General features: G+C 50.1%; 3 protein-coding genes and 2 non-coding genes across 8 annotated transcripts; all 5 read left to right on the top strand.

The window, feature by feature from the left end:
• Positions 1-25,706: 25,706 nt before the first annotated feature.
• LOC149348515 (uncharacterized) lies at positions 25,707-44,200 on the top strand. Of its 2 annotated transcripts, none has more exons than XM_089588162.1 (7): positions 25,707-26,287; positions 31,099-31,215; positions 32,266-32,371; positions 33,239-33,302; positions 34,383-34,446; positions 36,610-36,794; positions 44,080-44,200. In XM_089588162.1, exons 1-6 carry the CDS (start codon positions 26,100-26,102, stop codon positions 36,701-36,703), a joined length of 633 nt encoding a protein of 210 aa, XP_089444288.1. In that variant the 5' UTR covers positions 25,707-26,099; the 3' UTR covers positions 36,704-36,794; positions 44,080-44,200. The 2 variants fall into 2 exon arrangements, with proteins under 2 accessions (XP_089444288.1, XP_089444287.1); XM_089588161.1 differs by lacking the exon at positions 44,080-44,200 and adding an exon at positions 42,830-42,965.
• On the top strand, positions 42,872-49,685 carry LOC149348514 (uncharacterized). The gene is made up of 6 exons (XM_089541780.1): positions 42,872-42,985; positions 44,080-44,170; positions 45,684-45,721; positions 47,516-47,626; positions 48,334-48,424; positions 49,630-49,685. The coding sequence occupies exons 1-6, from the start codon at positions 42,872-42,874 to the stop codon at positions 49,683-49,685; spliced, it is 501 nt and encodes a 166-aa protein (XP_089397906.1).
• A 2,567-nt stretch (positions 49,686-52,252) lies between these two features.
• LOC149348511 (uncharacterized) lies at positions 52,253-115,733 on the top strand. Of its 3 annotated transcripts, XM_089588139.1 has the most exons (16): positions 52,253-52,270; positions 53,467-53,585; positions 56,920-57,066; positions 58,729-58,853; positions 64,994-65,105; positions 66,571-66,864; positions 86,641-86,800; positions 92,333-92,455; positions 93,597-93,731; positions 98,876-99,046; positions 102,069-102,188; positions 106,782-106,904; positions 108,054-108,188; positions 110,192-110,377; positions 112,180-112,300; positions 115,481-115,733. In XM_089588139.1, the coding sequence occupies exons 3-16, from the start codon at positions 57,030-57,032 to the stop codon at positions 115,484-115,486; spliced, it is 1,848 nt and encodes a 615-aa protein (XP_089444265.1). In that variant the 5' UTR covers positions 52,253-52,270; positions 53,467-53,585; positions 56,920-57,029; the 3' UTR covers positions 115,487-115,733. The 3 variants fall into 3 exon arrangements, with proteins under 3 accessions (XP_089444265.1, XP_089444266.1, XP_089444267.1); XM_089588140.1 differs by lacking the exons at positions 52,253-52,270; positions 53,467-53,585 and adding an exon at positions 56,180-56,229; XM_089588141.1 differs by lacking the exons at positions 52,253-52,270; positions 53,467-53,585; positions 56,920-57,066 and adding an exon at positions 57,494-57,604.
• On the top strand, positions 66,040-66,113 carry TRNAP-GGG (transfer RNA proline (anticodon GGG)). Its single transcript has one exon. It is a non-coding gene; the product is annotated as a tRNA-Pro (tRNA).
• TRNAN-GUU (transfer RNA asparagine (anticodon GUU)) lies at positions 71,286-71,359 on the top strand. Its single transcript has one exon. It is a non-coding gene; the product is annotated as a tRNA-Asn (tRNA).
• Positions 115,734-117,194: the final 1,461 nt, after the last annotated feature.

Here is a 117,194-nt window from a genome sequence, read left to right as displayed (position 1 = left end):
ATACCCACGGGGGGCACTCGGACTTCATTCCGTCACAGCGAAAACGCAGAAGCCCATGCTTTACCTGGGTCGTGAATTTAATTTTACTCGCTAGATTTATCTTGCTGCAAATCTCTTTCTTTTTCTTTTTTGATGAAAGTCGTAGCTAACGGCCTGAACAGGCGTCGTCTTCGTCATGTTCCGAATCTTGCTTTCCCCCATCTTGCGGAAACTGATAACAAACTGTCGAAACCTAGCTGTCTGAGTGGAAACAAAACAAAAAAAATGCAGCATCACATGCGAAACGCTGGCTGAAACTGCTGCACAAATGCATTCCCATCGATTCTCCTGCGAAAATTTATGTATCCTATACTATTTCCATTGCCGTCTATCACTTTTTCACCTGCTTCCTATCCGTCTTCTTCTAGGCTCACCTGCGCAACATGCATAACCTGTCCTCCAACCAACGCTGCAATGCATGCAGTGTACACTGCACAGGGCCATGATTACACAGCGTATGGTTTTCAAAAAAAAGGGTGCCCTTTAGTGCCAGGTTAACTTGCACCTGCACTGTTATCCAGGAGAGCGGCTCAGTTAAGCCACCAAAGTGGGATAAAATTTTCAGTGCATGCCATGCACAGCATTACAGCATTAAGAAACTCGACAAGGCTCAAAAAGAGTGGCAAGCAGTGTGATATTAGGACAGTAGTGTCTATAGGCTAGTGATACGCAGCGGCCAGGCCTCACTGTAGAAAAGCGCTTTGCTTCGTCATGCCGTCCATTGATCGGAACGAAGGAGGACGCACCGGCAAAAGAACAAGGGAGAACCAAAGCAAAATAAACATTTGGGCAGGCATGCTGGTAAGGGCACATATTGAGGCTTTGAAGCTTCAGCTGGGAAATGGGCAAGAATTTCCCTCTTGTGTTATGTGACGTCACATATGACGTAACTGACTTACTGGAAAGCATCAGGCTTAGTGGACAGAACACAGTTCCGTCGTGAGTAACAATCAAGTGACGTCATGTGCACTCTACCAGAGAAGTCAAGTAAAAAATAATAGTATATTCCCGACAACTCGCGTAGGAGAGAGCACCATAGACCCCCTTACCAAATAAAGCCTCCCGAATAGATGAGAACCTGCCTGGAAGACATCTGCATCCATTTATGCTGGTGGGTTCCCATAGATGGCACTTCGGCTACTCTCACCTGCAGAACGGGTGGTGGACTCCGAGATTTTCGGCCCTCCTGTGGTGTAGGCTTGAGGGGTTCCGAGGGCTGCAGCCCCACACGGCGGTTCACTCATACCTTTTTTACCTTTAGATATCCAGCGACGCCCATAATAGGTGTCTCCCATCACTACATGTAGATGGCGCCTAAGTTGTCTCGATACTGGCCCATCAAGGCGCCCTAATGCAGCGCATGGTCAGGAAGGGCCGTCCAGTGTCCTTTGGTTTTGAAGGAACCGAGTTGCGCTATAAAAAAGACAGCCACAGGAAAAGCGAAGAGACAGACAGAGCGCAAACTATCAACTGAGTTTATTTGTGTGAAAGTGCCTTATATAGTCAGAATCACAGCAAAAGAACAAGGGGAATGAGAGAGGGGGTACAGCCAATCAACTCCTGGTCAACAACAGGTGCGCAGAAAATGGTTTTCCTTATTGTACAGTTTTACAGAAGTGTCGCTTACACATTTATCACCGTTTTCTTTTATGTGATAGGCCTCCAAAATCTCCCGCGCTGTTTTGTTTTTACTTCTTCCTAGTATTTTTATCTGCTTAAGCAGATATCTGCTTATTTTTATCTGCTTGGAGACCGCCAAGCAGAGCCACTTTTGGAACCTTTTCAAGGTGCGACCTTCTTATAAGGCTTTGCTCAAAGTCAGGGGATATGTGCACCCATTAAAAAAAAAACGGTGGGTTCCCGGTGGTACGGGGGTCAAACCAAGCAACACCCGCATGCGAGGCGGATGCTATACGACGAGGCCACCTATCGGTGCTTTGCTGCTTGGTAGACCAACAAGAAGCATCAGATCTACTATTTAGTTGCAACTGAACGTTACACAAGAATGCAATATCGAAACGACGCGCCAGCTGAAATGAAACGGTCTGAAACCTTTTTCACCCACAAAAACCTCGTACCCTAGCGGTGACTGACGGAACTGCTCGCACCATATCTCATCGCTTTGATCACAGTAAAGCAGTTAATTCACCATCAGCACATACTACTGCGCATGTAAACACTTCGTCCAGGCAGCAAAGGGCTGTAATCATCTTCTTGCCAACGCAGTTGATATTGCGCATCCACCACACTTCAATGCATTCATTAAAACAACTCAGTGAAGAACAACTGCTATAACCACCCCTCATGCAACACCCACGGGGGCATTTGGGGTATAAGTAAATAAAACAACTACATATTGTTTCCAAATGAAAGCTGTGTCGGTGCCGGAAATACCTTGTCGGTGGAGAATGGTGACGACCAATGACTAGCCGCGCATTGGCAGCGATTTGCGGATTAATCCGCGTTGCTTTTGTACCCGACACGCTACCCGCCATAGGCGCAGTCAGTCTCTGCGCACGCAAGAGAGTGGCTTCTGTTCCCGTGCAATTATCCCCCTTGCCCCCCAATGGGTTCCCGTCGCCGATTACTAAAACGATTATCTATTGAGTGGTAATAATAGAGGGTTTTGATCGGCGATCTTCCCACACGTTCGTCTCGTCGGCAAGCGCCGGTTTGTTTGCCCTCATATATTTGGCCGCTCTCTCCGGTGGTCCCCTAGCGGCAACACCCGTAGACGAGACGCTGACGTGACGCCGAAGAAAGGCTGCCTTGTGTTTAGGCCTTTAAGATTGAATAGAGGGAAGGGGTGGGGATTGCAAGCTAAGTCCCACACTACAGTGTACACTAGTTGGATACAACTCAATAACGCAGCGGATATTCCCCGTCAAAGGACCCTCTTCCAGCCAATGGCGTCGGCCAATTCTCATGACCCTCCTAGCGTGACAATGCAGGAAGCGGCGCAACAGTGAAGAGAGTTATGATGAAATAAAACAGCGCAAGGGACGGGACGAAACACGAAGGAGCAAAACACTGACACGGGCGCTGACTAACAACTTGTTATTTACCATGCCCTCTTTGACTCTCATGTTAAATATTGTCATTTGGTTTGGGGTACAACGACGCAAACTAATATTCACAAGGTTTCGACATTACAAAAAAATGCAGTCAGAGCAATTGCGGGTGCCACATACTTAGCACATACGAGTGCTCTATTTACAAAATACCGCATTATGATGCAAGGGTTATTCATCAGTACCGTGTAATCCAGCAGTACAAATCTCAGGTACATAGTGACACCACATTTTTTGCTGACCTTGCGAATCTACGGGAAAATACCGCTGTTCACAACACAAGACACTACGAATATTGGTATGTACCTTGTCCATGCACAAATTACGGTTTTCAAACTCTCAGGTATGTGTTGCCATCTTTCCTTAATAGAAACGCTTTCACTAATCAATCCATTCTTTCCGTTTGATATAACGCTGTTAGAAATATATTCTTAAAAAACAATGAATCATATCCAACTGTAAAATAAACAAAGTATCCATGTGCTGTGATTAAACTATCATTTGCGTGTGTGTAACAGTACCGAGACTATTCTGGTGATCTGTTATGAAGATATTATGCATATTTGTTATTCCATGCATTCTCTTGTTATTGTTTTACTGCTGTCTGTCATCGCCGTGCCAAGCCGCTACGGGAGATGGGAGCTTTGTCAAGCCGCGTGCGCGGCTTTTTTTCCTTTCTCCTCAGCCATTGTGCATGACTGAAACAAATGCACTGAACTGAACTGAACTGAAATTTTATTTCGATGTAGGACACATATGTAAGGTACAAAGAGCGGGGTGTGTCCAAGGCGATCTTGCACAATCACCGAAACAGTGTAGTCACGTCCAAGGGTAAAAACGATAAAAAGGTGAAAGGCCGAAAAAGACAAAAAGCGATAAAAAACCACGGTGTAAGAGGCCGGGACGGAAAGTGAAACCGATGAAAACAGATATATACATAGCCAAAAGGCAAAAAACGGCGTTAAACTAGCGGTGAAGAAACGGGACTAAAATCGCGGCACAAGGTGTTTTACAAGAATGACAGAGAGGGGCATTTAAGAAAAGGATTAAACATTTACCCTGCCTCTAAGAAAATCCAATTCTTTTTGCGACAAGCACAGGGAGGGTGTACTCACACAGTGTTCCTTTGCGTTGTGGATTTCGAACTCTTCTGCGATTTTCCTGGATATCCTATCCGTCCTCAAGCAAGAATTGTGCAGCGATAGAAATCTGGGTAACAGGTTTTGTCCGGATCAACATCCTTACGTTTGCACTTTTTGCAGTGCTTGGCACGGGGCCCAGAAATTGCAATACTGTCTACATTGTTCCTGTGCTCTTGAAGCCTAATGTTGAGGCACCTGCCTGTTTGGACAATGTATCTCTTCCCACAGGATAGGGGCAGAGAGTAGACGACGCCGGTTTTGCAGGGGACGAGTTGTTCCGAATGAGTCTGCCCACACCCACGGGCGATCAGAGGTTTGTTTACCTTCGGGCAGAGGGCGGAAAGCTTGTTTGGCGCTGAAAAGACGACGTCAACCCCTGAACGTTTCGCGACTTTTTTGAGGCGGTGGCTGACCTCATGAATGTAGGGCATTACGACCACTCTTCTGTTCTCCCTGTTGGACGCCTCCTGCGCGTCATGTCGTCCTTGTTTCTTGGCGACGGACCCCGCCACGGACATCAGAACGTTCAAGGGATATCCGGCGGTTGACAGGCGTTCGACCTGGTTGCTAAAACTATCCTGGAAATTATGTTCACAGGGCTTCTGAAGCGCATTTTGAAAACAAAGTCTTACTATCCCTCTCTTAACGAGTTTTCTATGGGTAGACATAAAAGGCAGAAGAGGTTTCTTACCCCATGGGCTGATAGGACCAGCAGGTATGCGGGTTAGAGAAATGCAGTCGCAAGTCCAGAAATCTGTTTGAGCATTCATGCGGCGTTTCATGCGTTAAAGCCAGAGGAATACATTGGCCAAACCTTCTGCTTTTTATGTCTGCCCATACAAAACTCGTTAAGAGAGGGATAGTAAGACTTTGTTTTCAAAATGCGCTTCAGAAGTCCTGTGAACATCATTTCCAGAATAGTTTTAGCAACCAGGTCGAGCGCCTGTCAACCGCCGGATATCCCCTGAACGTTCTGATGTCCGTGGCGGGGTCCGTCGCCAAGAAACAAGGACGACATGACGCGCAGGAGGCGTCCAACAGGGAGAACAGAAGAGTGGTCGTAATGCTTCTACATTCATGAGGTCAGCCACCGCCTCAAAAAAGTCGCGAAACGTTCAGGGGTTGACGCCGTCTTTTCAGCGCCAAGCAATCTTTCCGCCCTCTGCCCGAAGGTAAACAAACCTCTGATCGCCCGTGGGTGTGGGCAGACTGATTCGGAACAACTCGTCCCCTGCAAAACCGGCGTCGTCTACTCTCTGCCCGTATCCTGTGGGAAGAGATAAATTGTCCAAACAGGCAGGTGCCTCAACCTTAGGCTTCAAGAGCACAGGAACAATGTAGACAGTATTGCAATTTCTGGGCCCCTTGCCAAGCACTGCAAAAAGTGCAAACGTAAGTACGTTGATCCGGACAAAACCTGTTACCCAGATTTCTATCGCTGCACAATTCTTGCTAGAGGACGGGATAGGATATCCAGAGAAATCGCAGAAGCGTTCGAAATCCACAACGCAAAGGAACAATGTGTGAGTGCACCCTCCCTGTGCTTCTCGCAAAAAGAATTGGGTTTTCTTAGAGGCAGGGTTAATGTTTAATCCTTTTCTTAAATTCCCCTCTCTGTCATTTTTGTTAATCACTTCGTGCCGTGATTTTAGTCCCGTTTTTTCACCGCTAGTTTAACGCCGCTTTTTGTCTTTTGGCTATGTATATATCTGTTTTCATCGGTTTCACTTTCCGTCCCGGCCTCTTACACCGTGGTTTTTTATCGCTTTTTGTCTTTTTCGGCCTTTCACCTTTTTATCGTTTTTGCCCTTGGACGTGAATACACTGTTTCGGTGATTGTGCAGGATCGCCTTGGACACATCCCCCTCTTTGTACCTTACATATGTGTCCTACATCGAAATAAAATTTCCGTTGTTAGTCAGCGCCCTTGTCTGTGTTTTGCTCCTTCATGTTTCGTCCCGTCACTTGCGCTGTTTTATTTCATTATGCAATACCAACTAGCCCGACATCTTGCACTTCTGAATGAAGAGAGGAGTCTATCCCTGACCATAGGGGGAAGGGATTATCCCCTTTCATCTGCCACTCCCCGCTTTGTCACACTAGTAGGGCCATGAGAATCGGCCGATGCCAATGGCTGGAAGGGAATCCTTTGACGGGGAATATCCGCTGCGTTCTCAAGTTATACCCGGAGTGGATTCCAAGAGAAGGCAATGGTGGCAGGGGGCGGCAGAAAGTTAGGTGGGCGGATAAGATACAGTGCGGAGATACAGTTGTTGAGATACAGTGAAAAGTTTGCGGGGATACAGTGGTCGCGGCTGGCAAAAAACAAGGGTTATTGGAGAGATATGGGAGAAGCCTTTGCCCTGTAATGGGCGTTGTCAGGCTGATGATAGTGATGCAGTACTATTAGTTCACCATACCCATAGCTTACCCTGGTTACCGGAAGACATAAACAGGATGGTGCTAGCATAAGCTTTCCCTCTCCTTCTGACCGGGGAGTCGGAGTCATCGGATTTCCAGGAAAACCGGGCGGCCCCGCTAATGTGACTGCGACGCGATGCGATCACCATGTTGCTGCGCGCCGCAGTTTCCTGCATAGGCTGGCCCCGCAGCTGACGTCACATGAATAGGGCTGTTTGTGACAGAAAAACAAAATGTCGCTTCGATCTCCTCCTTTACTGCTGCTACATGTGCATGCCATTTGAAGCGTATTATTAATAGCACGTTCAATGTAGGTATTTCGGTGCACCCCACGCCCGTTTGGTCTATATTTCAGCCTGCAGCATGTGATGAATAAAAGAATAATTTATTTTCACCCTTTCTGGACAATCACCTCCGAATCTGTAAGAAATGCTTTTCTGTGAAGAAGAAAAAAATTGCAAGGGCTTAAAAAATCCTGCGAGGCTGTTTAGACGGGTTTCAGAAATCGAGAAGTCAGCTACCCTGCAAAGCAACAACTCCTTCAGCGTGGCGAAGCGGCTCGTCCTGCAGGCAGAAGTTGAATGCAGCGTTGCCGACTTCTAAAGACCTTTTCACGACCCTCACATCAACCGGATTTTGGGCCGTGTGAAGAGCGCGGGGGAGTTTAATCGTCAACTATTTCCTACTGTATAAGCTATTATCGATAAGCTAAAGTAGGTCGTCGGTTATCTAAAGTCGATAAGCTAGATTAGTAGATTGTGGAGGCTGTTCTCTTCTGCGAATCCGAAAGTCTATAAGGCGTGGAAAGAGAAGTTTCTTTTTTTCGATGGTAGCTGACTTCCAGGTTTCTGCTACCGGCTCATGGCAGCTGTCGCCGTATCGCTACGAAGACCTTTCTTGGATAGCTTGAAAAGCTGTTCCCTTTCCAACGCTTTGTAGAGTACCCTGTTTATGGATGCAAGCACCCCTTACCCCGAATGCTGAATCATAGAACTTGTCAGGCCAAGTCACCTCTTTCCCTGAATCATCTTTCTCTGAAAGAACTATAGCCGCATACAACGCCAATGGCATCCACCGATTCTTTTCCTTGACCTACCTCTTTGGATCTGCCAGCGTGAAATTTCAGGGAGGGGCACATGAAAGGGTGATAACGACGGTTTAACCGAATTAACCACGACGTCTTGAAAATCAATTGATGCCACTAGTTAGAAAGCCTCCTTTAGGGGGTATGTGCCCCTTCCATCTTCAGTTTTATCTCGCTATCGAGGTTTGTCTGTGATATGCTTCGTCCGCAAAAGCTGTGAGTCACCCACCGATAACACTGTCGAAAGCCGCCGAGGAGTGGCTACAAAACCGGGCAGATCTCGGAAGCCGGTTCACTTTCACGGCAACTGGAAGTTGTGTCCACTTTCCAGAAGCCAGCGCTTTGCTATCAACGGAACACGTGCGGCAAATGCTGAAGCCAAGCCAGTTCCCGCCATGTCTTCAACGCCTCCGGCCGAAGATGCCGCTGTCTATTCCGTTCCTCCGTGTCGAGTCGTGTGGGTGCCGATCAGCCACATAGACCTCACGCAACTGGACTCCAGCACCCTGGCAAGGGACACTGCCTTGAGCGATTACGTTGCCTGGTGCCACAGCGTAGAGTGGTACACGGGCCGTCGCATGCCCCGGTGCAAGTTAGCCTGGATGCCGACATACGCTGCTCTCGTCGAAGACGTGTCGGCGCATCACCAGGGATGCTCCTGTGTCACCGCACGAGACGAGCCATTGCCCGAACAAGCTTCCGGAGCGCAAAGCTCTGCCTCGACCGAAGACGATGTCCCGTCAGCTCCAAGTGAAACAGACTCCAAGAAGAACGACGGTCAGGGTACGTGCGAAGAAACATCAGCGGATGCTTCCACAGCTGCTCCTGCTGCCGGCGATGGTGCTGACTGATGATATCACGCTGTGTGTACCATTAAGTCGCAGTAAATGTCAACTTGACAGACGCCCTCTGATGTGCGAGTTTCAATGGCTTCAACGTTAATGGCTCGTACTCTTTCTATAGCTATTGCTGAATGCGATACTAAGTCGTTAGTTAGCAGACACTAGATGCTTTTAGCACGGTGCGTACCGCTACCATTTACCGCGGACAGTAGATCGCCCTGAAGGCGGCACGCTCCCGTCAACAGCTCACCCGCCTGCGCGACGGTACCAATCAGCGCGTGCGTAGTGGCGGTACGCGCTGTGCTAAAGGTATCTACATTTAGCATAGCGCGTACCGCTACCGTGTATCCTGTAGTGGCGGTAGCGGTAGGTACGCGCTATGCTGTATGTATCTAAAAAATGTACCATTTTATTATAGTTTATTCAAGAGCAGCGCCATCTTGAGAAGGTGACGCCCGTCATGCTGGTATGCGTCGTCGTACTGGCAGCGTACACCCCGAACACGGCGCAGGTGGCCCAAATCAGCGTCTCTGAGTTCCAGCATTCACTTTCTTGTGATCCAAAAAGCTCCTGATTGACAGAAAAAGCCTTGGAACCAGCAGTGAAACCGTTCGGGGAAAAAAATGGCCGTAACTTAGAAGGATCATGGGGCCGCAGGTACTTCCAGCGTGGTAGCGATAATTCAAATAAGTAAAATATGACTAAGTCATGTGTTACCTCTGATGCAAAAGCGGTGGTGACGTATACCGCAGACTGCGACGGCAGTCGACAGAGTGATGCAGGACAGCTGTTAATCTATTCCACGACATTTGACTGATTTGGATAGATACAGCAGGCTATCAGTTCGGACTGTTGGACACCATTTTTCAAAGCAGTGTAGCGGGGCCCTTGAAGCATCTGTGGAAGTGAGACCTTCCGGAGAGAAAAGGACGGGAGTTCCACACAAATAGAAGCAGAGACGTTACTCAGTTCCTCATAGTGACCTTTTCAAATCCGTACGTGGGTGCATAGAATCTAATGGGGCCATCGCATTTCAGAACTCAGCTGGACTACGTGTTGACAATTTTTTATCACTTCTAGAATTCTACCTAAGGTCTACGTTTGTTTCCTTTGAAACTGAAATGTACTTGCAGAGAAGAGGCATCTGCATCGGTTCCTGTGTCGCCCCTGCATTGTGTAATATATTTTTATCAACTATTGACCGTGCTTTAGCTTCTTCTCTTGACAGTGGCCCAGTCCTGCGAATTTTTAGATACGTGGACGACTTCTTGGTAATACTAAAAAGTACTAACTCTGCATTGACGCTCCCCAGCACAGGGAAAGAATCTTATCCGTTTTCAGACAACAGGGAAAAGGGCTGGCTTTTACTCACGAACCTCCTGACAACAACAGCTTGCAGTTTTTAGATATTAATATCAAGTTTTTAGAAGGACGAGTTTGTTGGATGTATTCCCCACGAGCAAAAAAGGAACTTCTTCCGTACGGATCAGCGCACTCTAAGACAGTAAAAAGGGCGATCGCGTCACTTTGCCTCGAGTCCGCATTGCTTAAGTCCTGTGCTCACATGTCTGAGGCTAGCTTTAACAATCAGATCGAAAGGCTTCAAATGGCTGGCTTCCCGTGTTCTGTTGTTTGCAACGTAGCGGAGACCCTCCTTCAAAAAATGAAAGGAAAGAAGAAAAAATCCAATGCTAAGCCGGGATCAAAGCGACCAGAAGTGGTCCCTTATATGCACCGTGTGGCGCACAACTTGAAAGTTGCTGGCCTGTACGAAGTTCCTGTCGTTTTCTCTGCGCCAAGAAAGCTGAGCGGGTTATGTTCGCGAATCAGCGAAAAGAAGAAAGCCATGTGCGGAAAGAGGCACGGCAAGCATTTCGTTTCTTGTGCCGTCGGAGTGGTGTACGAAATCCCACTGACGTGCGGGGGGGTCTATATAGACCATACAGGTCGCTGCATAAACGACAGAACACGGGAACATGAAAAGTCGTTAGAAAACGGAGGCGGGTCGAATTTGCCCCTACATTGTAAAGATTGCAAGTGTGAGCCAGTGCTTAACGGAATAAGGATTCTGGGCAGGAGTCGCGATCAGGTGGCACGCGAAATTCTTGAGGCCTTTATGATCAATAAGGGAACCACTTGTGTTAGCGACTGTTCAGTATCCCTCCGTAGAAAAGAAGTGTCCTTTCTTGACAGTTTTTTGTGACGCCACGTGCTGTGCATCTTTTCAGCCCTGCATTTCTAGCGGCCGTCTGTTGTTTGTTTTAGGCGGGTTGTTAACTTCGTTACTGGGTTTGTTTTTTCCGTTTTGTGTTTTTTCGGGTTCTGACTGCTTTTGCTTAATATGTTTGACTCTGCCTTTGCTACGATTGTTTTTTTTTTACTGCTTTTGCTTCTCTTGTTTGACTCTGCTTTTGCTACGAGATGGCCTGCTCAAAGTTCTGTTATCAAAATCTTTTAGTTTTTTCTGCAGAGGTTAAGGGTTCTTGTCTTTTATCCTGATGTTGCTGTTTTAAGCATGAAATGCTTTTAGCCCCCGTTGTCGGCAGTGTGGTGACGTCACGCCGAGACCGAGAGCCATCATCCGGGCACTGAAATCCACTCATCCGGGCACTTAAATCCACTCATCCGGGCACTGAAATCGAGTCATCCGGGCACTGAAATCGAGTCATCCGGGCACTGAAATCGAGTCATCCGGGCACTGAATTCCAGTCATCCGGGCTCTGAAACGAGAACATCCGGGCACCGTACGAGACTTAACGAGATTTAACGAGACTCTCTAAGCCCTCCTACGCGACCGGCATGCAAGCAACGGTTGGTCTCCAAACGAGTCACAAAAAATAACTGCTGCCAGTGCCTTCTCAATGTTTATCAAGATATCAGTCGCGCTGTGCGTTTGATAATGCACGGAATTATAATTTCCGATTTCTAATAACGCCTGCAAAAAGCACATAAATGCCACGTACACTTCGTTGTCGTACGTGATCTCTTAGGGGCTTCGCGCATCGAAGCAAACCTGCGCAGGTGCACAGGGGCCCGGGGGAGAAGCGCTGCGTTCAAAGGGCAAGGCATCGCGCCGAACGGGTGGTGGCGTTCCTCCCTTGCTTTACGGTGCGGTTCGGGTGTCCACCGAGATGGCAGAGAATTACTGCGCCATTTCCTTTCCTCAAAAAACCAAATGGCAAGGCATCGCGCTGAACGGGTGGTGCCGTTCCTCCCTTCCTGTACGGTGCGGTTCGGGTGTCCACCGAGATGACATTAGGCCCGTAAACATTTCATGCTTACTCTACTCTCGGTTACGGGAGAGGCAGAGATTTTTTTTTTCCACGTGTTGGGTTCGGAGCGATAATGCGATGAGTGTCATGCCTGAGCTGTATGTTTAATTATGCCACCTTTCCATGCAATGAACAGTTGGTAGTGTGCGCATGTGGTGTCCCCTCTCTCGTTAGTGTCCTTGTTGCGCCGCCGTTCATTTCTTCAAGCAGAGACGTACACAACACAGGCGTTCTCTGCCTCGAGGCCACGTTTTAATGCGAAAGCATTAACCCAGTCGAAAAACACAACAGAACATTTTCTGTCCACACCACAAATTTTCTGCATGTTTTTGCTCATGAACTTGAAGCTACAACAGAATTTTCTGTGCTTATTATAGAAAGGTTGTGCACAACTACAGACTACTGAAAATTACTGCAGAAATCACTGCAATTCTATAGTCGGATATAACTGAAGAAGCAGCGGTTTTTCCCGGTGAAAGGACCCCCAGTTAGGTAAAGGCGTCGGCCGTTTCTCGTGACCCTGCTAGTGTGACAAAGCAGGGAGTGGTAGATGAAAGGGGGTAGTCCCTTCCCTCTATGGTCGGGCATAGACCCCTCTCTCCATTGTGGCGCCGCTCCCTGCATTGTCACGCTACCAGGGTCATGAGAATCGTGCGATGACATTGGTTGGAAGAGAGTCCTTTTACAGGGAAAAGCCCCTGTGTTCCAGTTGTATCCGACTATACAAAAAAGAACAGCTTATGACAAAACGAAAATATTTCGTATTTTTACACCGTTCTGTCCTTTTCTTCGACTGGGCAACGATGGGGCCAAAATGCATCGTCGGCCAAAAAATTCGCCCATTTGCTGATGAGAAGTGACAGAACTTCAGGTAAAAGCATCGTATTTCCAGCTTGTAGTGGGGATTAGGTATCCCTGTGATTTTTTTTTTCTTTGCGCTCCGTGGACATGAATCACTGTCGCCTCGCCCTGTTTTCTGTTCTCCTTAACCTTAACCTATGTGAACCTCAGTCTTTGCACACTGCAACGCACGGAGGCAAACCCCTTGGGTCTTAAATTTTGACAAGGACTGCACACTGTTTGCACTACTGTCTACACGTTGGATATCGCATTCAATTCCAATCAATTTGAATTCCTGTATTATCCCTTGGCGAAGGGTACTGTACGCAACATCAATTTTTTAAGAACTCTCAAGGGGCAGCATTCACTCCAGAGAAATACCACAATACGTAGTACCGCTATGCATACGCACACGCTCTAGCAAAAAAAATCTAATTTCATCGCAGCGTTTACACGTCACTTCCAACCGATATATACAGAGCGTAGTACATAGTGTGCGGATTACACATTGAGCCATTAAATCTCAAGTAATGCGCCATGGAGGCAATGGGGTTCAATTTATTCGAAAGTCACGTTTATGTGTCACTGGGTGAAAACACAACTTCGAAAAAAGCAACTTCGATGATGCTTGTAAGATATAGTTTTCCTGAGTGGCATTATATCTTGTGTTATCGTATGCTTCGTTGAATTTATCCTATCATAGCTTTTTCTTTTGCAGTATTTGACGGAGACACTTTCCATTGATTGTTTTTAAGAGGTCAAGAAAGTTTATCCAAAGACCAATATTCACCTCGGAGAAGCTTTTAACTGCAAACGCCCGATGAATGCTTGCCAGTCCCCGCAAGGTTTCCGCATAAGCAGAAGGGCTGTTCTTTGCGGCATCAGGAGTTCGCAGTCATTGGGATCACGTGTTCTTTTTTTATTGCTGCTTTTCTCCCCAAACTTGAGCAGGCGTTGACAATGGAGGAGGCATTTGCAGTCTCTCGTTTCTTCTGGCGGAAAACTATGCCAGGGTGATTAGAAATGGCCGGAAAGTGTCGTAGTTCACGTCCAATATTTCCAGATACTGCAAACGGAGAAGGGGCACACGAAACGCATCAGTAAATGTCGGGCTATCCAATGCCTTCGTTAAGCAAGCCAAAGCACGATGGAATAAAAACTGTAGCAGAGGTTTACCGCTTTAGAAGCGGCGAGGCTCCGAGCGAGCGCAGTTGTGTCGCCTCCGTTCCAATGCGACGCTCCAGTGCATATCTACTGCTATAAACCGCCTTCGGCTCCAGCCTCGAGTCGCATTGGTAATCGGTGGATGAAAGCGTATCGGATTCAGCGATAGCCTCATGTGTGACTTTCCCCGGTGTGGACGGCGCTGGCGTTATCGAAACTTTTGCGCTGACCGGTAGGCAACTCGACAGTACAGTACAAGAGCAGAACATTTTGATGGTCATTTCGTTTCATTAGTTCCTCTGATCTTTGACAGGGTGCCGACGATGACATCACTATGGCCGTGGCAGAAATACGTCCATGACGTCACTTACTGGAAGAAATGCGCCATGCCGATGTCGCACCGGCGAAGACGTGTTTGACACGTCAGGCGGGCTTTAACCCCACTAATGCAGTCTCAGCAAGGAACCTACGTTGTGGCTGAGCGTGGAATTGGCGCACGTGGTTCCGATGACACGGCCGGACTGGATGCGTCATCAGTATAGGGCGGATAGAGCCGGCGCAGCCTCCAGATCGCCCATATCCGTGATTGGTCGTTTCCTTTCAAGCCTTCTGTTTTTCTGGTCCCGATTGACTTCTCAATTGAATGAAATGTTACAAAATACGTTTAAAGTTAAGAATGTCGTGTGGGCCGCGGAGTGAATATCCCGTGTTGTGGTCCACTTAACCCGTCGCTGTGACATCGCCGTTGGTGACACCGCAAGGCCGGTTGTGATGTCGCCTAGACAAACGTAATCAAAATCCTTCTGGCGCCCTCTGGGTTCGCTGTTGAGCCGTGTTGCAGAATTCTTTCAGCACCACTGAAGCACCAAAACTCAGCAGGGATCAGAACCAAAGGTCTGTTCACCCATCAATGGTTTGGAGCTCCAGGGATGCCGTAAGTGGATTGCGATCACATGACCCGGGAGGGAAACCAGCGGACGGCCGAGCGCCTTTGCCAAGGAGTGTACAGTGTCTGTCAAAAGCTTGGGGTCCAAAGTGGCCGCAGCCGGGGGTGAGCGCTGGAGAGAGGCACCCTAGCGGAGCTGTTGTCAGAGGCACTCGCCGTTACCGAGGGTACGGCACCGCTTTTAGCCACCGAACCCGAGAGTGCGCCAAGCGAACGGGCATGTCCTTATCTGTCTCCCGGAACCAAAGCACGAAAGCGAGGGTAATATGTTTGTTCGCCCAGCCAGCACCCCCTGAACAGACTATAAGAGGTATTGGTCCAGCGCAGCCTAGGCACAGACGGGCTCCGCCAACAACAGCACCGCCACTCTTCAACGCTTCTGCTCCGGCGGTGTTCTCGGTGGTATACAAAATTTTTACAGACACTTGTCCATGGGCAATGCCTCGTGCAGTACTACCACACCCAGAGAAGAAGCCGGGAGGGAGACCTTACTCTGCGGAACACGCTAAACCGGAGTGGACGGCCGTTGATGTCGATGGATGTTGGGCGCGAGCGCAAACCGTAAATACGCACGCTGACCAGCGTTGTGTCATCCATGCACACCGAGCAGAAGCCGATCAGTGAGCTCTGGGAAGACAATAGGACAGAAACCGAAGGTTAGAAGTTGCCTGTGGGAGAAGTTAGCCGCGCCTGTCTTTTCTGAACATGTCCAACGCTCCAGGAAAAAAAAAAATTGAATATTAATATATTATAAGTTATTGTTACGTAAATATTGAATATAAGGGTCCATTCCCCCGATTCGTAGCGAAATATTTCTTTTAGAGGGTTTCCATCATTCTCATCGAACCGTCAAGACAGCCAATAAAACAAATGGGGAGTGCTTTTGACAACAGCAAAAACGTTAATAGCAAAAAAAAATATCGAGCCTGCGACGAGAATTTTACGGATATACTGATTGTTATAGTGAAATCTTACGGTATGTGATAAAATTGAGTTCATAAAGTGGTTCCTGTTCAAAAATGCTTCTGTCCAGATTCGTTGGCTATGTGTCTACGGTGTCAATTTCCAAGCCCAGATGCCGATGCCTTTTATACTATACTCAATTTAAGCATGTGCACTACGTACGAGCCATGCTTACGTAGATTAAGAGTTTCAATGGCATTGTAGTACTGGTTTCAATATAGATCTCACGCGATATATTTTGCTGACTACTCCGTTTTCAGCACACAACAGTAAAATCGTCGTATATAACTCATTTATTTTTCCGGAATTGGAATACATGTAGCGGTTATTTTTCCAACCGTATAAGTTAAGTGTTTGCTAACTATGCTCAGAAACTATGCCCACTGTCACATGACCATATTACTGTCCAATCTACTCTTTTGTTATAGTATGCCACCACTGAAGTTAGCCCCGCTGACGGGCAGAAGTACTACATGCTTCACCCGATTAAACCGCTCCCAAAACGCGATAAGATCTTTTACCACGATATCCTGCATGATTAATTGCTAATTCCACCTTCATATGTGTCAGCACGTTTAGACCCCATTCACAAAGTTGGCACATTTATATGCAATACTAAAACATTTTCCGATTCATTCCTACCACGCACATCAGTAGACTGGAATCGCCTTCCCTCCTCCGTTGCAATGATCACCCATCCTTCATTATTTCAGTCAGCCATACGCAATATATAGTTACTAGCAAGTTTTGTACTGTATAACGAATCACCTTCCTAGTTTGTTTCTTTTGTATTTTAGCGACTCTGTGTACTGTGACATGCGACATTACAATTAGAAACTGTATTTCAGTTTGTAATCATTCATCCTGTTGTATACACTTATATTCCAGACATTCACATTATTTGTTACTTGTATTGTGATTTGCTGTGTTTATAGATTTTGTTCCATTAACCCACTCCCCTCTATAATGTTCCCACCCTGAGGGTATCAATCAATGAAATGGAATGAAATGCGTTTAGGGGCAACCCAAATTTGGCTTGAGTGTTTGCCTATGTCCTGCAATGAAAGTCCACTTAATTGTCCTCAGCCACGATGCTTGCGCAAAGAAGCGAAATTTCCGCTAAGGAAGGTAGGATTTAGATATACTACTGTTGCTGCAGGGGTAAAATCCGCGGTCATGTTTTCGTCACAATATCTTTTCATTTACCGGCATTTAAACAAATTCGGAAACTGTGTGCTTTCGAAGGTTCTTTCAACGATCGAAATTACTATTTTGTAAAACTTTACACGCATGACATACCATACCATGTAACCACGAGACAGCTGCGGTAGTTGTCGCGTTTCGTGAACGACACATGACGTCAGAAACGAGCTTCCGCTCACTTCCGACGCCATGCAGCATACGTGATATGGACGGCAAAATTAAAGCGTTTATTCAGACATCACTGTAAATATGCATCTAGACAGGGTGTTTCATCTAATATTTCCCACTATTTCTAAGAATAGGTTTTTTTCAGTTAGAAAAGCGCTTTTTCGGCATAGCAGTAAAGTTTCACACAGGTTCTTCCGTCTTCCTTATTGCACCAGCGGTGCCCCGCCAGAGACGGGTTGGTTTCAACTCGAAGACTGAAGCTCTTCGCACCAGCGGTGCCCCGTCAGAGACGGTCTCTCGATGATTCGAGACGCAGGGATGAAAAAGGCAATGACTGGAGATTTATATACAAATATGTACAATAGATACAAGTTAAGACACTTGAGACAAATTAACGGCACAAGACAAACAACAAAAAGGGCGGAACTGGCTAATACTAGGGGAGGCTCCTGCTCGGCGTTGCCGAAGATGCGTTGCATCTGACCTTAGCGCAGAACCCCGCTTACGGCTCCGGGGCCCAGTTTTAAAGCCCTAAAGGCCCGGCCCACATTTCGTGGCTTCCAATCATGTTGCGATGTTCACATGATTGGCTTATCGAGAGCCTGGCCAGCCCTCCAGCTTCCGTAGGGCAAAACGCCCTTTCCACAAATACAAACGCACGGTCGTGCCAGTACGTGCAGAGAACATTCCCTCCACCCTAAAATTAAAATAGAACAAACACAAATACACATCCGTGCCAGCACGTGTGCGAATCGGTACCGCGGGTGGGTGGACACCCGTACTTCCCGGCGCGTTCGCGAGCGGCCGCGTTCCAAGAAAGGAGACGCTTCGCTTTGAGCACCCCCAGCCGCGTTCCGATGACCCCCGCGAACGCTACCGAACCCTTACACGCCCTTCCCAAGATTCTACAAAGGGCTCAAATGCCACTTTTAGAATTCTAACAAAGGGGTCGGTACGGGTCACAAAACCACCCTGTGGGTGACATACCGCAGCTACACAAACACTGGCACGAACAAAACCAAAAACAACAAAATGCACACGGGCACCAACACAACATCACGCAAAATGCACACTTAAATACACACAGTGGCATGCCTGCCGTGCGCCGTAACACAGCGTCCAAGTTGGTGCGTTGCACCCAGTTCGCCTGCATGCACGCCGTCGTCCTGCTCGCGAATGAGCACACAGACACAGACACTCGCGACTGGAGCGTTCACAGCACTCGCACAATGCCCACGTGAGCCTCCTTAGTCGCACCGAGCGTCCCTGTGTACATTCGAGCCACCACGTGTTGTCAGTAACACAATTAACGCCTAAACGGTAACTCACTCATTAGGCTGGCGCCACAACGGGGCGCGAACTGAAAAGATGGTGCCCTCCAGGATCAAAAACGTCCCGGTTCTCGATGGGTCTAAACCCCTGACCACACAACGCACCTAAGGGCACGCTCTCTCCGGCGCGCCAGCAAGGGCCGCGCCCTGCGCGAGGGGCATATCCCCTTCTCAGTCTAACCGTACCAGTGAGGCCGGTTTTACTACACTTGATCTGGCGTACTGCAGCACGGAACGAACTGTTCCACGCGCCGACTTTCAAGGTGAAAGCCACGCACCTGCCTCCTGCCACTCCACCTCGCCCGGGGCCATCTGCACCTTTACTGCACGAGCAAACTTTGCAACCGCCGCTCCGTGCCTGATCGGCGCTTGCCGGCTTCGTGGCATAGTCTGAGGCTGCATGAGATCCCTGGCAGACGCTTGACCCTAATTCGCCTTGTGGCAAGTCGCCACGCATCTCGTCCACGAAGGACCTGGTGGGACACACGTCGGGTGCGTTCATCTGCGCGGCGTTCTGCCCGGTCGGCCCAACAGGCCCACCTCCGCTCTTTGCCTCGGATGAAGGGCTCTTGCCACCAGAAACGCTACGGGGCACTTCATGCTCCATACCCGACACAGTGTGCGGTTGCGGCAACGCCAGATTTTCACTGGCTGTTACTAGCTCCGCGTCAGAGGTCACAATCTTAGAGCCTACAGGAATTCCACCGCTGTCCTGTTTGTTATCGGACACCTTGGTCACGATTGGCCCTAGATCACTAGAATTGGGCTGCTCCTGTTCTTTACTAGCCGCCCGCGGTGGCGGAAAAGCTGTGGTATTTCCGCGTCCTTCAGGAATCCTGTTTTCATTTCCTGAGCCTTTTGCGGCCTTTCCTAACAAAGATGCGTTCCCGCATACCGGCTGATTGCTTTCAGCGTCCTGACTGCTCTTTCCTCCACCTGTGCTTGAGCAGCATAAGTCTTTGTCTTCCAGCACAGGCTGGCTCACCTCTCGGGACTCGGAGCAGTTCTCCCTGGTCAGTTCACTAGCTTTCCTAGACGCCTTGAGCTCAGCGAGCTCCAGCGCTAGCTGCTGGCGCTTTGCTTCTAATTCATCCAAGACGCACTTAACATCCTGTGCTTTCTCCTCGCACAGCGGCGCCTTTCCTCTATTCACTTTCGCAAGTTCGGCCTGAAAGTACGCTAAACGCGCCTTCGCTAATTCAACTCGGTACTTCACATCAAGTGAGGGCCGGCTTGGATAGCTCTCCATACCGCCTTCCGTACCCCTCAGATGTCCTATCGGCTCGAACACAGGGACGTGAACAATGCGACCAAGGAAACTCACGGTTTCGATGCGTCGATCCGCATTGCCAGCTCCTTGGCGTCGGAGTCCACCGCCACTTTCCCCGGACGCTGCGATGAGCTGTCGCACGCCGCTGGTCCACCGCCGGTGACCGTCAAGTTATCGACGCGCTGCTTTTCTGGACCGTATGCAGTCCCGCGTCGCTGGACTACTGCCGTGGTCCTTGCATCCTTGCCGCCGTCTCTCCACAGGTCCTGTCTCGAACGCTGACCTGTTGCCTTGTCGTCGCCTTTCTCCCTGCCTTCAAGTCTTCTTCCTGCGCCGTCTTCCAATGGCCACAGGATCCTCGTCGACTGCGCCAGTAAAGTTTCACAGGTTCTTCCGTCTTCCTTATTGCACCAGCGGTGCCCCGCCAGAGACGGGTTGGTTTCAACTCGAAGACTGAAGCTCTTCGCACCAGGGGTGCCCCGTCAGAGACGGTCTCTCGATGATTCGAGACGCAGGGATGAAAAAGGCAATGACTGGAGATTTATATACAAATATGTACAATAGATACAAGTTAAGACACTTGAGACAAATTAACGGCACAAGACAAACAACAAAAAGGCGGATCTGGCTAATCACTAGGGGAGGCCCCTAACTCGGCGTTGCCGAAGATGCGTTGCATCTGACCTTAGCGCAGAACCCCGCTTACGGCTCCGGGGCCCAGTTTTAAAGCCCTAAAGGCCCGGCCCACATTTCGTGGCTTCCAATCATGTTGCGATGTTCACATGATTGGCTTATCGAGAGCCTGGCCAGCCCTCCAGCTTCCGTAGGGCAAAACGCCCTTTCCACAAATACAAACGCACGGTCGTGCCAGTACGTGCAGAGAACATTCCCTCCACCCTAAAATTAAAATAGAACAAACACAAATACACATCCGTGCCAGCACGTGTGCGAATCGGTACCGCGGGTGGGTGGACACCCGTACTTCCCGGCGCGTTCGCGAGCGGCCGCGTTCCAAGAAAGGAGACGCTTCGCTTTGAGCACCCCCAGCCGCGTTCCGATGACCCCCGCGAACGCTACCGAACCCTTACAATAGCCTTAGCAGCGGTGTAGTACCTCACAATACAGCTAAGATATGCTAACTAGCAGGCTCGTTAACTAACATTGACTAGTTAAGTTTTTAACTATCACTGTTAGGCTCCTTAATTATCGAGTGAACGTCTAGCTCACCGTAATTAATATCCATATCAGTTTTTAAAATTTGAAAATGTGATTACCCTCGACGCTGTTGTCCAACAAATTTTGGCTATTTTGATTAGTTACGTACACTGTAGAGGTTGCTTTGCTTGCAAGCTTCTCGAAAACGCATGTATTTTGGCGCGATGTAGCCAAAATTTGTTGGCCTACTGCGCTGAGCATAACAACGTTTTCGTAATTGGAGAAACTGATATGGATATTACGGTGGGCTGCTTGCCTCTTGATGATAAGAAGCCTAACAGTAAGAGTAAAAAGTTAACTATTAAAAAATATTAGCTAACCAGAACGCCAGTTAGCAAGTCTTAGCTGTGTTCTGAAGTGCTACGCCGCTGACAATGCTACGCAGAAAAAAGCGCTCTCTCAACTCAAAAAACATAGTTTTAAAAATTTTGTAAAATGTTAGGTGAAATTTTGTCTATTGAAGCATCGAGAACCGCGAGGTAGGGTGGCAGCATGCGTGATACACTGCGCGCAACCAATTCTGGCAGCCAAGTTGGCTTTCCTTTTACAAATGTTTCCACATTTCTGCTCTCACCTGAATGAAATCGAAGTGCAGGCTAGAGTAGCGTCCGCTGAGCAAGAGAGAGAGAGAGATCTGGAAGCATAATGAAGGGGGAAAAGAGAACAGAAAGAAGTTGCAGTTGTCACAAAATCTTCTGGTCACTGCTTGTGTGGAACAGGCACGAAGGCTATGGAATGGAGGAGGGTAAGAGAGGGAAGTAGTAGAGGGTTCCACATGCCGTAACAGGAAAATTGGCCGACAATCGAGGTGTGGGCTGCACTTCCCCGCAGTTATAGCGAGCGACACTTACTCGTGTATTTGAGCGCCACCTGTTTGAACTCGCCGGAAGCTCGTCCGTCGGCATCCAGGGACACGACCAGGCTGATTTCTCGGCCTGTATAATTGGACTGGCTGGAAAGGGAAGGGCGACTGACCGTCAACAAATCCCTTTTCTATTGCAAAGATTAACAAGATTGGTAAGCTAAACGGAGTTGCCTCCCATCTTGTTTCTGCATAGCGCATTCGAAACGATAAGCCTTCTATTACGGAAGAGGGTAGAGAAAGTAAAGTGCGACTGCATATTTTATGAAGTAGCGAGTGTGAAAATCATGCATAATTTATCACGGACAACAATCTACCGTAGAAATAACCGTTCTTTCCCTGTAGCGTGAGGATGGGCTGCGTAAAAGGGACAATCACACATGAAAGAAGACGGGACAAGAAGCCCTTCTTTTATGCGATTGTCCCTTTCGCGCGACCCATCTTTACGCTGCAATGAACCAACTTGAGCAAGGTGGAAATTTGGGCGACTTGGTAAGAGTAAATTTTCACAGGTTCTCTATCTTCCTCGCACCAGAGGTGCCCCGCCAGAGACGGTTGGTTTAAATCAGAGTGAAGCTTGATCTTCGCACCGGAGGTGCCCTGTCAGAGACGGTCTTAAGATGTGTTGGCACGCAGGGATAAAAAAGGCAATAACTGAAGATTTATATACAAATATTTACAGAATATACAAGTTAGATACAATGGCAACAAGACAAACAACCAAAAGGTGGATCTGGCTAATACTAGGGGAGGCCCGTACTCGGCGTTGCCGAAGATGCGTAGCATCTCACCTTAGCGCAGAACCTCGTTTCCAGTTCCGGGGTCCGGTTTTAAAGACCTAAAGGCCCGGCCCACATTTCGTAGCAACCAATCATGTTACACTCCTCACATGATTGGTTTACCGAGAGCATGGCCAGCCCTCCAGCTTCCGTAGGGCAAAACGCCCTTTCCATTGCACAATAAAAGTGAAAAACAGACAAATACACTTTCGCGCCAGCACGTGCGCGAAACGGTACCGCGGGGCGGGGGACACCCGTAGTTCCCGGCGCGTTCGCGAGCGGCCGCGTTCCAAGGAAGGAGACGCTTCGCTTTGAGCGCTCCCAGCCGCGTTCCGATGGCCCCGCGTACACTAACAATCCCTTACAGTAAGTATTCATGATTTTGTTCACAGCGCAACAAGAACGGGACAGGAGACGAAAGGCGAAAGTGTCACTCTTTCGTCTTCCCCATACTGGTTGCGCTGTGAACAAAATCATGAACCAACTTGCCCAACAACTCATCTTGCGTTCTTTACTTTTTTTCCTGCTTGTTTTTCTGCTTGAGCTGTGCTCTTACAGGGTTTAGGCTTAGGTTGTTTCGTTAAATTAGGCTTCATCCAAGAACACTGAGCGTTAGATTTATAAAGAAGCTGGTTCAAAATGGTCCGGGAGAAGTGCGACTAAAAACACACATAAAGGAGAACCAATATGGCGAATAAAATCTGAATAATTAAACCGTCTTCGTTTGAGCCATACGGAAAGTACCTTTCAATAAGGATAACGCAGTTTCACTAGGGAAGCGGCATGCTTTCGTTCCATGTGTATCATGTAGGTAAGCAGAATGCGACGCTGGCGTGAGCATCGGCGCATGCTCGTCACTTGTTCTCTTTCTTGTTCTGCAGCAGCTTTTGCCTTACATTCTCATCATTCGTTCCAAAAACTATTTGGCCACGTATGAACGAATCTGCCATACTGCCAAAGTTGCAGGAGCGAGACATCTTCCTGAGATCTCTGACAAAGTGTTCTACGGACTCACCATGATCTTGGATGCGTTGCCGAAAAAGGTAGCGCTCATGAACTTCATTTGGGTGCTCTTCGCAGTAGGTGTCGAACTTCGCAATCACAGTTGCATAATTTTCCCGGCTCTCTCCGGCACTGAAGGTGAAGTTGTTGTAAATTTCCAGTGCTTCATCTCCTGCCACAGTTAGCAGTAAAGCAATCTTGGCGGCATCCTTTCGAGGCTCCTTGTTGGGCTCTGAAGCAACCAAGAAAAATTCAAACTTTGTTTGAAAAGTTTCCACTGCTTACTGACTTCGGCGGTGAAGTGTAGCAGCCCCGGTGGCTTGACGAGTTCCATGCTGCTTTCTTTACCGCGCACGAGCACCGTGGCCGTGGCTTCCGAGCACTTCTGACACCATGTCTCGGTCTTTGTGTCGATAGATTCACAGCCGCGTCCAGTTCCGAGCAACGAAGACGCCCCGGCGTTTATTCGCGTTGGTTTTGTACATGTTGCGGGAATGGGAACAAGAAAGGGAACAAGTGACGAGCATGCGCTGATGATCAGGCCAGCGTCGCATTCTGCTTATCTACACGATACAGCCGTAACCGATATTCGAGCCCCGACCTCTGGCTCCTCAGGACGACATGTAACAGCCGCCGCGGTGGCTGAGTGGTTATGACGCTCGGCTGCTGTCCCGAAAAAACGCGGGTTCGGTCCCGACCATGGCGGCCGAATTTCTATGGACGCGAAATTCCAAAGGCCCGTGTACTGTTCGATGTGACTGCACGTTAAGGAACTCCAGGTGAACGAAATTTCCGGAGCCCTTCACTACGGCGTCCCTCATAGCCTTAGCCGCTTCGCGACGTTAAACCCCCTAAACCATGTCACTAAACCGCCGGCGAAGCACAAGTCACACGGCACCTCATGCGTCGGCTGCAGAGAACATGTGACGCTTACTTCGAACCCCATCACGCAAACTGCTTTCTGAGGTGAGAGCCACACGTTTTGATTGCAGCTCCGGCCAGGCACTGCCCCTGCTCGGCTTGGCCAAGGCCTTGCGTCTGCGGCAATTCGAAAATTCAATGCCAGAATATGTATTCGCCGAGTTTCACCGACGTTATGCGCCTCGCAAGATTTAGGAGGTCCTGCCATCGCACAGAAGTTAAACGAACTGCAGTAAGATAAACCGCGATCTTGTTCCTGCGCGTCCCGCGGACGCAATGGACGCGCTCCCACTTGAGAGCGTCTTCGCATTTATTGTTTCTGTTCAAGAAAGAATGCAGAACATTCTTTTTCGCATTGGTTCGGAAGTAGTATTATATGATGTTCAGAATAAAGTTTTTTTGGTTTATGGGGTTCATCGTCCCAAAGCGACTCGGGCTATGAGGGACGCCGTAGTGAAGGGCTCCGGGAATTTCGGCCACCTGGGGTTCTTCAACGTGCACCGACATCGCACAGTACCGAGAATAATGCAAAATTGGATTGGAAAACGTTTATTGTCAGCACTGAGCGATAGTGGGCATTATACTAGGTGGCTTCGAGCCCATGGCTCTTGGCGACCTCGTGAGCCCACTCAGTGGCCCCGACTTGCACTAAGGCGAAAGCCTTTAATGCCTCATACTGTCATTAGCAGCCGTGTCGGCAGATGCGTCCGCGTTTAGGCGTCACTACTTAAAAAAAACTGTCCAGGCTGAGAATCGAACCAGAGCCTTTGGCATTTGAGGTCATTAACTGCTCATTTTGCATTTGAACTAGTCATTAACCACTCATGGCTAGTTAGTCATGGTTGGTTAATGACTAACTAGTGATGACTAACCAGTCATTAATTAGTCATTAATCACTCATGACTAGTTAGTCATGATTAGTTAGTCATGAATAGTTAAGCATTAAGCAGTCCTGTCTAGCTAGTCATTAACCAGACATGACTAGTTCGTCATTAACCCGTCATGACTAGTTTGTCATCAACTAATTATTCATAACTAGCTAGTCATTAACCAGTCATCAATTAACTAGTAATGACTGGTTAGTCATTAACCAATCACCCAATTAGTCATGGCTAGCCAAACCAAGTCGACCCATAGCCGCCTCGTGTGTGGCAACGGCCGTGCAGCCAAAATTGCGTGGAAAGGCTTTCGCCTCCCGCACTTCAGATCGTCAAAGTGGCCCCTTAATTTTTTAAATGCTCATTAAAGCAAGCTAAGACTAAACCTAAGCAACACAATGCACTAAACCAACACCGCTTGCCCTTTGCGCCTTACAGCGCTGAGGCGAGCGTCTGTAGTTACACGTGCTGGCGAGTCCGTGACAGTGCAGAAGTGGGAGCGAAAGAAAAATAGACACCGACGGTGGCGGAGCAGAGACATGGCACTGCTTCGTAAATCTTAAGGCGCACTGACGGAAATTGATGATGTACGACATCAATATGAATGGCATCGCTGTGTGAAACACTAAATAAGGTAAGATGTGTTCACTGTTCTCCCCTTGGCCGATAGGTGCTCACCAACGACGATGACGAGACTTAGCGACATCGTCATCATCGAACTCAGAAGCTATAAAAGGAAGAAGAACGCGAGAGGAAGGAGTCGTCAGCATAGAGCGTTGGAGTGGAGGACTGCTACGGCCATTCGTCAACGCCGGCCGCCACCCAGCGTCGCCTCAAAATCCTGTGCCAGGCTCCGAGAAATGCGGTCTTCCCGGTGAGCGTTCAGTGGTGAGTGCATCGCACTTTTGTGATGGGGAATGCTCTAAAAAACGTGTTCGTGTAAAGCCTATCACAACTCTACAACTCATTTTTCGCTCGCCATCCGTAGGTCAGACGCAGATTTTTAGATGAGGCTCTTTGTCGGCCTGAGGACTATTCGATGTGATGGAGCTATAGGTGTGCATTCGATGTCTCGATGAGCTGCACCACTTCCCAGTGATATGGGCCCTCGTGAACAAAGCCCGTGCCGCGCGTTTATTGGCGATGTTGGGCACGAGGAATAGAGACGGCGCGTCTCCACGGTTGTGCCAGGCAGGGCAGGCCCTTACGTGGTTACGTGCCCATGTGCCGTGGCGTCGCATAAACTGTTGTCGCGTTCGACACACCGAAACAAGATTTGTAATGCGCGTCGTGGTTCTGCCACACCCGAACGCCTCGGGTTACCTAGTCGTACGAAGCAGACGCGTATGTGGCGTCGCAAAATGTGTTCGTGACGACGAAGCGAGCCTTAGGCCGTGGTTCCGCCTCATCCAGACGCACTTTCTTGAGTCTTAATCAGGCCTCGTCTGGCGTCGCTTAGACTGTGATATGTTTGAGGAGGCGAAGTCGGTCATAGAGCGCGTCTTTTGGCTGGGCCGCGTCGGGCCTATCTCCACGGACTTTCCATACTGGGCGTCTCTTGCGCTGCGTCGAATTTCGCATTACAGTGAATTTTCCGCGCCGGGCGCACTTGGTACCCAGCCCTATCAGCTCTGGCGTCTCTCGAGCCGTATAGATTGTTCTCGGGATTAACGCAACGAAGCTCGACTTGAGAGCGTCTCTGACGGCGCCGCGCTGGATTCCTCGCCGAACGACGCAACTGTTGTCTGTCGGGCGCCGCATTATTAAGGCGAAAGCCTTGATTGTCTCATGCTGTCGTTAGCAATCCGTGTCGGCAGCCGTGTCGACAGATGTGTCCGCGTTTTGACGGGTGTCCACCGAGATATGAGACAGTTACTGCGTAATTTCCTGTCCTCAAATACAGTTTTCAAATTTTCAGTTTCTTCATTACGGCCCCCCTTTCTTCTTTCGCTGCCACTTCTTACCTTTCTGTACGGTGCGGCTCGGGTGTTCACTGAGATGACTGAGAATTGCGGCGCCAATTCCTTCCCTGAAAAACGCGTTGCATTCAAAGGGCAACGCATCGCGCCGAACGGATGGTGGCGTTCCGTGGACTCCTTGGCAGCGCTACAACACGCTGTCACGTTCCACTCCTAAAGGCGAAGCTTAAGCGCCGTTAATTAGCAGTCAATTAGTGCTGAGTGATTAATCCGTAATTAGTAACTAATTAGTAAATTGTCATTATTTCGTTAATTATGTGTGACGTCATCCAGTGGTGACGTCACAAGTGTCACGTAGGCAAAGTGGTGCGGAAAACGCTTTCGCCTCTACTCACTTTAGACAGTCGAAGTGCCCTCTGAATTTTTTTTCAGTCGTGTTCATGGGCGTCCGGAGGGGGGGGGGGGGGAGGGGGGGGGGGCAAGGGAGGGCGCTGCACACCCCTGGAAAATCACTCACTCGAACCGTGAGTGATGGACGCACGCCAGGGGCGGTGGTGCGCTCAGCCAAAAGGGTAAAAGCAGCCCCGCTTCCACGCTTTGGGTCACATCGGCGAAATGCCGCGTCCGGTCGCTCGTCGTTGCGCCGTTTTGAAACCACGCTACCGTCAGCTCTGCTGAAGGGCGACCTGTTGCAGACATACAGCTGCACCGGCGAGCACGTGTTTCGAGCCGTCTTGAGATGGGTGTCTGTTTCTTTGATCTCTAGAGAGATAGCGACACGGTGGCAGACAGTGCACAGGGCATCTTGTTTTCGCCTTCGTCGCTCGCTATAATGAGCATACGTTCGTGCGCCGGCCACCGATGAATTCTTCAGGAGGGAAGGACAAATCAGCCGTGTCCACCCCCGCTTTGTCGGGCTGCTCAGGGGCAAGCGGGCGATGGGTCGGCGCCGCCGCCGCCGCTCGCTGTCTCCTCCGATCGACGGGAGAGCGCAGTTCGGTAGAAGTGCCGCTTTCAGAATCTTCGGCAAAGGGGATTAGCTGCTTTTGTTCACGGCGACGCAGTCTCCAGAGGCGCCCCCACACCAGCGTTCCTTGCGTCTTCTCCGAAAACCTGCGCCTTTGGTCAACGCAGCCCGATGGCGCTTGCCTGGCTCGCCTGTCACCTCTGGCTGAGTTAAATCAAAACAGCGCCCATGTACTGTGCGTGTCAGTGCATGGTAGAGACCCAGGAGGCCGACAATATCCGGAACTCTGCACTACTCCGTCCCTCATAGCGTGAGTTGTTTTGGGGCTCTGAACCCCATAAAAACACACAAAACAAATTTTCCGACCGGTGTGGCGAGTGTCCCTTCCCCTTGCAAGTCGCGCGGCGTACCTTTCACCCCCAAAGTAAGCCCTTGCACGTGTGCGCGCCTCTGTGTTTTTAGTGGCCGGTTGTCAACGAAGGTGAGAACAACCAATACAGCGGACGAGAAAACGACGAGCGGCGAGCAGTGTGCGTGCGGTTGCTCGACTGTGCGGATGCGCGAGCAAGATGGAGTGAGGTGTATGAAGCTGCGAGAGTGCATTTATCTTGTAAATAAGTTTTCGTTGTATATATAGTCATCTTTTGTTTTCAACGTACGCGTTCAACCGTTTTTCCAATCAATGTGCATGATGAGTGTGTACCGAGAGCATGTAATGAAGCACAGGAATGAATTTATCACCCGTGTAATTACGCTATTCGCCCAGAAAAATTCCAGGCGCCTGCAGTTGCTGTTCAAGGAAGACTGACTGAGTGACTGTAGTTGTGTGTTTGTGAACATATTGTGCTTTGTGCTGGTCATCAATCCGGGTGAGTCGTGAACCCGTATGCAGCAAGACTGAGCACTCTTCTCCACGAAGTGATAGTATCTTTTTGCATTTTTTATTAATTTTAATTGCTTCTTCGTTGATAAACTTTAATATATCTCTCCTAGGCGCGCATTAATTTGCGGTTTGTAATTTTTCTTTCATGTGTGTATTTTACTTCTTTTTTATTTATATATAAAGAAATAAATTTACTCCACAAATAGTGTCTTTTCTCTACGAATATACACGCCCCCCCCCCCCCCCCCCCGCCTCCTCCGGCGCCAACAACCAATGGGACCCCCCCTGCAAAAATTCTGCGGACGCCCTTGGTCGTGTTCGGTATGACAAACGGTCACTCAGAACACTTCTCGGTTCTAGTGCCATGACAGGTGTCCCGTTTTACAGAGCCCTGTATTAACTCGGTGCCTTGTACAGAATTGTAGTACAGAATTGAATTTTTGTCATGTCGGTTTTGACGAAGTAGCACTTCGGACGCGTCTCCCTGATTGTGCCACGACGGATGCCCCGTGCGACTGGTCCCTGTTGGAACCGATGCCTCTCTGGCGCCTAATAGAATTTTTAAGGCGAAAGCATTTCATGGCTCATGCTCGCGGTGTCAGTCCGCGCGCTGGAATCGTGCCAACTGTGGCCTCTCCTCCGCGCAGTGGCGCAACCTCCACCCCGCCTTAGCAACCGGCGCGCCGGTAGGGGGCACAGCTGTGTATAGCAACCGTGACGTCACACCGTAGTGGTAGAATGAGCGCGTGCGCGTCGGCGGTGGCAGCTGCACCGCCGCTCCTTCGCCAGACGTCTCGTTGCAGTCGAGTGCGTGAGACGCATGGCTCCGAAGCGGCCCAGTGATTCCGCGCCCAGAGGTTCGGCGAAGCGGCAGTGGGTTGACGACAAGGCTTTCGCCAAGCGCACTTTGGAATTTCCAAAGTATCTTCAGTAATTTTTTTTATCGCGCACGATACGACGAAGGGACACTTAGAACGCTTCGCGGTTATTGTACCACGACAGGTGCCCCGTGTTACACAGCCCTGTATTAACTCCGCGTAAAAGCCGAGCATGGTGGCAATTACCACCACCCCGTTTCAAAGGGGACGCTCCTATCTTCCCTCCATCCATCCACACTTGCCATTTCTCTGCGTGTCCCACATGCGTTTGTTTTCAACCAATGGCCGACTAATTTTTGCCGCTCCCCAGAGGGCGCCTCGCCACATTTTGTTAAAAAGGCGGATTCTAGCTGTCGGAACTTCCGCTATTTTATACATTTAGCACCGCTGACTTTACAAGGTTACATTGGTGTTTTCAATGCTGCTCACAGGTGCAAGGGCGGAATACTCTGTTCGTCGTGTATTGTAGTCGCTTTCTTTTGGGAATCATCAGAACCGGTGTTTTCTTTTGGGAATCATTAGAACCGGTAGTCGAAGGGGGAACATGAAAATGTTTGTATGCTGAATGCCAGCAACAGAAATAATACCTTAGTAATGTTCCTTCCAGACTGACTCAAATCATTACGAGTCCGCCGCGGTGGCTCAGCGGTTTGACGCTCTGCTCCTGACCGAAAAGGCTCGGGATCGATCCCAGCAGCGGCGGTCGAATTTCTATGGAGGTGAAATTCTAGCGGTTTGTGTACTGTGCGATGTCAGTGCACGTTTAAGAACCCAAGGTGGTTGAAATTTCCGGAGCCCTTCACTATGGCGTCCCTCATAACCTGAGTCGCTTTGGGACCTTAAACCCCCTGAACCAGCCAAACCAACCAACCAACACTCCCTTCCTCTAATTTCCGCTACCTAGCGGTAGCTAGGAAATTCAGTTCTTTTTATTCTTTCCATGTTCCTAGAACTTCTGAAGCCGCCTGACAGCTATATTGCCTTTAGAAACTTGGTACCGAATAACCGGGCTACTGATGTTTTGATTTTGTACGTTAGCAGCAGCAAGAGCCCGTATCGGCCTGACCCTGGGTACAGAAGAAGAGGGTGTACGCTTCGGCTGTGCGGTCGTCACGTGGGTGTTACACCAAGCGGCCTGCTGGTCTCCCCGGCACGGTGAGGATAACGAAGAAAAATTTCCCCTTTAAGACTCTTGGTAGCATGCAGCTCTTGTCTTCACATACCGTGTTGGGAATTTTGTTCACAGCAAGAACTACTAAACGGACAATTACGTGGCAGGGAAAGCCAATATAAGGTCACGTGACGCCAATAACTCGCGGTCAGGTGTCATCACGTGACCAGCCAGAGGCACTTCACCATGTTCCTGCTGCCGTAGTACTGGTAGCGAAGGTTGCCGCAATGTTTTAGAGCGCAGCTGTTTGACGCGAGTTCCTGGGTTTCGGGGCGTCGCCGTTGTCCCTCGTAACCAGCTCCGCCTAGCTGCACGCGCTCCTGGCGCCATTTCTCCCCCGCGACCAAGCCGAAACGTTTAGCCGCCGCCGTTCGCCACTGCGAAAAATCTAGGAGCTACAACCTTGCAAAACGCACCCATTTTCGCTTCCCTGGGCAGCTAATGTACCACTAGCTGAGGCGCACCAATTTAGCTCTCCCGCATCTCCCTGCCTGTGCGGCGACGAATACAGTGCTCGGGTATTCCTTGTACAAAATAAGGAGAATCGTTCTGTCTCCGGAGTCGCATACTACTTGCGCGAAACGCTTTCAAAAAAGTAGTTTGCTCCCTGAGTTGGGCATTAAGTTCGCAAGCGCAAGCATACAGACTGGTAGCACATGCGAACGTCACTGTGAATTTTTAAACTAAAAAAAAAGGTATACAATCCGAAAGTATGCAATTTGTATTTGTATGTACCGCCCTGAACTGGCTTGTCTAAAAGCAGCTCAAGCATTTCTCTTGGTAGCAAACCAACTGCGCTTTCAAAAAAGGCACCGGCTTCATCAGGCAGCGATTGCGTTCGTACGAAACTACGTTTAGATTCAAGCGAGAAAAGTGCTGCCCCACTGGTTATCGTGGTCTGCTATCAAGCGCACGGGTCCCTCGACTGCACTTTTGCATCCGTATATCAGCCGATTAATAGGTGCAGTTCTGTCCCTGTTTCGTGCCTGTATTTTCCTGCGTTTATTATCTTTCGCTTGTCTTCTCTCACCCAGACTGGGTGCCCTTCTCGGAAGCCAAAGCGTGGCCAGATCGCCTCCGCACCTCGAAGGAGCCGCCTTGAGAAGCCACGTGCGCGCAGAGAAGCAAAGCCTAGAAAAGGTGAGGATCCGAGGGGTCGTCGCTTTCGTGTCACCAACACACTATGGGATGGCGCGAATTCTGTCTGTCCGCATTTGTAAATACACGTTATGCGGGCGAAGTCATGGATTCCTCAGATGAGCGTGCGAAGTGCGACGACGACGTAAGTTTATGAGGCGTCGTTTCTTCTAGCCTTCTGGTTGCGAATACTGAATTGCAGAGATTGATGCTGTGTCGCACTTCCAACAGTCACTGAAGCCAAGGCGAGCAGTTGCTGAATTCAGAGCAGTTGCTTCGAATTTTTAGCTATGGAAAAAACAATTATAGGTGTAACGTAACAGACCGCAAGCGGGCGGAGTTTGGGATAGGAGAAACTCGAGTTAATGACATCATGGCTGAAATAAAGAGGGAAAAATGGGCTTGGGCAGGGCATGTAGTGCAAATACAAGACAACCGCAAGTCCTTAAGAGTAACGGAATGGATTGCAAGAGAAGGCAAACGTTGCAGGGGGCGGTAGAAAGTTAGCTGGGCAGATGAGAAGAAGTTTGAGGGGGTATGGCGGGCGCAGCTGGAAAAGTCCAGGATTAATTGGAGAGACATAGGAGAGGCCTTTGCCCTTAAGTGGGTGTAGTGAGGGTACTGATGAGTTATTGAACATCGCCGAGAGAGATACTAAGATGGCTACATGCATTCATTCGGTTTCATGGCCCCTGGCTTCTTCCGTGTCGGCTGAACTGAACAGGGCATTCTTTCACCGCAGACTGCTTGTTGCCGACTCTGCACGACCTGCTAATGGTCACTGCCAGCGGTGCTCTCTTGTTTCGGCGAGGGCTTACCTGTCAAAGCCCCCTGTAAGTGATACCCATGTTGTTCGTTTCTACTTTCCAGGTGCATTTCAGTGGCGCAGCACTCGGACAGCGTAAAGGCAAGCATCGGGGCCATCGTTCCACGAGTGAGTGCCGAATTTGTTTTAACTCATTCGTTGGGCCCTTTCTTCCACCTTGGGCAAACGATGACTAGTGGCCCTATTCGGGTTCGAACTATCGCGACGTGTCACGACTCAATTTGGAAGATATCTGCCGTCTCGCCCCCTAAAACCTTTTCCGAGTAGGCCAATATGTCGGTGCAGTTTAAAACCGGGCCACTATTCTTTATTCCACTTTTGAGTTATGTTCATTGCGGTACGCGCTAATTAGTTTCCCCTGCTACAGGTGTGACAACAGCTGACCACCCGTCTTTTTCCGCCTCCCTCTGCTTGTTCCAGTGGTCCAATTTGGCGCCTGCGCACACACAAAAATTTTCTGAACGGAATCGTTCGCTAAAATAATTCTAAGGTGAAAAGCCTTTCTTGGCTCATGAGTGGCGTTCGTCCGGCAAGACAGATCTGTAGGCAATCCAACACTACCCACATAGCAATCCAACAATCCTCTCTTGGTTCATCAGTGGCGTCCGCAAAAGTAAAAAGAAATAAAAAATAAGCCTGTAACTAAAAAGTAAAAACGAAAATAGTGCAAAACACAAAATAAAATAAAAAATAGAAAGCGACCTCAGAAATGGAAGAAGATGGCTTATGGTCTGTGGGCTCTGAACGTCTCATAGCGACTCAACCTGTGAGGTGCTGAAGGTCCCAAAGCGACTCAGGCAATGAGGGACGCCGTAGCGAAGGGCTCCGGAAATTTCGACCACCAGGGGTTCTTTATCGTGCACTGACACCGCACAGCATACGTGAGAGGGAGAAAGAGAGGACAGGGAAAGGCTTTCGAATTTCTGCTTTTAAGCAGACAGCGCAAACTTGTATTTTTTCGGACGGCCCATGGTGGCAGACCATGGAAGGTTGCACCGCTATTATAAGAATTCCGTGTACCAGGTCCGATGAGGCATTGCATTTCGCGATTGATTAGGTTCAAATGGGTGAAAATAGGTGCTTCAGAAGTAGCTGTGGCTTATATTCATCTCAGATGACGGCAAAAATCTTTATTCTTACACAAATTCTTCCTTCGTTGTCGCAACAATCTGTACGCCTGCATTCCAGGTGGCTCTGGATCTCGCGGCGCTTTCCTGATGGCTTCGGATAGCATCGCATCGACACCGCATCGGTAAGTGGCCAGTCTGCATTCCTTGTAGCGCTTGTGCGAAAAACTTCAGACCACTTCGGCGACCCGCATTAGAGCAGTGCGAAAGCCAAACGCCTACATGCTATAGCGACGTCCGTGGCTGTTCTGATATCCATGTACTATATCAATGTCCATGGCTATTTCGACGTCTAAGCGTGTTTTTTCGCGTTTTTTCGCGTTTAATGAACTTATTACACCTCATCATCCAAATCTTGCGCTCGGCAACATTTTATCACACACTGTCACAATCACTCTTTCACAGATGGATTACATCGCTGAGGACACTCTTTGCCGGCGCGATAAACCCATATAAGCTCTCCCATTAATAAAAGGAGTTCAATCGGCTTTTAGACTGAGCGAACATGAAATTCGGCATCAGGGACATTTTCTTAAAGGAAGTAACAGTCTACGTCACGACTGAAATGGCCAGCTTTGAATAGTGATGGGTAGAGCTGAAGACGGAGGGAGTAGCAGAGTGGGTGAGGGAGCAAAGTGATTTTAATGAGACGAGCGCCGCATGTAGTGAGTAGGACAGACCATCGACGTTACCCTCAGTTACCCTGAGGGAATTCCAGGAGATGGCAATGTTAACAAGGGCCAGCGTTGGGTCAGGAGGGGGAGTGTGAATGTGGTGAGGGAATCTGCAAATCGCCTGTATTTAGTGAGTGGGCTCTTAAACGGCCTGATTTTAGATTAATGTTCGAACGAAGAGACACCTGCTCCAGGCACTTTTTGCAAACCTGTAGTGAGGGGGGGGGGGGGTGTCTCGGCCGACCAGTGGGAACCACATTTTTTGGCGTCGTCTGAGCCACGTCGCCAGCAGCACGCAAGGTGAACCGACCACTCTACAATGGCCTAACTAGTTTTGCGCATCATATGTAATCCCAAGATATGTAATGCCCCCAGTGGGCCCTTAGGGTATTTGAATAAATAAATAAGTAAAATAAATATACTTCATCGCGCCACTTGTTCTCAGTGGAGTGAAAGCATCGGCTGCTAGAAGAGTCCTTTCGCAAATCTTGCTGTCCTCACGAGTTCGAGAGCACACTCTGCAAATCAGAACTCGCGTTCGTATACTTCCTTCAACTGCGAGCAACTTGTGGGAAGGGTCGTAGCCCCAGTGCAACGTCGGCATATATGGCAACTGCCAAATATTAGCGCGATGACATTACTGCTGCCGTTTGCGCAAAATCATTATGTATCGTGTTTTGTGATGTTGCTTTATGGGATGTGCATAGGAGATGAGAGGTGGAGAGCAGGTGTAGCCGCAACCTGTCAGACAAACAGGGGGGGGGGGGGCGCAGTAATGGAAGGAGGACAGCGCAGTGCAATGGGAAAAAAAATGGTCGGGGACGGAGGGGTGTAGGTGACCACTACCGCCAAGTACGAGCGTTCTTTGCTCATCGTGTGTACAGGACCTGCCTAAAGAAAACGCTTACCATTCTGCCTCATGAATCGCATTGATTCTCTGTGAATTTTGTTTTATTGAGGAGAGCGCTTTCAAAAAAACTTTCGCAGATAAAAATAATAAATGAGCGTTTCCAAACTACAGCAGGCACCGAAACTTCTGCCGCATACAGTGATCTCTTTCACGTGGCATTCTGATGGTATCTGCCTGGTTTGATGAAAATGAATCGGAAAGCCCGCACGGTCGCTAGAGATACCAGCAGGAAAGCGTATTTGAGAATAAGTTGTATTTGCCGCGTAATCTTCCGTCGGTAGAGGCAGGACTAAGGAAGGTGAGTGAAGCAGAAAGTATTTGGTTTCGCGGGCGTTCGTTTGCAGCCCGTCAATGCACGGGGGCTGTGCCCTAAAAGGCATATTCCAACCTTACCTACTTAAGTGGCCTTTCCTAAAACGAAAGGGTTGGCTTTTGCTCCTTGTTTCCTCTGTATCTTCTGGGCTCTGCAGCTTTGCAAGGTGTGTCTTTGAGCTTCCATTCAGCGAGTTCACAAAGAGACTGACTATGCTGCTTGTTTTGAAAGGGTTTCCCTTTGTAATCGTTCATGCTTCACGGACACTTCGAACCTCTGCACACTAGACTGCAGAGCCTGCAGTCCCGTCGATATCTCTTATAACAACATAGCGAAATGGCAGTCTCTAACCACTGCCTTCCGGGATCTCGTCTTTCTTTGTCTCCTCCAGTCTCACTGTCTTCCTTGGAAGCCAGGGGGTCTTTGGAAGCAAGTGGTGGCCCCAGTCAGATGCACTCGCATCTTATCCGAGCATCCTACATTGACTTCGTCACGGAAGCGTCGCAGCAGCGCAGCGCCACGGATGCGAAACCACAGCAGCGCATCAATAACTTCCAGACAGCTGCGGTGCACGAGGTGAGGAGAGGGTGCTGCTTGTGAATAATACGTGCGCCGCAGAATGGCATGCGTGAATTTTCTGCCTAGTAAGAATTGTTCTAAGATAACTCATGAGGCAGTGCCCTACTCTTTGAAGATAGGTTAGGGTGTCTTAGAATGCGTAGCTACAAAAAAAGTTAACAAAGATGACACATGTTTTGTGTGGTAGATCTGTAGAAGCAATTGAACACCTTATACTCAGATGTGGTGGTTTCCACCCGGATGTCGATGCAGGCACAGACACTCTCCCTGAGGCCTTAGGGTTTAGAGAGCACAATGGCCATGTAAATAAATCTGCGGTGGAATTTAGCGAAACGCTATTGGCAGATTGGTGGCTCAGAAGCAGACAGGTGACGACATAAGGTTACATGTGCAAGGAGCCGCATTGAAATAGAATGGAAAATTTAAACAGAGTTAAACAAAAATAAGGAAAAAAAGCCGAGCATGGTGGCAACTGCAACCGCCCCGTTTCAAGGGGCACACTCCTGTCTTTCATCCATGCATCCTTGCGGCGGCTGTTTCTAATAGAGATGAGAATATTGGTAGGGGGAGAACTGTGTCGTGTTGATGGCACTCTTGCGGCGCCTTACAGGCGCGAATATTGTTACGTTGCCCGAAAGGCTAGTCACAAGCAAGGGCGACCGGAGCGCAGAGCGAACAACACAGGAGGCACCGAACAATAGCGCGCGCACACCAGTCAGGCACTTCCTTCTCATCGTCTTCTGTGAATATCCGTTGCATGGCCCCCCGTCCGGAAAAACACCGTCACGGTGTACTGGATGACGTCGAGCGGCAGGGCGAGAGGTAGGGTTTCAGGCGAGAGACGTGGACGATATCACTTTGAAGGTGGCGGGAGGAAGCGGGCTGGAAGGCTGGAGCGATCTCGTAAGTGACAGCAGTTACCTGGCGCAGGACACGGTACGGGCCAACATAACGGGACAGAAGTTTTTCGGAGAGGCCGACGCGGCGAGATGGGGACCAAAGCAAGACGAGGGAGCCAGGAGAGAAAGAGACTGTGCGGTGACGGCGGTTGTAGAACTCCTGCTGGGAGGCCTGCGCGGCGAGAAGTCGGGAGCGTGCAAGTTGACGGGCGTAGTCAGCACGGGCAATGTTGTCTTGGGCGTATTCAGAGGACGGAGCAGCAGGAGTAGGCAGCAGCGTGTCCAAAGGCAATTGGGGCTCGCGGCCGTATAAAAGGTAAAAAGGGGAGTAACCGGCTGTATCATGGCGGGAGGAGTTGTATGCGAAGGTAACATACGGGAGAGCGAGGTCCCAGTCGCGGTGGTCGGGGGAAACGTACATAGCGAGCATATCGGTCAGAGTGCGGTTGAGACGCTCAGTAAGTCCGTTTGTCTGCGGGTGATAGGCGGTGGTGAGCTTGTGCTTAGTAGAGCAGGATTGAAGAATGTCGTAGACAACCTTGGACAGAAAGCAGCGGCCGCGGTCGGTAAGAAGCTGGCGGGGAGCACCATGGTGCAATATGAGGTCGTATAGCAAAAAGTCCGCAACATCTGTAGCTGTACTGGTTGGCAGTGCCCGCGTGATCGCATAACGGGTGGCGTAGTCCGTGGCAACTGCAACCCATCTGTTGCCGGAGGTGGACTCTGGAAACGGACCCAGAAGATCCAAGCCGATGCGATGAAAAGGTTCTGGGGGCACATCAATAGGTTGAAGTGTGCCAGCTGGGAGAGTAGCAGGGCGTTTCCGGCGCTGACACTCATCGCAGGCTGCAACATAGCGGCGTACGGAGCGGAACAGGCCGGGCCAAAAGAAGCGACGTCGCGCACGGTCGTATGTACGCGATACACCCAAGTGGCCAGCAGTGGGGAGATCATGGAGTTCATGAAGGATAGCAGGACGAAGGTGCTTGGGGACAACGAGTAGAAGGTTGGGGCCATCCGGATTGAGGCTGCGGCGATACAAGATTCCGTCAGAGAGCACAAAGCGCCGCATCGAGGGATCAGACGGGGTGGAATTGAGGCGGTCGATAATTGATCTCAAATCGTCATCGCGGCGCTGTTCTTCGCCCATGTTGGCAAGGACAGAGATAGAAAACAGGTCGGCTTCGGTGGCAGTGCCAAATAAGTCACACTGGCCAATGGGGTAACGTGAGAGGCAGTCGGCATCTTGGTGTAACCTGCCAGACTTGTAAGTCACGGTGTAATCATACTCTTGCAGACGCAATGCCCATCTCCCAAGCCGCCCTGTAGGGTCCTTCAGAGAGGAGAGCCAGCATAGCGCATGGTGGTCGGTTTTAACCGTAAAAGGGCGGCCGTATAAATAAGGACGGAATTTGCCAACTGCCCAGACAAGGGCTAAGCACTCACGTTCTGTTATGGAGTAATTGCGCTCGGGCGCAGAAAGAAGGCGGCTGGCGTAGGCGATGACACGGTCCTGACCGGATTGTCGCTGAGAGAGCACAGCCCCGATGCCGTAGCCACTGGCGTCAGTACGGACTTCGGTGGGGGCCGCAACATCAAAGTGCACCAAAACTGGTGTGGTGGTCAGCTTGGCGATCAAAGTGGAGAAGGCTCGTTCTTGGTCAGGTCCCCAGACGAAGGTGGCGTCTTTCTTCAATAGGTCGGTAAGGGGACGGGCGAGGTCGGCGAAGCCCTGGATGAATCGACGGAAGTACGAGCAGAGCCCCAAAAAGCTTCGGACGTCGTGGCAAGATCGGGGAAGGGGAAAGTCTTTCACGGCCCGGATCTTATCGGGATCAGGGTGAACCCCCTGGAAATCAACGATATGGCCCAAAATAGTGATCTGACGTCTCGCGAAACGGCACTTCGAGGAGTTAAGCTGTAGGCCGGCACGACGAAAGAGGGAAAGAATCTGGGAAAGGTCTTCTAGGTGGGATGAAAATGTAGGCGAAAATACAACGACGTCGTCCAGATAACACAGACAAGTGGTCCACTTAAATCCCTGCAAAAGGGCGTCCATCATGCGCTCAAATGTGGCTGGCGCGTTGCATAGGCCAAAAGGCATTACTTTGAACTGATATAGCCCATCAGGGGTCACAAAAGCGGTTTTCTCACGGTCCTTCTCATCGACGGCAATTTGCCAGTAGCCGGAACGAAGATCTATGGAGGAGAAGAATTTGGCTCCGTGTAGGCAGTCAAGGGCGTCGTCAATACGCGGCAGGGGGTAGACGTCTTTTTTAGTGATCTTATTGAGATGTCGATAATCTATGCAAAACCGCCATGAGCCGTCCTTTTTCTTCACTAGTACCACTGGAGAGGCCCAGGGACTGTGGGATGGTTCGATTATGTTCTTGGAAAGCATTTTTGAGACCTCGTTGTTTATGACCTTGCGCTCGGCGTGGGAGACACGGTAGGGCCTGCGGCGAATGGGAGGGGCATCGCCGGTGTCAATGCGGTGCGTCACAGCGAGAGTTTGGCCCAGTGAGGTGTTGTAGACGTCAAAAATGTCGGAGAACGACTGGAGAAGGTCACGAAGCTGAGAAGTTTGGGCGGGGCGGAGATCGGTGGGCATCATGGTCGTGAATGCGTCCGAGGACAGCGGAGTGGACCGCGGTGGGTCTGGTGGGTCGCGATTAGGAGAGGCATCTAATGGAGCCACATGGCACTGGGCGAGTGGGGACAACGTAGCGACGCACATGCCGGCTGGAAGCAGCTGTGAGGAGAAGCCGAAGTTCAAGAAAGGTAGAGACAGGTTGTTGGCTGTGACGGTGGCGATGGTATGGGGCAGGACAACACTGCGGGTCAGTGCGAGGTCAAGGACTGGCGCAACGATGTAGTCACCATCGGGAACAGGGCGAGAAGGTGTGAGGGAAACGAAAGATAAGGCTTGAGAGGGCAGGTGGGCATAGTCGGGGCAGGTCAACCGGAGCGACGAGTCGATGGGGTCAGGATCGAGTTGGGGAAGCTCAAGGTGAAGGACACCCTGCGAGCAGTCAATCAGGGCAGAATGATCCGACAAAAAGTCTAAACCGAGGATGAGTTCATGGGCGCATGTGATAAGGACGGTGAACTGAACCGGCGTACTGTGGTCACCGATTGTCACGCGAGCGGTGCACAGTCCCTCGACAGCAGGCATAGCACCATCCGCGACGCGCACACAGGACGTTGCAGGCGTAAGGACTTTGCGTAGGCGACGGCGGAGGGCAGCACTCATCACGGAAATATGGGCACCGGTGTCAATAAGGGCTTGCACAGGAACACCGTCAACTCTAACGTCTAGCAGATTGGGTCGAGTCGTCAGTAGAGGGTTTGAGGTCCGGGTCGTTGATGCAGCGTCACCTCCGGGAGCTGCATCACTTAGTTTTCCCGATGAGAGGGGCGGTAGGACGTAGCAGTCGAAACACGAGGCGACTGCGGTGAGCGTGAGCGGCGGGCCAGCGGCGAAGGCGAACGGGAGGACTGTCGTGGAGGTTGATCGGCGGCCTCAGACGTCTCGGATGGGCGGCGGGGTGAAAAGCGGCGTGTGTAGTTTGGACGGTAGTAGGAGGTGTCTCGCGGGGGTGACGACCAGGGGCTGCGGCAGTGGCGGGCAATGTGGCCGACCCGAGAGCATTGAAAACAGATTGGGCGGTCGTCTGGCGTTGCTCCACTCATTCGGATCGCGGTAACGCCGTGGTGAATAATAGGTGGGACGGAAAGGGACTGGAGGTGGTGGCTGTGGGGACGAGTTTCCGATTGCGCACAAAGCCGGAGGGAGGTTGAGATGGGCGAGTTCTTGCCGCACGACAGCCTGAATAAGCGACACGGAAGGCAGTGTGTCATTAGGTGTGGTCGATGATGTTACCACAGGGGCTAGGGCTTCGAGTTCACGGCGAACAATTCTTGTCACAGTGTCGGTGACAGGAGGAGACTCTGAGGGCACCTGAGTTTGAAGTCGTTGGTCCTGGCAAGAAGATGTAGCGGCTGTGTTTGGAAGTCGGGAAAACTGCTGAGAAATGCGACGGCTTTTGACTTGTTCGAAGCGACGGCACTCCTTGATAATGCTGTCAACAGTTGTGCAGTCTTTGCAAACGAGCAGATGAAAGGCATCGTCAGCAATGCCTTTCAGCACGTGGCCCACCTTGTCGGACTCGCTCATGGTGGCATCGACTTTGTGGCAAAGTGCCAATACGTCCTGTATATAGGCCACGTAACTTTCCGTCGACGACTGCGCACGAGAAGCAAGCTGTTTTTTCGCAGTGATCTGCCTATCGTCAGGTCTTCCGAAGAGTGCTCGCAATTTCTCTTTGAATATATCCCAACTGGTAAGTTCTTCTTCGTTGGTTTCAAACCACACCTTCGCCGTTCCATTCAGATAGAAAATGACGTTAGCAAGCATTAACGTTTGATCCCACCGGTTATATGCGCTTACTCTTTCGTAAAGGCTTAACCAGTCATCGACATCGGTGCCGTCGTTTCCCGAAAAAGTACCGGGGTCACGGGACGAAGCCATGACCACGAAAGGAGCAGCAGAAGTGGTCGGCGACTCGCTGGGTGGGGCCATGATGGTAGTAGCGCCGGTTTGACGACCGCTTCGGAGCTCCGTGGTACTGGGGACGATACCCAGCACATCCACCAAAGATGTTACGTTGCCCGAAAGGCTAGTCACAAGCAAGGGCGACCGGAGCGCAGAGCGAACAACACAGGAGACACCGAACACTAGCGCGCGCACACCAGTCAGGCACTTGCTTCTCATCGTCTTCTGTGAATATCCGTTGCAATATGAAGGTAAAATGAAGCAGACGTAGACGCAAGGCAAATACCGCTTTTTCTGACCCGACCGGAGACTGGCGTGGAAGCTCCCGAACAGAACAGGTTAATCGGCCCAATATTGTAAACGGACGGTTTCACCCTGGTCCTTTGCAGGATCGGCATTTTCCAATACGTTCCCAATGTTGGGCCTACTTCCAGCGCTGCTGGCGAGACCTGCGTAAGCGAGGCTTCGGTAGAGCTCTTTTCAGCTGCTGCAGCTTTTTTCAGCTCCTTTGCTCAATGACTTCACGCTAGGCCTTTTACGTCGTGCAGTGAGCTAAGAAGGGCACTCACGTCTCGCAGGCTGGTGGGCCTTGGGATGGCGAAGGGAACGCCACAGCCAGCATGCGAAAAACGCCAGCTGTGCTCTCTGGTGTGCGCGACGCTTCAAAGGGTGACAAGTGGCGAGTAGGGGCGCAGCGCCGGCTGCTCCACTGCACGGCCGCCTCGCGAGAAGGGGTGCGTATGGCGTTCCGAAATTCAGCAACGCTTGGATGACGCTACACACGGGGATAGTTAGAGCACGCGTCATGTAGTCGGTAGCACAAACTAACGGAGGGCATCTCGGACATACTTAGAAGCCGCTTGGAGGCACCATTGAGTGTCTTGAAGTTACGAACTGGACGCGTGTGTGCCCTGTAATTCCTCAGCGTTCTTCAGCGTAGAGAATGACAGTTTAATCCCGCAGGGTGCCGTGCTGCATTGAATACGCAGTGCTCTGATGAAGTGGCCAGCGCTGGATTGGATCCGAGGCTCACTTCCAGGGATTCCTTTTTCTTTATTTTCCTGATGATCATGACACTGCCGATGACGCTATGAGGTCACGTGTGGTTTCGAACCATCGGACGTGGACAATGACGAAAGCCTTTGTATTAAAACTGGCAGTGTGATGAAAGGAGCGCATTTAACGGCTTTCTGCATGCGAGTAATTCGATGTATGCGCCATACGCTGTAATCGGAGTGTCAGTTCAGCTGAACTCCTGTTTACTTCGCGTACGAACAAAGCATTGATGCAGCAAGTAGTCAGCTGTGTTAATCGTACCAACTAGAGTCCAAGAGTACTCCGACCTAATGATTCCCATTCCCTGTACTCCCTTATATACCATGCTGTACTGACATGTTTGGCAGTAGACTGTTCTCTCTTCTACGGATCCCCAGCCACCGCAGTGCCTCAGTTATTGCGCTCGGCTGCTGACCGGAAAGACGCGGGTTCGATTCCGGCCGCGGCTATAGAATTCCCCTAAAGGCGATATTCTGGAGGCCCGTGTACTGTGAGATGTCAGTGCACGTTAAACAACCCCACGTGGTCGAAATTTCCGGAGCCTTCATCTACGGCGACACTCATAGCCTGGGTCGCTTTGGGACGTTAAACCCCCGTAAGCGATATACCAAAACGATTTTTGTGATGCATTTTGGTGAAGACATTAGCAAGAATTAAAGGGAAAGAAGAAAAATAAAAACAAATATGGCTTTTCTCAGGCGACTGCACATAAAAATGCATAAAAGATGCCTGAAAAGGCTGCACAACTGAGGAGGGCATCCGCTTTCCACAGGCTGTCGTCGGTCGGAAGCCCTGCAGCCACCTTGTGTCCAATGCCAGCGGTGCTCTCTGGAGTGCGGTGCCTGTGACGGCCTGCAATGGACGTGTGTCGTCAAAGGCCACCGACAAATGGGTACGTATAGCATTCCGATAGTCAGCAACGTTTCGCTGATCCACCACTTAGCAAGGCTTGCAGCATGCGTCAAGAAGTCGGTAGCAGGAATCGGTGGAGAGTACCTGAGTAAAGTTCAGGTTCTCTACTTTCCTTCCTCGCACCAGAGGTGCCCCGCCAGAGACGGTTGGTTTAACTCGAAGACTGAAGCTATGATCTTCGCACCAGGGGTGCCCTGTCAGAGACGCTCTCGAGATGAATTGAGACGCAGGGGTAGGGCGAATACTTGAAGATTTATATACAGCTATTTACATTGCATATACAAGTTTAGGCACTCGAGACATTAAGCAGCAAAAGGACAAACAACAAAAAGGCGGAACTGGCTAACACTAGGTGAGGCCCCTACTCGGCATAGCCGAAGATGCATAGCATCTCACCTTAGCGCAGAACCCTTTTTCTGGCGCCGGAGCCCGGTTTTAAAGACCTCAAGGCCCGGCCCACTTTTGGTAGCACCCAATCACTCTACACTCTTCATATGATTGGCTAATCGAGAGCATGGCCAGCCCTCCAACTACCGTAGGGTAAATCACCCTCTCCACCACAAAATTAAAATAAAAACAAACACAAATACACATTCGTGCCAGCACGTGCGCGAATCGGTACCGCGGGGCGGGGGACACCCGTACTTCCTGGCGCGTTCGCGAGCGACCGCGTTCCGAGAAAGGAGACGCTTCGCTCTGAGCGCTCCCAGCCGCGTTCCGATGACCTCGCGTACACTAGCGATCCCTTACAACCTGGGACATATTTCCTGGCTCTTGTTCGGAAATTAACCTGCCATAATTATCATAGCAGCTCTATTAAACTAAGCTCTTTTCAGAATATGCATCTTTCTCTTTGTCTAACTTCCTTTAAACAATCTATTGCCAGCTTTCTCTTCAGTAAGCGTCACGATAAGCGAAAAAAAAATATTGGGTCTATCGCAATTTGTGTGTACCGAAGACTGCAGCATTTGCGAATTGAATGCCCCCTTGCGACGGTTTCGGTGCGTATCCCGTGGCTTATAATGGGCGCATCATTTCCGTTGGAGTAGTCTATAGAATTCGCGTGCGATCCAAGTGTTTACACTTCTGCGAACGCTGTACGTCTCGCAAAATTATTAACTTATATCGGATAATTTCTCAGCCTCTCTGATGCTTCCGCCCCCTTCCAGTACCTGCATGCATCTGTCTTGCAATACGGCATGCAGTATGCTGCGGTAGACAGTTACCTACCACTTCAGCATTGCCTCCGGTGTTCTTATCAACTTCGTGGGTTTTGTTTCAACCAGCATATGGTCAGGTTTCGTTATCTAATCTATACTAACCTGTTCTGAATGCTGTGGGTACGTCTGCAGTGGAGAATCGTGACTGAGGTCCATAATTCCTTTATCCCCAGGGTTCCTGTAGCCGTGCTTCCAGGGATGTCCGCAAAGAGGCCGTCACGTGATGGACAGCGGCGGCACTAAGGCCCCCATTTGTGCTCCAGATTCTGCGATGTCTTCCTCGTGAGTAGAGCGGTGGGCGCCGATTTAATGCAGAGCGGCTGGGCCACAACAGCGAATCCACCGTGACTGTGAGGCTCCGAAGTTTTCGCAGAGAATTCCCGCAGGTGTAGTTCTCAGCGCACGCTAAATACAAATTTTGATTTTGAACGCAGATCTCAAAGAGGTGATCTGTCTAACAAACACGGACGACATGCTTTTAAAGCATGGAACTGGCTCAGTGCTTATGGCACTCGGATGCTGACTCAAAACACGCGGGTTCTATCCCGCCGAGGCGGTGGCATTTCGGTAGAGACAAATTCTAGAGGCCCGTGTACTGTGCGATGTCAGGGCACGTTCACGACAACAGGTGCACGTTGAGGACCCCGTGCGCGACCCCAGGTGGTCGAAATTCTGGAGCCCTTATCTACGTAGTGCCTCATAGCCTGTCAGTTTGGCAGGTTAAGCCCCCACACTAGCCATAAACCAAACGTTACATTTCAGTTTGCGCCATTCCATTGATAGCTCAAACTGGGCGGGCAAGGCTCCGTCACGACTACGACCGCCTTTCCTTTTGACTACATCTCTGCTGAAAGTGCATTTCCCATTTCATCAATAATTGTAGCGTCAAAGCGCGTGCTACGGAGCTTTCTTTTAAAAGCTTAGCAAGATTGAGCAAACGGTTCAACACCTACGACTCGCGGCGAGGTGGGAAGAGAACAGGTGTCTAAGGGCACGAAGCTACTGCAGATCTTCACCATTTCAGCAACAAAGCTGAGAAAATATCAGGCTGAAGTGCGTTTGAGAGGTACTCACGCAATTCCTTCGCAAAAAAACTTTGAAATCACTGCGGCGACGCGCATTGGAGTAATGCGAAAGCAAAACATCCACAGACTAGGTCGACGTTCGTGGCTGTTCTGACGACCATGTACTATATGGACGCCAATTGCTATTTTGACGTCTGAGCGTGTTTTTTTCTCTTTTAAATAACTAATTGCACCTCATGAATCAAATTTTTTCCACGGCAACCTTTTATCACACACTATCTGTGACAATTGCAAAGATTGCTAACATGGCTAAAGTGTCCTCGAGGGGGGCTGCCTGATCTTTTCTCTGTACGAGTCTATGCACTGAACATGGCGACATCTGGGGGAGTTTAGTTGAAAAATCTGTCAGGTACAGCCTCGCAAAACGCACCCATTTTCACTTCACTGGGCAGCTACGGTGCCGCCGGCTGAGGCGCACCAATTTAGCTCTCCCGCATCTCCCTGCATCTGCGGCGACGAATACAGTACTCGGGTAATCCTGCACAAACTAGGGAGAATCGTTCTATGGCTCCGGAGTCACACGCTGCTTGCGCGAAATGCTATCAATAAAGCAGTCTGCTCCCTAAGTTGAGCATTAAAATTACAACCATCAACGGGTAGCGCATACCAACGTCACTTTCCATTTTTAAGACTCAAAAAAAGGTATACGCTCCTAAAGTATACAATCTATATTTGTTTGTGCAGACCTGAATTGGCTTGCTTAAAGCAGCTCCGGCGGTTCTCTTCGTAGTCGACCAACTCAGCTTCTAAATAATGTATCGGATTCACCAGGTAACGATTGCCTTCGGAGGAAACAGCGTGGTCATTCAAGCACGAAAAGCACCAGCGCGATATTCGGGCTGGTTATCTCGATATCTGCTATGAAGCGCACGGGTCCCTCAACTCCACTTTTGCATCCTTGTATGAGCCTATTAATAAGTGGAGCTATATCTATGTTTCAAGCCGGTCTTTTCCTGCGTTTATTATCTTTCGCTTGTCTACGCTCACCCAGACTGGGTGCCCTTCTCGGAAGCCAAAGCGTGGCCAGATCGCCGCCGCACCGTCCAGCAGTCGCCTGGGGAAGTCACCTGCGCGACGGAAGAAGACTGCTCGGGCACAGAAGGTAAGGATCCAAGGGGTGGCGTTCATGTCACCAACACACCGCCAGATAGCCGTATTCTGTCGGTCCGCATTTATAAACACGCCTTATGCGTGCGAGGTCATGGATTCCTCAAATGAGCGTGCGAAGTGCGATGACGGCGCAAGTTTATCATGAAGCATGTGAGCTTCTAGCCATAATTTAAGGGATTCATGCTGTGTACCACTTCCAACAGTCGCTAAAGCCAAGCGAAGCAGTTACTGAATTCTGAGCAGCTGTTTCAAATTTTGAGCTATGGAAAAAAAAATGATAGGTGTAACATTAATGGGCGGAGAGGTTGAGGGAACAAACGCGGGTTAATGACATCCTAGTCGAAATCAAGGGGAAGAAAATGGGCTTGGGCAGGGCAAGTAATGCGAAGGCAAGACAACCGCAAGTCCTTAAGGGTAACGGAGGGGATTCTAAGAAAAGGCAAGCGTAGCAGGGGGAGGCACAAAGTTAGCTGGGCAGATGGGGTTAAGAAGTATGCGGGGAAAGGCTTGCACAGCTGGCAAAGGACAGGCTTAATTGGAGACACATGGGACAGGCCTTTGCCCTGCAGTGGGCGTAGTCAGGCTGATATTGAACATCGCCAAAAAAGATACTAAGACTGCTACATGCATTCATTGAGTTCCATGGCCCCTGGCGTCTTCCGTGTCGGCTGAACTGAACAAAGCATTCTTTTGCCGCAGACTGCCTGGCAACGGCTCTCCATGATGAACTTGTGGTGGCCGCCAGCGGTGCTCTCTGGTTTCGTCGGAGGCTCAGGTGCCCACCCCGTCGGTAAGCTGATACCCACGATGCTACTGCTCTCCAGGTGCATTTCAGTGGCATAGCACTTCACAGCGATAAGGCAAGCGTCGAAGAGATCGCTGCACGAGTCAGTGCCAAATTCGTTTTAACTGATTCCTTGGGAACTTCCTGCTACCTTGGGGAAACGAAATCCTCCAATGAGCCTTACTGTTTGACTTGTGACCCTATTCGGGTTCGAACTCTTCTCGTGCCGTGTTTCGACTGAATTCGGATGCTCTCTGCCGTCTCCCCACCTATCGCCTTTTCGAGTAGGCCATACTGCCACCACCCTCCGCTTGTTCCATTGGACCGAAGTGCTTCGCTCCTAGCGAAAATTGCCTAAACGGACTCATTCGCTACAAGACTTTAAGCCGAAAGCCTTTCTTGGCTCATGAGTGGCGTTTGTCCGACAAGGCAGATCCATAGCCAATCCAGCACTAGCCACATAAGAATCCAACTGGATAAATAGTCCTTTCTTGGCTCGTGAGTGGCGTCCGCAAAAATAATAAAAAGCGCTAATAAAGATAGAAAACAAGGCTAACAGTGGTAAAAATAAAAAAAATAGAGAAATAAAAAATAGAAACATGGAAATTAGCAAAGCAAGACAAAATTGGAGGGGGAAAACGAGGACAGGGAAAGGTTTTCGCCTTTTCGATCTTGAGAAGACTTTTAAGTCCAATTTGTGCTCATAAATATTTCGCTTTTTGATGTATTTGGAGAGAACACCTGTTTATGTGATTCAATAAATCAACTAGGCTTCCATTCTGCGGAGACATGTAGGCGTTCTCCTTTCTTTGTCATTGTAACTTCGTGGGCAGACAGATTTTCTGCCCTCAAAGAGATTTTCAGACAGATTTTCTGCCCTCAAAGAGATTTTCAGACTTTACACTTCAGTGCTCTTTCCTATAACGAGACAATTGGGTTTCGCTCATTGTCTCGTCTGTATCTCCTATGCGCTGCAGCTTTGCAGGGTGTCACCTTGAGCTTCCACTCAGCGAGTTCACAAAGAGAATGTCTATGCTGCTTGTTTTGGAAGGGTTTCTCTATTTAATCGTTCATGCTTCGCGAACACTTCGAACCTCTGCACACCAGACTGTAGAGCCTGCAGTCCCGTCGATATCTCTCATTATGTTATACATAGGCAAATAGCAGTCTCTAACCGCTGCCTTCTGAAATCTCGTCTTTGTCTCCTGCAGTGTGGGTGTCTTCCTTGGAAGCCAATGGTGGCCACAGTGCCCCTGTGGTGCACTAGACTCCCATCAGCCTACACCGACTTCGTCACGGCAGAGCAGCGCATCACTAGGGCGGATGTGAGCTCAAGCAGCGCATCCGCCGCCAGCTCCGGGCAGCTGCGGTGCAGGAGGTGAGGAGACGGTGATGCTCGTGACTAACACATGCGCCGCAGGGTGGCGCGCGTGAGTGTTCTCCTTGCGGCGCCCTGTATTTCGTGGAGACGCGAATAATTGTAGGAGCAAAACTATATCGTGTTGACGCCACTGCTTCGACGCATTATAAGACAAATATTCCATAGAAATGAAGAAGACATATACAAGAGGCAAATAGCGCTTTTAGGGCGTTTGGTCGAGCAGTCGCCTTGCTCAAGGTGGCGTTAGTATGAAACACAAGGTCATTCAATTGAAACCGGCGGATGCTAAGTTTTGGTACAGAGATTCTGGACAACCTAATTGGAGTAGAATGCTTGGGGTGGTATCAAATGATTCAGCGCGTTACGAAGCATAAGATTATTAATTGACTCAAAGCGTGGGATTTCTTAGGGATTCGCAGCAAGGGCCTTTGGTTCTCCAAACCGTGACTTGAAAACTCCAAACCTAAGACATTCGAAGTGGCGTCCAACAACTTCTCTTGCGCTGTATACGTAGGCATCAACAAAGTAGATATCTGGCTATAACAATAATGGGTACCGGATAGAGCGAAGATGGCTAATGACGCAATATTCCTCAGATATATTGCTAACGCTCGATACTCTTACGCTGCCTCAGCGTTTTGCTCTGTTTTCTAATCCAACTCTAGACTGAGTTGCGTGAACGCCTTACGTGAGCGAGGCTAGTCCTCTTAGGCTACTACTACTATTTTATGCGAAGCATACTAAAATAGCCCAACCCAGCTCCTCGAGTGCGGCGGTGTCGTTACCATTGACCTTTCGTGACCTCCATGTCATACCACGTGATGCGTGACGTCACAGCAGATGAAAAACGGGGGCCCAACTCGCGCCGTCGCGCGAGGCGTCGTGACCAAGGATGACCACGTGGTGCGTGACGTCACAGCAGATGATAAACGGGGGCCCAGCTCGCTCCGTCGCGCGAGGCGTCGCGACCAAGGAGGACCACGTGATGCGTGACGTATAGGAGAAACGGGGCCCCAGCTCGCGCCGTCGCGCGAGGCGTCGCGACCAATTTGTTTCCTGCTTCTGACGCTAGGTGCGCTGTAGTGAACACGTGATGCTGGAGCGGCGGTATACAAGAGGGTGCGCCTGCCTCTGCTAGGCGTACACGGGATAGAGATGCCTCCTGGAGACAGGGCTGCTCGTTGGAATGAGAAGCAAAAGTTGCGGCGTGCTACAGAGACTGATGAAGAGCGTGAAGAACGTCTAGCCAAGCGGCGTGCTCGATATGCAACTGGGCGACAATACGAGGGGGTACCCAAAAGAAACCGGACTTATTTTTGTTTGAACTTATTTGTACAGATTTTAAGCACAGACCTTCGATCTCGTTCAAAGTATTCCCCACTTGCAATGATACACTTGTCGAATCTTTCATTCCATTTTTCAAAACATTGTTTAAATTCATCTTTTGTGATGCTTGACAGTGCCTCCGTCGTTTTTTTCTTCACCTCAGCAACATAAGCGAAACGCTTTCCATTCACCTATTTTTTAATTCTAGGAAACAAAGAAAGTAGCACGGGGCAAGGTCGGGAGAGTATGAGGGTTGAGGAATAGGGATCATGCCATTTTTGGTCCAAAATTGTCGTAGAGACAGGGCTGTGTGAGCAGGGGCATTGCCATGATGGAAAAACCAGTCACCCGACCGCCACAAATCTAGCCGCTTCCACCGCACACTGTCGCCCAATCTTTTCAAAACATCCAAGTAGAAAGCCTGGCTAACTGTCTGACCCTGCGGAACCAATTCTCAATGGACGACTCCTCTCACGTCGAAAAAACAAATCAGCATTGTTTTGAGGTTTGGTTTCAGCTGACGAGCTTTCTTGAGGCGAGGTGAATTTGAAGTTTTCCATTGGCATGATTGTTGCTTTGATTCAGGATTCGATTCAGGAACACTTGAGTTTTCCCCATAGCATCTTCCTTGTGCGTCTTTGTTAATATTTCAAGAGTTTCCATTAAACTTTTTCCGAGAAAAAATCAGAATTTCACCGGCGCACGCTGTTCACGAAAATCAGCCATTGCAAAAACGACATTCGCACAAAACAGTCGTCACTCTAAAACTCTGCCTAAACTAGTCTCACCCTCTTCAACGACGGCACTCGGCTTACTGACTCTGGAATGTTCGTTCTATGCGCTCCTGGTGGCAAAACGCGGTACCACAGAAGCTTTGTCGACCAAAAAATTTAGTCCGGTTTCTTTTGGGCACCCCCTCGTATGCTTCGCATCTGACTAGCCTTAACCTAAGCTAAGCCTCAGCCATTTTTTTAGCTGGTTTCCTCAATGACTTCACGCCAGGCCTTTTACATCACGCACTAAACTAGGAAGGGCATTCACCTCTCGCAGGCTGGGGCTGGTGGGCCTTGGGAAAGGGAATGGACTGCCACAGCCTCCAAGCGAGAAATGCCAGCTGTGCTCTCTGGTGTTCACGTGGAAGGAAGGTACGTATGGCGTTTCGAAATTCAGGAACGCTTGGCTGAAGCAACACACGGCGGTAGAGCACGCATCAGGTAGTCGGTAGCTCAGAGTAGCGGAGGACATCTTGGACAAACTTAGAAGCCTCTTAGAGGCAACTTAGAGTGCCCAAATACGGGCTGGACGGATGTGTGCCCCTGGAATTCCTTAACATTCCCTGCCGTGAGAGAATGACAGTTCAGCGTGCGGAGTGCTGTGCTGCAGTGACGGCGCTGTGCTCTAATGAAGTGGCCGCCACTGGCTTGGGTTCGAGGCCGACCTCGGGAGAATATTTGTTTTTCTTTTTTTCCTGATGATGTAGGCACTGCGATGACCTCACGTGAGGTTTCGCACTGTCGGACATGGACAATGACAATGCCATGTTTTCCGCTTGATGAGCAATTTAATGCCTTTGCAATAAAACTGGCCGGGTGATAAAAGGAGCGCATTAAACGGCTTGCTACGTGTGACTACTTTGATGTATGTGCGCCATATGTTATAATTAGCGTGTCATTCAGATCAACTATTTCATTCGCGTACGAACAATGCATTGATGCAGCAGTAACTCACAGCTGTCTCAATCGTACCAAATAAAGTCCAAGAATACTCCGACCTAATGCTTCCCATTTACCTATATCCCCCCGCCGCGCTCACTCAGTGGTTATTGCGCACGGCTGCTGACCAAACAGGCCCATGTACTGTGCGATGTCAGTGCACGTTAAAAATCCAAACCGGTCGAAATTTCCGGAGCTCTCCACTGCGGCGTGCCTCATAGCGTGAGTCGCATTGGGAGGTTAAACCCCCATAAACCAAACAAAGAATCTTTGCGGATTCCATATTCAGTGCAAGTCAACATCAGTTATTTTTTGTCTACTAGCATGTGATCAGCTTTCGTTTGTTCATATCTTTTAGCTCGTCTCTCTTTAAGCTCTATCAGTAGTCTGCAGATGATTGATGAGCCTGGTTTCGTTGCGCGCACATGATTTCCAGTCAAATGATATTTTTTTTATTGGCGCAATGGGACTCCGTGGCAAGTCTCAGCCAGGCATTCAGTGGAACATTGTTTAATATGATTTCGAATGTTGTCCGAGAAGTCGCTCCGCATTTCCAGCCACATTGAGTGCCGTCAAGGCGCACCAGTGCCAATAATTCGGACGTGTCTGAAACCACTTGTTCTTCACAGGAAAAGCAAGCCACTAACGCCGACACCGTCAGCAGGAATATGGCCAGTCCAGGGTGGCCAGTCGACCGTGACGTCAAGGCGCACTCCAGAGCTGGCGCAGACTCAGACCAGAGCTGCCGGTACGAAATCTTTTCTGATCGCTAACTGTCTGGGCGAAACGCTGCAAAAAACATCATCATACAGTGGAAGAGTTTCACGCCGACTGCCGCCGCCTTGCATGCGTAATTATCCGAGGTGAGTATGGACTTTGGGGCCGAATATCTCGGCTCCCTGTCCTAGTCCAAATCCTAGTGCAAGTCCTAGTCGAAATCAAGAGGAAGAAATGGGCAGATGATGCGAATGGAAGATAACTGCTGGTCCTTGAGGTTAACGGAGTGTATTCCAAGAGCAGGCAAGCGTAGCATCGGGCGGCAGAAAATCAAGCGGGCGGATGCGATCAAGAAGTTGGCGGGGATAGGGTGGCCGCAGCTGGCACAGAGCAGGGTCAGTTGGAAAGATCTGGGAGAGACCTCTGTCCTGCAGTAGGCGTAGTCAGGCTGATGATGATGATCAAATCGGAGCACGGATAATTATTTCAGATTGAGTAGTCTAGAAATACGGCCACCTTTTTTTCCCCATATAGAAATTGACGGTGGCCGCAGTGGTTAGGAAGTTCATTAACATATTTCATTTTATCATTTGCCTGGAGGAGAAAACTGTTATCTTAGGTTGTGGACTCCTGGCCACATGACTTACGAGCAGAAGTGGGTTTCACGAACTACTCGGTGCCTAATTTTGAAAATCTATTAAATCTTACTGTTGAACACCATGACTAAGGGGGGTACCTCTTGTTAGGGATAGCGGGAAGGGACCTATGTGACCTTAAGACTGCAAGGGAACTGGTGCAACGGAATCCGCGCCTTTTTCACGGGAACCTCGCTCGCTCGACTTCTTCGTGCTGAGGCAACGACATCTGCGCTCATGTGCACTTCGGGTTCAACACAGGGGGCGAGTGGAAAGAGGTTATAAGGGCCTTCTTCCTCGGGTCAGTTTTTAACGCGGTAGAGTAAAGTTCGGGTTTCAAGCCGGCGTTGTCGTCACTGGAAATCCTGTTTGGTCGAGAGGGCACAGTGACGTAGCGAAGCAGTTTCGCTGAAAAGTAAACGGAGGTCAAGCGAAACCGAACCGCTGCTCTTTTGGGTGGGAGACAGCACGCTACAGCTACACTGCTGAGGATCGTTTCTTCAGTGAAATAAAAGCATACCAAAACCTCACAACACACAATTCATAAATTAACTTCCGAGGAACATTTAATTCATTGAATCAGTATGTTTTGCCAACGAAAGACTCCACGTCTTCATAAGGTGCCTGTCAAAAGGATTGTCCCGGTATTGCAAGCCGCATTTTGGCTCTTAAACTACTTAAAACAGGGGGAGGTATGTGAGGGTTAGAGCGGGTTTCAGGAATAAGGGAGCAGAAAGCTTTCGTGGGGTTTCTGGCAGTCAGGAAGTTTGTGGCTTGAGCTTCAGCTTAGCCTGTGTACTGTGGGATGTCAGTGTTCGTTAAAAAATCTCAGGCTTGTCAGAAAAATGACAGCATTGACATCATAAATCAGCCAACGCGGGAGGGCTGGGAGGCGGCCCTGTCCAGCTTGTACCTCGAGGAACAACGAGCCCTCGTCGCCAGAGCACGGGCAGCGGCTTTCACCAACGGCGTCCCGTACTCGGGAGCCGATCAGCCTTCCCTTCAGCTAAGGCATTGTGGCTTTCAATAAATGTTTTCATCATCATTGTCAGGTCGTGGAAGTTTGCGGAGCCTTTCACCACGGCGTCTTTCATAGCCTGAGGCGCTTTGGGTCGTTAGAATGGCTGGAAAGGATCAGCCTGACCTAGCTCTCAGCTTTCTCTTGGGTCTAGCAAGACCAGGAAATCTGGACAAGCATTTTAAGTTCGCATGGCTGGCACCGCATGTCGCATGGCACTGAATCGCGAAAATCACGTCGTGAATTTGGAACCCTCTATACATCCCAATGCTTTCCCGTATCTTTAGAAAAAATTGCTTTGAGCGCACCACCCATTTTGAAGCACAGATTTTGCAGCTGGAAGGAAAATTGCGCGATGATGATCACCATGTTCAGCACACTAGTTTCGTAGCGTGAACTGCACTGGCCGAGGTTGAGCAGTTTCGCGTTGCTCCTGGAGAACCGTGCTGCGCATGCGCGAGGAGCAAATGACGTCACTACGCACAGCTGGCGTGCCTTGCCGCACGCGCTCGCTCGCCTTTTCCTTAAAATGACCCGAGTGTAAAACGTTGACAAAGCCCACGCCAATGAGCACAATGAACACCGACGGTCTATGGCTTCAGCGCTGCCGTTCTGGCACAACCTTGTCAATGCCTGCAGCCCACATCTCTCGGTCATCACCCCATGTACCTATAAGCAGTACCTATAAGCACGATTCAGGTGTCCACTGACCCAGGGAGCCATATGCGCACTTCCTTTCCTAAAATGATCGGTGGGTAAAACGTCAACACCAACGCCAATAACGCAACGAACGCCGACGGCCTATGGCTTCAACACCGCATTTCTGGCATAACGTTGTCAATGCCAACGCATGCAGCGCACACCTGTCACTATCGCCATTTAGCATAAAGCACGGTTGAGGTGTCCGCTGTTCTGAGAGGGCAGGGCAGTTATGCTCCTTCCCTCTGGTTCAGGTGTCCGCCGAGATGTGCATACCTCGCCCTCGCCTCCCGCTAAGCTATGTATATCCTGGCGTAGCTGAGGTAAGCCACTGCCAAATTTTTTACGGTCTGACAGGTTTTAGTATTTCCTAGCGCACAAGAGATGGCGCTCCTTGTTAAACGTCCAGGAAAGCTGGGCATGTGCTTCGGGAAAGGGTTGTCTGACCTCTTCCACCTCCGCCACCCACTTCCGCCATACCAAACGACTGGTTAAAAATGGCATCGTTTGGGACGGCGGTGCCCTTGCGCCACTAAAATAATGCTCAGAAATATTTTATCTTTACGTTTGTGGAAAGAACACCTACTCATCTGATTCAATAAATCAACTAGGTCTGTTTTTTGAGGCGGCTTATAGACGTACTTTCTCTGTCATTGTTACTTCTTGGGCACACTGATTTTCTGCCCTTAAAAGAGATATTCCAACCTTGTACTTCAGAGTCCACTTACGTGGGCTTTTCAATAACGAGACGGGCTGGGTTTTGCTCCATGTTTTGTTGTATCTTCTATGCGCAGCAGCTTTCCAGGTTGTCAATTTGAGCTTTTACACAGCGAGTTCACAGAGAGAATCACTATGCTGCTTGCAATGGACAGGTTTTTAATAGCTCATGTTTCGCGCGGTCTTCGAACCTCTTCTGCACATCAGACTGGAGAGCCTGGAATATGTTGTACATAGCGAAATGACAGTCTCTAACCACTGCATTCCGGAATCTGGTCTTTCTTTGTCTCCTCCAGTCTGGGTGCCTTCCTTGGAAGCCAATGGTGGCCCAGTGTAAGATTCGCTCTGGCTCCGTCGCAGCAGCGTCGCAGCAGCGCAGCGCCACGGATGCAGCCTCGGCCAGTGCATGCACTGGCAACTTCCAGACAGCCGCGGTGCACGAGGTGAGGAGACGGCGCTTCTCACAACTAATACAAGCTAGGAAGAAAACTATATCGTGCTCATGTCCCTCTTTCGGCGCATTATAGGCGCCGATATGCGAGCGAAATGAAGTAGACATAGACGCAAGTCAAATACCGCTTTTTCTGACCCGACCGGAGACTGGCGTGGAAGTTCCAGGACAGCACAGTTAAGCGGCCCAATATTGTAAATGGATGGTTTCACTCTGCTCCTTCTTAGGACCGGCATTTTCCAACACATTTCCAATATTTGGCCGGTTACCTGTGCTGCTTGGGAGAGTTGCGTGAGCGAGGCTTCGGCAGAGAACTCTTCCAGCCGTTGCAACTATTCTCAGCTCGTTTGCTCAATGACTTCACTCTAGGCCTTTTACGTCGGGCACCAAACTAACCAGGGCATTCACTTCTCGCAGGCTGGTGGGCCCTGGGATCGCGAAGGGACTGCTAACATCAAAAAACCGCCAGTGGTGCTCTCTGGTGTAGAGGTGTGCGCGACGCTTCAAAGGGTGACAAGTGGCGAGTGGAGGTTCGTATGGCGTTCCGAAATTCAGCAACGCTTAGATGACGCTACACACGGGGATAGTTATAGCAAGCGTCAGGTAGTCGGTAGCACAAAGTAGCGGAGCGCATCTCGGACATACTTAGAAGCCTCTTAGAGGCACCACTGAGTGTCGAAGTTCCGGACTGAACGGGTGTGTGCCCTGTAATTCCTCAGTGTTCCTCAGCGCGAGAGAATGACCGTTTAGCGCGCGGGGTGCTGTGCTGTAATGACGGCGCAATGCTGTAATGAAGTGGCCAGTGCTGGCTTTGTTTGGAAGCCCACTTCGGGAGAAATTTTTTTTCCCCTGATGATGCCTTCACTGCCAATGACGTCATGAGGTCACGTGGGGTTTCGCACTGTTGGACGTGGACAATTATCATAGCAGATTTTGCGCTTTGTGGGTCATATAATGCCTTTGCATCAAAATTGGCGGCGTTATACAAGGAGCGCGTTTAGCGACTACGATATGTCTGCGCCAAACGTTGTAATCCGCGTACCAGTTAAGCTGAACTACTTAATTCGCGTAGAAACAATGCATTGGAGCAGCAATTACTCATAGCTGTCTGAATCGTACCAACTAGAGTCCAAGAGTGCTCCGAACTAATGTTTCCCTTTCCCTAAACTCCCCCATATGCAATGTACTCACACATCGGGTAGTAGACATGTCTCTCTTCAAGGCCTCCCCAGCCGCCGCGAGGTGGCTCAGCAGTTAATGCACTCCGCTGCTGACCCGAAAGACGCGGGTTCGACTCCGGCCGCGGCTGTCGAATTCCCCTGGAGGTAATATTCTCGAGGCCCGTGTACTGTGAGATCTCGGTGTACGTTAAAGAATCCCATGTGGTCGAAGTTTACGGAGCCCTTCACTACAGCGTCCCTTATAGCCTGAGTCGCTTTCGGACTGTAAACCTCTGTTAACTTTGTACAAAAACGATTTTTTTTGCGATGCGTTTAGGTGCAGACATTAGCAAGAATTAAAGGCGAAGAAGACAAAAAACAAATATGGCTTTTCTCATGTCTCTCCATACAGAAATGCATGAAAAGAAGCTTGAAAAAGCTACACCTCCTATGCCTCACGTGTTCAACTAGAGGAGGGCATCCCCTTTCCACAGATTGTCGTCGGTCGGAGAGCCCTGCAGCCGCCTTGTGTCTAATGCCAGTGGTGTTCTCTGGTGTGCGGGACAGCTCGAAGCGGCCACCAGTGGGCGCGTGTCGACAAACGGCCACCGGCAAATGCGTACGTATGGCATTCCGATAGTCAGCAACGTTTTTCTGACAAAACAAATTAGACTAAAAGAAACATTTTTAGACTAAAAGAAATGGTATGCACTCCTAAAGTATACAATTTATATGTATATGTAGAGCCCTTAGTTGGCTTGTCTAAAAACAGCTCAAGCGATTCTCTTCATATCAAACCAACACAGCTTTTAAAATAGGTACCGTATTCACCAGAGAGAGAGAGAGAGAGAGAGACAACTTTATTGCCATAGATTGACGGGATTTAGGGCAGGTGGGCTTGGTGTGTGGGCGATCGGTGTGGGGGCCCAGGAAATCGCCCCCAGGTGGGGGCGATTTTCTGGGCCCACGAAATGAGTGCCAGTTGGATGCTCTTGTCTGGCCTTCTGAGGAGTTGGTTCCATCCGTCTTCGGAAGGAGCTGGCAGTAAGGTTCGAGGGGGCGGATTTCCCGCGCAACCCCAGAGGATGTGAGCCTGGGTGGCGATTTCTCCCTGGTAACAATTTTGGCAGACGGGGTCGTATTCCCCGTCTGTGATGAGTGAAAGTCTAGAATGGCTAAGGATGGAGTGTGTCTGCAACCTGCGGAGCAAGGTGGCTTGCGCTCGATTCAAGTCGGGGTGTGGAGGCGGGAACTGGCGTCTCATCTCTCTGTAGAGGTTGGTAATTTCGGCAAAGGTCTGGGGAGCCTCAGCAAGAGCGTCTGGGTCCGTGGGGCCGGCCGCCCGGTTGGTTAGTCCTCGGGCTAGTCGGTCGACCCCTTCGTTTCCAGAGTTTCCCGCGTGGGCGGGTACCCAGACCAGATTGATCTTATGGTCGGGAGTGCAGCCGCGAAGGATGCGTGCAGCGGGGTGGCAGATAAAACCTGCCGAGTAATTTTGTATCGCTCTTTTGGAGTCGCTGAGGACTGTGCGCGTACGTGGGTCAGCGATGGCCAGCGCGATGGCGGTTTCTTCTGCCGCTGTCGGAGAGTGAGCTACTACTGTGGCGGCGGTGACGATAGTAGATTGTGGCGTGGTTGCACAAGCCACGTATGTGTTTGCACTTTGCCGTGCAGCATCTACGTATATTGCGTGTTCGTCTGCAAGGTATGTGGCGTCTAGTGCTTGGGCTTTCAGCTGACGGCGCGTATCATGGCGGCCAGGTAGCATGTTTTTGGGGATTGGTTTTATAACTAGGCGGCTATAGACCCCTATCGGAATGGGCGTCGTGGGGTGGACGTCGCCTATGGGGTTGATGTTGAGACGGTCAAGTATGAGCCGCCCGTGTTTAGTGCGTGAGAGGCGGTGGATTTGGGCGGTCTTGTGTGCCTCTATGAGTTCTGTGAGCGTGTTGTAGATGCCGAGTTGGAGGAGGTGCTCTGTGCTGGCGTACTGAGGTAGCCCCAGTGCCGCTTTGTACGCTGAACGTATAATGCTGTTCACAGCTTCCTCGTCCTTCCGGCGGAGGTGATAGTAGGGGTAGGAGTAGACTACCCTGCTAATGAGGAAAGCTTGCGTGCGCCGACAGAGGTCATCCTCCTTCATACCTCTCCGGCGGGTGCTGATGCGGCGGATAATTCCGTTGATCTGATTGGCTGTGGTGCGGAGGCGCTGAATGGCCTCCGAGTTTTGCGTGTTGTTCTGTATTAACATACCCAGAACGCGGATGGTGCGGACCGGAGGTATGGGATGGGTGTCGACTTGAAGCACAATAGGTTCTTGCGGTTCGGGTACGGGCAGGCGAACTCGTCTGTCCCTGATGACTAGTAATTCGGACTTCGTGGAGGAGCATGTGAGCCCGTTCGCCTGTACAAAGGAGTGTACTTTATTGATTGCTGTTTGGAGGGAGTTTTGGATTTCCCCGTCAGAGCCAGAGTTGGTCCACAGGGTAATGTCATCGGCATATATTGAGTGTTTAATGTGAGGTATCTCTTCCAGGAGCGGAGGGAGGCCTCTCATTGTAGTGTTGAAAAGGAACGGAGATAGGACTGCTCCTTGTGGTGTTCCTCGGGTGCCTAGTGTGATCTCGCTGTGGAGGTCTGCAATGTGAAGTTCTGCTGTGCGGTTATGAAGAAAGTCGGCGATGTAGTTGTAAGTGCGAGTGCCTACATTCATTTGTGAGAGGTTTGCCAGGATGGAAGCATGTGACACGTTGTCGAAAGCCTTGCTGACATCTAGGCTTAGGATGGTTCGTGTAGCTCGGATGGGTCTCGGATCGAGGATGTCGTGTTGGATTTGCCACATAATGTCTTGAGTGGAGAGGCCGGTCCTGAAGCCGATCATAGTGGGGGGGAAAAGGTCCTCTTGGTCTACGTGAGTGTGGAGTCTATTGAGTATGACGTGTTCTATGACCTTTCCCAGGCAGGACGTGAGCGAGATGGGCCGAAGGTTGCCCAGCTCGAGTCGTTTGCCTGGCTTAGGTATGAAGATCACTTTGGCATGCTTCCAAGTGTCTGGAAGGCGACCCTCATGCCAGTGTTGGTTGAAGAGGTCCGTGAGTGCCTCGACGGACTGATCTTCGAGGTTACGAAGCATCTTGTTTGTGATGTGGTCGTCGCCAGCGGCCGCGGTGGTTTTAATCTGGTTGAGGGCGGCGCGGACTTCTGCCGTGATGTCGGCGTCCATGTTGGTGTTCTGAGCACCCGTGTATCCTGAAGGGATGGGAATTTCAGTGGAAGTATTGATGCATTTGTCTTTCAGGGTAGCGAGGAGTTCCTCATTTGTTCCCTGAAAAGCGTGTATGACACGGGTGAGGTTCTTGTGAGATGTGGATTTGGTGTGAGTTGGGTCCAGTAGATGTCTGAGCAAGAACCACGAATTTTTGCATCCTAACTGGCCGTTAAGTCGGTCGCAGGTTTGATGCCATTGCTCCTGACTCAGTTTGATGGAGTAAGCTTCGATCTCTCGCTCGAGGCGAACGAGACGGAGCTTGAGGGGTCGATTGTGTTTTTGGCGGAGCCAGCGAGCGCTAAGACTGCGCTGGGCCTCCCACATGTGTATGAGTTTGGCGTCGGGAGAGGGGCCATCCTCGTCCTGGGTAGTCGTGGAGGTGGCATTGGCGGTGTCTTCGAGCAGCGAGTTTGTCCATGTGTCCAGGTCGTCTATGGGGGCCGAAGTGCGTTTGGCGCGCACGTATCGGAAGGCGTCCCAGTTAGTGTGCCTGATTGTTCGGTTGGGGGCTTTGCTGTGTGTAGCCGTGAAGGTTGTGCTGAGAACATAGTGGTCGCTACCTATGTTCATGCCGAGGTTTTCCCAGCGTGCGTCTGGGATGTTGCGGGCGAAAGTGAGATCGGGGCAGCTGTCCTGTGAGACACTGTTTCCAATCCGAGTAGGCCTGTCGGGGTCTAGTAGTAGTGTCAGGCCCAGTGTTTGGGCTGTCTCCCACAATTTGGCTCCCTTACGACCGCATGCTTTGCGGGGGTAGCCCCACTCGGTATGCGGCGCGTTGAAGTCACCTTAGATGAGTAGCATCCCTGTTTGTGCAGTCGCGCAGGCCTTACGAACGAGGGTTGCCACTCGTGTGCTTTTGTCGCTAGGGGGGCTGTAGACGTTGAGGATGTGGAGCGGGGCTTGTGAGCGGCTGTTCGGTAGGACCTGTACGAAAGTGTGCGGAACCTCGGGGTAACTAAGGTCTATATGATTAGCTGCTAAATTTCGGTGGACCAGGATGGCGGTGTTGGGCCGGTGGTCTGGTGTCGTTTGTTGGTTATATGCGGCGTAGCTGGTAAGTTTCGTGTCCATGTAGGTTTCCTGAAGTGCGATGATGTGGGGGGTGTGCGGCTGGGCCTGCAGGGTGTGCTCCAAGGCTCGCCGCTTCGCCTTGAAGCCCCTGCAGTTCCATTGCCAAACTGTGAAGGGGGAGCTAGCCATCGCGTTTCGCGTAGGGTTCGGGGCGCTGTGATAGCACGACGGGTGATTTAAGAATGCCGCCTGCACGTGAGCGCGCGGTTGCACTCTCCGACGTAGCGACAATAATGGGTGCTGGGTAGTTAGGAGGGGTTGTCGAATTTAAGGGGGTTGAGGATGTCGGGGGATTCGTGAGGGTATCGAGCCTGGCATGAAGGGTTTGGATGTTGGCTGCCATTGTGGCGCCGCTTTCTACTAGACGGTCAATGGTGGGGGCGAGTCGAAGGAGGGCACCCTCGAATTGGGCCATTCGCGTATCAGCTGCCTCGAATTTGGCATCTATGTCTGCTTGTGAGGAGGGGGGAGGTGCTTTACGCTTCGTGCGCTTAGACTGCTCATTGTCCATGCGTGGATCACCTACGGGGTCGGATGTGGGAGCGTGAGCCACCTGCTGCGGTTGCAATTTGGGGTTTGCCTGTGCTGATTCTAGGCTATGAATTTTAGCGTTTGCTTTGGCCAATTGTAGCTGTAGTTCCTTGACCATGTCTGCCAGCTCCCTTACCTGTGAATCTGGTGGAGAAGCGGTGACTTGTGCAGGAGTCTTCCATCCAACTTGTTTGGCTGCTTTGATCTCCGGCCGGTCTTGAGAGCTGGCCCGAGAGCTGCGTGAGGCGGATGTGGAACGGCTGCGAGTGCTGCTGGAAGGGCTGTCGCTGCCAAGCGGGGGGAAGGAGTCGTCCCGCAGTAGGTTGTGGTCGCCGCGTTTGCGGTCTCGGGACCGGGACTGGCGTCCGGGGTTTGCCGAGTTGGAGCCGGTATCGGTGTCAGTGACCGATGGGGAAGACTTGGGCCGAGTGGAGGACGTGAACCGGTATTTGCAGCTTCTACTGCCTGTAGGGTGGGCACCTTTGCAGACGATGCATGAGGCTTGGCACGTGGGCGGTTGGCCAGCTGGAGGAGGGTCATGGGCTGCGCCACAGCGTCGGCAGGTTGGTTGTCGCGGGTGGGGGCACACATCCGCCCTGTGGCCTAGCTTCCGGCAGTTGAAGCATGCCTCCGGACGGCTTTTGTAGGGGAACACCTCAAAAGTGAAGCCGAGGTACCTCACGTAGCGGGGTAGCTTGGCATTAGCGATAGTCACCACGAAATGTCGTGTGCGGCCCATGCGGCGTGCGGCGACTACGGGGAGATCGGGGTTTCGAGCTTGGAGCTCAGCGAGGATCTCAGCGTCGGTCTCGTGGCTGTGGGCTCTATATATGATTCCTCGCACGGAGTCACCGGGGGCTGGGGCGTACGTGGCTACCAGGATGGCGTTGGAGTCAATGGTTAAAGTTCGTATTTTAGCATACAGGAACGCCCGTTCTTTCTCCGGTGTGCTGATGGTGACAGTGTTGTTTGTGGGGTGGACGCGGACTTGGTCGGCGGTGATTGCAAGGCGGCCGTCGATCTTGGCGGCGTTGTAGATGGCCATCGCCAATTTGGCCGGGCCGACTGCGTTGAGGTCGACGGTGCCTTGCGGTCGGAAGACGATTTTGTAGTCCTCTGTAGGCAGGCGAGGAAGTGGTCGTCTTTTAGTTGGCGGTGGTGGACGGCCGCGGGGTCGTTGGTCTGACAGGCCAGTGGTGGCTGCGGGCGTTTGGGTGGTGGCCGGCGGCGTTGCCGGTGGTGGCGGGCGTCTGTAGCGGCGTTGCATTTCGAGTGCCGTCCAAGTGCCATCGGCCAGCTCCGCGGCGGTAACATCCGTGCCGGTGACTGTGTACTGCATCTTTAAATGCAGGGAAGCGCCGTCGAGGCGAAGCGGGCGTCGCCGCCGCAGGTGGGAGCAGAGCACGCACTAGGCGTGCTGAGCCGTTAGGCCTAGCTCCCGCGGTCGGGCGTGGCCGCAAATCGGCCGTAAATTGAAGGCACTCGCCTCAAAGTGGTTAAACGTCCCACAGGTGACGCCGGATCGGTGGCGGGCCGTCCTGTGAAAAATTGGTGGCTGTAAATAGCCGGAAACTGGTGAAATCGCCGGAAAATCGCAGACCGCATATAAGATGCGTCCGCTCGCTCCGAGCGCAGTCGGCGTTCCCGTATTCACCAGGCAGCTATTGCGTTCGGACGAAACGGCGCGTCCATTCAAGCAAGAAAAGCACCAGCGCGATATTCGGACTAGACATGCCACTGGTCATCTTGATATCTTCTATGAAGCGCACGGGTCCCTCGACTGCACTTTTGCGTCCTTCTATGAGCCGATTAATAAGTGGAGCTACATCTATGTTTCAAGCCGATCTTTTCCTGCGCTTATTATCTTTCGCTTGTCTTCTCTCACCCAGATTTGGTGCCCTTCTCGGAAGCCAAAGCGTGGCCAGATCGCCGCCGCACTGTCCAGCAGTCGCGTGGATAAGTCACGTGCGCACAGGGAAGAAGGCTGCTCGGGCACAGAAGGTGAGGATCCGAGGGGTGGTCCTCGTGTCGCCAACACACCGCCTATATAGAGAGAATTCTGTCTCGTCTGCATTTGTGAATGCACGCTATGCGGGCGAAGCCCCGTAAGTTCCTCAAGTGAGCGTGGGACGTTCGAAGACGACGCAAGTCTGTCATGAGGCGTGGCAGCTTCTAGCCTTCCGGTTGCTAATCTTGAATTGCAGAGATTGATGCTGTGTCCCACTTACAACAGTCGCTGAAGCCAAGCGAACCAATTACTGAATTCAGAGCAGTTGCTTCGAATTTTTTGCTATGGAAAGAAAAATGGTGGATGTAACGTTAAGAGGCAGGTGGGCAGAAAGGATGATAGAACAAACGCGGGTTAATGACATCCCAGTCGAAATAACGAGGAAGAAAGTGGCTTGGGCAGGACATGCAGTGCGAAGGCAAAATAACCGCTGGTCCTTATGGAGAGCGGAATGAATTCTAAGAGAAGGCAAACGTGGCAGGGGGCGGCAGAAAGTTAGGTGGGCGGATTAGATTAAGAACACGGCGGGGATAGGGTGGCTGCTGCTGGCAAAGGACAGGGTTAATTGGAGAGACATAGGAGAGGCCTTTGCCCTGCAGTGGGCGTAGTCAGGCTGCTAATGAGTTTTGAACATCGCCAAGAGAAATACTAATACCCCTGGTCAAATGTTTAGGGAAATCCCCCAAGGTGGAGTAAACTTGTAATAAGGGAGTAATTACTCATTGGCATCCACCCAAGCGCTGCCATACGGCTACACAGGAAAGCTATACAGCTTTCTCAGAAACTTCATAGTTAAAGAAAAATTCGTCCTGGTCTCCCTTATTACAAATTTACTCCACCTTGGGGGATTCCCCTAAACATTTGACCAACACTGTTCCAACTTCGAGTTATTGATCAATTCGCTCTCGCCCTGCCGTAAGCTTCCCGTCCCGGTTAGTTCAGTTGGTAGAGCGACTGCTCCGGGGAAGCGGTGGTCCCGGGTTCGAACCCCGGACCAGGACGAATTTTTCTTTCGGCCGCCGCTGCGCGACGACTCGACTTGGTAGCATATCTCTCCCCCTGGCATGATGTCACGCTGTGACGTCGCTAGGCATGGCATGACGTCAGAGGTCATTCTCAATGGCACGCATGGCTACCGGCCGCCGCTACGCGCAAGACCGTTCATGCGCGTAGTATTGCTTTCGTAATAAAAGGAAAAGTGGATGACAGCGCGCTCCTTCCGTGGCATTCAATGTTGTCATGCGTGGAAGCTGTCTAACTCATAACGGAGGCATCCTCAGAATTGTACGTGGCACGCACAGCCGAGTCTGCGTGTAAGAAACTAAGTGTACAGGAATGAAGACATTGTGCGTCGACGAATCTGTTGAATAAACGATTGTAGCCCAGAAAGAAATTGTTTTTAATGAAGCAGTTCCCCGCGACCTTTTCAGGTTACGGCGTCGCTCTACCCCGTCCCAGCATGGCGATCCGCTGCGCAAGGCTCAGGAGGGCGTCTGCGGGCCGCCGCAGCCCAGAAAACTGGCCGAGATGCAGTGGCGTCGTGCGGGGAACCTGGGGTGTCCCCCGAATTCTTCTGTAGGCCGGGAAGACTGGTCGATTCCGCAGGCCTGCTGCGCGGTGGTGGCGGTGCTGGCTGCGGATCGTTGTGCGCAAGGCCTGTTGAGACCATGGGTCCAGGCCTTTCTGGACGTTTGAGCGTGCGGCCCTGCAACTCCGAAGACACGACGTGGGACGCTTGGATGTCATTAGCAGGTTTGCTCTTTCTACACTTGGACAGATGGATGCACAACCTGCTCAGTCTGCACTGGTGTCTAGGGTTGAGCGGGCACCGCACAATGGGGTCTTGTTCTGTGGTTGAAAACGTGGTCATATCTGAGTTCGGTCAAGAGATGACACTAGCAGCACAGGAGATGATACAGCACCGATGATCACACGGTGAACGAGATGACACGGCGAACTACACTTCGAACACTCCGCAAGTGTGGCAGCAGCTCACGATGTGCAGCTGGCGGAACGACAGAAGCAGGTAGAAGAACCCGTAAAGCGGCAGAGCAGTCGCGCTGGTTCCGGGGCTCCGGCTAGCGACTGCTGCGCCGCCTAGAGAGCTTCGGTTGTACGAGTGGGTGTATACTCAGTATTTTGTGTTTGGATTTCTGAACAGCATTTTACTTAAGGCTGATCTATAGGAATTGCGCGCAGGCCATAAGGACCTTATTTTCCCTTCTTACTGATGTCGAGCTGTTGACGACTCCTTTAGTGTTGTTTTCACGGGTGATCTTTTAGAAGAAAAACACGCAGCGCATAAGCGCAATTTTTTATTTTGTTTGGAACAGTGCACGAGCTTCACCAAAACTTATTTCTTGTGGCTTACTGCAATATTGCGCATTTTATAAACAATATGATTCAGAATTCTTTCAGTGGAATTACTAATATAAACAAGCAAAAATAAACATTTTCATGAAACCACTTCATCCTATTATGTGCAACTGAGATAAGCGGAAAGCCGACTCCTTAACAGCAAAATATTGTAAAAAGAACAGCGCTGGACACATTATTCAAATACTGATCAACTAATTCAGCCGTGCTTAGGTCCTTCGAGATGCTTGGCGGCATTTCCAGTAAAAAGGTTGCGATCCGTGACTTTATTACGTCTGTATGCTCGGCATGCTTCGAAATGGCATATTAGAATTATTGCGCTCCACTATAGACGATGTAGTTGATAATTTTAACAACAACAAGTAAATGAGAATCGAATGCATTGCTATAGAAAAAAATAATAAGAAGCCAGGCAAGTAATCCAAGGGCCCTCATTCTATGTGGTTCCAATTTACGCAAGCAGAAGAGACCATATTTAAAATATCGCGCGCAGCATAGGACTCTAGGCCCCGTCACAAAAGGAAAGCTTATATAACTCGGCACTATCTGTTGTAGAAAACGATTGCCTACAGCACAGGTGATGAGGCTTGATCCCTGATTGCGTGTCTGGATGAGTGTTTGCCCCGATTCAAGTGTTGCAGCAGATGAATATGCCGTGAGAATAGCCGACAGTCAAAAAAATAAGTAGCCAGGCAAGTCGTCCAAGGGCCCTCAGTCTAGTGGTTCCTAACAACGAGAGCAGAAGAGACGATATTTACAAAATCGCGCGCAGCATAGGACTGTAGGCCCCATCAGAGAAAGGAAAGCTTATATAACTCGGCACTATCTGTTGTAGAAAACGATTGCCTCAAGCACAGGTGAAGTGGCTTGATCCCGGATTGCGTGTCTCGATGAGTGTTTGCCCCGGTTCAAGTGTTGCAGCAGATAAATATGCCGTGAGAATAGCCGGAAATTTTTTCAATAGGGATAGAGCACCCCTTTTGAAGTTCGTTTAATGGATGGATGGATATATTGTTGGAGCATATGCATAATTACTAATTATTGCCCTGGATTTGCTCAGTTTAGTGCTTCAATTCATATATGTAGAACTGGTTTTGTTGAATAAAGTGAAACGCCCTGTTTATAATAGTGGAAGCCGCGTTGACAGTGTCGTTCGCTAAGAGAGCAGTCCGCCTTTTTCTTGGGTCACTTTGCGCGGTGAATTATTGCCTGTCGCACTTGGATTGCGACGTTATTGCACACTTGTCCGCTTGAAGTTTAGAACGAATTGTATGTTTATCATTTATGCAAACGTAATGTACCTACGCCCCGCGTCTACTCTAACGCTTCAGAACTTTATCTCGACTTCTTATGCCGTTGTGCGTCACTGAAGTTGAAATATGTGGTACCTCAAACTTGTCACACAAATACAAACTTCGAGCTGCACCGTCAGTTATCGCGAGATGCCCCGCTGCGGTGGCTCAGTGGCTACGGCGCTCGGCTGCTGGCCCGAAAGACGCCGGTTCGATCCGGGCTTTCGATGGAGGCGAAATTCTAGAGGCCCGTGTACTGTGCGATGTCAGTGCACGTTAAAGAACCCCAGGTGGTCGAAATTTCCGGAGCCCTTCACTACGGCGTCCCTCATAGCCTCAGTCGCTTTGGGACGTTAACCCCAATAAACCAAACCAATAAACCAAACTTGTCGCGAGATGGGTAGCAAAGCTACTGAATATTAACATGTTTCTGAGCTATAATTCCAGCACGGTACTAGGCTATTTATTCACCCTCAGTGCCAGGGGGCATTACAAAGGGGAGGTGGTTACACAAGAAATGAATAACAAGAGCGAAGAGCAAACGTAAATTATCCTCACAATGATTGAAGTAGGGCTACGCCAAAAGACAGTCGCAAAGCTTTATGAGTGGCGCAAAGTACGGAAATCTTAAATGCTGTTCGGATCATGGCATCCAGGGTGGAGATTTCCCCGGCCTGGAATTTCAGGTAGAGGAGCGTGAAGATAAAGCGGCTGAGGACGAAGGCATGAATGAGACGACATAGGTCATGCTCCTTCATGTCCTGGTGGTGTGCAGAAACGCGGCGGATTAGGTGCAATATCGACACAGTTGTCTGCTTGAGTTTCGTATGGTGAGTGTGTTTTTCCCGTTGTTCTGGATGTGGAGGCCCAGTACCCTGAGAGAGTTTACCTCCGCGATGTGCCGGTTTTCCAATGTCACGGTGATGGGGGCTGTGGGGCCTGCGGGAGACAGATACTGCGTGTTTCCTTTACTCAAAAAAATACCGAAGATGCTTTGAAAGTTCTAAAGTGTGGTCGGCGAAAGCCTTGTGGTCAACCCACTGGCGCTTCCCCGATCCGCTTGGCGCGGAATCACTGCACCGCTTCGGAGCCATGCGTCTCACTCACTCCGCTGCAACGAGATGTCTGGAGAAGGAGCGGCGAGGCGGCAGCCACCGCCGACGCGCGCGCGCTCGATCCACCGCTATTGTGTGACGTCATCATGGTTGCCATGCACAGCTGCGCCTCTCACTGGCGCACCGGTTGCTAAGGAGGGGAGGAGGTTACGCTTTTACTTTCTCCTTTCCCTAACTACCAAGTTTCTGAGAAAGCTGTATAGCTTTCCTGTGTAGCCGTATGGCTGCGCTTGGGTGGATGCCAATGAGTAATTACTCCCTTATTACAAATTTATACCCCTGTCACACGGCCAGTTTCAATGGCCATCGAGTCGAGGGCCTTCGAGATTTTCGATCGCCATCGAACTCGAGGGAGTTGTGGTGCTGCTACACGGCAAATCTCAATGGCCATTGAAATCGTTCTCGCGTCTTACGCCAAGCTCGTGTGGCGCCACAGTCGCTACGTTCGGTTTCGCGGAAATGACAAAAATATATTGACGAAACTTAACTAAATGTTGAAATACACTTTTTTGTAGTCATAAGGCGCGTTTAAACTTGTTCAAAAATCCGGCAAGCGAAGCGGATTCGCTAGCCGCAAAAACTAAGACCTGTAATTTCTAGGATCTGTTGACGCCCGGGCGAGTTGGAACGGCCGCGCCGCTGCTGCTTCTCGCTGCGCGCACCACGTCGCCGCTCGCGGCGTACACAGATACGTACACAGGTACGTAAACAGCATAAATTTATGCTGTTTACGTACCACGAGCGTATGCACGCTTACGTACGCTAAACGCAGGCGCATTCCCGCATTTAGTTCAGCGTATGCTAGCAGAGATACAAAAATAAACTCAGCCTCTAGTGGCGCCATCTGGTTGTCAAAACGGGAACCATTACTGTCAACAAACCGACTCTCTTAGGCCTAGCAGCAGCAGAATCGTCACTCTAAATAAAAAAATAAAGCAAATTTATCACTTATACGTTTTCTTGTAGGGAAGATCAGACGAAGCGATAAACCGGTGCCCCATTTATGACCAGTGAACGGACAGAAAAAGGCAGCAACAACGAGAATTCAGAACGAAGCGAGGGGTCCGGCTTTGAAGGGCGCCGCCATGTTTGTTGTCGTTCAAATCAATGCTAGCAACCTTGGGCAACGCTCGAAGGCCCTCGAAATCTCGATAGAGTTCCGGGCTGCTCCGTCGACTCGATAGACTATTGACTCGATAGCCATTGAAACTCGCCGTGTAGCAGCACTCGATCGCCTTCGAGTCGATAGACTATCGATTCGAGGGCCTTCGAAATGCCCGTGTGACAGGGGTATTACTCCACCTTGGGGGATTCCCCTAAACATTTGACCGACACTGTTCCCACTTCGAGTTATTGATCAATTCGCTCTCGCCCTACCATAAGCTTGCCGTCCCGGTTAGCTCAGTTGGTAGAGCGACTGCTCCGTTGAAGCGGTGGTCCTGGGTTCGAACCCCGGACCAGGACGAATTTTTCTTTAACTACGAAGTTTCTGAGAAAGCTGTATAGCTTTCCTGTGTAGCCGTATGGCTGCGCTTGGGTGGATGCCAATGAGTAATTACTCCCTTATTACTAATACCCCTGTCATACTACCAAATTTAATGTCCTTCTCATCGAATGACATTGGCTCCTAATGCCAGTAATCGGCTGCTACACGGAAGCATTTAATGTGATTAGGTTCGGAAGTCATTCACCGTCAAATGAGTTTGAGAAACTCATTCGCATTCGATCTCGAATCGAATGCCTACTCTGGACACCAGATATGCACCAAAAAGAAGCGACGCGAAAAAATAATGAGCGCACTGCCAAAGTTGGAAATGGTATCTATCTAGTTCTGCTAAAAAAACGTAAACCTTTTCAGACTGGGTGCTTTTGTGGATAGCTATTACTCTCGGCCTTAGCAGCAGCCAACGCAAGCGGCGAGCGAGCGGCAATCTAGACGTGCATACATTGTATCTAGATTCTAACCTAAGGACGTTCAGTTCAGTTCAGTTTATTTTCCTTAAAGGCCGCCTTGTATCGGGAGTAATTCATAAGGGATGCGATTTTAGTGAAATTAGCAAACAAAACAGCGAATATTATTCAGCACTGAAGGTGGTCGGTTATATGTTCTTGAAAAGTAGGAGATGTAGCGATGTTGACCATGTCACGGGGTATAGGCCGTTCCAGTCCGTTGCTGCTCGAAAGAAAATTGAAGCAGAAAAAGTGGCAGTATGCGATGGCGGCCGGGAAGCTTGTAGGTGATGACTGGTGCGGCGAGACATGCGTGCAGCAGCTGTGATATACGGTGACCGATTGAGTGAAGAATGAAATAATCTGTGATAAAGGGTGAGACTTGCAATGCCACGAGGGAACGAAAGGTTCGGAGTCCAGATAATGCTTTCAATGAAGAAATGCTGACGCCATGTGAGTATGAAGAGTGGATGAATTGAGTGGTACGATTTTGGACAGCTTCTAATGCATTATTTAAATTTGGTGCGGGCTCCATATGGAAGAAGCATATTCTAATTTTAGTCTGATAAGCGATTTATACGCGAGTAATTTTACGTGTAGAGGGGCAAGGTGGGTGAAGATGGCGCTTGAGAAAACTGAGTGTTTTATTCGATGCTGAAATGACGTTGCCAATATGGGTGCGCCCAGATAAACCACAAGACAAGGTGACCCCTAGATACTTATAAGATGGTACTGATTCAATCGAGGTGTTAGAAATATAATATCGGAAGCAATGCGGGCCGTCGCGACGTGAGAAGGATAGGAGTTTGCATTTATTAGGATTGAGGGACATCAACCAGTTGTTACACCAATTAAGTACGCTGTTGAGATCTGTCTGAAAACTAAGTTGATCACGAGAGTTATTAATAGTGCGGTAAATAACACAGTCGTCAGCGATTATTCGAATACTGCAGGAAACGTGGTCAGGTAATGCATTAATATATATATTAAGAAGAGTAACTAACCAAGTGCCGATCCTTGCGGAACGCCTGATGTAACCGGGAGGCTGTTAGACAGGTGGCCGTTAACAAAGACTGAGAACGATTAGTGAGAAACTGCTCAATCCATTGCAGTATGTTAGGATGTAAGTTCAGCTGTGCAAGTTGGACTAATAAACGACGATGAGGAATTTTACCAAAAGCTTTCGCAAAATCAAGAAAGATGGCATCAGTCTGTATGTTACTGTCAAGATTATGTCAAGTCGTGAAGGAACAACTCTAATTAAATTTCACAAGACAGACCCTTACGAAACGCATGTTGTGAAGAATGGAAGAAATGGTTTCAGTCTAAGAAGTTTATAATTTGAGAGTAGATGACATGTTCCATTATTTTGCAGGGTACGCCAGTTAATGAAATGGGGCGATAATTCATGGCGGAGTCTCTGTTCCCTGATTTGTAGAGTGGAACGACCTTCCCCGTTGCCCAGTCATCTGGAATGATCCCTGAAGAGAGGGACTGCGAAAAAAATAAAAGTAGACTGCAACATGTGCAGTTTTGTATTAATCATGTCCATACCAGCTGGTGATGACAGTTTCATGTTATTAACTATGGAAGCGATACCATCTGCGAAGAATGTGATAGCTGTCATGATGGCTTCTGTGTTGAGCGATGGTAACTGTGAAGGCGTGTCAAATTCACTCGTGAAAACAAACGCATTGTTAAATATTTCGGCGCATTCATGGTCAGTAACCGCACTGGATTCATGGTCAGCAACCGTATTGCATATTCAAGCCTCGCAGTGGAAAGTATGTGAGCTAGGCCACGCCGGTTTGCAGTGCTCATTTGAGCCTCAGCGATTTCTTCTCAAGCACTCCCCCCTCCCGTGAGCACTGATTTTCTCTGACGTAAATCGTGTTCAAGCCTTCACGGAAATCTTTTCCAGCGGCGACAACTTGACCCTACAGGTGTTAATTTTTTTATCCTCAGCGATTCATTCTGTGAAGGGCCCGCACTCAGTAGGTGCCGGCTCCGCAGTAAAAACGAATTGCGAACAAAAGTTTGCGGGGATATATCTGTGCAGTCGCTACGGTGAGCTGCTAGCATTGTAGCACCGAAGTTTTAATATGGGCGGCCCGCAGCTGCTCCGATTTTCAAACACTCAATGCTAAAAGGTTTTTGCGTGTGTATTCATTCACGATTGATGGTAGTGAGAAGCTCTGCCCGCAGGTGCAGCCCCGGAAAAAATCATGGGGCCGAAATTCGCTTTTCAAATACCTTTGCTACTCTGTATTTGAGCTTTGTCGTTGTGCCAAGACCACTATTCTTGCCAGATCAGACGGAGTGTGTGCTGGAGTAAGGGGGAAAACGTGGCCAGTGGCTGCGACGTCGACGTATACACGTACTAACTGCGCTAATTTCCGCACTGCGACACCTTAAAACTGTACTCCGAGAGAACCCGAGGATTGGAGAAGCGTTAAAAATTCTTGACCATCCCTGTTTGTTTTTCGGAGACACGATGCCAAAAAAAAAAAAAACTACATGGGGCTGTTTTCAACTTAGTCGCGGAAAGAAAACAGTTCTGAGAGTGCTCGCTTTTCTACAGCTTTACTGTAACCGCTTCGACCAGTTTTGGGAAGCGTTTCTTTCTTTGCTGCTGTTCGAAATATCGCCGCAAGAAATTTGTTGACACTAGCTCGTCAAGGCACATCGCCCGGCTGCCGTGATTTTGGCCGTTGTATTTTCCTCGCGCAGGTGTCGCGCGTTTCCCCGCGCCATTTCTATTTCGTGATTAGAGACGCCTCGGAATATGTCACACCAACTGCCGCGAATCGTCAGAGTCGGATGTTGTGTGCCCACGATTCCAGTCACACCCGCGTCGTGTGGTTTCCGCCTCACCTATGATGTATGTTTGCACTGAGGGCTTCCGCCGTGGCAGATATCAAGCATGTTTTAACGGTGCAGCGAACAGCATGGCCCGCACTGAGAGGTTCTTCAGCGTTGCAAAGCAGCACAGTCTCAGTTACACCAACGTGGGACATGATGCTTCCCAGTGCTAGAAAAGAAGTTGATTGCGCGGACATTTCAATGCAGACTGAGATAGCGCAGCATAGCACTAGGCTTGCGCGGCTGCCTGATCATCTCTCGAGCAGCCATACTAGTTACTAAGTGGCGCCCCCTAAAACACGTTACACTTGCGAAGAGGCAAATCTCGTCTTCGTTCGACGTATGCTCACAATGACCATGCCCGATCGCTAGCAGCGCCGCCGTGCGTACGAGTAGCCGACTGTTTTTGAAAACGAGTAAGCATACTCGGGCAAGACAAGAAAATCACACTTTTGCCCTTCTGCAGCAGGGTGATGGTTGGTTGGTTTATTGGGGTTTAACGTGCCGAAGCGACTAAGGCTATGAGAAACGCCGTAGTGATGGGCTCCGGAAATTTCGACCACCTGGGGTTCCTTAACGTGCACTGACATCGCACAGTACACGGGCCTCTGGACTTTATCGAAATTGGGCCGCCGCAGTCGGGATCGAACCCGCGTCTTTCGGGTCAGCAGCCGAGCGCCGTAACCACTGAGCCACCGCGGCGGTTGCAGCAGGGTGAGCTAGTCGTTCTATGGGACCTAAATGCTGCTGTTTAGAACAAGCTATCCAAAGGCAGTGTTTCTGTGCGCCTTGGCTAGTTTCTTGCGAAAAGACTGGGCCCAGTTTTCTTAAGCTTATTCCGAGATTGTTAAATAACGCACCGCCAAGTTGGGCTTTTGAAATCCTTCGGAAATGTCATGGAGTCATGAAGCCTTCACAATAGCTTTCACAAGCAAGCAGAGTGCCGTTATGCGCTTGATTATCCGCGATATTTAATGGCTACTGTAGCAGAAAACCTGTTACGAGAGATCAAAAGCTGACCCCGTTGTGACGCTAAGAAAAGTTCCGAAGAAAATGATAATAAAGATAACGGTTGTACCACATCTCTGGCTTTCGAGTGATGAATTAAGAGCATCCTTTTTTATATGCGCGGTACTTCTCACTCATGTATGATCGTCTGTTTGATAAAGTCGGCACAGCCTCTGTATTGTATAATTCTTGTACCCGCAGTGCTTTTCATCAGAAATATCCGTACGTACGCCATGGTACAGCTGGTAGTGTAGCTGGTGGTGGTGCTTGCGGTTAGACTTGTGGTGATGCATCGGTTATATAATCCAATCCAATCCCAACCATTCCAACCGAATCCCATGCAATCCTATCCAATCTATTCCAATCCAATCCACTCCACTCTAATCCAATCCACTCTAATCTAATCTAATGTAATCTAATATAATCTAATCTAATGTAATCTAACAATCCAATGAAATCCAATATAATCAAATCCAATCAAATCAAATCCATTCTAATCCACTCCTATCCAGTCCAATGTAATGTAATCTAATCTAATGTAATCTAATCTAATCCAATCCAATCCATTCCAGTCCAGTCCAATCCAGTTCCATCCAATGTAATCTAATCCAATCTAATGCAATCAAGGTCAAATGAAGGTCAATGGTGGTCACCGCCGCGGCACGATGGTGGTCACCGGCCGCGGCACGGTAACGGCGTGAAAGTGCAAGTAGTATTGCTTTCGCAATAAAAATGTAAACCAACTCGCTCTAGCGTGTGAATCAGATGAAAAATTCAAGTGCCTTCGGAGTAACAGTCCCCTCACTCGAGCGGTTTCTTGCAGGAACCACGCTGCGAAGGGAAACAAGGAGAAGAAGGTGGAGAGGAGGCAGCCCAGTGAGCCTGGCAGACGTGAGTGCCGTGGAGCTTCGCCAGTCGCATTTGTCGTGCCGTCGAGTTGCACGGTACCACGTCAATAATTACGGGATTGATCGCGGCATCATTACGCATGATTTTCGGAAGCAAGATGGGAAATAGTGCAGCTCCACGATCGCGCATTTGTGACTGGAATCGCGGCCATTTGAAGCAGGGGGAGAATATTACGAAGGATGAAGGGCAATGACCCCGCGGCGCATAGTCACTTCGTAGTCATAGTCTCCAAATAGCTCATAGTCCCCAATTTCCAACGAAAAGCTTTATCTCTAGCCGAATCTGGTCATTGTTAGCCTTACTGCTTCAAGGAGCAGAGTCAGAGGGCGTCGCAGCTCGTTGCATTTACTGTGGCCGAAAGTTGTCAGGAGATGCACTCCGGCGAGTACTCACGATGTATGCGTCGCAAGGGTGTGATACACGCACCAAGAAAAAGTGCCAGTAGGTGATTATGCAATAGTCAGCAATGGTAAGGATTTGATGGGAGAGTAAGGACCGCTTCAAAAAATGTCTGCCCTCAGTAAACACCAATTCTATGGCCCTTTCTCGCGATATCATTGTTTTTGCGGCAGCAATGGACGCATTTATTGCTCAGAAAAGTGTTTACAAACATTTTTCTGCCATTCGAACAAAACTTGTCGCTCTGCACGAAAGAGAACCCAGTCATCTCTTTTTAGACGCGAATGCCGGCGTAGCTTTGCCCCTGGCATCTGTGACCAAAAAACTGTTTAGATGCGCCGCACTTTACGCGCAAAATAGGACCACGCTAACCACACCTATTTCATTTTTTTTTACCGATTTCAGTTAACTATGTATTTAGTGAAAGTAGCCTGAGTTTCATTAGAATGCAGGGATATATCGATACAGCCAACTTCGTTTTGTGCTGGGTGTCCCTTCAAATTAATGAACAATTAAAGATCGATTGCCATGAATGCCATTGTATTTCAATATAATTCTCCAAAGCAAACCACTAACAAATCGTCTTTTTCAATTGATTTGGCAAAAACGCATTGCAGGATCACTTTCGTAAGTTGATTAAAGATTACCTGTTAAGATTGTCTCCGCGTACGCAATGATATTCGTGCATTGTCGATGACTACAAGCAGCTGTGTGGAGTAGCTACGGTAGTAATTTCTTGCACTGAAATCAATCCCTATTGCCGGTGCCAAGGTCAGAACTAATAGCACTGTCCTTATGTTTAACTGCCTTTACAGCGCTCTACCTGAGCGAATTTTTTGGAACGCTGACGATTGCGAAGAGGTTCAGGGCAACATGCTCACCTGTCCAAGGCAGTAGGTAAGCACACCACCTTCGGGCCATTATAGATTTTCACTCACGCGTATAAGGGCTACTCAACAGACCTAAGACGGGGTCTAAAAAAAGATTGGTGTAGCTTGCTTATGGTAGACAGGTTTGTTGGCGTTGTCGTAGAAAAAAAAAAACTGGCGTACAAATTAGCACTTGCTCATCAAAGTGTTTAAGATTGCTAAATATTGCTACGGACGCTGGGAGGACGACGAAGTGGTTTTGTTAAGAAGACGACGCTGAGGTGCGAGCTTGTGTGCTGTGTGACTACTCCAAGCCGTCGGTCCCTTGCGTAGCAGATTACCTCTGCTGTTTCTATTACTGCTTCTAGCCGCCACGTATCATTTGGTGGAGATGCGGGAGATGCGGAGATTACGCCCGCTGTTTCTTCCTTGCCACTGCCGGACAACACCTTGGCCCTCATCCAAGCCGTCGTTCGACAGGAGGTTGCGAACATGGCCGTCCCTTCTCGCGTCGTGGACAACGCTCATGCCAGCCCGGACCCTCCAGTGATCGCAGCTGCCACTTACAGTCGCAGCTTCTCGCCTCGGTACCGCTATCGCAATCCAGCCGAATGGCGTACCTCTGATGACAGGCCGATCTGTTTTACCTGCTCTCGCGTCGGACACATCTCCCGTCACTGCCGCAGCCGTTGGTCCCCGCCACCTCGCCCCTACTCCTTCGTCGATCGCCGCAACGACTACGGCCCGCGCCGCTTCACCCCACGTCCCGATCCGCTCCGTGACGAGCCCGCTCCGCAAGCTCGTGGGTCCAGCCGCTCACCTTCCCCATTAGGCCGCCGCTCCCGTTCTCCTACCACACGCCGCAGCTCTTCTCCTTCGACCTCCCGCCACTTCTCGGAAAACTAGCCGATGCAGCCCCCGGAGGTGACGCTGCATCATTGACCCGGCCTGAAAATCCTCTCTTGACCCCCGCTGCCCAACGTAATCTCTTGAATGTTCTCGTGGATGGTGTCCCGGTCCTTGCCCTCATTGATACTGGCGCCCAAGTGTCTGTCCTGAGCTCTTCTTTGCGCCGCCGTCTGAAGAAAGTTTTAACGCCTGCCGCCATGTCCACGGTTCGCGTCGCCGATGGCAGCCCCGCTGCCGTGATTGGAATGTGCACTGCGAGAGTCAGCATTGCCGGACGTCATATACCCGTTCTGTTCACCGTCCTGACCAGGTGCCCTCAGGACATAATCCTTGGCCTTGACTTTTTAACCGCCCATTCAGCTCTTATTGACTGTTCCTCAGGCCTTCTCCGATTGGATCTGCCCCTGTGCAATGACGACTCCACCAGCTCACCTCGCCTTCAATCCACCGAGTTTGCTCGTCTCCCGCCACAAGCTGCTGTCTACATCCCTATGTCGCCTTCTCCTCCCGTCCCTGATGGAGACTACGTCGCCTGCCCTATCACCGCTGTGATTCTGAATCGTAACGTCCTCTTTCCCCACACCATTGTCCACATCTCCAACAACTGCACCTGCCTCCCTGTCCTCAACTTCAGCCTGTCCCCTCAGGTACTTCCGACCGGCATTTCACTTGCTGATCTGTCCCCATTGACCGATTGCACAGTCTCTGTCCTGGCTCCTGACCCAACGACTGCCGTATCCAATGTCCCTACATCGCAGCCCTCCAGTGAGGATTCTATTTCCCGGATGATAGCGGCCGATCTACCCTCTGCTGATTCTTCAGCTCTTCACAGCCTCTTGTCCTCCTACAGTGATATTTTTGATTTTGGGGACCGTCCCTTGGGTCAAACCTCTGTTGTCGCCCACCACATTGACACCGGCGAGGCCCGCCCTATTCACAGACGGCCCTATAGGGTCTCCCTCGCAGAGCGCCGTGTTATTCAGGCAGAAGTGGACAAGATGCTGGCCCGCAACATCATCGAGCCTTCGACTAGTCCTTGGGCGTCCCCTGTCGTGCTTGTTAAAAAGAAAGATCAAACTTGGCGATTCTGCGTCGATTACCGCCATCTGAATGCCGTCACAAAGAAAGACGTCTACCCTTTGCCCCGAATTGACGACGCTCTCGACTGCTTGCACGGCGCCAGTTACTTTTCCTCCATCGATCTTCGCTCAGGTTACTGGCAGATCGCTGTCGATGAAGGGGATCGGGAGAAAACCGCCTTTGTCACCCCGGACGGCCTGTACCAGTTTAAAGTCATGCCTTTTGGCCTGTGCAATGCCCCTGCCACCTTCGAGCGCATGATGGACTCCCTCCTGCGCGGTTTTAAGTGGACGACATGCCTCTGCTACTTAGATGACGTGATTGTTTTTTCGTCCACATTCCAAAGCCATCTGCATCGCCTTTCAGCCATCCTTGCCGTCTTCCGCCGCGCTGGTCTTCAGCTGAACTCGAAGAAATGTACCTTCGGCCGCCGACAGCTCAAGGTCCTTGGCCACTTGGTCGATTCTGCTGGGATCCAACCCGACCCCGACAAGGTCCGCGCCGTGCGTTCATTTCCCACTCCGCGCTCCTCCGGTGATGTGCGCAGCTTTCTCGGCCTATGTTCCTATTTCCGCCGGTTCATCCAGAACTTTGCGGAAATAGCCCGACCTCTTACCACGCTCCTCAAGAAGGACATGCCGTTCTCTTGGGGACCCCCCCAAGCTGACGCCTTCAGAGCCCTTATCAATGCCCTCACTGCTCCGCCTGTGTTGGCTCACTTTGATCCTTCAGCCCCTACGGAACTTCGGACCGATGCGAGCGGCCATGGCATTGGTGCCCTACTTGCTCAGCGGCAACGCAGCAAGCTTCGCGTTATTGCGTACGCCAGCCGTCTCCTTTCTGTGTCAGAGCGCAATTATTCTATCACCGAGCGGGAATGCCTCGCCCTGGTTTGGGCTATTGCAAAATTCCGCCCTTACTTGTTTGGGCACCCTTTCTCTGTTATCACGGATCACCACGCCTTATGCTGGCTTTCTTCGCTCAAAGACCCTACAGGCCGGCTGGGGCGCTGGGCTCTTCGCCTTCAAGAGTACACATTTTGTGTCGTCCACAAGTCCGGCCGCTTGCACCAGGACGCGGATTGTTTGTCCCGTTACCCTGTCGATGCGCCTACCTCCAACGAATGCGAGGCTGACGCCTGCGTCTTATCCATCTCAGCCTTCCGCAACATTGCGCAAGAACAGCGCTTGGATTCTTCGCTATGTTCCCTCATCGACCGCCTCACTGCCAAACGCTGTGATGCGTCCCTTGCCCCGTTTGTGCTCCATGAGAACGTCCTCTACCGGCGCAATATGCGGCCTGACGGCGCTGACCTCTTGCTCGTGGTCCCGCAACACCTGCGTCGCAGCGTCCTTGAGCAGCTTCATGACGTTCCCACGGCCGGTCATCTTGGAGTCTCCCGCACCTACGACAGCGTGCGCCGCCGCTTCTTTTGGCCCGGTCTATACCGTTCTGTCCGCCGTTATGTGGCCGCTTGCGAGCTGTGCCAACGACGGAAGACGCCCTCGGTTCTCCCTCCCGGACACCTTCAGCCGATTCCCATCCCCGAAGACCCGTTTTCCCGTGTCGGCCTCGACCTGCTCGGCCCTTTTCCGGTGTCTGCTATGGGAAACAAATGGATCGTGGTCGCGACGGACTACTCCACGCGCTACGCTATTACCCGAGCGATCCCAACCAGCTGCGCAACTGATGTCGCTGACTTTCTCCTGCACGACGTCATACTCCACCACGGTGCTCCCCGTCACCTGCTCACCGATCGCGGCCGCTGCTTTCTTTCCAAAGTGGTCGCCGAACTGCTCCGCTTCTGCTCCGTCCGTCATCAATTCGCCACGGCCTACCATCCGCAGACGAACGGGCTCACTGAACGTCTGAACCGTACCCTCACCAACATGATTTCCATGTACGTCTCCGACCATCACCGCGACTGGGATATTAGCCTCCCATTTGTTACATTCGCCTACAATTCTACGCGTCACGATACAGCCGGTTTCTCCCCTTTTTATCTGCTCTTTGGCCGCGATCCTTTGCTGCCCTTCGACAGTGTGCTGCCCGCCACCGCCTCCACGAGTCCTTACGCTCGGGACGCCATCGCTCGCGCCGACGCTGCCCGTCTTGTCGCCCGCCAGCGGCTGTCAGCCTCCCAAGTCAATCAGAAACGACGTCATGACTGTCGCCGTCGTGAAGTCACCTACTCTCCTGGCTCTCTTGTTTTACTCTGGGTCCCTTCCCGCCGTGTGGGCCTTTGTGAAAAACTGCTTCCCCGATATACAGGCCCTTATCGGGTCGTACGTCCGGTGACCGCGGTGACGTACGAGATCACCCCGCTACATCCGCCGTCCTCGGCCGCTGCTCCCCGCACCGACATCGTCCATGTGTCCCGCCTCAAACCTTACAACTCGCCGTCTAGCTGGCCTGTGTAGTGCGCACCGGGACGGTGCTTTTGCCGCGAGGGGGGTCATGCTACGGACGCTGGGAGGACGACGAAGTGGTTTTGTTAAGAAGACGACGCTGAGGTGCGAGCTTGTGTGCTGTGTGACTACTCCAAGCCGTCGGTCCCTTGCGTAGCAGATTACCTCTGCTGTTTCTATTACTGCTTCTAGCCGCCACGTATCAATATGTTTAACTTGTTAAAAAAACTCTATCATGAACGTTTTTCTTGTTACAGTTAAGGAGAGCGCCACGAGCACACACGCGCGAGACAGCGGCGGCGGGCATGCAATCTTAGACGCAATCTTTGACGGCAGCACCCTCTCGCGCGGGAAGCCCTACACAGGCGCTGTTGCTACAAGCGCTGCGGCTTTAGCACGCGTTGCTGTAAACGTGGGTACGCTAGTGCAAATAAGTTACCGCAGCGAAAGCTACTTCCTCACCATTTTGCAGCCTGGCATCGAAATCATCCAATCATCCAAGCGTGGCCTTGTGGTAGAGCATCCGCCTCGCATTCGGGAGGTGCTGGGTTCGATCCCCAGTGCCGCCGGGTACCCACCGGTTTCTTTAATGGGTACAAGATTTCCCCTGGCCTGGTGCTCGGCTCTTCTAGGGTGAAATGCTTGGGAAAAGGGTCTTAGACCAAAAAGTTGCCTTGACGGATGAGTGATAAGTTCCCCCGCCAAGCAACCATAAGTCCGCCTCGTGCGGCATAAGCCCAATTTGTGGCCCTTTTTTGTGGCCGCTAGACGCGTGAGCGTCTAGCGGCTTAAAGGCGGACGATCAGTCTGGAGTACATACAGAAGCTTTTAGTCGCGTACTCTCAGAATACACAAGCACATCACGCAGAAGCTGCAGTGAAAAGAACTATAAAATAATTAGCGTATCAAACGCTACTGAACAAGGTTGGAAGCCCGGCCAATTACGTGCAGCCGGCCAAATCTTTAGCTGGCGTGCGTGACGGCCGCTTTTTCCGTTCTCCTGCAGCTTATGACGGAGAAAACTTGCGAAAATATCAAATCTAAGCGCAGGCTCACTAAGCCCGTGCTTAACATAGAGCTTTCCGCAAGCCTGCTTCGTCGTTAACCACAGCAGCACAGAAAAAGCGACCGTCACGCACGCCAGGTAAAGATTTGGCCGGCTGTACAAATTGGCTCGATGGAGATGCCTTGAGGATAAAGTCAAAAAACGTAAAAAAGGCAGTATGATGACGTTGACCCCGACGGTACGCAGATAGCGGCTGGAAGAGAGGCACCGAGATTTGAGCGTTCTAGGAACCACAACAGGGGGAAAAAAAAGCTGCGAAGAGGACGGAGGGTGAATTTCGATTCCCGAAAACTGCGCCGCCACGAAAACCATGAAAAAAATCTTACTACCGCCCTTTTTTTAAATGTCTTTCAATGCCTTTTTCACGACTAATGTCAAAGGGGGTTTTGTTTCATGGCGGCTTTCGTAAATAAGCGCAAAAAGCATTCATGTACAAGGTTTCTATGCGTCGGTGTCTGGCGTTTTTTCTAGTAGGTTTGTTTTAAAATCAAGTTTGCACTTTTTTGTGATAAAACATGGCTCAGCCGCTTAGAAATTTCTACTTGTTTCGAGTATATTTATTTCAAAATCAATTTCAGCCTTTGTATGAGTAAACATGGCTCCTGCCTGGAATTTTTTTCTTGGTAGTTGTTATCATCTTGCTTGTACAAATAGAATTAGGTTAGCTGAATCAAGTAATCAATAAAAAAGAATCGAAGTCAATTAGGCTCCAGATTTCGATTAGCTGTACTGAGCAATGTTTTTTATAAAAGCAGCTGTAATTGTTCAAACATGAGAAAATAATGTACGTTGCGCAACAGTTACTCCGCGAGCGACGCATGTGCAATAAAGAGGGTTTCGGAAATAAAATTGAAGTACAAAGGAATTTTTCCTACTTTCAGAAAGACTGTAGAGGGGAAGCCTTCCTCTTGTTCTTGCCCTGGAAATTCAACAAAATAACTCTGAAACAATGCACCCGCAAAATTAGAAAATACAGGCATAAATGTCTAGGGGAACTTCAGTGGAAAAAAAATTCGCTGTGGCTTAGCTTGGTTAAGCCAGGTAATTGCGAAAGCAATATCCGTACGTACGCCATGGTACAGCTGGTAGTGTAGCTGGTGGTGGTGCTTGTGGTTAGACTTGTGGTGATGCATCGGTTATATAATCCAATCCAAACCAATCCAATCCAATCCCATGCGATCCAATCCAATCCACTCTAATGTAATGTAATCTAATATAATCTAATGTACTCTAATATAATGTAAAGTAATCTAATATAATCTAATCAAATCCAATCAAATCCAATGCAATCCAATGTAATCTAATCTAATGTAATCTAACCTAATCCAATCCACTCCAATCCAATGTAATCCAATCTATTGCAATCAAGGTCAAATGAAGGTCAATGGTGGTCACCGCCGCGGCACGATGGTGGTCACCGGCCGCGGCACGGCAACGGCGTGAAAGTGCAAGTAGTATTGCTTTCGCAATCAAACTCAGAGACGATGGAAGGCAAGAAATGAAAACTAATATGCCCCTTCCTCTACCGCTATGCATAACAGGCTCCTCTCCTCTACAGGAGGAGAGTGGGATTTCCCTTCTTCCATTCCGGCACCGACCGACCGTGGCAGGCGGTTCACGGAGGATCTAGAGAATTCACCTGACTACAGGCAGTATTTTTCGACAGGGGGTTCTAACGCTGTCCCATTCAATATTCAATATGAACAAGACTCTCTCGATTGCAGTTTTGAAGTTGCCTACATTTAAACCGAATTGGCTCGAACTGTTTGTGGCTTCCACAATGCGTTTCATCTTTATGAGTAATAATCCTTCCTGGTGAAAGCATTTTTCAATTTTATTGGTAAAATGATGTCTTCGCGACATTGTAAAATAAGCAACATTTTAGATAAATGGAAGCAATCGAGGCTAAGGCGTTCATTAAGGAGCCCTGAGAGGTTTGAAAGATTGCAAAATTAAGAGGACACGATTCCTGTTTTTCGCACCAGCTACGCCTGACCCATGTGTCGAAATCGACTTCACTGCGACTCCATGGATTAGCGAGGTGTCACAGTGTCATGTGTTTTTTCGGTGCCTAACAAATAAGCAGCGATGACGTCTAACTAGTTTTTGTCCCTTCTGGTCCTGTACGGCCAGCGCACCATCACGGCCCTGCATTGTGGACAGCTGAAAAGGAGGCCTTGGGTGCGGCTTTCGAACTGGCTGCAAATTTAGTTGTTTTATTGGTAGGACATAAGCCGCGCTCTCTCGAATGCGTGGATGTGATTCGTGACGCTTTTTGCTGTGGAATGGAAAATGCCAGTAGCCGCTTTTAGGCTTTCTGGAAGTCAATTAGTGCCGCCGGCAGACGCAAATTTGTCGCGGAACGAATAATTATTTATATGCCGTGCCAGCTGCCTCTGTTCTAGTCGCTATAGGCTCAGGATCTGCTCCATAAATTTATAATAAAAAAAATTGAGTACAACACTTGGACCCCTAGGTTTCATCACGTTGTTTTTTTTCTTTGTTTTGTTAAGCGTCCGCACGTAAACTTCGTCCGCATAAGCTCGCCCTTCAGCAGGACAAGTGAAGATAGTTCTCAGTGGAGCCAGTGAGTGCGAGACTATATTGAACAAACAGTGCGGGGACACGACGTAGAAGAAATATTACGATGCACGCAATCCGCATACACGAAACTTGCGACACATTTGCTATAATAAAGCTCCTGAACTGTGCCTTGTAGTATATGACGTGTCGGTTTTAACGTTACAAAATTACACATGGACTACTAGAGTCGGCCGTATTGCATTGTCCAAAGTAATTTCAAGCCCGTGGAGCTCATTGAAGTGCGCTGGCATTCTGCAGCACACCGGCGTTTAGAAGTTCACGTACATCGAAATGCCATCGCAAGAAACGGGATTGGATCTAGCGAAGTTGGACTCAGCAGCCGATATGTCATTGTTAGTGATCCAGAGCAGCGGGTAGGCTGGGCCTATAATACTGCCATAAACTTGTAACAATACTTTTAGAATGATGGTTTAAAATCGCGAAAACATTTCGCAGTGGCGTGCAGTGTTTCACTCCAACCGAAAGCATGTGCAAGTCGCTGAAGAGGTCACTTAGGCATTCTTAGCATCCTCTACCGGAGCACACTCGCTAACACTGCGGCCAGTAGTTTCCTCTATCACTCAAGGTTGCTTCTTTTTACCTTTTAAAAGTCAAGACATCATTAACACTCCGTTTTCGATTAAAGCTACACGTAATACCTTACTGCCCTCGCTTCTGAGCTTCATGTGTTGGCCCATGCAGTGCAGTTCGCGCGGCGACCTTTGCGTGTCCAAGCGAGGGCCATCTGGTTCCACGAGCAGGCGAGGGCCGGCGTCAAGCACGTCCTGGCAAGTGCCCGCGGGGCGTCACAGAGGCAACCAGGGGACCACGTCACCAGAGCCCCTCCTCCGACATCGCGCAGGTACGTGGCTTTCCGGTAACCACCGCCCCTGATGAAAACCCAGGTGGCCAATTTTGAATTTTTGCTTGCACTGCTAAAAACAGCGGTTTTTTAGATGCGGTCATGGTCTTTCTTTTGGTTGCCTCCAAAGTTACCTCGCAGACCTGTGCACTAGAATTCAAAATTAGCCGGGGTTTAACTCCGCTTTAACCGACATGTGACGTGCGAGAGCACAGTGACGTAAATGGTGACGCCGCCATAGCAACGTATGGCTAAATATCAGAGCCGGGAACCACTTTTTCGGGGGTGTACCGGGGCAAATTCTTGGAAATGACCCGAGCTAAATTTGGAGGTCGCCATCCTGTCGGCCACGGTCAATTATGGTTGAGGATCAACTTAGGCCTAAATCAGCCAAGGTCAAATTTCCCGGGTGGGCATGGCCAAATTCTTGCCGATTTGCGTCACAGTTTCTGTGGCAACTAGCGACGCACGAGGAAGATACACTCAGTACCTATACGCAGGCTTAAAATTGGCTTAACGGTTGCTGCGGCAGCGTGCGATGCACAAGGAAGGTCTGTGCTCAACATTGGCGTCAGAGTTGCTATGGCAAAGAGCGGTGCACAAGGATGATGCGCAAGTAAGACATTTGCCCAGCTCTGACAATGGTTTGAGTGCTTTCACACTAAAATACAGCTAGCCAGACAGCGCGAGCGCATGCGCAGAACGCGCACACACACGCACACGCACAAACACACGCACGCACACAAACCGCCCGCAGTCATTAACCACCACGCTGCCCACGCCACGCGCCTCGCTCTACATTGGTCATCTGTTGGTCTGGTTTTCATAGCACTTCGCCGTGCACCTCGGCAAGCAGAAACAAACGATGATAGACGTCTCATCGGGATACTTCACTCTTGGAACCATTCCAACGTAGTGAATCCTGAACAATTGATCATCAGCCGCCGCGGTGGCTCAGTGGTTATGGTGCTGGGCTGCTGACCCGAAAGACGCGGGTTCTAACCCGGCCGCGGCGGCAAAATTTCTTTGGACGAGAGATTCTAGAGGCCCGTGTACTGTGCGATGTCAGTGCACGTTAAAGAACCCCAAGTGGTCGAAATTTCCGGAGCCCTCCACTACGGCGTCTCTCATAGCCTTAGTCGCTTTGGGACGTTAAACCCCATAAACCGACCGACCGACCGACCGACCGACCGACCGACCGACCGACCGACCGACCGACCGACCGACCGACCGACCGACCGACCGACCGACCGACCGACCGACCGACCGACCGACCGACCGACCGACCGACCGACCGACCGACCCGACCGACCGACCCGACCCGACCGCCCGACCCGACCCGACCCGACCCGACCCGACCCGACCCGACCGACCCGACCCGACCCGACCCGACCCGACCCGACCCGACCCGGCCCGACCGACCCGACCCGACCCGACCCGACCCGACCCGACCCGACCCGACCCGACCCGACCCGACCCGACCCGACCCGACCCGACCCGACCCGACCCGACCGACCGACCGACCGACCGACCGACCGACCGACCGACCGACCGACCGACCGACCGACCGACCGACCGACCGACCGACCGACCGACCGACCGACCGACCGACCGACCGACCGACCGACCGACCGACCGACCGACCGACCGACCGACCGACCGACCGACCGACCGACCGACCGACCGACCGACCGACCGACCGACCGACCGACCGACCGACCGACCGACCGACCGAGACAGACAGACAGACAGACAGACAGACAGACAGACAGACAGACAGACAGACAGACAGACAGACAGACAGACAGACAGACAGACAGACAGACAGACAGACAGACAGACAGACAGACAGACAGACAGACAGACAGACAGACAGACAGACAGACAGACAGACAGACAGACAGACAGACAGACAGACAGACAGACAGACAGACAGACAGACAGACAGACAGACAGACAGACAGACAGACAGACAGACAGACAGACAGACAGACAGACAGACAGACAGACAGACAGACAGACAGACAGACAGACAGACAGACAGACAGACAGACAGACAGACAGACAGACAGACAGACAGACAGACAGACAGACAGACAGACAGACAGACAGACAGACAGACAGACAGACAGACAGACAGACAGACAGACAGACAGACAGACAGACAGACAGACAGACAGACAGACAGACAGACAGACAGACAGACAGACAGACAGACAGACAGACAGACAGACAGACAGACAGACAGACAGACAGACAGACAGACAGACAGACAGACAGACAGACAGACAGACAGACAGACAGACAGACAGACAGACAGACAGACAGACAGACAGACAGACAGACAGACAGACAGACAGACAGACAGACAGACAGACAGACAGACAGACAGACAGACAGACAGACAGACAGACAGACAGACAGACAGACAGACAGACAGACAGACAGACAGACAGACAGACAGACAGACAGACAGACAGACAGACAGACAGACAGACAGACAGACAGACAGACAGACAGACAGACAGACAGACAGACAGACAGACAGACAGACAGACAGACAGACAGACAGACAGACAGACAGACAGACAGACAGACAGACAGACAGACAGACAGACAGACAGACAGACAGACAGACAGACAGACAGACAGACAGACAGACAGACAGACAGACAGACAGACAGACAGACAGACAGACAGACAGACAGACAGACAGACAGACAGACAGACAGACAGACAGACAGACAGACAGACAGACAGACAGACAGACAGACAGACAGACAGACAGACAGACAGACAGACAGACAGACAGACAGACAGACAGACAGACAGACAGACAGACAGACAGACAGACAGACAGACAGACAGACAGACAGACAGACAGACAGACAGACAGACAGACAGACAGACAGACAGACAGACAGACAGACAGACAGACAGACAGACAGACAGACAGACAGACAGACAGACAGACAGACAGACAGACAGACAGACAGACAGACAGACAGACAGACAGACAGACAGACAGACAGACAGACAGACAGACAGACAGACAGACAGACAGACAGACAGACAGACAGACAGACAGACAGACAGACAGACAGACAGACAGACAGACAGACAGACAGACAGACAGACAGACAGACAGACAGACAGACAGACAGACAGACAGACAGACAGACAGACAGACAGACAGACAGACAGACAGACAGACAGACAGACAGACAGACAGACAGACAGACAGACAGACAGACAGACAGACAGACAGACAGACAGACAGACAGACAGACAGACAGACAGACAGACAGACAGACAGACAGACAGACAGACAGACAGACAGACAGACAGACAGACAGACAGACAGACAGACAGACAGACAGACAGACAGACAGACAGACAGACAGACAGACAGACAGACAGACAGACAGACAGACAGACAGACAGACAGACAGACAGACAGACAGACAGACAGACAGACAGACAGACAGACAGACAGACAGACAGACAGACAGACAGACAGACAGACAGACAGACAGACAGACAGACAGACAGACAGACACAGACAGACACAGACAGACACAGACAGACAGACAGACAGACACAGACAGACACAGACAGACAGACAGACACAGACAGACACAGACAGACACAGACAGACCGACCGACCGACCCACCACATTCCAACCATTCCAACATAGTCGAGACCATCAAACAGGTGCGTCAGTCTGGACCTCAGTCGGCAGTGGCGTGCAGAAGAAATTACGGCCATTCATATCTATTTCCCTAATTGTAAAGAAGTCATATTCAAGGTGCAAGAAAGTGAAGCTGCAGTTAGCCAACAAACGCTGTTTCAAAATACAATATTGCGCATTCTAATTGTTGGACACTTAACGATGACCCAGCCATCACAGAAGCCATCACCAAACTCCTCATGCATTACGTCATCCATTTTCGTAAATCGTCTCTTCCGAGTTTCTACGTTTCTGGAAGCCAGCTAAGTTTCTTCCAATTACACAAATTTCGCGACTAAAGACTTTAGTGTGGCAGCCTTATTGTGCCTTCGTGCTTGTGTGCTTGCCAGCCTCAGGAGGAAGTGCGTAACCTGAGTTTCCCTTGTTCTCTGGCTGGACTGCGATCCCGAAGCGTGCACGGAAAATCGTCAGAGAACCATCTTTTCCGAGAAAGGGTGCGTGATGAGACCTCATTCGCCGCGCTAAAAGCAAAGCAGTCGACACAGTTCAGCTGTTCTCCAGGCGTATTGCAATCCTTCGCCTTCCGAGACTTCTGGCGGCTGGAAGAGAGAGCAACAGTTGGACATCGATGAAGGAGTGTCCGGATCCGGATCATGAGAGGGAAATAACTAGAAGAATGAGAATGGGGTGGAGCGCATATGGCAGGTTCTCTCAGATCATGAATGGTAGCTTACCAATATCCCTGAAGAGACAAGTATACAACAGCTGTATCCTACCGGTACTCGCCTATGGGGCAGAAACGTGGAGGCTAACAAGGAGGGTTCAGCTTAAGTTAAGAACAACGCAGCGAGCTATGGAAAGGAAAATGATAGGTGTAACGCTAAGAGATCGGAAGAGGGCGGAGTGGGTGAGGGAACAAACGCGGGTTAATGACATCTTAGTTGAAATCAAGAGGAAGGAATGGGCCTGGGCAGGGCATGTAATGTGAAGGCAAGATAAGCGCTGGTATTTAAGGGTAACGGAGTGGATTCCAAGAGAAAGCAAACGTAGCAGGGGACGGCAGAAAGTTAGGGGGGCGGATGAGATTAAGAAGTTTGCGGGGATACAGTGGCGACAACTGAGAAAGGACAGAGTTAATTGGAGAGACATGGGAGAGGCCTTTGCCCTACAGTGGGCGTAATCACGCTGATGATGATGATGTTGATGATGGAGTGTCTGAATGTGTGGGACCCGACGGTGGACTTTGGCAACATAGGAAACTGCATGTGACTGGCGAGTCACGTTAATCGTTGCACCAGCCCTGTTTCGTCCTTCATGGCACCGGTGAAGGCGATCCACGCGACGAACACAATCGCAGATTACGGGAGCGGGCGCGGCATGCAAAAAAGGGTGCCCGGCTTTTCGCTCTCGAATTCCGGCGGCAGTAGTTCGCGCTAATCAAGGGAGTAAAACTCTGCGCTATGGTGACGGCAGCGCTTTTTTCTTCCTGTTGCGAGGGCGCTCACGTGTCCCCTTCGCGTTGTCCCTGCAGTTGCTCTGTGCTGCTGGTGCCGGGTTCAGTGCTTGTTGTGTCAGCTATATTTATCTAGTATGGGGTACGGCCGACCCCGTCCTGATTGATTGGATTGATCCAGTCCAATCCAACCCAGTATGCTAATTTGGTAACAACTGGCCTCGCTACGCGATGGGCTGAAAGTGCAACTAGTATTGCTTTCGCAATAAAACGGACCTCTTTAGAAAATGAGCCCTCTAGCAAATCTCTGCTAAACTGCCGAGAGTCGTCATGCACCAGTTGCGATAAATCACGAGCCACGGCATTCCGTGTCTCCGTCCTCTGCAGGGATCAAGTCTCCAGCCAAGACCTGGAGGACGAAGGTGGCCCGGCGACTCGCCTGCGGTCGAAGACACGGGCCATGTCCGCGGCCGAAGGCGCATGCAACAAACAAGGAGAAGCTGGAGCTAGGTGTGCCTGCCATCCACCCCTTCGCCCTTTAGCTATTCGCTTGCACTGAATTGAGGATACAGATGGCGCCTGCAAAGCAGGGTTCCATTGCTCAATGCTGGTCGCAAGGAAGGACTGTACTCGGTGGCTCGTCACTTGTGCTGTCGTAAACCGGAATGTCAAGAGAACGAGCCAGTCCTGCTATTCTGCAGCTGGAGCTTCCTGGGGTAGTGTCGCCTACTAGCGATGCTCTGCATCGAAATTTCGATTGTGCGCTTTCGCCAAGCCGTACGGTAGGTAGTGAGCAGTGGGTGAAATACACTAGACTTCATAAAATATTTTTTTCCTGGCAAACTGGCCTTGCTCTTGTGGGCAAATTCTTCGATCTGTACCTTTCACGACAGCAGCACAACGCTGCTTCATTTAGTTTGGAAAGACGACGAACTATCTCCATAAGAGTTGTGCGGTGATACGACGCCACAGAAACAAACGGCACGATTTCCGATCATTTCAGGATTTGTTCTTGTGACACACCTATGAGTACCGGCATCTCAGCTATGGAAGTAATGTCATGCAATGCCAGCCACGCTCTGCCTGCATCTAAAAGCAGATGAGGAACTGGAACGCCCACAGAAATAATTGGCGGAACTGAGCGCAGTTTCTGTCCTTGCACTTCCAGCAACTCATGCAAGGATTGTGAATACGTGACCTGCAGACACTGAAGCGATTGCTTATGTACGAACAGAAAATAACTCTTTCGCTATGTACGCGAGCACAAGCACTCTCATCGCACAACAGTAAGGCATACAGGACAGGATCTGCATGACGTGGAAAATATAACGCTTCCGCACACATTTGTGTTTTGAGTCTGCGGCAGTACTATCGGGCTGCCGACGAAGGTGTGGCTAGTTTATTCATGGATGTCTCAAGCTTTATCCCTCGTTTATCGCATTCAGATCTGCATTCATCACGCTCACCGGGAAACCATGTTGCCGTATAGTTTACGCGAAGTGGCCCTCATAGACGTGTCTCTGTGTAAGCACCGTGCCTCTTTAGTGAAAATGCACAGCCATGGTCTGAGCGGTCATCGCTGCTAAGCTGTAAAGGGACGAGGGCAGCTTCCAGTATGCGGCACATAATTGCTTGCACCCCTCCCATGCAGACCTCCTCCAACCACAGGCGACCAACCAACCAGGGGCCGGGCTCCTCGCATTGCCCGCGGCACGAACTCCGCTGAACAGGCTCCCTCCGCCGATAAGAGAGGCCGGGGAAGGGCCACCGGCAGAGGAGGCGTACGGTGAGCATGTTCTGCTGTTCGCTCTGTCGCAGATCGTTGGCAGCTGGCGCCATCGAACGAAAACCCGAGAGCTCTTCTATACCGGGCGCCTCCCCATGATGACCGTGAAGGGTGCCGCGACCTAATAGGATTAGCAGCGTATGCTGACAATCTCGCGCCATACAGAACAGCCAGGAAGGAGTGCCCAGCAGCACATAAACCCCTCAATAAGTTAGAGGAGAACACCCTTAGGAGACTACAAACCAACACATACCCAACGGCAGCTAAGTTACACCACGGGTGCCCTACACTGTACTCTACGCAGTGCCCACACTGTGGAGAGGTCGCTAACCTCTACCACATGTTGTGGACATGCCAATTTAATCCCTTAGTCGACCACATTCCAAACCCCTCAGAGGAGCTTTGGGAGGCTATTCTGCTCAGCGATGTTCCTAACCGTCAGCACTGGCGCGTTGCCTTGCCAGAGGATGTTTGCAGGGGTGTAATACATAATATCAAGCCTGAAGTGAGTGATGACTCTATCTTCAAAGACGTCTCCTCACCCAGCCATACAATCCTGGGATCGCGCCGACTGGGCAAAACTACGTCGGTTGTCATCGTCTTCGCCGGGCAGAAGGTTCCCTTCACGGTCAACTACGGGTGGTCAGAACGCCGCTGCTACATCTACCGGAAAACGAGGGCGTCGTGCATCAACTGTGGAAAGCCAGGTCACCGAGCAGACGTCTGCCGGAAACCGAAGGGGGCTGCTTGTAAACCTGTGGAACGCCGAGTCCAGAGGAGGCACACGAGTGCGGACCCATTTGCACGCTGTGCAAGGGCCCGCACAAGACTTACGCAAAAGACTGCAAGGAGAAATTCCAGAGACCACTGAACAAGAACGCTAGTACCGCGTCATGAAATGCGGCATCAAGAACGACACTTGAAGAAGGCAGGAGCAGGCCGAGGCAGAAGAGGCAGCCTGCGCAGCGACGGCGAGGAGCGTCGTCATCAGTCTCCCACTCTCGTTCCGAGTCTCGTGGCCGTTCGAGCTCGAGACGCCGGGCAATAGGCTCCAACCAGAACGCCAGTCACGTGCTGGCGGGTAAGCAACAAGGGAAGGAGAACCTCATCAAGACCACCGGGGCGCAGACGATGTCCTTGGGTCAGCTTTCAGACTCGAAGGTGAGCTTTGCAGAGTGGCCTTCCCTCCTCTTGTCCTCCCCTGAGAATAACACGGAGTTGGCAACACTCAAAAAAGAGATAGAAAGTCTGAAAAAACAAGTCATCTTTTTAACAATTCAAAACCAAGAGCTTAAGCGAGCAACTACTAATGCAATTACGCCGGTAACTCAACCGACTCCTCAAAACCAAAAACAGCAGGTAGTACCTAGCTCCCAGCCTGCCTTAGGCGAGGTCTACGAACAAATTATCCAAGAACTGAGGTCCTTCAACGAGGAGTTTCAAGCCTTTCTAATTTAAGTGAACGCCTAATTCTTAGAAATTTGAGAGCAAATTGCAAACAACAGACGATACACGGAGACGGAAATTCTGCACTTCGGAAGGAACATGCGTATAAAAGACAAGTCCAAATCGCTGGTACAATGCACGTGCACGAGCCATCCGATACGGATTCAACATGCCAGCCAAACCTAGAGTAAAGATCTGTAAGTGGAACTGCCGGGGATACAGGAGAAAGCAGGCTACTGTTAATATCCTTCTATCTCTGGAATCTGGCCCACCAGCAGCTATCCTAATTCAAGAACCCCACCTAATGCCTATTAAACCACAAGACTATGTGACTTAGCAGCACGACCAATGAACTGCCACGTTAGAGCACAAATTATACACTGCCATATTGCACGACCCTTTCGAGCCGGATACTGCGCACTGCTATAATACTATTCTTCCTCTCCAAAGAGGAGCGGCAAGCACGCACGTATTGAATGTTCGCTGCCCTCCTAAAGACAGGCACGGAAGATTGGGTTCCCTCATAAAGATATTTCTGAGCTAGCGGGCCGTGCCCCCTGCGTAATTGGGGGCGACTTCAGCGCGCCACACCCTTCATGGTGGTACCCGGCGGCAACACCAAATGGCAGAAAACTGGAAGTAGTAGTGACGCAAGAAGGATTACCGATCCTCACCGATCCCACTTACCCTACGAGGCTGAGAAACAGTGTCAGTAGAGATACGTGTCCGGACCTGACGTTCACCAAGAACATACAAAGCGCCATTTGGAAGAATACCGAACAGCTCCTAGGATGCGATCGCTTCCTACTCTCTCTGGAGATAAGCACAAACGCGTGCAAGCGTAAAATAAGTATCGTATGAGTTACAAATTCGGACAGGTGGAGAAAGGCCCAGGCATCTACTGCAAACCCTGTTAGCGACCTAGAGGAATGGGTTAAGGATGTGGTGCACGCTTTGAATGCCTTCATGAAAGAGGTCTGCACGACAGAAGATTGCACAGCGGTCGATCCGCACCTTCTACATTCATCGGGAGCGAGGCACTCATTGACAAAGAAATGGCGAAGACAACGCCTTAACCGCAAACTCAAGAAAAAAATGGAGGAGATAAAGGTAGAATCATATGCCATATCGTTAACCAGACAGAACTGGAATTCTCTGTGCGATGGTAATCAGGGGAAGCTAGGTGTGTCAAAGACTTGGAAGCTCCTACGTGTCCTAATCAACCCCAGCAGCAGCAAGTCGGCCACTAAAGACAGGCTCACGAAGATCGTACACACCACCCCGGGTGCGCACACAGAGTTGATGGAAAAGCACCGACCAGGTCCTGGAACAGCCGGAGTATTCTGGGCTGCCTAATCCCAAGCTGGACATCCCACTCACGAAAATGCAGCTCCAGGTCCAGATCAAATAACAGCGAAGCTCTTATTTAACCTCAGCGATGACACCATTACCTCGCTGGTGGGATGCTTCAACGAGCAGCATTGGGATACAGGAACGTTACCAATATCCTGGAAGACAGCTGAGGTTCGGTTCATTCCGAAGCCGAACAAACCCCTTAAACTGGATAATCTGAGACCCATATCGCTCACCTCGTGTTTGGGGAAGCTCATAGAGAGGGTCATCAACACGAGACTGAGTAGATACTTAGAAGATAACAACCTCCTACCTAACACTTAATTCGCCTTTCGCCCTTACCTATCGACACAGGGCGCCCTCTTGTACTTGTACAATGACTTCCTTGAGACACCTCCCAAGTCACAGACAACGGCAATCCTCGCACTTAATTTGAAAGGAGCGTTCGATAACGTTATACATAAAAATATCCTGCAAAGCCTCACCGATACCAACTGCGGCGCAAGAACCTACAACTATATCAAAAACTTCTTATCAGCCAGCCAAGCCACTCTAAACTTTGGTGGAATAAAATCAGATCCCATCACTCTAGGCCTGAGAGGAACTCCACAAGGGGCGGTACTGTCACCCCTCTTGTTCAATTTAGCTATGAAATATCTACCAGGCCTTTTTTCCAAAATCCCCGGAATCAAACACACATTGTATGCAAATGATTCACTTTCTGGTGCAACTCGAGGAGTGACGCCGAGATCGAGGAGCGTCTTCAAGCAGCAGCGGACACGGTGGCCCGGTACGCCAGGGAGAGAGGCCTCCAGTGTGCGCCGGAAAAGTCCGAGTTGCTCATCCTGAAGAACCCGAGGACGCCCCTAGCGCAGGACATCACGGTGTATATAGAGAACCACCTAGTACAGGAACCCACGCAGATCAAGATCCTAGGGCAGTATATCTCGCAGGGGCGACAGAACACCACCACTATGAAGTCGCTTACAACATCCACCGAGCAAATCCTCCGGATGATACATCGTATCCGAAATAAACACCATGACCTGAAGGTAACGGACACCATCCGCTTAGTGCAAGCTTTCGTGATCTCTCGGATACTGTACGGGACGGCATTCCTTAACCTCTCCAGATCGGAAATCGAAAAGTTGGAGGCACTGATCAGGAAAGCCCACAGAGAGAGAGAGACTATTTAATGAAATGCAGAGAATTTAGCCGGCGTTTCAATATCGCTGGCATGCTACTCTGCGTAGGGAGGAGAATTTGGGAGATAAAGACAGAAGCAGAGCAGCGTGGAAGAGGTAAAAGAAAAAAAAGAAGATAAAATGCGGCCATGAAATGGGTACTAAGGATGCAATGGCGAGTATTGAGGTAACCTATGGAATGATGGAGTGCATAGTCCGACAAATGGGCTGACGAAGTTCACTGCATGAAGAATGCATGAAGGTAACGTGCAAGTGAAAAGCCTACAAGACGGCACGGGGGCTATCGAACTCCACGCCAACAGCAAAGCTCATGGCTCTAGGAGTAGATAATACACTCAAAGAGATGTGGGAAGCACAATGGTTCGCACTACTCAATAGGCTCGCACTCAAAAAAACCCGGCAGAGAACTCCATTCCGCCCGCGCTCTTGGCAAGGATATGGCAGCGCGGAGTCACGTGACCCGCATCAGACAGTCGGCGTGCCGGCGGCGCGCGGAAAAGGAATGCGATACTCTAAAAATTTTCCAGTGACTCTAAGTGTCCAGGAAAGCTAGGCATGTGCTTTGGAAAGGGAGTGTTTGGCACCCACCCCCGGCAGACCAAACGACGTTAGTTAAACATGGCACTCTTTGGACAGACGGTTGCGTTGCGCCAATAAAATAGTTCGGATACTTACTTTACTTTTTTATGTTTTTGGAAAGAATGCCTATTGATATGATTGAATAAATCAACTGGGCTAGCATTTTGAGGAGCCGTATAGGCGTACTTCTTTCTTTGTCATCGTTACGCCGTGGGCAGTGTGATTTTCTGCCCTCAGAGATATTCGAACCTTACATTTAAGAGGACTTTCCTATAACTAGACAATTGGGTTTTGCTCCTTGTTTCGTCTGTATCTTCTATGCGCTGCAACTTTGCAGGGTGTCACTTTGAGCTTCCACACAGCGAGTTCACAAAGAGAATGACTATTCTGCTTATTTTGGAAGGTTTTCCCTTTTAACCGTTCATGCTTCCCGCAGACTTCGCACACCAGACTTATGTAAAGCCCGGAGTCCCGTCGATATCTCTCGTTATGTTATACGTTTCGAAATGACAGTCTCTAACCGCTGCCTTCCGAAATCTCGTCTTTCTTTGTCTCCTCCAGTCTGGGTGTCTTCCTTGGAAGCCAATGGTGGCCCCAATGTCCCTGTGGAGCATTAGACTCCCATCAGCCTACACCGACTTCGTCACGGCAGTGTAACCGCTGCATCACTTCGGCGGATGCGACCTCAAGCAGCGCATCCGCCGCCAGCTCCAGACAGCTGCGGTGCACGAGGTGAGGAGACGGTGTTGCTCCTGCCTAATACATGCGCCGCACGGTGGCGCTCATGAGTGTTCTGATTGCGGCGGGTGTTTTAAGGTGAAAGCCTTTAATGCCTCATCGTTGTCGACCGAAGGTTGTCAGCAGAGGTTTCACGCTTTTCGGTTGGTCAAAATTGTTATTACCTGAGAGTGCGCGGATTCGCAGTGACGAGGTCACCCCCGTATGCCTAACGCCCCCTTTTGGAGCAGACGTCAACTAATGAAATAGTTGTCGTCCGCACCGACAGGGAGCGTAAGGCGTCCGTGGGTGGCCACATTACACACCTCACTCATTTTACTGCGAATAGAGCCGTGGATACAACCGAACTCATCTAAGCGGAGAGAGAGTCGGGCTAAAGAAGCAGTCAGAGTCCGCAGTCAAAGTGTGTAGTCAAAGTGTGGAGTCAAATAAAGCACTTGTACAGCACAAACAGTCTCGCAGTCAGTACCAAACAGTGCGCCAAGAAAGGCTTTCGCCTTGCAGAACTTGAGAGCCAAAGTTCCCCCCGATTTTTTTTTTGTAGAGACGCGAAGATTACTAGGAGGAAAACTATGCCGTGTTGATATCACTGCTTCGACGCATTATAGGCGCAAATATGTCAGGGAAATGAAGGAGACATATACAAGAGGCAAATACCGCTTTTAGATCGTTCGCTCCAACAGTCGCATTACTCGAGGTCGCGTTAGTATGAAACACTAGGTCATTTAAGTGAAACCAGTGGCTGCTACCATTGGTACACAGATTGTGGACCACATAATTGGAGTAATGATCTGAACGAAAACATCTTTGACGGAGGAGCGTCTTTTTGAGTTTTCTTCGCTCTCCCTTTGTTAGCACGTGGCGCAGTCCACTAACGTACGCAGAGGAGAGCGTTCCCGGAATCCTATTCATCGCCGCCTTTGTGACCTGGATGTGCCATGACTCCACGTGTCGCCTCTTGAATAGGTTTGGCTCCACGGCCAAGACGCTGGTCGGCGCGCTCGCAGTGTTCGGCGAGGGGGTTGTCCTATTCATCGCCGCCTTTGTGAGCTGGATGTGCCATGACTCCACATGTCGCCTCTTGAATAGGTTTGGCTCCACGGCCAAGACGCTGATCGGCGAGCTCGCAGTGTTCGGCGAGGGGGTTGGATTCCGAATTCATTAGCCAGATGTCATTTTTGTGTTTCCTTGTTCTTTGGGCAGAAGTTCATTGTTTCGCCATTGTATGAAGCCGGCCACTTGGAGCACGGGATTTTGTAAACGACACCCGTTTGTTTTTTTCTCTGGGGACGCGGTCTTTCGGTCGTGGTAAGAAGCGGCTTATTGTCGAAACAGGTTTGTGAGCAAGGTAGATTTCATATTTTCCCAGAATGCGTGCAAGTGCCTCGCTGGTTCCCCTCACGTTGGAAGCACCACGTGCGCGCGTTTTTTCATTTTTGGCTGTTCCTCCTGTCCTCCCACCCTGACGGCGACCAACGCGTTGAATGAAGCCAAGTGTGTAGCCGTTCTTTTGTAGGTCTGTGAGAATGGTGGCCTCTTCTGCTTTTTTTCTCTGCTTGGGAGGAACAGACTGCATTTCATCTTCTCCGCGGAGAGGAGACGACGGATTCCTTGTGGCTAGTAGGGTGGTTGGAATTAAAATTTAGGTAGCGGCCAGTGTGGGTTGGCTTCCTATAGACATTGAACTTTACATCTGCCCCTTTTCTTCTTATGAAGACGTCCAGGAATGGCAACGTGTTGATCACTTCTCGTTCTATTGTGAACTGAGTAGAAGGTTCGACTGAGTTGAGGCGTGCCAGAAAATTTCGACCTGCGATGTCTTCAGAATGCAGAAGCAGTCGTCAATGTAACAAATGAAAACTTTTGGTTTTTTTCTAAACGACATGAGTGCCTTATCTTCGATGGCCTCCATTGTCAGGTTGGCAGCAGTCACCGAGATTGCGGCGCCCATGACAGTGCCGCTGGTCTGCTTACAAAATTCTCATCTGAAGGAAAAAGCTGTGCTGTTTAGGCAAAACTCCAAAAGCTGGCAGAGTTTTTCTGGGTTCCGGCTTGTCCTGATGCCTGGGTCAGCGTCCGCTTCGAGGGCTTGTTTCGCTGCGGAAAGGCGCGGAAAGAGCACAGGTACGCTGGCACAGAGCGAGATCACGTCGAATGAAACCATGCCCTCATCCCCTTCCAGTTGTACTCGTCCGCCGCTCCGTCGAACGTCTTTCCCACGTACAACTCGAAGCGGACGAGTGCATGGTTTCATTCGACGTGGAATGTTAGGAAGTGTGTCCACGTTTCGGCGTCACTAGTTAAAAAAAAAACTGTGTTCAGGCTTGGAATCTAACCAGGGCCCCTGGCATTAGAAGTGGAGACACTACCACTCCGCCACGGAGGCTCAGGATTTCAGCATGAATAAAGGCGCATCTAGTGAATGCATGGGTTTTATAGTAAAATAAAAATAAGGAAAGAACCAAAAATAAAAATAAAATATGAAGAAAAAAAACCGAAAAAACACGAACAGTGCGTCAGGGAACGCTTTCGCCTTGGAGCACTTTACATAGCCAAAATGCCCCCTGAATTTTAGTAGTGACGCGGAAACGCGGACCCATCTGCCGACACGGCTGCTAACGACAGTATGAGGCATTTAAGGCTCTCGCCTTAATAAGATCCAGCCATGCAAAGGGCATGCTAGCATTACTGGACAATAATTGGCTGTCTTAAACCAGATTCAAGTAGTCCTTGTTTCTACGACACCATCCGCTATATAAACCAATCTGTCATACTCCTTTGTCCCATGAATTTAAACCCGAGTACCTATTTGTTGCAGGTCTCCTTTCAATCCCCTCAACATTCCGTTTGACTCCCCGAAAATATCTGCGCAAAACTTTTTTTTTCGATGCGTTATGGCGCAGACGCTAGCCAGAGTTACTCAAAACAAATATCACTCTTTGGAGACGACTGCATATAGAAATGCATGAAAGATGCGTGAAAAAGATACGATGATGCGTTACATCCCTTTCCACAGGCTGTCGGTCGGCTCAAGACCGGGAGAATCCTGCAGCCGGCTTATGTCCAATGCCAGCGGGGCTCTCTGGTGTGCGGCCATTCTCCAAGCAGCCACCAAAGGACGCGTGTCGACAAATGCGTAGGTATGGCATTTCGATAGTCACCATCGTTCCGCGCGACCTAACACAAGGCAATAGTTGTAGCAGGCATCAAGAAGTCGGTAGCAGGAATCAGTGGAGAGTACCTGGGACATATTTCCTAGCTCTTGGTCGGAAATTAACGCCCCAAAATTATTCTGAGACCAAACTGCGTCCTGCCGTGCATCAGAACAGCGCTCTCAAACTAATCTCTTTTCGGCATGGCCATCTTTCTACTCTTTTTTTTTCCCCTTAAACCATCTGCTGCCAGCTTTTTCTTGAGTCTAAGCGTCACGATAAGTGAAAAAAAAATATTAGGTCTGTCGCAATGTGCGCGTGCCGAAGTCTGCCATACACTTTTAGCAGACTTTTGTCTATAGACGGTCTATAGACTGTCAATAGACAAAAAGCAATATCTATAGGAACTCAATAGAGTGAATAAGAAGTCTATAGACTGTCTATAGACCATTTTTATAAGGGGCGCACGATCACGGCCCTGCATTGTGGACAGCTGAAAAGGAGGCCTTGGATGCGGCTTTCGAACTGGCTGCAAATTTAGTTGTTTTATTGGTAGGACACAAACCACGCTCTCTCAAGTGCCTGGATGTGACTCATGATCCTTTTTTCTGTGGAATGAAAAATGCCAGTAGCCGCTTTTAGGCTTTCTGGAAGTCAATTAGTGCCGCCGGCAGACACAAATTCGTCACGGAACGAATAATTATTCAAATGCCGTGCCAGCTGCCTCTGGTCTAGTCGCTATATAGGCTCAGGATTTGGTTCATAAATTTATAACGAAAAAAAATTGAGCACAACACTTGGACCCCTAGGTTTCATTGCGTCGTTTTTTTCTTTGTTTTGTTAAGCGTCCGCACGTAAACTTCGTCCGCATAAGGTCGTCCTTCAGCAGGACAAGTGACGACAGTTCGCAGTAGTGCCAGTGAGTGTGAGAATATATTGAACAAACAGTGCGTGGACACAACGTAGAATAAATATTGCGATACACGCGATCCGCATACACGAAATTTGCGACACATTTGCTATAATAAAAAGCTCCTGGACTGTGACTACGTAGTATATGACGTGTCGGTTTTAACGTAACAAAATTACACATGGACTAATTAGAGTCGGCCGTATTTCATTGTCCAAAGTAATTTCGAGCCAGTGGGTCTCATTAAAGTGCGCTGACATTCTCCAGCACACCGGCGTTTAGCAGTTCAAGTACATTGAAATGCCATCTCAACAAACGGGATTGGATCTAGCGACCTTGGACTCATCAGCCGATATGTCATTGTTAGTGATCCAGAGCAGCGGGTAGGCTGGGCCTATAATACTGTCATAAACTTGTAACGATACTTTTAGAATGATGGTTTAAAATCGCGAAAACGTTTCGCAGTGGCGTTCAGTGTTTGCCACTCCAACCGAAAGCATGTGCAAGTCCCTGTAGAGGTCATATAGGCATTCTTAGTATCCTCCACCGGAGCAAACTCGCTACCACTGCGGCCAGTAATTTCCTCTGTCACTCAATGTTGCTTCTTTTTACGTTTTAAAAGTGAAGACATCAATAACACTCCGTTTTCGATGAAAGCTACACGTAATGCCTTACTGCCCTCGCTTCTGAGCTGCATGTGTTGGCCCAGTGCAGTTCGCGCGGCGACCTTTGCGTGTCCAAGCGAGGGCCATCTGGCTCTACAACAGCTAGTCCTGGCAAGTGCCCGTGCAGCGTCACAAAGGCAACCAGGGGACCGCGTCACCAGTGCCCCTTCTGCGACATCGCTCAGGTACGTGGCCGGAATGGCTTTTTTTCCGGTAACCACCGCCCCTGATGAAAACCCAGGTGGCCAATTTCGAATGTTTGCTTGCACTGCTAAAAACGGCGGTTTTTTAGATGCCGTCATGGTCTTTCTTTTGGTTGCCTGCAAAGGTACCTCACAGACCTGCGCACTAGAATTAAAAATTAGCCGAGGTTTAACTCCGCTTTAACCGACATGTGACGTGCGAGAGCGCAGTGACGTAAATGGGGACGCCTCAAGCGACGCCATAGCAAAGTATGGCCAAATCTCAGAGCCGGGAGCCACTTTTTCGGGGGTGTCCCGGGGCAAATTCTTGGAAATGACCCGAGCTAAATTTGTAGGTCGCCATCCTGTCGGCCACGGTCACTTATGGTTGCGGATCAACTTAGGCCTAAGTCAGCCAGGGTCAAATTTCCCGGGTGGGCATGGCCAAATTCTTGCCGATTTTCGTCACAGTTTCTTTGGCAACTAGCGATGCACGAGAAAGATACACTCAGTACCTATACGTAGGCTTAAAATTGGCTTTACGGTTGCGGCGGCAGCGTGCGATGCACAAGAAAGGTCTGTGCTCAACATTGGCGTCAGAGTTGCTATGGCAAAGAGCGGTGCACAAGGACGATGCGCAAGTAAGATATTTGCCCGGCTCTGACAATGGTATGGGTGCTTTCGCACTAAAATGAAGCTACAGCCAGCCAGACAGCGCGAGCGCACTCGCAGAACGCACACACACACGCGCACGCACACACATGAACACGCACACGCACACGCACGCACGCACGCACGCACTCACGCACACAAACCGCCCGCAGTCATTAACCACCCCGCTGCCCACGCCACGCGCCTCGCTCTACATTGGTCATCTGTTGGTCTGGTTATGATAGCACTTCGCCGTGGACCTCGGCAAGCAGAAACAAACGATGATAGACGTCTCATCGGGATACTTCACTCTTGGAACTATTCCAACGTAGGCGAGACCACCAAAGAGTTGTGTCAGTCTGGAGCTCAGTCGGCAGTGGCGTGTAGAAGAAATTACGGCCATTCACAGCTATTTCCCTAATCGTAAAGAAGTCAAATTCAAGATGCAAGAAAGTGAAGCTACAGTTAACCAACAAACGCTGTTTCAAAATAGAATAATGCGCATTCTAATCGTTGGACACTTAAGGATGACCCTGCCATCACCAAACTCCTCATGCATTACGTCATCCTTTTTCGCGAATCGTCTCTTCAGATTTTCTACGTTTCTGGAAGCCAGCCAAGTTTCTTCCAATTACGCAAGTTTCTCGACTAAAGACCTTAGTGTAGAAGCCTTATTGTGCCTTCGTGCTTGTCTGCTTGCCAGCCTCAGGAGGAAGTGCATAACCTGAGTTTCCCGTGTTCTCTGGCTGGACTGCGATCCCGAAGCGTGCACTGAAAATAGTCAGAGAACCATCTTCTTTTCCGAGAAAGGGTGCATGATGAGACCTCATTCGCCGCGCTAAAAGCAAAGCAGTCGACACAGTTCAGCCGTTCTCCAGGCGTATTGCAATCCTTCGCCTTCCGAGACTTCTGGGCGGCTGGAAGAGGGAGGACATCGATGAAGGAGTGTCCGGATCCGGATCATGAGAGGGAAATAACTAGAAGAATAAGAATGGGGTGGAGCGCATATGGCAGGTTCTCTCAGATCATGAATGGTAGCTAACCAATATCCCTGAAGAGAAAAGTATACAACAGCTGTAGCCTACCGGTACTCGCCTATGGGGCAGAAACGTGGAGGCTAACAAGGAGGGTGAAGCTTAAGTTAAGAACAACGCAGCGAGCTATGGAAAGGAAAATGATAGGTGTAACGCTAAGAGATCGGAAGAGAGCGCAGTGGGTGAGGGAACAAACGCGGGTTAATGACATCTTAGTTGAAATCCAGAGGAAGAAATGGGCCTGGGCAGGGCATGTAATGTCAAGGCAAGATAACCGATGGTATTTAAGGGTAACGGAGTGGATTCCAAGAGAAAGCAAACGTAGCAGGGGACGGCAGAAGATTAGGTGGGCGGGTGAGATTAAGAAGTTCGCGGGGATACAGTGGCGACAACTGACAAAGGACAGGGATAATTGGAGAGACATGGGAGTGGTCTTTGCCCTGCAGGGGGTGTAATCACGCTGATGATGATGATGATGATGATGATGATGATGAAGGAGTGTCTGAATGTGTGGGACCCGACGGTGGACTTTGGCAACATAGGAAACTGCATGTGACTGGCGAGTCACGTTAATCGTTGCACCAGCCACAAGCCCTAATCGTGTTTCGTCCCTCATGGCATCGGTGAAGGCGATCCACGCGACGAACACAATCGCCGATTACGGGAGCGGGCGCGGCATGCGAAAAAGGGTGCCCGCCTTTTCGCTCTCGAATTCTGGCGGCAGTAGTCTGCGCTAATCGAGGGAGTAAAACTCTGCGCTATGGTGACGGCAGAACTTTTTTCTTCCTGGTGCGAGGGCGCTCACGTGTCACCTTCGCGTTGCCTCTGCAGTTGCTCTGTGCCACTGGTGCCGGGTTCAGTGCTTGTTGTGTCAGCTATATTTATCTAGTATGGGGTACGGCCGACCCCGTCCTGATTGATTGGATTGATCCAGCCCAATCCAGTATGCTAATTTGGTAGCTACCGGCCTCGCTACGCGATGGGCTGAAAGTGCAACTAGTATTGCTTTCGCAATAAAACGGACCCCTTTAGAAAATGAGCCCTCTGGCAAATCTCTGCTAAACTGCCGAGGGTCGTCGTGCACCAGTTGGGATAAATCACGTGCCACGGCATTCCTTGTCTCCGTCCTCTGCAGGGAGCAAGTCTCCAGCCAAGACCAGGAGGACGAAGGTGGCCCGGCGACCCGCCTGCGGTCGAAGACCCGGGCCATGGCCGCGGCCGAAGGCGCAAGCAAGAGACAAGGAGACGCTGGAGCTAGGTGTGCCTGCCATCCACCCCTTCGCCCTTTAGCTATTCGCTTGCACTCAATTGAGGACTAGAGATAGCGCGTGCAAAGCAGGGTTCGGCTGCTCAATGCTAGTCGCAAGGAAGGACTGTGCTAGGTTGCTCGTCACTTGTGCTTTCGTAAACCGGAATGTCAAAGGAGCGAACCAGCCCTGCTATTCTGCAGCTGGAGCTTCCTTGTGTAGTGTCGCCAACTTGTGATGCCCTGCATCGAAATTTCGAGCGTGCGCTTTCCCCAAACCGTACAGTAGGTAGTGAGCAGTGGGTGAAGTACACTAGACTTCATAAAATATTTGTTTTTTTCCTGGCAAACTGGCCTTGCTATTATGGGCAAATTGTTCAATCTGTACTTTTCACGACAGCAGCACAACGCTGCTTCATTTTGTTTGGACTGACGACGAACTATCTCTATAAGAGCTTTGCGGTGATACGACGCCACAGAAACCAATGGCGCGATTTCCGATCATTTCAGGATTTGTTCTCGTGACACACCTAAGAGTCCCGGCCTCTCAGCTATGGAAGTAATGTCATGCAACGCCAGCCATGCTCTGCCTGCATCCAAAGGCAGATGAGGAACTGGAAACGCCCAGAGAAATGATTGGCGGAACTGAGCGCAGTTTCCGTCCTTGCACTTCCAGCAACTCACTCAAGGATATTGAATACGTGACCTGCAGACACCGAAGTGATTGCTTAAATACGAACAGAAAAGAAAACTCATTCGCTATGTGCGCGAACACAAGCACTCTTATCGCACAACAGCACGGAGTACAGGACAGGATCTGCATGACATGGAAAATATAACGCTTCCGCACACATTCGGGTTTTGAGTCTGCGGCAGTACTATCGGGCTGCCGACGAAGGTGTGGCTAGTTTATTCATGGATGTCTCAAGCTTTATCCCTCGTTTATCGCATTCAGATCTGCATTCATCACGCTCACCGGGGAACCATGTTGCCGTATAGTTTTCGCAAAGTGGCCCTCATAGACGTGTCTCTGTTGAAGCACCATGCCTCTTTAGTGAATATGCACAGCCATGGTCTGAGCGGTCATCGCCGCTAAGCTGTAAAGGGGCGAGGGCAGCTCCCAGTATGCGGCACACAATTACTTGCACCCCTACCATGCAGGCCTGCGCCAACCACAGGCGACCAACCAACCAGGGGCCGGGCTCCTCGCATTGCCCGCGCCGCGAACTCCACTGAACAGGCTCCCTCCACCAATCAGAGAGGCCGGGGAAGGGCCACCGGCAGAGGAGGCGTACGGTGAGCACGTTCTGCTGTTCGCTCTGTCGCAGTTCGTTTGCAGCTGGCGCCATCGAACGGAAACCCGAGAGCTCTTCAATACCGGGCGCCTCCCCCTGATGACCGTGAAGGGTGCCGCGACCTAATAGGTTTAGCAGTGTATGCTGACAATCTCGCGCCATACAGAACAGCCAGGAAGGAGTGCCCGGCAGCACATAAACCCCTCAATAAGTTAGAGGAGAACACCCTTAGGAGACTACATACCAACACATACCCAACGCCAGCCAATAAGTTACACCAGTGGTACCCCACTCTATACTCTCCGCAGTGCCTACACTGTGGAGAGGTAGCTAATCTCTACCACATGGTGTGGGCATGCCAATTTAATCCCTTAGTTGACCCCATTCCAAACCCTTCAGAGGAGCAGTGGGAGGCTATTCTGCTCAGGGATGATCCTGACCGTCAGCACTGGCTAGTGGCGAGGGCCAGCGCAGCAGCAAGAGCCAGTGGACTACCGGGCTACGAGGCCCACCCGCATGTTTTAAGAATATTGAGCAAGCAAATAATCATGTTTTCAATCAGTCAATAGCACTTCGAAACCGCCGCCCCTTTTTTTTTTACTTTTTGGTGGCCGGAAAAAAATCGATTTTTTTCTGGGGGGGGGGGGGGGGTGGCACACTGACTACTATTACAAATGTCATCTGTTCTTTTTTATTTCTCCTGAGATATAACTAGACTCTTTTTACGCGGCGAAAATACTTGTTGCAGATGACCTAAAGATTAATTTCTTTCTTTGAAAATGTCTCCGCCGCGACGTAGTGGTTGCAGAATCCACATCGTTTGCGGGAAGTGTGGTGTTTCGTTAACCATTGCCTCCGAGTGCCCGCCTTGTGCCCACCGGCTTTCCAAAGGTTTAGAAGGGTACACTGACTACTATTACAAATGTCATCTGTTCTTTTTTATTTCTCCTGAGATATAACTAGACTCTTTTTACGCGGCGAAAATACTTGTTGCAGATGACCTAAAGTTTAATTTCTTTCTTTGAAAATGTCTCCGCCGCGACGTAGTGGTTGCAGAATCCACATCATTTGCGGGAAGTGTGGTGTTTAGTTAACCATTGCCTCCGGGTGCCCGCCTTGTGCTCACCGGCTTTCCAAAGGTTTAGAAGGGTTCACCCAGACCAAACGTTCAGCTTTCTCTGGGGTCGAACAAGTCCAGGAAATCTGGACAAGCGCTTTCAGTTTGCACTGCGGCCACCACACGCCGCGTGGCGCTAAACGGTGAAAATCACGGCGGAATTTCAAAACCTCTCTACATCGCATTGCTTTCCCGTAGGCTTCGAAATATCGAGCGCATCGCCCATTTCGTAGGTCATATTTTGCAGCTAGAAGAAAGAAGGAATGGTGACCGCAATGTTCGGGACTCAGTATCTCCTCGCGTACAGCAGACGACGCTCCTTGCTCAGTGTCCGGGAAAACTGGGCTTGTGCTTTGGAAGAGGAGTGTTTGACACCCACGTCCGGCAAACAACGTTAGTTAAAACATGGTACTCTATGGACCGACGGTGCCTTTGCGCCAATAAAATAGTGCTCATAATTACTTTACTTATTTATGTTTTTGGAAATAATGCCTACTCCTATGATTCAATAAAATATCTAGGCTTGTATTTTGTCATCGCTACTTCGTGGGCACTCTGATTTTCTGCCCTCAGGTATTTCAACCTTATAGTTAGGTGGCCTTTCCTAAAACGAAGCGGTTGGGTTTCGCTCTTTGTTTCGTCTGTATTTTCTATGCGCTGCAGCTTTACAGGGTGTACATCTGAGCTTCCACACAGCGAGTTGACTATGCTGCTTGTCTTGAAAGGGTTTCCCTTTTTAATCGCTCATGCTTCGCGCAAGACTTCGTACCCCTGCACACCAGGCTCTAGAGCCTGTAGCACCGTCGATATCTCTTGCAGCCGCGTCGCAGCCCCGTCGATATATTTCTAACCACTGCCTTCCGAAATCTCGTCTTTGTCTCCTCCAGTCTGGGTGTCTTCCTTGGAAGCCAATGGTGGCCCCAGTGCCCCATTGGAGCATTAGACTCCCCTCAGTCTATCCGGCTCTACACCGACTTCGTCACGGCAGCGGAGCGTCACCGCTGCATCACTTCGACGGATGTGCGCTCAAGCAGCGCATCCGCCGCCAGCTCCAGACATCTGCGATGCACAAGGTGAGGAGACGGTGCTGCTCATGACTAATACATGCGCAGCAGGGTGGCGCGCGTGAACGTTCTGCCTGCAGCCGCTGTTTTTCGTGCAGACGCGAAGATTGCTAGGAGGAAAGCTATATCGTGTTGATGTCACTGCTTTGACGCATTATAGGCGCAAATCTGCCACCGAAATGAAGAAGAGGCCAGAGGCGAATACCACTTTTAGAGCATTTGCTCGACCAGTCGCGTTACTCAAGGTCGGATTCGTATGAAACAAGGTCACTCAAGTGAAACCATTGTGTGCTAGCATTGGTACAGATTGTGGACCACCTAATTGGGGCAGAATGTTTGTAGTGTTATGAAACGATTCAGCGCGTTCCGTCGACACTGGGCGTACCTCCACGCCGGATTTTACTTGCCCATAAGGACTTGTACCTATTGGACTAAATATTTTTAGTGGGGCTATTTGACTACCTGGTTAATATGAAATTTACATCGCGTAAGAAGTACTGCCTCGTGTAGCGTGCGAAGAAAATGGCGGAAATGTCGGCCTCCTTGAGTCCAGTTTACTTCTAATATCGGGCATTTTTTCTCTACTTTTATTTTTCATTTCGCCATTGTGGTCTTTAGACTCTTAAAATCATTAATTCATTTGTGTGGACTTGTTACTGCACGCTTTCTGCATATCTAGCTCCACATATTAACGTGAGTGAGGCTGTTTCTTCATCCAGTGTGCAACATGAAGGTATACCAACGCTTTTCACGTGTTTCTGCGTTTTTTTTTTCTTGGGCATAATTACTGCTAAAATGCGTGTTCGGTCGCATTGAAAAACGGTGCTTTCTTCTAATGCTTGGTAGGATGCTAGTGTGTGTTACCCGATTTCTTAGCTTTAGATGTTTTTTACCATTGCCTTTCACCCAAGCACCGCGAGAAAACTTTTGCACTAATAAATCCAGTTAGAGCAGTCACACAGAAATAAGAATATGTACTGCCAATAATTTCAGTAAGATCAGTCATACATAAACAAAAACTTACCAGCAATGATTCCAACAACATCAGTCGCACAAAAACTGAAATTTTTGCCATCAGTAATTCCAATGACATCAGTCGCACAAAAACAGAAAAAACTTCTACTACCAATATTTACAGTAAGATAAGTCATGCAAAAAGAAGTACTTCTACTGCCCATAACATGTCATAAAAAACAAGCTTCAACTACCAATAATTGAAATAAGATGCACCCATACGAAAATACATGCCAGCACTACTGAACAATAACTGGCTGCACTTAACCAGATTCAAGTAGTCCCTCCTTCAACGACACCATCCGCTACATAAACCATTCTGTCGCACTCCTTTGTCACATGGATTAAAACGCGAGGACCTACTGCCTACTGCCCATAACATGTCATAAAAAACAAGCTTAAACTACCAATAATTGAAATAATATGCAGCCATACGAAAATACATGCCAGCACTACTGGACAATAACTGGCTGCACTTAACCAGATTCAAGTTGTCCCTCTTTCAACGACACCATCCGCTACATAAACCATTCAGTGGCACTCCTTTCTCACATGGATTAAAACGCGAGGACCTATGTGCTTCATTGCTCCATGCAATCCCCTAAACATCCCCTTTGACTCCCCCTGAATATCTGAGCAAAACTGATTTTTTTTTCGATGGTTATGGCGCAGACGCGAGCAAGAATTCAAGGCAAAGAAGACACAAAATAAATGTCACTTTTCTGAGACCACTGCATATAGAAATGCATCGAGATGCATGAAAGCTACATCACATGTTTATTATGCCCTTTCCACAGGCTGTCGGTCGGCTCAAAGATGGGAGAATCCTGCAGCCGGCTTATGTCCAATGCCAGCGGTGGTCTCTGGTGTGCGGGGCAGGCTCCAAGCAGCCACCAATGGACGCGTGTCGACAAATGCGTACGTATGGCATTCCGATAGTCACCATCGTTCTGCTGATCGAAATCGTGGAAACAGTTGCAGCCGGCGTCAAGAAGTCGATAGCAAGAATCAGTGGAGAGCACCTCAGGGCATAATTCCTCGCTCTTGACGGGATACTAACGCTTCAAAGTTATTTAAAAACTATAATGTGTCCTCTTGCGCATCATAGCAGTTCTCTGAAATCGATTACGTCTTTTCGGCATAGCCATCTTTCTCTTCGTCTATCTTCCTTTAAACCATTTTCTGCCAGCTTTCTCTTCAGTCCAAGCATCATGATACGTTATATATATATTGGTTTTGGTTTTGTGGGGTTTAACCTCCCAAAGCGACTAAGGCTATGAGAGACGCCGTAGTGAAGGGCTCCGGAAATTTCGACCACCTGGGGTTCTTTAACGTGCACTGACATCGCACAGTACACGGGCCTCTAGAATTTCTCCTCCAAAGAAATTCTAGCCGCCGCGGCCGGGATCGAACCCGCGTCTTTTGGGTCAGCAGCCGAGCACCATAGCCACTGAGCCACCGCGGTGGCCGTTATATATATATATATATATATATATATATATATATATATATATATATATATATGTATATTTGGTCTATCGCATTGTGCGCATGGCCAAGTATGCAGGATGTGCGAATTAAATGCCCCCTTGCGTCTGTTTTGGTGCGGATCCCGTGGGTTATAATGGGCACATCATTTCCATTGGAGTATTCATTGAATTCGCGTGCGAGCCAAGTGTTGATACTACCGCAAATACTGTACGTCCCCTAAAAGTATTAACCTATATGAGACAATTTCTCAGCCTCTCCGATGCTTCCGCCCCCTTCCATTACCTGCATGGATCTGCCTTGCAGTACGGCATGCAGTATGCTGCTGTAGACCATTACGGACCATTACAGCATTGCCTGCTGTGTTCTCATCAGCTGCGTGGGTTTTGTTTCAACCAGCATATGATGAGGTTTCGTTATCTAATCTATGCTAACCTGTTCTCGATGCTGCTGGTACGCCTGCAGCGGAGAACCGTGACTGAAGTCCATCATACTTTTAACCCCAGGATTGCTGTAGCCGTGCTTCCGGGGATGTCTGCAAAGAGGCCGTCACGTGATGGACCGCATCAGTGCTGAGGCCCCCATCTGTGCTCCGAATTCTGCGATGTCTCGCTCGTCAGTAGGGCGGTGGGCGCACATTAAATGCAGAGTGATTGGGGGACTAGAGCGATTCCACCATGGTTGTGAGCGGGCCGAAGTTATCGCAGAGAAGGCCCGCATTTATAGTTCCCAGCGCCCGCCGAATGCAAACTCTGGATTTGTGCGCAGATCTCAAAGAGGTGATGTCTAATAAACGCCGGCTACATGTTTTTAATGTACGAAAATGTTTTCAATAAAACTTTATTGTTTCCCTGAAACATTTCAGAGCTAAAAAACTTGAGAGCTAGCGCTGTAAATTCGGCGCGGCAAAATAACGTGAGACTTGGTTCCTTCGTTTCTCAGGGAGGCAGTTCGAAAAACTGAAGTATTATGCGCGACAAAACCATTATAGTAGGAAAAACACTACGTCAGAAGCTATTGTGTTCCGGCATTCGTCCCAGTGTGTCCGCATGCCTATGCACGGCGATTAGCTAGGCCGCCCTTCATATAGTGGGAATCCTCGATGAACATTGCGGGATCTTTCGTGGGTTCGTTGTCATGCGTGCACGAACGTAGTGCTCCGAAGGACACTCACGGCGGATTTCGAGGATTTTAAACCTGTCAGGGCAGCTCCGTAGGGACGAGAGAAAACACGAAATTTCGTTTTTGTGGGGAATTTTTCATTCTGTGAATGCGCTTGTATCCCGATGCTGGAATCCGTGATAAGGGAGTGCGGCAGTGACGGTGAAAAACGCAAGGAACCAATAAATTGCGTGCGTGGGCGTCTGGTAGCAGCCCAGCGTTCATTTCCATTTTTGCGCCCGCATATTCGTCGCGGCCCACTACTACTATATGTCAGTAACCAGGGAGTGAGCTGTCCTCTAGCGCACACCCCTTTATAAAGGACTGTGTGCTAGACGACATCTTACTGCCTTTTTGTTCCTCTCATTGTATGTCATTGGCATAAGCTTCTGCACGCATTTGTGGCAGACTTGCATGATTGCATTAAAGCAAAATAAAGTAAAAGCAAAAAGCAATATCTCCTGCTGTTGCAGTTCAGAATTTCTTTCACACAACCCAGACAGCATAAATCATAATAGAGTATAACAAACATTCGTAATAACCAACTTTCACCACAGAACGTCCCTTCAGTTTGCTTTAGGAGAAAGTCAGTGCGGAGTTAGAATTATACACCATAGTTTGGTTTATGGCTCATGGGTGTTTACTTGACATACCCGCTCGCCGCGGTGGATCAGTTGTTGTGGTGCTTGGCTGCTGAGCCGAAAGACGCGGGTTCGATCCCGGCCGCGGCGTTCGAATTTCGATGAAGGCGAAATTCTAGAGGCTCGTATACTGTCAGTGCACGTTAAAGAATCCCTGGTGGTCTAAATTCCGGAGCCCTTCACTACAGCGTCTCTCAAAGCCTGAGTCGCTTCGGGACGTTAGACCCCATAAACCGAACCAAACTTGGCATACCCAACTAATCAGGCCGACTAGTCCAACTAATTAGCGATAAAACTCAACTTTCAGCGCAGAACATCCCTTTAGCTTGCTTTAGGAGAAATTACTTGCGTTAGGAGAAATTAGTGCGGAGTTAGACATATACGCCATGGTTTGGTTTATGGTTTATGGGGTTTAACCATCCCAAACCGACTCAGGCTATGAGGGACGCCGTAGTGAAGGGCTCCGGAGGTTCCGACCACCTGGGGTTCTTTAACGTGCACTGACGTCGCACGGTACGCGCGCCTCTAGAATTCCGGTTTTATGGGTATTTGGTACTTCCTGGATTACTTGGCGCGTGCTTCTCACACTCAAACACAGCGGCAAGTTTTGAGGGATAGATCTATTGCCCGCTCTCAAATACAGCCGCAGAGACCTACAAACCCAAAAAGACAGGGCACCTTCTCTCGGATTCAGTGTCCGCTGCCAGTTCCTCTCTTTTTGCTCCGCGCAGTCCAACTCCGGAGCGTTTGTGAGTCATGTGTTAACGATCCTGCAGTAAAAGTGAACTGGTGCTTCTCATCATGACAGGAGTGAGTACCACGGCGAGGCGGACTTCCCTGACGGATGACCTGGGAGAGAACAACAGCAGGGGCCGTGGATTCGAAAGAAAGCGCAGCGGTTACGCCACGTGTTAGGGCCTGCAAACCACTGCCAACCTGCGCGGCCAGCCTCAAGCTGCAACAGCGCTGGCGTGTTCCACCTCTCCTGTGTACCTCAGGCACCATGTCACAAAACGAATAAATGTGCCGAACTTTTTCTCTTCCCCGTGGAAGAATGTTTCCGACGTGAAACATGTTTCCGACGTGAAAACTCCATACCGGCGTAATTTCGCCTAGCTTTCTTTCTTAAAAACATTGGACCTCGGATCATCCATACCCAAAAATCAGCTGTGGTTCAACGTGACTGAACCTACTAAGACGAGCGGAAGCTCTCATAAGTAAAGCACACAAAGGTAAGCCCACACCACGCGCTTTCATATTTCGGACGGTCGCGCGATTTCCGGCGGTTTCGAGTGCGCCGTCGGCTCAATGCGCGCAGCTGTGATGAACTACATGAACGACGTCGGAGCCAAGCCTCCGTTCCTCCTGGTTTGAAGGTCGAATTTCGCAGCCTGATGACCTTCAGCTTTGTACGGGAGGAGTAGAGCTTTCGCTCCAGAAAGCTGCTGAAGCAATACTGCTGCCGAATGTTCTTGTGCGTCTACTTCGCACGCTACTTTGCTTTAAGGAGCGGCACGTGATGGCGCTGCCTGCGACATTGTTCTGTCTGCTGGGTGCGTGCGGAAAAATATTAGCGTGGCTATAGGAATTGAACCTCTGAGCTTACTCTAAAAGTGCCAACTAAGCGGACCTCTAGCTCAGTCCAGTCCACGCGGATGAGCTGAGTCATAGATTCGGAATAAGAGAACACGAAGCACTACCCGCTTCGCGTGCCTGCCACCCACCCACCCATCGCTCACTACCAGAGAGAATCTGGCGTCGCCTGCAGACGCGAACGCTTCCTACACCAGCCAATCTTTTTAAATTTATGCCCGTAGCCCCCCCCCCCCTCCCCCCGCCCCCATATTGTAAAACATCTATGGCGTTGAGAGCAAGTTGCAAGAGAACAAGATGGCCACTAGCCCATGGCTGGCGGCGACCTCATTGGCCCGCTCGATTGACCATACTTGAATCTTCGGGTCCGAGCTGACCAGCACGGCCTCGATTGTGCAACCGCTTCTGCGGTTCAGAGAAATTCTGGACGATTATTGCGAACGCCATCGGCTTTTCCCGGTCCCTGCTAAGTGCCTGAGTAAAGCTGATGAGCGAACTCTGAGGCTCTTTCAGACCAACACTCTGTTGTGTCCTGCAATAGTGAAACATTTCGACCCCAGAACTGATGGGCGCTGCCTTCACTGTGGGGAAGTATCCGATACCTTCCACATGGTTTCGGCCTGTCAAAAAAATCCTTCCCTTCCCCCCAATCCTTCCCCTTCCCGAGAGGCATGGGAGGCAGCCCCGCTCAACTGCTCGGGGCTGGAGTCTCAAAGGGCTCTAGTCCAACGGGCGCGAGTAGCGGCCTTGTCCAACGGGGTCCCGGACTAAGGACTCCACCTATGCAAAAGGGTCATTTTTGGTCTGCAAACTCTCCTTTTGTTTTTTATTAAAAAGTTTTCACCATCACCACCACCACTCGCGAGAAAGGAGCTGTATCACCTCCGCTGGAGGCGGATCATTTGCGCTGTTCCACAGAATGTGGTCGT

Source organism: Amblyomma mixtum, chromosome 4, assembly GCF_055824585.1.
Source record: "Amblyomma mixtum isolate Tamu chromosome 4, ASM5582458v1, whole genome shotgun sequence".
Lineage (NCBI taxonomy): Eukaryota > Metazoa > Arthropoda > Arachnida > Ixodida > Ixodidae > Amblyomma > Amblyomma mixtum.
This window is presented reverse-complemented; position numbering and strand designations above follow the sequence as displayed.

Bases quoted from the DNA above. Each gene is read 5' to 3' on its own strand.
- LOC149348511 (XM_089588139.1), top strand. From the start codon at position 57,030: ATGCACTGGCAACTTCCAGACAGCCGCGGTGCACGAG. The intron at 86,801-92,332 runs GTACGTGGCTTT...CGTCCTCTGCAG, and splicing joins CCTCCTCCGACATCGCGCAG to GGATCAAGTCTCCAGCCAAG. The intron at 108,189-110,191 runs GTGAGCACGTTC...TGTCTCCTCCAG, and splicing joins ACCGGCAGAGGAGGCGTACG to TCTGGGTGTCTTCCTTGGAA.
- LOC149348514 (XM_089541780.1), top strand. From the start codon at position 42,872: ATGCGAAAAACGCCAGCTGTGCTCTCTGGTGTGCGCGACGCTTCAAAG. The intron at 42,986-44,079 runs GTGCGTATGGCG...CGCTTTCCACAG, and splicing joins CGGCCGCCTCGCGAGAAGGG to GCTGTCGTCGGTCGGAAGCC. The intron at 45,722-47,515 runs GTGAGTAGAGCG...ACGCTCACCCAG, and splicing joins GATTCTGCGATGTCTTCCTC to ACTGGGTGCCCTTCTCGGAA.
- LOC149348515 (XM_089588162.1), top strand. From the start codon at position 26,100: ATGACGAGACTTAGCGACATCGTCATCATCGAACTCAGAAGCTATAAA. The intron at 26,288-31,098 runs GTGAGCGTTCAG...TTTGTACGTTAG, and splicing joins CGAGAAATGCGGTCTTCCCG to CAGCAGCAAGAGCCCGTATC. The intron at 33,303-34,382 runs GTGAGTGCCGAA...CCTGCATTCCAG, and splicing joins TCGGGGCCATCGTTCCACGA to GTGGCTCTGGATCTCGCGGC.